This window comes from Ictalurus punctatus, chromosome 27 (genome assembly GCF_001660625.3).
Source record: "Ictalurus punctatus breed USDA103 chromosome 27, Coco_2.0, whole genome shotgun sequence".
NCBI lineage: Eukaryota > Metazoa > Chordata > Actinopteri > Siluriformes > Ictaluridae > Ictalurus > Ictalurus punctatus.
Window position 1 is genome coordinate 12,328,876 of NC_030442.2, and position 118,625 is coordinate 12,447,500.

The window sequence follows — 118,625 nt, forward strand, 5'->3', positions numbered from 1 at the left end:
TTCCCTTTTATACCACTGAATTCTTGACTCTGATTGTGCAGAAGGTGTTGATTGATTTAACAGGTTTTTAATAATGTGCTTGATATGATATGTTATTGTTTCTATAGCAACAGGTAATTCATAGGGATTTGTACGGCAGGTGCAAAACATAATCTAAGCCTAATACTAGATATTATTATTATTATTATTAGTAGTAGTAGTAGTAGTAGTAGTAGTAGTAGTAGTATTATTAGTAAACGTTATTTAACAAATAAAAATGTGTGGTTGTTGTTATGGTGACACACTTTTTGTAAGGAGATGCTTATTCAATATTTATGGAAGGAGTCTCCAGTGTCAGTGCTTTCATAGCTGAAACTTTACGTTTTCTGACCTGGGACAGTCTTCAGGACTTTGGCTTTGTCTGTCATGTAACAAGTACTGCGGGGGTTTCCTCCAGGTACTCTGCTTTCCTCCACCAGTCCAAAGACATGCAGGGTAGGCTGATTGGCATGTCCAAAGTGTCATAGTATGAATGGGTGTGTAAGATTGTGCCCTGCGATGGATTGGCACCCTGTCTAGGATGTCCGCCGCCTTGTGAACCATGACTCCTGGGATAGGCCTCAGGTTCCCCGTGACCCAGTAAGGATAAGCAGTACAGAAAATTGATGGATGAATGGAACTATAAGTAGGAAAATAAAGAGAGGCTGGTGAGAGGCAAGTGTTTATACCTGTAAATGGTAAATGGCGCACTTATATAGCGCTTTTATCCAAAGCGTTTTACACTGTGTCTCATTCAATCATTCACGCACCAGTGGTAGCAGAGCTGCCATGCAGGGCACTAACTTGCCATCGGGAGCAACTTGGGGTTCAGTGTCCTGCCCAAGGACACTTCGGCATGTGGAGTCATGTGGGCCGGGAATCGAACTGGCAACCCGCTCTAGCACCTGAGCCACATCTGCCCCAGCTGTAATGACAAAGGTTGTTACAAGGGTGTTAAATGTAACTATAAACATAACAGATTTGACTGGTGACCTTAAACATTCAGTTGTTTTGTCTTGCTAATAAAATCTGAAAATATCTGTGGAACGTGAAACAATGTGATCAAACTAAGTGTGTAAGAATAGGGGGAAGGGGAAAAAACAGCAAGGACACCTTGCGTATGTTTAAGCCACGCCCCTCAACACGCTATGGACACGCCCCCTCCTTTACTGCACCTGGCTTAATTAGCTTGTAGTGCAGAAGGCACCAAGGTGGGAGAAAAGGTAGGACATGCTGCTGCAGGAAAAGTGGATAGATGACCAAAAAAATTAATAAATCAAACAAACAAACAAAAAACCCCACAACAAGTAAGTATATTACTTTGAGCTGCCCCCCCCTCAGCTGGAGAAACGTGCTGACTGAGAATGGAGGTGAAATTAGCTACATGTTCCCGGACAGATAGAATATATTATATCTTTTGTTTAGGGTTAAATTGCAGGTCAGTACAGTAATGCAGTGTGTTTATAGCAAATTTTGGCACAACTTCTCCAGTAGAATGTGACCGGAAGTGCTGATAAACTGGTTAGCAAATTAGCTTAATGGGATAACATATGGAATTGGGCTTTTAAATAAAATATGGTTGCCAAGAATGAGAAGTTTATAGTTTATTTATTTATTTATTTGGCTTTTTAAATAACAGCAACATCAACAATTTCAACAACAATAAGAGTTGGTGTATAAACAAGAAATTAGAGATGCACCGATGTACGAAGGCTATTTTTTCTCTATAGGTTAGTTTTAGTTTAAAAACATCCGGTGATCAGGGCCGATTATATCCTGTCAATCAAAAGAGGGCGGGGAAACACGTCAAATTCGTGCTATGTGTAAACATGATGTCTCTTGTGTGGAATGACGACAAAACTGCAGTTTGTAATCTCTGCACCGCTAAAACATTTTACACCGGAAGTAAGGATCAGTGAAGCGGAAGTTTCGGCGTCGACTATAACACCCCCCTCGCGCTAGTCGTGCTGAATTAAAGGGCCAGTACACCGTTAAAAGATTTAAATGAAGATGAGTTGACAAAAAAGTAGTATATATTGCACAGACAAATATATTTCCTGAGTAGTGTATTTCATATGCTGTTAATGTTAATATATAAAAAAAGTTTATATATTAGCAGTTTGATGATCAATGATGAAGCGTAGAAATGCTTTTGTTTGTGGTGAGTGAGTGTGAAGCCTAACAGTATTTTTTTTTTTTTATTTATAATTCAGTCAATGTTAATATGAATTAATAATAGTCAGTAAGTTGAGAAATCTGTGTTTTCTGTTTATGAGACCAGTTACTGGGAAACAACTTGTTGAAATGGAGAGAATAAAGTTTTTATTTACATTTCCTTCTGAATTCTTTTAAATAAAGGATTAATTTCTAAGAAGGCATAAAAGGCAGAACTATCGGTATCGGCTAAGAAATTTATTATCGGGGCATCTCGACAAGAAGTTTCTAGTTTATTTAAAACTCGCTGTCTTCCTGTGCATTGGCGTGTCAGTGCTGTATGGATTTCTCTTCGACGTTGTGATTTGTTGAACAGCGTGACGCCATTGTTGCTCTTCTCATTGGAAAACGGCTACTTCCATTCAGTGCTATGACGAATTTCTGTTTTGAACTAGTGCAGCTCGCATGTTTCCGACAGCATTGCTTACATTCATCAGTACAGTGAGACAGCAACTTGTCCTTCAGGTTTCACTGTTATTTCTATGTTTATAGGAGTTATGTATAGAAGTATTTTCTAACCTTTATACTCGTATATGCTTGACAAAGCATACAGTTTGAAACTTTTCTCCAGCTTGCTAGAAGGAACTTGGCAAGTATTTTTACATATCTGATGAGCTCTTGCAGACACTAGCGGTGTTTCCATCCATGTATTTTTATGCGACTGTTGGGATAAATGCTGGATGGAAGTACCAGATGCGAATAACATTTACAAAATGCACATAAAAAAACGTGTGCGCTCAATCGAAATGGATCTTTTGTTTATTCGATAAGAAAACGTGCGTAAACTTCGATGGTAACACATTTACCGAATAAATTCCTTGATGCGCACCAAAGAAGCCATGCCTCAACCAATCATGTGATTTGGACAATTGGCTATCTGTTTTTCTGTCGAAACTGGGGCGATGAGTCGGCATAACTGGACTAACCAGCAGACGAGTCTCAGTGCACATCATCTCAAATGTTGTTTTTGTCATTTTGTAAATATGTCATCAAAATGATTACCTCCCAGAACTGTCTCACATGATTCTGTTCCCAAACATCAGGCACCCGCCCCCGATCGCAAGATAACATGAGGTTTGTGATGGCGTTTCATCTGCGACCTCTGAAGCGCAAGTCATTTATTATATTGAAAAAAAACAGCCACACGCGGCTTCTCCAGTTGCACCAACTTCAATTTGTATTGATACTTCGCTCCAGTTTTTTCAGAAGTGATGATTTTGTTCTCTTGAACACACCGGATGGAAACAGTGCTTTATTCGCAATAGTTTTATGCGAAATTCCGATTTTTCTAATAATTTAAATTCGCAGCTTGGATGTAAGCATGGAAGCAAGAACTCAGAAGTGTTTGTGCACTGAGCTAAATGCAAACATTCTGGGAACGTTTGTTTCTGAGAATCCATCTTTTATACGTTACAACTTTGTATACAAAAAAATGCAAACCTAAAAGCCTAAAACCTTTGGCGAACTTTGCAAACGTCTTGTAAGATAAAGCTACAGGATTGTTTTCTGAATGTTAGTTTGTAGTTACATAATATAATGCCTAAAAATGCCTTTGGTGAACGTTCTTTGTGAGTCGTCATATAACCATGAGAGAATGTTGTATTTTTAAAGTTCCCAGAACGTTACAGGAACAGCACTGAAAAAACCTCTCTAGTCACTAAAGAGGTTGAAAAAGTCGCCAGATCTATCAGCACCGTTGCTAATCTGGTAACACTGCACCATAGATCCTGAGAGGCAGGGTGTTCTGTCCAGGTGCGTAGACGGGAGGCATTGTCATGAGGTAAACAAATCATGTGTACGTTTTTGTAATTCACAAAGTAATCCCTTTAGAGGTTAAATTCTACTCACTGTGCATGTGAATGGGTTTATAATGGCATGTTTCTATAGCCGCAAGTTTGCATATGCATGGCAGCTTGAGAAAACCCTTCACATGGTCAAATTTGGACATTTTCTACTAGACATAAATATGAAAGCTATAGACTTTCCTGAACTGAAATGTCTCTCTTTTGCATATGTTTCAACCAGAACAAAAAATATGGTTTACGATGGGAAACGATTTCTTGCTTTGATGATCAACGTAATCCAAATCAGGCTCTGTCTCATCACCTGAGGTAAAAGTCACTCTTGGCATTTAAACACAAGCCTCATGGTCATCTCTTCACTTGACTGAACTTTGTTCATGCAAACATCATGAGGAAATAATCTATGATTAATTCAGTCAATTATGTTCAATTGGCTAAGTTAATTGTTGTTCATTTATTTAAGGCTGCAACAACTAATCGATAATAATTGATGATTCGTTGTCGATTATTTTAATTAGGGATTACCCCCCCCCCCCCCCCCCCCCCAAGATGATGGTGAAAAATGCATTTCTATGAATAAAACATCGGAGGTCACAGAGTGAGCTGCTGCGGGAAAAGGGCACGATCCAGGTCGTCCAAAATATGAATGTTTTATATTAAGCGCTTCAAACAACATGTCTCCTTCAGCGCAGAAATGACATTTTTACATTTATATCCTTATCTGTAAATGTTAGAAATTCACGCCTGTATTTCCCTTTTACATAAAGACTCGTGCTGACAGCGAACGATTCTCCATTAAATTCACTGAACGAGCGCAAGTCCATGCATGTGCGTCAATCAAACAGCGCGCGATAGAAAGGAAGCGCAATAACTCTGACTAAAATATTAATTTTGATCAAATATGTTTGATGTCATACATTTACAGAATAAAGTATTCTTTATGTTACTGTGTTCAGATGAGTGAATGTGTGTTACTGCAGAATTTATTTATTTATTTATTTATTTATTTTAAAGCATTTTCAATATAGTGATTTAACTAAGCTTGTGGACTATCATATTTTTTGGGGGGGCTAACCCTTTTTGTTTTCAAAATATAATGTTAATATATATATTAAAAAAAAAAAAATCCTTCAGAGCCTACAATTTGCACAATGTTTGAGGGACAACATCGGGCAGAATGTGTTTTTCTGAGAAAATGCAGAAAATAAAAACTGGCCCTTTAATCTAACTAATCGATTAATGGACAGATTAATCAGTTGTCAAAATAATCATTAGTTGCAGCCCTGAATGTCTTTTTATTAGGTCATTTAAATATAACTTTGTCTGCCACTGTCTGTACAGAGTTTATAAGTGCTCTTCTCTGTATTACAATATACTTATAATATTAATATTGTATAATATTAGAATACAATTAATGTAAAATTATTACATAATTTTGGTCACTTATTTTTAATTTCTAAAAGTGGCGATGTAAACGTATATATTATTTGCAGAAAAACTGGTCGAGACCAGATTTTGGGGTTTTTCTAGGTCACCACACAAATGTACGTAAGTGGCATTATTCATATTCAGATTTGGAATGATCTGTATGAGGTTGAAGATTAAATCTTTTGATCAGTAGACATCCTTGTGTGTAGCCCGTTTATCTTGAGTTAGATGATCGAGCAGCTTTGTGTGTCATCTTTATCCCAAAGTGACACAGTTTGAAGTGACGACTGCAGTTCGTAGAAAGACAGATACATGAAATTCATTGAGGTCATAAGTGGATATTCCAACATGGCTGTTAAAAGACAGGTGGGGGAAGTTGATGTGTGTGTGTGTGTGTGTGTGTGTGTGTGTAAGAGAATTCGAGAGATTCTGCTGGCTCAGCTCTGTGCTATAACCACTGAACTATCTGACTTCTTCCTCCTGGCAGAAGTTCACTGACACATTGCTCAGTACACGTATGTGTTAGTGATTGAAAGATTAAAGTTGCCATTTCATTACAGGCAGCAGAAATGAGGTTTCTCTGCCTGATAGCTGGATTTACTCTTTGTGTCAAGATGAGGAGCACTGAGTCAAGAGGAGCCAGTTTGGGTGGTTTGTGCACCTTACAAGGAGCCCCTATTCAGGTTCGACTTGAGCATCTCATTGGACAGAGACCCCAAAGCAGACCCAGGACTTGCTGGAGAGATTGTACCTCAAAGTTGGATTGGGAAGGTCTGGGGATCACCCAGGAGGACCTGGAATCTCTGGCTGAGGATAAAGAATTCTAGGCTGAACATTTTGACTTGTTGTCACGACAAATTTACCAGGAAAATGAATGAATGAACAAGGTTAGAAGTACAAGCAGTGAAAATTAGGTTCCTCCAAAGGATTTCTGGACTCTGCCTGTTAGGGTGATACACTGAACAATTTGAGAGAGCCTAGGAGTAGTGTCACTGGTAGAGTAACCACCAGAGGTGGTTCAGGCACCTTACATGGAGCTCCTGGTCAGCTCCTGCTAGAGCTATATCAGGCCACTGAACAGAGACTCTGGGGCAGACCCAAGACCAGCTGACTATTATATCTCACAGGTGGATTGGGAGGAGCTCAAATCTGTGGATGGCAATAGATAGGTCTGGGCTGCAGGATGGCTTGACTTCCTGTCTATGATGGGATGAGGAGCTTGGCAATCCCCTGAGCCTCAGGGTAGAGGTACTACTTTTGCAGGAGAACTGTAGCAGGCATGTTTACCTGGGTGGAGACCCTGGGGCAGACCTGGGACCTGCTGTACTGATTATGTCACAGTTGGCTTTGGAATGCCTCTGGGGCCAAACTCACAAGCACAGATAATTCCAGTTCAGCTAAGGCAACATGTCTGCTTAGGAAGGGGGTTCCCAGGTTGTCGCAACACTAGCAAGAGCAGCAGTGGAAATGAGGGTCTCGCTGGCCTTTCAGAGGCCCTGATTAGAACTCTGTGCTTTTATTACTGAATTCTGTGTAGCACAGGCCGAATCAGCCTACGAGGTAGGAACAGTGGGATACAGTAGGCCACTAGGCCAGTCATGTGCTAGCGTGTCTTTTCCCTGGGGTCCGTTCAGCTCCGTTAAAAAAACAAACAAACAAAAAAAACACATTTGAAAATGCGTCGACTGAGAGCCAGCAAAGCGGTTCATCTGTGTCTAGCTGAATTTGTCATAGATCTAACAGTTGGCTTGGGAGCATTTGATGATCCCAAGAAGGAGCTGGAGTCTGTGGCTGCGGATATATACTGACTTCCTCAGCATTTTGCAACAGTGAAACCCCCCCCCCCACACACACACACACACATACACACATGAGGAAAAGTAGAAAAAGAATGAATTAATGAATGCACACTAACTGTTTTCTATCTTGGGCCTGGACCTAGTGTCATTGAGTGCGAGTTTGTCATTGTATGGTTGGAGCTTCATTGGCAGCATGTAGTTGAGAGGTAGCAATTTCCTTGCTTGCAGTGGCGGCCATTTGTGTGTGTGCGCGTGTGTGTGTGCGTGTTTAATATGTGTGTTGTTGTGTCATCTCACACTATCAGCTCATGGGCCTAATGCTCTTTTGCATCACACTGTTTATCCATCTGCTTTCTTTCTATTTGTCTCTGCATCCCTCCACCCTGCTATTTTCCTTTCCCTAGCTTTCTCACTTCTTTACAAGTCTCCCTCTGTGTCTCTTCCTTCCCTCCATCTCATCTCTACTTCAGTAAGTCACAGGTAGTCCTTGAACTCATTTGCACTCAGGCTGGGGTGCCTGCATTGCTGACTCTCTCTCTCTCTCTCTCTCTCTCTCTCTCTCTCTCTCTCTCTCTCTCTCTCTCTCTCTCTCTCTCTCTTTGTCTTTCTCATAAAGAATAGTCCCGCTGAGAGCTAATGCACTTTCAGTAGGACACTTTCTGCTTCTCTCTCAGTATGTGCAGAGAAATAAGTGTGCTTCAGACCAATAGAAAAACTCCAGAGTTCACTGCAAGGCCAATGGACTTCTAATACGGCCTCAATAAACCTGACCTTTCATTTATAGATGAGCAATTCTCTAACCCTGAAGCACTGCACATCATTCTCGAGTGCACACTGTACAAATGTCTAAAAGATCCTAATGGAAGGTCTCCTCTAAAAAGCTTGAAAGTCTAAATAAAAACCGAAACCCTTTTTATTCTTAAAAATTGACGTCATTTAAATTATATTCATGACCAGTCTTACGTGTGAGTAATCATAGATTTGACTTTAGATTAGACCACTTCCCCCTATTTGTCTCATGGAAGTGTCTGGTTGTGGTCTTGTTGCACCGGTGACGTGACTGACCCCTGAAACAGACTTTCATTTTATTCCAAGAGCATGAATCTGAATCTGTGAATTCTGTCACATGCAGATACCCACAAATCCCACAAGCTCTTTTTCTCAATTCTGGGACTGAAGACTTTCCACACGTACACTTTCATTCTCCCGATTGGAGATCAGCGATCAGCGCTGCAGCAAGTATGGAGAAATTCTATAATTTTGTTAATTACATTCATTTGTAAATGTTCACATAAATCTTAATTAATGGCAACAAAATGTCATGTGAAGTTCATCAAACTGAAGGGTACGTGGGTCGGCTCAAAGGAACGGTTTCGAGGTTTCGGTAAACTACGTAGTTTTTGAGGAAGATGAAGCAGAAACTAATGGTTTCAGAATCTAATCGTTCAAGTTCAAACTGTACAATCCAGTGCTTCAAATCTGCAAGTGCATCTAACAGTAAAATATCTATATTTAAAAGTATATTTAAGCGAATACTGATCTCCCTAAGCAAATCAGCACTGCATGTACATGCAAGTGTGTTTCATGACTGATACCAAAAGGTAGTTTAAAAAAACAACAAAAAAAAACTGCCCAGATGTTAACTGTAAAGTTTATGGGTGGGTTGCACCGATAAGGATTAAGCTTAAATCTAGATTAAACCAAGGTTTATCTAATAATTCTGTTGCACCAAACTTTAAACCTTGTTTAAACATAAACAGGTTTGCATTTAAACCATCACGTTAATCCTGGATTAAGTATAATCTTCATAATGCGCCATCACTTTAAACTCAGATATTTCATTTTTTTATTTTCATTTTTTTCCTCAACCTGTATCGGTTATGCGAATGAGCAGTTAATAACGGCAGTTAAATTTTTTTATTTATTTATTTATTTATTTTTTTTAAAATCCAAAGTTTGAAGTTCACGATCCCTTACATTTGTTGCTGTTTAGTTACAGCGGAGAATTCATATATTTCCACGTTCATGAACTCCACGTGCACTGCCGCAATGCTGTCGATGACGAATTCATCGTGATGGAGAAAATGAATCATAAATGGAGGTTTTAATCGCAGGTTGGAATTCTAATCCCCGATTTGTTAATCTGCGTTTAAAATCCTAAACATGGTGCAACACAACTCCATTTAAAATAAAGCCCAGATCAACAAATCCTTGATTAGCTCTAAACTGTGCTTAATTTAATCCTTATTGGTGAAACACACCCTAAAAGTTTTAAAGGCTAAAAAGGAAAAGCGCTAATATGGTTTCAGTTGTCCACATACATTAAGAACTTGCTATGATTTAGACTTCGAATTTAACACAATAGCAGTCTTAACGCCAAGTGGAAGCTGAATACATTTCTTTGTTCTGCTAGCTTGCATTATTTAAAGGCTGAAATTTTAGCAATGCAAGTAAATAAGAGTTGTTTACCAAGAGTGTAGTGCGTGCTCTGGTACGAATATGAGACTCATTAATCATTCTTTTTTTCTTTTGTTGATCATTTATCATTCACACCACAAACCTACGGTTAATGTAAGTAGTCGTCTTTATAAGGATGTAAGTAACAAATAGTTGATGTTGAAAAACAACAACAAAAACTCCAAAAAAAATTTTAATGTAATTTACTAATCGTTTATAAGTTTGTAATTTTTCTCTGCTTATATGTTTGTTTATATTTCTTTGTGGGTCATTGTTACTCGTATGTAGTTTTGCTGTAAAAGTTCATCGTTCGAACAAATTGATTAAGTATGTGTTCCATTCGAAGCTCTTTATTTGGATTCAGTGGGGTGATGTCCCAAAGAAGAGTCTTTCGTATGAGTTTTCCCCCCCTGATCTTTTCTTTTGTTAACTAATTAAATGAAATAAATATAAAGGGTTTTAAAAAAAATTCATCCATCCATCCATCTGTCTGTTTCTTTCTCACTGTACTCATTCTTCTGTTGAAGTAGCTTCATTTCTCTTCTTCACCCCATCTCTCTCTCTCTCTCTTATTAAATCTTAGTCATTCTCATGTTGATGTACCTTCATTTCTCCTCCTCTACTCAATCTCTCTCTCTCTCACCCATTCTCTTCCTCTCTCCCTCCTTCTATCATTTCACTCTCATTCCTTTCACTCTCTGAAGTAGCGTTTTCAGACAGCGTGCAATGACTGGGCTTTTTCCTCTAGTTCCACTCTTAACAAAAGAGTGCTAGAAGGTGGAGATTAAAGGACTTTGGTGCTGAGTGGCCGAACACGCACACACACACACACGTATACAGACGAGCCTCACTTGTGAGAGCAGGCAGCATTTTGATAAAAATCCAGTGCTTTTTTTTTTTTTTTTTTTTTTTTTTTTTTTTTTTTTTTTTTCTTTTTCTTTTTTTTTTTTCTTTCACTAAAAGAGCTTTCATCAAGCCTGGACACAAGTGCCCTCTCCACTCAGGCCCCAAATTAGCGTCGGCTTAGTGAGAGGGATGAAACGGGTGCCTCTTGTCCTTCTCTCTTTCTACTCGTGCGCCGAGAGACGAGGTTGCTTAGGAATCCTACGTGTGAATGGACAGTTCAAAGTTTTAGCTTCTGTGAACATCATGATGCACATGCAAGAGCTATAAAGAGGAAGAAGGAGTGAGAAAGGATGGAAATGAAGGAGGATATGCAGCCTAGAGTATCTTGAAAACTGTGGTTCTACCAATATTTACATATTAAACATTTGAGGTGTCAAATCCTGTGTGATGTATAAAATATAGCATTCTGCTGATGTCTCGAGGGCAGAGAAAATATTTTATTTGCACATAAATTACATTACATATGCAGTTATATCACATATGGAACGACACTTTAGTGCTAGGAGATCAAACAGACCATGACGTGCTATCTTGAGAAGGTGTGTGTGTGTGTGTGTGTGTGTGTGTGTGTGTTTGCATAATGAAACAGCCTTAAAGGCATGTGCACACGTGTCATCCTCTGACATCATCATCACCTGCACACAATAAAATGTAGTTTTGTTGTTATAAGCAAACAGTCTACATGAGAAAGATGGGGCTATTAGAGCGGCTGTGGTTCTGCAGTAATGTGTGTCCAGTTAAATTAATGTTTTGCTAGTTAAATTAGACACCCCCCCCCCCACATTTCACAGTGAGGACTTTTAAGTGCAACACAGAGTCCCCCGCCACCCTGTGTAGGGTAAGCTGTATGGAATATGGATGGATTGATGTTTTTGAGTTTAAAAAAAAAAAAAAAATGGATATGTATCTATCTATTGATTCTGAAGGTTTCTGCAGGGGTGTCCCCCGCACCTTTAATAAAACGGAAATTTGTTCCCCGCATCTTTTAATAAAATGTACAATTGGCCCCGCTTAGTTTTTCACTGCCCATGGCCAATTTGTGTATCTTGGATTTCTATAAGTGTACGTGTCTAAGTCTTTACATGACGTGACGTTGCCATGACAGTTGGTCACTCGCGTCACGCTCATGCTCACCCCTGCGCTGAGCACTCAGAGGTCGCGATGACCTCAAAGCGTCAAAGAAACATAAATTTTTACTAAATCGAGCAGTGTAAGTTTTTTTTTTTTTTTTTTTTTTTTGGCATGTGGTATTCGTGTTGCACAATGATGAATAATATGCTACATGCTTCTTTTTAAACGCTGCCTATTTCCATTGATGAATAAGTAGCCAGATTTGATGGTAATATTAGCCTACTCGCAGTCCCTTATTTTTTTTTTTACTACAGATGTGTTATGAGTCCTTCACATTAGAATAAGATGATGAATTGTTAATGTTGAATTGGGATTTGCATGGAGTACATGTGTCTGGATCAGGCAGCATTGCATGTTACATAGTGGATTCTTTTACTGTTGATATGATATAATTGTAGTGAAAAAGTCTCCTTACAGTGATATGTTTGTTAGTTTAGTTCAATTACTCTTTGGAGCAGTGTGGTTTGATGGACATTTCTTTTCTGAACTGTGGACTGTTGAATAGAATAGAATAAAGTAGTGTGTGAATATACAAATATGTATTATGCATATACTGTGTGCTATGTTTGTATGCATTACACTGTACAGTAAACACAATTTACAATATTTAAGTAATACCGTGCAATATGCAGTATGACCTGCAAGAATAAGAATAATATCCTTGACATTCTGCACCCCCCCCCCCCCCCCCCCCCAAACATTTGAAATGATGGCTATGCCCCTGTCCCCCCCACCCCCCAAACACACACACACCTGAAATGATGGCTACACCCCTGTTTCTGTATTGGAAGATCAAACAAAAAAAAAAAAAGGTGTCGTAGGATCTCTATTAATTTTGCCTGAAATGTCCATCCATACTCAGTGTTCATAAAACCCGACTTGCTAAGTTGTATCACCCTTCCATCACGCCAGGATTCGCCTGCCGATTGAACACATCAGCATTCAATCACTATTCAGCTTACTAAATGCGCAAATGATATGCAACATTTCGCTTGCTCTAGTGCACATGGCTCTTGGTGCTAATATTCGACACCGGGACACGAGGAGCCCGGATTTCCCCAGACAGCTCTCAGGCGTCAGTCTGATGAAGAGGGCTTCACACTGGCATAATTGCAGCTGCCACCAGCTAATTCGGAGGTGAAAGGGGGTCGTAATGGGTTCACTAAAGCAAATAATTGGGACAAATAAGTAATTAAGAGATTGGTAAGGGGTGAGATTGAATCTAAAGGACCTCTAATTTAACATGATTATGAAGTTCTCTCTTACCTCCTCAATCAACGCAGGCGGCGCTGCAATGAGTCCTTACCGCTAATGACTTCCTGGTGGTTTCAGCAGTGGTGGAGTGTTATTGCGAGTCATAAAGATGTGAATTGTGTTAACCTGCATCATCTAGTTGAAAGAATACAAATAACATGCACCTGTGTTGACGGTATTCTGAATGATGAGGTAGGATAGGATGGTGTTCTGATTTAGTCTCAGAGGTGAGCTCGATTTCTCTTATGCGAATTCTTTTAAGATGCGTTGCCTGTTCTTTGTTCGGTGCTGTGTGAACCTTGATGGTGTGAGGACTAGATAAATTGCAGTAATGAGGATAATTAGAGTGATGAGAGTAATGATAGCAGAGAGAAGGAGAGCAGATGGGACTCCTTCTGGTGCACTCTTCTTGACAGCATCAGTGTCTTGATAGACAACATGCGCTCTCTCTCTCTCTCGCTCTCTCTCTCTCGATTTTAGAGCTCCGTGTCTGTGTTTTGTTGCTGACAGGACCTTGAGGATCTCTCTCGCTTACACACACACACACACACACACACACACACACACACACACACAGAGCGAGATGGTAAACAAAGCACAATGCTTTCACGCTGTTGTAAATGGCTCCTGCCCTGGGCCCAGTTTTGTACATGGCAGCAGATGGTGTGTGTGTGTGTGTGTGTGTGTGTGTGTGTGTGTGTGTGTGTGTGTGTGTGTGTGTGTGTGTGTGTTAGATGGGGGTTTGTCATCAGCTGTGACCCCCTTCTTATGCTCATGATTAAGCCTCCATCTATTATTGCCTCTGTCAAACTTTGTCAAACACCATTCATATCATAATACACATACATCACAATATATTGTTTGGTTCCGCTGTGTAATACAATTGAGATTAAGGTCACATGAGCACACAGTTAATTATTCATTATGCATGAGTGCGATAAATAATCTTACACTAATTTATCAGAGAGAAGGAACTACATAACATAAACATGCATTGAATCTAAACAAACTAAAATATTTAAACTGAAAATACCAAAAATCGAAATAAAAGAAAGTACATGCTCTCCCCATGGGTTTCCTCCAGGTTCTCCGGTTTCAAAACATGTAAGTGGATTAGCGATGCTAAATTGCCCCCAGATGTGCATTTGTGTGCCTGGTGTCCTAGAATGGACTGGCATCCCAGCCAGGGTGTATTCCTGTCTCGTGCCCAGTGTTCCCAGGATCAGCTCCAGATCCTCTGTAACCCAGACCAGGATAAAACATTTTTCCACATGCTGGATAGTCACACATCACGTTGCTATGTCTCCGTCTCTTACCTGACAAGTTTCTGAATTAAAATTAATATTAGGCAGCGTCTAACATTAATCAAATGGGTATCTTACCTTGGTTTCCTGATGAAAACATGGAAATCTGCAAGGTTGAGGTTTCCTTGTCTGGCCACACTTACTTATTGACATACACTACATTTAATAAATTCCCTCTCAAATAAAGTCCTTCTCCCACAAAGGATAAAAAGCAGTTTTTGTTAGACTAAAAGTTTGTGGCGGTCTTGACAGTCTTGGTTAAGCTGACACACATTATTAGACTGTGAGATTCTGCACAAATGCCTCAGTTTAATTAACATTTCCATATTTCCAATGACTCCTTTATCCAGAGCCATTTGCAAAATGTGCAAACAGCTGAAAGAGCAACAATAAATGCAATGAAGTTTAGAAAAACCAAAATGAAGAAAATCAATGCAATTATGTATTAAAAGTAATACAAAGACAATCAGTACAATATGAAATGCAAGAAAAGAACAAAGTACATCCTAACAATAAACTGTTCTACAAGACTTTTGCAGGAGGAATCAGAACAAGGCCTCTTTGGAATGTAAGGAAAAGCTCACTCAACCACTCAGGAGAATGGACATGGAAGCAGCAAGATCCTGTATTACGAATGTGCTTATATGTTCGCAAAGGACATAAAATTCCTAGGAAACAGGAATGCACGGAGCTTTTGATTTGATTCATGTAGTAACAGGAAATAAAAGGAATCATCAGGGGATTCACATGAGAGAACTTCAGGAGAAGAGGAACTGGACGTTCAGCAGTAATTCTGATGTGCTGTACAGAAGGTGTGTCAGAAGATGGGAGACCAGCAAGTATGAAGTTATAGTTGTCAAGCTAGGCAATAACAAGGGCTTGTATAAGTATCTGACCAGTAGTCAGGACAAGTTATGAAGACGAAATCTTCAGGATCTAATGGTCGATGTGGTCTGATTTGGAGAAGTTGAACCAAACTCCAAGACTCTTATCTTTGTTTGCCATGATGGATTCCAAGATTGCCATTGGTAATTGAAAATTTCAGTATAAGGTAGATAATTTATTTGGTCAAAAGTCAGTAAAAGATAATGGGTCTCAGTCCAGGAGTCAATGTCAGAAAGATGCGCCAATATCTTATGAGACCTGGGATGTGGATGAATGAAAAGTGAAGTAAAGATACACTTGGCGAATAATTTATTAGGAGCACCATACTAATACCTTTTGTAGGGCCTTCCTTTTTTCTCAAAACAGCCTCAAAGGTTCATGGCATGGGTTCCACAAGATTTTGGAAATATTCCTTTGAGATTCTGCTCCATGTTGACATGATTGCATCACGCTACCGTTCTACCACATCCCAAAGGTGTTCTACTGGATTCAGATCCGGTGACTGGGAAAGCCAACGAAGACCATTAAACTCATTATCATGGTCATGAGACCAGTTTGAGACAACTTTTGCTTTGTGACATGGTGCATTATCATGCTGGACGTAGCCATTAGAAAATGGGTAAATGTGGCCATGAAGGGATGCACACGGTCAGCAACAACACTCAAATAGGCTGTGGCATTTAAGCAATGATTGGTATTAAATGGCCCAATGTGTGCCAAGAAAACAATCCCCACACCATTACACCACCTCCACCAGCCTGGACTGTTGACACAAAGCAGGTTGGGTCCGTTTATTCATGCTGCAGGTGCCAAATTCTGACATTACCATCTGTGTTTGTCAGCAGAAATCGGGTTTCGTCGGACCAGGCTAAATTTTTCCAGACTTCAGCTGTCCAGTTTTGGTGAGCCTGTGTCCACTGCAGCCTCAGATTTCTGTTCTTGGCTGACCGGAGTGGAACCCGATGTGCTCTTCTGCTGCTGTATCCCATCCACGTCAAGGTTTGACATGCTGTGCCTTCTATAATGCTTTTCTGCTCACTACAATTGTACAGAGTGGTTATCTGAGTTACTGTGGCCTTTCTGTCAGCTCGAAGCAGTCCGGCCATTTCTCGTTGACCTCTCTCATCAACAAGACGTTTCCGTCTGATGCACTGCTGCTCACTGCATGCTTTTTTTTTTTATTATTATTGCACCGTTCTGAGTCCACTCTAGAGAATTCACTCTCCTCCCTGTCCAGAAAAAAATGCTAGCCAATTGTGGGCATATTTGCATTTGGCAAAGGGTGCATAGCATCCCTCATATTTTCAGCTGTGCTCTGAGAAAGTATGAGCAGCAGAGGTGGCTGGCTTCAGAGGAAGCAGGTTCTAGCCTTCATCCTCCTTGGTTCGTAGCTGTTGTGTGACGGAGAGTTAGCTTTTGGGTGGGAATTTGTAGGTCACCGTATTGACATTAAATTGATGACCTCATGCATTTTTTTTTCTTCTTTTGTCTGCATTTTGAAAATGCACATTTTGCGAATACTGCCCCGTGGGTGGAGTGGAGTGCAGTACAGAAAATGAGAAAAGAAGTCATGTAAGGTGAGGAACTTTGTGTACTCTATGAACTAATTTGTTTAATGCCTCTGACTCTGGAAAAAGAAGACTCTTCTGCTGAAACATTCAAATATGTACCAATGCCTGGGTGTGTCCACTAGCATATGCAAAAAATGGAAACAGGAGAGGTTTCTATTCATTTGAAACCAATAGGATACATTATTTCACTCATGTTATTGTATAACTGCCCTGTTATAACTATTGCATAAAATTGGAATTGAGCATGTTCATTTTTTTATTGATATAATGAATTCTAATACTGAATCTAGTTAGTTATCTGGTTAATACAGTTAACTAGTGAGTTACAGCACAGACACGTATTAAGTTACATGTTAGCTAGCCAGCATCAATATTTTCTCTTATTTGCATTTTAAAGGCTGGAATTTGTTTTTCCCCGAATTAAGCTACAACAGCATTTGAAAGAAATGCAGATGGGCAGCTTCTGATGTTTCCCCCTCATCTACTACATGCTGTTCTCTCAGAGGTGGTACGCAGCCTCATGATTGGCTGTACTCAAGCCACACCCCAAAACACTCTTCCGAAGAAGTGACCGGTAAGTAGACATGCCTTCTTGTCCTGATGGGTTGGCTGTCACTGTTCTAACTCCTCTGTATTTTTGTCCCGTTCCTGGCACAGTCATAGAGACTAGAATTTCTGCTCTGAGCAGACATTTTATTGAAGCTGCTGGAATAAGAGAACTTCTTGAAAGGTCACATGACCCGATAGGCAACCTGTCCCATTAATTATTAGCTTGTGCAGGCAGTGACACAATTTGCAAGTCCATATGAGTTCAAATGTCACATCCATAACAATGGAAATGCTCTTAATTATTTGATGTGATAATGTTTTTATGGTCATTTACAGATTTTAAATCATCCTTTGAATTACGATGTAAGGGAGGGCTAAATAAACAGTTTAACTTTGAAATTATTGTCTATATTTTTTCAACATGGAGTATTGGGGTCACTAGGGGCCCAAGCACTGAAGCAATGGCAATTCCAATAAAACAGGAGGGTGAAATGCTCAATGCTTTGCTTGGATTCACTTTGAATAAAAACAAATGCCAGCTGAATAAAAGGAAATGTCTACTGAGGTTGCCTACAATATTTATGTACAGAAACTGACTCCAAGGACAGTCATTAAAGGCAGGAATGCACAACCACAAATGTGTTGTACTGCTGAGTGGATGACTCGTGACCCCCCTCCCCCCCTCCTTTATTTCAAAGGTTTTTGGTGAATTTTGACTCATTTCTTCCAATTTTATATTGAGAATTGTCTGAGCTCGTGCTGATACTCGTACAGAAGTCTACTCGCTGTTTTTCATGCACTTTCTTCCATTCTGTTCTCTGGTGAATGAAGACAGAATGGATGATTGAAGATTTAAAATTTTACTTCTTACTTTATTGAACTACTGCACCTTGTGTTCACATACAGCTTTACAAGCGCAGCAACCAGAGCAGTCCATTTGGTAACAAACACATACAACTAGTGTTTCTCTTACAACACACTTTATTAACCCTACTGCACACTCACACTAGCTCAGATTTAAATGATCATGTAGTGTGTGTGTGTGTATAACATTATTCCTCATGAGATGCATAATCTCCACTGCAGACCATTATGCGTTCATAAAACTACCAGGACTTGCACATACACAAATGACACATACAACATTTATCTAATGATTTTTAAAAAAATGCTGATAATTAAAAACAATTAAATTTTTTTTTAGGGTTCACACAGTCATATATGTACATGCTAGTAAATGGCAGCATGCCAGGACATGCTTCAGTCCACAGACAGAGATAGCTATAAATTAGAGATTAGAGGTGTGTACGGGATTGATCTTGAATCCCATTCCTGACCGAATTCGCACCAATCCCTCCTTCTCCCCGTTGTTTACCCCTGTCTCCATAACTTTTTGGATAATTTATTTAGTGATATTTCTCAGAATATAAACAAATTGCTAATTTAAATGACTGTGACTCTGTCCTGGATAAAACAGTTACTGAAGATGATTGACTGACTGAATGTACTGCTATGTAGTGCTATGTACACTCTCAGGTTCAAAAATGTGGCCTTTTTTCATAATATCTGACCATCCACTCCTACCTGCTTGGGAGTAAAAACTCTCCCCTGCTACTTTTGTTGGTTCCTACACGATCCCAGTTTTGATGTACATGTCTGCTATACATCTCTCTCTCTCTCTCTCTCTCTCTCTCTCTCTCTCTCTCTCACACACACACACACACCTCATGATTTCTCAGTTATAGCTCTCCTGTCTGTTCTATGTAGACACACACACAAAGCCTTTACTGTTGAAGAGAAGAGGACGGGGGTGTGGAGCAAACGGACAAAAAGGAGAGAGAGTGGTTTATCTGCAGTCCCACTAGGATAAATGTTCTTTCACCATGTTTCTACTACACTTTTGTTCCTAAGCAGGGGAGTGGAGTGGAACAGTAGATACAGATAGAGAAAGAAAGAGATAAAGGAATAGGTCATATTGGTTGCCAGAGTGTTGAGTACCCAGAATTGAGGGTACTTTTCTCTACATGGAGATTCCCAAATACTGAGACCAACAATTCAGTGTAGAAACTGTCACTAGTGGAAAAAATGAAAGACTGGAATGTATGTGAGTAGTGGTGGCTAAAGGGTTAAGAACTTAAACTGCCAGTGTTGGTTCCTAGCATGATCCCTAACCCCTCAACTACTCAGCTGTATCGTGGCTTAATTATAAGTTGCTTTGGATAAAAGCTACAGTCACTTGAGTAAAGCTGAATGTATAGTAAACTAGGTGGTCTTTCTCCCAAACTTCAGTAACTTCATAACTCCAATTTATACAGACATGTTTCAACACAAAGATGTTGCACTAGCAATTGCATGGCATGGAGTTGTTTCCACATGGGTGCTGAGCACCAAAAGATGAATAACTGGTGAGCTGTTCTTCCTTTTCAGTCACTTGAGAGAGGAAAGCTGTAGATGGTGGAGACTCCAGAAAAATAAACATGGACTTGTTTATTCTCCATTCTGTCTATTTTTCTAGCATATGGACAGCTGCTACCCTTATGCCATCAAGTGACTGGAACCTGATATCCCCAAACTGTTTCCTTGAAATCCAACAAAACAAACAAATCATAAAACCCTGCACTTCCAAGAACACTACACAACAGTACACTACACTTCCAAAAACCACAACTTTTATTTGATTAAACTTGAGTAATACCTATTATTATATTCAATTTTAACGAGGTACTGTGTTTGTAATTAAAAGCATTTATGATGAGAATAATGATCCCCTGTGATGCACTGCTGCTTGGGTAATGTGGCACGCATGAGGAAATCATCGAATAATAATTTTTAAAAAGAGCTGAAACAGTGATCGAGGTCACCAGTGTGTTTCTTGTCCTGCTGATGTTAAATGCTCTTGGTCCTAGCATCGAGCCCTGAGGCACTGCTGGATGATTACATACATACTTATTTATCACTATAAAGGTAAGTGTTCTATTGGATGGATGGTGTGTGTGTGTCCACGTCCTCACGTGGATAGGAATATCTTACTGGTTTTTTTTTTGTTTTTTTTGTTTTGTTTTTTTGCCATCCACCAGCCAGCTCTTCCCTATCTATCATACGACACCAACCAACATGTAGGCTGACAAGATGAAGACTAACTTGCTTTCTCCATGACAGGTGAAACCAGCTACCCTCATCTTTTTGAACTGCTGCTCATGGTGACTCACAGGGCAGCAGAACACTCTGAGGAAAGTGCTATCTGCCCTTTTCACCTATAAGAGCTCACAGATGCATGCGATTGGTTAGTGTTGGTTTGATTGACAGGAAAGAGAGAATCTGCAGTTCCTCCCATCCAGAGGACACGGCCAGTTTTACTCCCTTGGCTTCTGTCCACAGATGTCTCTGGCATCATCAGGATTTGAACTTATCTGACAGAATATGATGGTCTTGACCCTGTGTGTACATTTAGCTGCTGCCAATTGGAAAACTTCTTTATAAAACAAAAGGTGTAGCTTTCTTTTACAAAAACAACAGCCAAAAGTGTTAAGAATTAAGGTTAAGGTTAAGAATAGCGTTAGATTTTTTGCAGTAATATAATTAGGTCAGTAGAATGCCCTCACAAGTATAAAATAGTGTGTGTGTGTGTGTCAGGCAAACATTGCTGATTCTAAAGAAGATACACCCACAGGACTGCAAGTCCCTTAGTGTTACACTCAATGAGAAATGGCAAGCAATTACAAATCAGGGACTACTCTGTGTCTGTGTGTGTTAGAGTGCGAGGAAAAGAGAGAATGGAAAATCCCTAAAGGTAATGGGCCTGAACTGATAAAGCTTTGTAGCCTGTGCATGGTGTGCCAGGACTGGTGTGTGTGCCCACTCTGGGTTGGCAGAAGGGCTGAGTACGCTGTGTGGCACCCCTCAGGCGCTGGCACAGCTCTCAAACTCAATTGGCCCACATTCACTGGGCATATCGTCTGTCTTCTTCCATCAGTGTAATGCTCTCAATGCTGGTGTGTAGAGAGGATGAGTGTGTGTCTGAGGGAGAGATTGTTGGCCTGTGATTAAAGGCCTGGATTTGATTTAGATTTGGACTGTTTCAGTTTGAAATGATTTGCAGATTAGGATTTGTCTTGTGTTAATATCTTCAAGAGGGTGAATAGTGTTTTGCATGCGAGTGTATGGTCGTGGTGTTATGTGCCGTATAAACGTCTCGCACCTCTTTCCCTGTTTGTGGTAATGACGAGGCTCTGTGTCTGTGGGTGGAGGGATTAATAATCTCCTCCAGCAGCCAAGCAACACCACTTTGACTTTGCTCTGTTAATTGCTAGTAATTGTGTTTATTTGCTTTTGAAACTCTGTCCTCCCTTCTTTAAGGTATGACGCCTCTTTCTCAAGAAACACCTTAGCAAGGCTACCTCTGTTGTTAAGGATTATGCTCACTTTAGCCATTGGGCCATTAATGAATATTGCAGTGTAATATTATTACACGTGTGTTCTGACTTTCTAGGAAAAGTTGGATGTTTTCCAGTCTGTGGAAAACACTTTGAAGAAGAAACGATTAGAAATGTTGTTATCAAGTGATATTATACCATAAAATGATAATGCATCATTTTGTGTATTTTCTGCTGTCTAGATTTCATAACCCTGAAGAGTCAGTCTACTTGTATGTATTTCAGGGCAGCTGAACAGAAATGAGGATGGTGCTAACTCCTCTTCCTCATACATGAGCTCACAAACTCGCTCTGATTGACAGTGGAGAGAGCAACACCATCCCTCCCACCCGGAAAGTACGGCCAGTTTAGCTCTCTTCAATTTCCGGTTATAGTTGGTAACCTCGTCCATATTCAGGTCTCATGTCAATAGGCTGAACGCTTTTCTGTTGGTTATCTATATTTCTCTATATGAAGGATAGCCATACTGTAGCTACATTTTAGACAGGAAATTGAAACTCAAGTGCCCCTAAAGTCAAATTTGTTGTTTTGAAATGTTTGGTCGTTTTTATTTATTTGTTTATTTATTTATTTTATTTTATTTTATTTTATTTTTTTGTGCTTGTCTCTTTGTGTTTTGGACGCCAGAACGATGGTGTACTTTAAAAAAATAATAATTTTGGAGATGTTTTCATTTAAAAATTTGCCACTTTTGAGATAACTATTACAATTATGTGATGACTGATGACTGCAGCAATCTTGTGCATCCAATTAAATGCTCTCTAGAATGTATATATCCCACCCCCAAGGGCAGCTCTTGCTCTACAGTAGCATCTTGTTAGTGACGAACATGGATTGTAGTGTGTTTGTGACTATGCATCTTACTGTACACTTAAACCTTCACCCTTCACCATTTACGGCGGTGCTTGAAAGTTTTGGAATTTTCTACATTTCTACATCTAAAACATCATCAGATTTTCACACAAGTCCTAAATGAGACAAAAATATTATACTCGAATGATCCAGTATTACATAGCTGTGAGTGGCAAAAGTATGTGAACCTCTTGGATGAGTATTTTATTTATTAAGTGAAATTAGAGTCTGGTGTTTTCAATCAATGGGATGACAATCAGGTGTGCGTGAGCGCCCCGTTTTATTTAAAGAACAGGGATCCATCGATCTTCACAACATGCTTGTGGAAGTGCATCGTGGCAACAAAGGAGATTTCTGAGGACCTCGGAAAAAGAGTTGTTGACTCTCATCTGGTTGGAGAAGATATCTAGAAAATTCTAAAGGGTTCACAAACTTTTAAGCACCACTGTAGCTAGTTCTCTAAATTACTTTCAAGTGTGTTTAGAGAGATGCCACATCCCCAACGAATCTAATGCTATTGTGTAAATCAGTTTACACACTAAAATCTTTCCCAACACTGCATTTGTGTCAATCTACCCTGAGCAACAGAGTAACAGTTCTGGAAAATGATTTCCTTAGAGTGAGAACACAGACCACGGGGTCGTGACTGAGGAGGAAGACTGTAATGCATGTCGTACTGCCATTTTTAGTTTATGCTGCGGTTTGCGTGGTGTGTTCCATCATCTCGGTACATAGCAATGAGTGAGTGATGATGACTTCATATCCTGCAGGGCTCTTTTTCTGCTACTGTACATTGATTTATGTGATAGAAATGTGTATGTGTGTGTATCCATGAGTAGGGTATCATTACTGGTGGCTATGCCAGTAATATATTTTCACCAGGGTCTCATTCCTTTCTGAATTTTTTTTTTTTTCCTTTTCTCCCAGGAAGCACCATTATGTAGGGCAAAAGTGTTAATAGCTGATTAGAGCCTAACAAGGTGGGAATGGAAATGAACAGATCATATCAACAAATTAAATCCTTCACTAAATTGCTGTGGAGCTGCAAGTACATCATGTTTCACTGGGACATAAGATTACTGTGGCCATCATGAACCTGGCAGATGCCAATGTTTATGGATTGTGTACTTCCAGTTGTATAGCAGTGTCATGTTACCATTGTCATCATGTTACATGCTGATTTTTCGGATCGTGCTCTGTTAGGATTGCATGAACTATATGATAGATGAACATGTTAGATGTATATCAGCCTGAACTGTTTCTTAGCATCATTTAATAGTCCTGACACTTTTAGGGTGCTTTGCTTCGTTATAAATAAAATAGCAATAGGCACAATTTTACGATTGTTTATATGGATATGTCTCTCACTGTTATTTTGCTCTGATCATGTCTCTTCAGAAAGCATTTTAATGTATGTAATATTCTTATGTGGTTATAGCCTCAGGATCAATTATATAGAATATGATTGATTTTATATTTTTGATTTAGATTGATATTTTTTTCAACATCCCTATAGGTGATTTTATAAACCTAACCCATTTCAAAAAATATTTTATATCAGTGGATGTTCGTGGACGTCCACTTCTCGGTTGGTCTGCAACACTTCAGGTCTTTTTAATTTGTTCATTTTAATTTGTTAGCAACAGTGTCGTGTGTGTGTGTGTGTGTGATGTGCTCGCCGTGTTTCCTGTTAAAGTCCATTGCATCCTTGCGACACTTTCCCGATCCAGCCATGAGAATGATTTCAATACGGTCGTCTTCTGTCAAATGCATTATATCTGGATAAAAAAGCTAAAAATATCGACGAAATATGAAATTTTTTAAAGATATTAAGCTAAAAAGTGTTCATTTGCCCTATGTATGGAGACTTCTGGGACACCCTGTTGAATGACGTCATAATTTATCTGTTTTTAGCTACTTGTAGTGTTGTGAAATGTCCACAAAAGTTGTCTTCATAATCACTTACAGTGCTGTGAAAAAGTATTTGCCCCATCCTGATTTCTTCTGTTTTTGTGTATCTCTCGTACTACGTTGTTTCAGAAATCTAACCAAAATCTAAGATAAAACAAAGCCAACCGGAGTAAACACAAAATACACTTTTTAAATGGTTATTTATTGAAGCAAAAAGTTATCCAATACCAACTGAACCTGTGTGAAAATGTATTTGCCCCCATAGTTACTCCGGGTCATCCGGTCTCCTCACGCTGTCCCAAAACATGCTAGTAGACAGATTGTATATGTTAAATTGTCCTAGGTTGAATGTGTGTGCATGTCCCATTCAGGGTGTCCCCCGCCTCACAACCCGCGTTCTCCTGACCCTGACCAGGATAAAGCGGTTACTGAAGATGTATGAATGAGTACCAGATCATGTCAGTCAGTCTGCTTTCTGTCCTCTCCCCTCCCTCTTTCTCTCCGAAACCAAACAAGAGCAGAAGTGACGCAAAAGAGGACCAGAGGAAAAAATGAAATAACAAAGACTAAAATTGCTCCCATTTCCACTTTCTTGTTCGAGCAGCAGCATCGTCGTTGTGATTAAGGGTGGATTAGCATGAGAATGAGATTGAGCTCGGTATGCACGCCTAGGGAGTGTGTGGAGGGGGGATAGGGGGAATATTTAGTCTCTATTCAGGGCTTAACAAAAGGCAGCTTTAGCCTGGCCTTGATTAAGCAGCAGGGAGGCCTTGCCTGGAGAACTGAGAGTGATCGTTTGGCCTCCAATGTTCTCACTAGAGAGAAGGGGAATTGGGACGCGCCTACAAGGGGAACAGGGGAAGAGAAAGGTGTGTAGAGGCCTTAGGAGAGAAAGGCTCTGATTTTCACTTGTGGTTTGACTGTTTTTTTTGTTCCTGTCTGATCAGGCAGTGATTGGAAGTAATACTGGAAATGTGCTCTAGTGCCATTAGGGATGATTTGACGTGTGTGTGTGGGGGGGGGGGCAGTGGGTTTGGGTGGAGGGGTTGGGAGGGGGGTGGCATTTGGTCGAGGTAAAGATGTCACGTTATCTGCTCTGACACATACCATCAGATCAGCTAGTGTGTTCATTTTTAAGTGGTGTGTGTGTGTGTGTGTGTGTGTGTGTGTGTGTGTGTGTGTGTGTGTGTTTATCTCTCTGTCTCTACACAGTTAATCTGCGTAATCCCAATAAGGAATCAGTTGAACACGCTTACGCACTCTTTAATCTGATTTTGTCGGTTAAAGTTTGTGTGTGTGTTTAGTTGTAATTGCGTCAGAGGATTAGACAGCCGGAAGACACTTGAGTGGTGTAGACAGAGCGTGTGTGTGTGTGTGTGTGTGTCTGTGTACATGAAATTCATGCAATACTGTTGCAGATTAATGCAGTTTACAATCTGCATGAGTAACCTAAAAAATCATCTGACTAGAGCTGATCATATAACCGATATTTAGGACTCTAAAAAGTACTTAGTGTTTGACATTGAGGGCAGCGGTAACCCTCAACTGCTCAGCTGTATAAATGTAAGTCGCGCCGGTTAAGGGCATCCACCAAATGCTATGAATGTAAATATGATGAATTCATACTATCCATTAAATGGAATTATACCAACTTCACCTCAGGAATATGTAGCTATGCTGAGCTAGGCAGCTCAGGTTCATAGGTAATGAACAATACTGGTTGGGTTATTATGGGATGTTTTGGTCAATTTGGCTGCTGTGTTTAAAATAGGTGAGAAAATCCCACTCACCTCTACTTGAGAGTTACTTTACTAGCGGTAATCTAGCTGGCTAGTCCTAGGCTAGCATAGTTATGCTATTGTGCATGAGCAGCACGTAAAAGGCTGAAGTTACCTCTCGGTCAGCCATTTTGTTAAACGAATACCCGCTCTTGTCTCTTGTTAGGGGAAGATGTTGGGTTGGAATGGAACAGCCTCCTTGAATTTGGTATGATGAATGTAGTTACATGTTCAGAGGTACCATAAGGATTCTAGTGAGCTCCAGTTATGAAGTACTGCCTGCTAATTTGTGCGTTTAGCCTGACATCATGAGTGTAATCTGTTCAAGCTGCCGACTCAAGCATTCAAAACAACTTCATTCTCTTCATGTTAGTATTAAAAATAAAGACTTTAAAACTCCAATTTCTCTCTCGGGAGCAGTTTTTATTTGTTTTATATTTTATTTGTTTTTATTTATTTATTTTTTGTAGTAGTGATTATTTTTTTTGAAGGCCTGCGCTTCCTCCCTGCTTTTTATAACTACAGAGTGCATCATTTATCGGTGACCCATTTCCTCCATAAACTTATATTCAGCCATGAAAATCTACTAAAACCACACACAGGAAGTACACGTGCAATCACACACACACGCATATTGAGGGCACTGAGTACTTATGCTTGGCTTAGCTCAGATTCACATTGGCCAGTTCAGAAGCGTTTCATCTGACCAGCAGCAGGTCAGACAACCTGAAGGAGGAAGTGCTTTAGCGTGCTAATCTTCATGGCAGTGCCAGAGCTCTCCGACGGGAACAGGAGGGTGCGGGAGTCGTTTGAACCCAGAGCCTGAGGGAATCACCAGGCCCCGTAAGTGCACTTTGAAAAGCTCTTGTTCGTACAACTGTTCCATCTGCGGCGGTCCGCATTTACATCTTTGTTTTCGCCTATGGGACAAGTGCCAGAAGCACTCCAGCTGGGCAGCAGGGACGGGCGCAGGATGGTAATGAGAAGAGGCAGCGGGGTGGCGTTGGGGGGGGTGGCGTTGGAGGGGGCGGGGGGTCATGAAGGGGTGGTGGTGTGGAGTGGGAATGAGGGAACAGAGCAGGAAAGAAGAAGGTTTATTGTGAGTCACTGATAAATGATGCACGTTGGTCAGGAAATACAAGTAAATTTCAACTGTAAATAAAAAAAAAAAAAAATTACTTCAATGGCACAAAATTCAGAGTGTGGAGGAAAAAAAATAGTTTAGCTCTGATCTCTTTCTTATTGTTCAACAATTACTACTATATACACCTATCAGCCATAACATTCAAACCACCTGACTAATATTGTGTAGATCCTCCTTGTGCCACCAAAACGGCTCGGACCCGTTGAGACATAGACTCCCCAAGACCCCTGATTGTGTGCTGTGGTATCTGGTACCTAAACATTAGCAGCAGATCTTTTAAGTGCTGTAAGTTGTGAGGTGGGGCCTCCATGGATCGGTCTTGTTTGTCCAGTAACATCCCACAGATGCTCGATCGGATTGAGATCTGGGGAATTTGGAGGCCGAGTCAGCACCATGACATGTTCCTCAAACCATTCCTGAACAATTTTTACAGCAAGGGCTTATTTCCATGAATTTGTTAAGCATGAAAGTGTGAACCAGTAAGAAATAAGCAAGTAGCCGTTTCTTTTCTGGAAAAAATGTTTAATATTCCTTGTTGTTAATGGAGGTATCCCACCTCTCGCCCAGCATTTCTGCGATAAGACTCCAGATCCACGGTGACGCTGTTCAGGATAAAGCTCTTACTTCAAGGACTTCAGCGACCTCTTTCAAGCTAGTGAGTTATGGTCACATGACCACCAATATTCAACTGATTTTTACTCCACAGGAGAAGATGACAAAGTAGAAAACAGGTGTGACTGCAGGTAAGCATCCGCTCTGAATAGCTGCAAATCAGAGACACATTAGTGTTGCATTATAATAATGTTAGTATTGAATATTTATTCAAATAATATCACATAAGCATGTATTAGATTAATCTAAATTAAAAACGCAATTTTGAATTAATGTGTAAAATCAGTGTTGGATAGATAGATGGGTAGATAGACAGATGGATAGATAGACAGATGGATAGATAGGTAGATGGATAGGTAGGTGGGTTTGTGATGTTTTTTCAAGTCCCCTCGACTTTAATTGGTGTGTTGGCGACAGAACACACAGCTGTAATTATAAGGTGCCCTCACTTCCCTCTTAGGATTTGACAGTTATAGCTCTCCCATCTGCTCTGTATGGACACACACACACACACACACACACACACACACACACACACACACACACACTCTCTCACTGAGTGTGTTACAGGTGTAATGCTCATAAGGTTACAGCTGACTGATAATTAGTCTTTTTTCATTTGTCCCCATTTAGAGCTGCAAAGAAAGACAATTTTTGTCATCCAAGGTCGTGTGTGTGTGTGTGTGTGTGTGTGTGTGTGTGTGTGTGTGTGTTTTTCCAGTCCATTTGTGTGTACGGGCTGCAAGGACACACACAAAAGATTGTTGCCCCTCCTTTATACTTTTCTCACATCCCCTGTGGAATACCTGCCCCAGGTGGGCACAGAGAGAGGGGCAGGTGTGAGACAGCCAGACGCTTAAATGCTTAATAACAACAGAACTACATTTTTTCTTTCTTTCCTTACATCGGTCTGAGATTCTTTCTTTCTTTTGTTTGTTCTTTTTCTTTCTTTCTATATATCTGTCTGAGATTCTTTCTTTCAATCTTTCTTTTGTTTGTTCATTCTTTCTTTCGTTCCTTCATTCGTTCTTTCTTTTGTTATATATATATATATATATATATATATATATATATATATATATATATATATATATATATATATATATATATATATATATATATATCTGAGATTCTTTCGTTCTTTCTTTTGTTTGATCTTTTTTTTCTTTTCCTTTTTATTCTTCCTTTTCTTTTTTATATACATTGGTCTGAGATTCATTCGTTCTTTCTTTTATTCATTCGTTCTTTCTTTCTATATATCTGTCAGAGTTCTTTCTTTCTTTCAGACAAAGTCTCAGCTAAAGTGATTGAGTAGAAGAGAAGGGCTTGTCAGTGGTTTTTCATTGCCATTTCCATTCAGCTCAACAGGGGGCTCTAAAAGTTTCAGACTGCTCCTTTAAACGGTGCGTCCTTGGTTTTTGTCGTGGTGCACTGTGATTGATTATAGTCAGATCCAGACATGTGCAGTAGTTTTGTTCTGAGCTTGAATTGAGATTTACATCATGTACTGATTAATTCATTACATTCCGACATCTCTGCAGTTGCTTGGGGAATTAGTGTGTAAATTTAACTGGGTCTCTATAATTGAGCAGTGTTAAGCTCCGCTTTGCTTAAGATTTACACTCATCTTCTGATGCTACTCAGGAAGCTTTGCTCACTCAGAGCTTATGGGCTTGTTGGCTCAGAGCAGTGCAAGGAGAGAAGCTCTGATTAAATATGCAGGCTGAAGTTTTAACACTCTCTGCTGCACACACTAAACAGCTCTGACATCTCCACACACGGCCCGTTGAGCAAGCTGCACCGACCTACACACACACTCATCCAGGCAAGCTTAATAGTCAGCTCACTAAACCCATAAAAACACGCCATCCATGCCAGCAATATACGTCCTGACGCTCACATCGTCTGTGTGTGTTTGTGTGTTTTTCAGCAGCTCCATTCAAATGAACCCTAACAGCACTTACACCAATAACATTCAAGTGCCACTTCACTGCAACAGCTTTGGCCCTCATTTCACAAAGCAGATTCCCTCTGATCTGCATGCTTTAGTCTATCAGAGTGTTTTTTTTTTTTTTTTTTTTTTCCTCCCAGCACCGAGCAAGACACGACACGATTTCTGCCTCCGCTTAATCTGTGTGGAATAATCTGTTTGGGGATGTAATTCACATGGTATGCCTTTTGATTTGGATTAAGACGCAATCCTCTTAGCGCATAGCTTGGTCGAACTTATCGGTGTCTCGGAAAGCCAGGCAAATCCACTCCGTCAAAATCAGGCAGCCCATTAACTGGTGCTAATTCTCCTCTGGCTCAGTCCCTTAAATCTCACACACTCCGTCCAGTAAACATGCCCTAAAGGAAAATTCCGACATAAAACCAATGCTTCATTTGTCAGTAGTGGCTATGCAGGGGTAGTCTTAGTTCTCCCAGCCTCAGAATTCAGGATCATGACCTTTGTTGTAAGATCCGTCAGTGTTGAGTCACTACTCCACCTTAGCATTAAGCAAAATACTTATGTCATAGAACTAGTTTTTCTTTTAGCCATGCTCATCATGACCGTGTACCTGCAGTCGTAAAGTCGTTGGATTCGAACCCTCAACTCTGGGGGTGTGTGAGGCAAACGTGCTAACCACTAAACCACCGCGCCCCCTCACTGTGGTGTTTAAAACTAGCGTTTTGTTTGTTTGTTTGTTTGTTCTTGTGTGGATCGACACGTTGTCAAATGACACCGTTACAAACCCTGAGAAGAAAGATGACTTTTAAAAAGACTAAGAAAAGTACATTTTCTGCTACAAAGTGACATTTAAAGTAACTGTGACATTAAAAAAACAAAAAAAAAACACTTATGGTTTATTGGGCAAGCTTTTTATACTGTTTGTTTGTTTGTTTTCTTTACAGTGAGCAGAGATTTGTTTTGTTTATGCACTTATGATGGAGAAGAATTTGTGCGCTTTATTCTATTGTTAATCTGTAAACAGCAGTTATGAGACGCATAAGAGAAGACCGTGTGAGAGCTGACTCGCGCAACTTCATCTGATTTTCTCTGAACACACTAAAAAAGATGAACTATCTAAAATCCAATCCCCAAATCTCTCTCTGAATCACTGTTTGAGTTTTCTCTTTAATGCTTTTGCATTTGATTCCAGCGTTGCCTAATACTCATGCTTCTGCATGCTTGGCGGGTGGGGGGAAGAAAAGCTGGATCTGAGTAAGTGCCGTGTCTCTCCGTCACACATTTGCCAAGCTCTCATACTTTAGCATGATCAAATAACTGAGGCAGACTACCTCGAATCATTTAAATCCTTCACTCAATATTCCTGATCCTTTCAGGTGCTTTGTAATTTAATAAACAGGATTAGACTCACTCTCTCTGTCTCTCACTCTCTGACTCTCTCTCTCTCTCTCTCTCTCTCTCTCTCTCTCTCTCTCTCTCTCTCTCTCTCTCTCTCTCTGACTCTCTCAATCTGTCTCTCTCTGACTCTCTCAATCTGTCTCTCTCTGACTCTCTCAATCTCTGTCTCTCTCTGACTCTCACTCACTCTCTGTCTCTCAATCTCTGTCTCTCTCAATCTCTGTCTCCCTCTCTCTGTCTCCCTCTCTCTGTCTCCCTCTCTGTTTATCTGTCTGTAAAGACAGATAAAGAGATAAAAACAGATAAAAACTTCTGTATGATTGCAGAAGACAAAAGATCAAGAAGTGTCTTAAATAATAGTGTGTGTTGTGTGTTCATGCATTTGAAGACATGGTACATCTTTCTGTGTGTGTGTGTGTGTGTGTGTGTGTGTGAGTGAGTGATGTAAGGGATTAGTGGTGGTGTTGGCTGCTCCTTGGTAGATGGTGGTGAGGAGATGAGGATGAGTTAATCTTTAAATCCCAGTCTTAGCTTTCTTATCCTGAGCTGCACTAGTGAGTGAGTGAGTGTGTGTGTGTGTGTGTGTGTGTGTGTGTGTGTGTATACACATGAATAGGCTTGCTTCAGTAGAGATCTTGCAGTTTGTACATGTATATTTAATTCTCTCCCTTATGCACCCTGGCACATTTTTTTTGGACTGACAAATTAAGATTAAAAGCTTTAAGCGAATTAAAGTGTCTCTTCTCTGTAATAAATGTGGATTTGGTTTTCACTCTGCTGCTCAATACACCAGACCTCGGTATTCAAACATGATGATATTCCCCTTTCCTCTGTGCTTAAACTCCACATTGATGATCTTCAGCCCCTTTTAGCTACCTAAAGCACTAATGGGTTTTGTGAATCGGTGGAGTAGTAGTGTGGGATTTCTTTTGTCTTGTCTTGATAAATTTGGTGTGTTTTTTCAGGCATTGAATTTAATATACCTTTTACAATAGCTTGAAGTGTGTTCCTACCTCAGTGCTGTTGAATTCCCATTTCTGATCAGTCAAAAGGTGACCATTTATAGCTGCTCTAATGAAAGGAAAGAACTAGTTTTGCTTATGTAACTAAAAACTGACTTTTTTTTTTTAAAGTATGACCTTGGTAAATAAATAAGAATTTTGTTACTCTTTGGCACCTATATTTTGCAGTCCCTGTTATTCGGACACTTCCACACTAGAACTGTGCACTATTTGTTTACATGGACAGCAGTAATCTAATTATTGACCTTATCCTGAATAAGACAATATTGTGATTAAGGTGTTTACATGAATTGCTTTTAGAATATTCTTTTCATTTTCCTGTTGTACATGTTATAGGACATGGCTCGATTAACTCATTACGTCCCCGTGCCACGCCGTCTGACGTCCCTCCAGAATTTCACGTATCGACATACAGTTCCTCTTCGTTATGGTACCGAATACAGTTTTGGGTGTTTTTATTTTTAACTTTACGAAAGCTTCATGTGCAGTCAATAATTTGTCATGCTGTGCGTGCAAATAGACGACTGCTTGAAGCCGTGGGCTGCGTCCCAAACCGCGTGCTTACCGTCTATATGGTATCTGAAATACATGTATTTCTCCTACTATATAGTAGGTAAGTACGCGGTTTGGGACGCAGCCGTGCTCTCTCGTTTGCCGTTAAACGGTTGAGCGCTGCCGTGTGTGTACGTGTCCTGTCACAAAATGCGGTGAAAACTCCCACACGATGTTAATAATGTGATTAAGGTGTGTTCATGTCTGTAATAGACGTCGATAACGCGACTAAAATAGGAATACTCCACATGCCTTAATTCGATTTGTGTTTACTTCGAGTATGACTTTAAGCGAATTAAGGTCGTCAATAATCACTGTTTACATGCTAGTCTCTTAATCAGAGTATCGCCTTAATCAGGTTAATAATGGATTGTTGTTGTCCATGTAAACGTACTGACTTACTGTGCCTATTGTCCTGTTATAGTAGTTACTGTACTGTCTTGTGTTGTTAACACACATTTGCACGTGCACTTTGTATAAAAATATGTAGATATTAAGTTTTGTGTCGTCTCATGTGGTTAGTATGTTGTTTTATGTAGCGCCGTGGTCCTGGAGGAACGTTGTTTTATTTCCCTGTGTACGGTACCAGCAGTATATGGTTGAAATGACAATAAAGTGAACTTGAAAAAAAGTAATTATTGGAAAATTGCTCTGGTATAAGAGGAAATGCTTCAGAATGTGGCTAATGGAGAATATGAAAAAAGTTGTGGTGGTAAGAGTAACTCCGTATCAAACCACCCCGTTATTGATTATTTTTCTAGTAATAGTGATTATTGTAAATAATCAATAATAATGAAATACTGTAATTAATACTGGAATTTGTTCCTATTTAACAAAGGAAATCAATGTCTAATCGTTGACATGGAAGAACTTTCTGTAAAGAGATGTTTATTTAATTTATGGAAGGAGTCTCCAGTGTGAGTGCTGCATAAGTTTTCTGCCACAGGACAGTCTTCAGGATGGAGGACTTTCTCTGTGACATGACAAGCTGCATTAATTTTTTTGTCTTCTTAACTAAAGTGAGTAACAAGGAGAGGCTGGTGATGGAAGGGTTGTTTATAGCTGTTGTAAGTGAGTGACAGTAGGAACTAGCTAGTTTCCCGGGATGTTCCACAAAATTAAATGCAACTATAAATGCAGAAAAAGCTAAACTGGAAAATTACTGGAGGATTTTTGCTCTGTGAGCAAATTTGACCAAAAAAAAAAAGAAACACCAATATAGTAGGCATCCAAAATGTATTAATTCAAGGTTACTTTAACCACCAGTTCAAATCTGGTGTATCTATAGAATGCTTGAATACCCAAAACTCTCCTTCTCACCCGAGTCTAATGTCACTTAATCAATAAATGCTGCTTTCCTACTTGGTTAAACACAGATGTGTCTCAATCAGCTCCCTAGTTCAGTAGTCAGGGCACTGATCAGGGAGTCGGCCATTTTAAGGGCTGTCTTGGGCTAGTTGGTTGGGACATACCCAGAATCTATATACACACATCTGTGTGTGTTTGCTTGGTGCCATATCATTCAGCCCTGACCTGTATTTCCATCTTTATTTCTATCAGTACTTGTGAGAATCTTTCTGATGATGGTTGAGCCCCAGGCTATTTCTGCCGGCTGTGCCCTTGCCCTTGCCCATGCCTTGGCGCTCTCTCCAGGCTCGTATCTGTGCCCACCACTGCTGGGAGCGTGTCCCGCGCACTCAGGTGCGACGTAATTGCTGTAATGAACTCCTAGGTAGACTTCCACACTCCGCTGCTTCTTCCGCGACACGACGCCAAAACAAATCTTGTCATAATTAGCTGTAATCCTGCTCATTACTGCCGGCTTAATTAGCCTATTAATAACACATCCTGGGAGAGCTTGTTTGCTGTGCAGGCAAATGTTTGTTCCTAAATTAGCAAACAAGGAGACAATGGCATTGTTCAAACACAGGCGTTCCGACAATGCAAAGCAGGCAGGATTAAAGCCAGTCAATGCCAGAGCTTATTTGTGGCTAAGTATGTGTGTGAAAGAGGGCGAGAGAGAGAGAGAGATGTGGTTTTTTTTTTTTTTTTTTTTACATTAGGCTGTAAAGCCAGATATATAAGGACAGATCAGGGCCTGTAGTACATCCTGTGTTGTTGGACCAGTTTGTGTGTGTAGTCTTGTGGAGAGCTTAATGGGGATGAATTAGGCCCATTAAAGTTGTTTTAGAGGCAGCAATCACATTTGAAGCTTTTAAGCCCAGAGAGGCATCTCGTGTTCCATGACAATGAGTAGCTCTATTTTCCAAACTCTCTCTACAGCTTCTCTTCCTGCAGACGTGTCTGAACCACAGCTCTCGTTTGTTAATGATTATTGAAGGGTTTAGAGAATGCCACAAAGTCTTTTCAGCTTTTTTTTTTTTTTATAGATGTCAAAAGACGAGACTGAATGTTGTGAGAATCAAAAACAGGATTTGCAACCACAAAATTGAGTGTTGTCACTTACGCCGTGTCCACTTTTATCATAAAAAAAATAAATAGCACGAAGCAATATACTGCAGTGAATGGAAAAGTACTGAAAATTGTGCACACACCCACTGAGTAAAATCTGCACGCTGTAAGACACACCCACTGAGTAAAATCTACATTCTGTAAGACACACCCACTGAGTAAAATCTACATTCTGTAAGACACGCCCACTGAGTAAAATCTACACACCCACTGAGTAAAATCTACTTGCTGTAACACACCCACTGAGTAAAATCTGCATGCTGTAAGACACACCCACTGAGTAAAATCTACTTGCTGTAAGACACGCCCACTGAGTAAAATCTACATGCTGTAAGACACGCCCACTGAGTAAAATCTACTTGCTGTAAGACACGCCCACTGAGTAAAATCTACATGCTGTAAGACACGCCCACTGAGTAAAATCTACATGCTCTAAGACACGCCCACTGAGTAAAATCTGCATGCTGTAAGACACGCCCACTGAGTAAAATCTACATGCTGTAAGACACACCCACTGAGTAAAATCTACTTGCTGTAAGACACGCCCACTGAGTAAAATCTACATGCTGTAAGACACGCCCACTGAGTAAAATCTGAATGCTCTAAGACACACCCACTAAGTAGATTCTATATGCTCTGACACACTCTCTAAGGAAAATCTACACAATACTGTTTTTTCTTGCTGTTTGTGCCAGTTGATTCGTGCTGCACAGAAGTCCTGAGTCCACCATCTCCTCATGCACAAATACACATATATATATATATATATATATATATGCATACTGAGCATGTGCATGCACATGGCAGGCAAGTGTGTGTGTGTGTGTGGGTAGGTGTGTGTGTGTTGCATGTACAAGCCACATGCACATACTTCTCACTGACACTCAGTTACTGTAACCAAACACTGCTGATACAAGCCAGGCCACATTTTCCCCCCTCTCACACACATACACACACACACACACACACAGTCTTAAGTCACTTATATAATAAATGTTAACAACCCTAATACCCTCTACGACTGCCCACCCACCCACACACACACACACACACACAGACTGCTCTGAAATATTTTCCCACTTCAAATCGCACTAACATAAATTTTTTCTGGTTTCTTGATCAATTATTAAGGCCTTTTATAACAAACTTTACTTAAATCTGTGTAACACACTCTTTTGACTGGTTTAGATTCAGGATTTATCTCTGAACTATCAATTTTTCATATCAATATTTTATGACATTTTACAACAACCTTGAAATGTCCTTCAGACTCCACTGAGCAAATGTACCGCTGTGATTTAGAGGCTGTTTTGGGAAAGTAGAAATAAGGAAATAAGAAACAAACTAACCCCCAAAAATCCCATTTAATTTTCTGCCTGTGTAGATTGTTTTTAAGTCGATATTTATATACGTCTGTAAAATTTTAACTGGGAGAAATGATGTATGAGCTCAGTGGTTTGAAAAATGCTCTTCTCTCAGATTCCTGGTCATAAAAATATGAAGCAATGTATTATTTAACACAGATGATGTGAGCTTACATATTCATGCTCATTTTACAACAATTTTATTTTGTCTTTGTTTGATTTTGATCAACCGCAGCTAACCATCACTGGATTATGAGGCGAGCGGTGCCTTTTTATTTCCCTCTCACGTTTCCTGACCGCTCGTGTCATTCCTGATTGCTTGTTTGACTTTGTATCCTGTGGTGTACCATCGCGTGTCTCAGAATGGCCGGAAAACCAAATCAAATGGCCGTGTGTGTGTGTAACAGGAGCTTTGTTGGGAATGTGTAGCTGAATCAGTTCTAGGACACTGCTGGCAGCTCAAAGGAAGTGAAATGGATCAATAGTTTTTTCCCTTTCTTAAACCAGTGAAAACTGGCAGACATATTGAAATGCCGGTGTAGGGTGAGTGAATAATTTATGCAGTGACAGTCTGTCTTTGCTTCTGTGTGTGTGTGTGTGTGAGAGAGAGAGAGTTTGAATTACAGACACTAGATTGTGCAGACTATTGAGTTTACAGTATTAATCATTCATACATGATACTAGACCTGGGTTTGCTTAACAAAGCAGTAAATAATCTCATTGATGCAGGAACTGGAGATACAGGTGTGTGTGTGTGTGTGTGTGTGTGTCTTGAATGTAGAAGATTTTTTTTTAAGAGCAGAAAAGTAAAGTAGTAACTTGTATACTATGCAGAAATAGGCTCTGTTAGCATACTACATAAAATTATCTATCTATCTATAACGCTAATATGTACTATATTCTAGTAACTTGTACAAATATATACAAAGGGGTCCTATAGTGTATTATTATAGTATATAAGGTACTATACTGTTTAGGATTATTTTCATAATTGCGAGGCATAAAAGCCGATTAATTTTTTCGATTAATCGGATGGGGCGGGGCAAACTTTCAGTACCCCCCCCCCCCCTTTTTTGTTTGTTTATTTAAAATAAAATCCACAAACTGAGTGTTACAAATATAAATATTTGTAACACTCATTTAATATTGAATATAAATATTCAGACTAAAACTTAAAACTTTACACAACTGTTTGTCCAAAACCGAAAAGAACCCAGTACACACACAGCAGAATATATTTTATTAATTTAGGACTGTAGCTTAATTCAGTGCTTTTTGTGCATCCATAAAAATAATGCGTAAATACTTTTGATCATAGTGTTTTAATTCGACATTACAGATCTTACTCGCGCTCCCACTGTCTACACTGCGCGTGAGCATCACTTCCGTTATAATAAACGACAGAATTTACACTGCATGCGCGCAAATGCAATATATAATGACGATAAACTAAACCTTTTAAGCAACTCGCACCAGTTTCCCCTGCCCCTTACACACAGCGGAGCATTTTTGACATAAACATAAGTTTGTGCTCGTGCAGCACTGTTTGATCTCCGTGGTGTTTAATATAAAATGCGCCCCTGCCTTAGAGGACTTTCTTTCTCAGTCATGATGGTGACTGAGGTCATGTTGGTAATAAAATATAACACTGACATAAACAGTAAACTGAAGAAAGTCAGTGTCGGTGACTCTGGGTATCTGCTAACGCTAGCAGCGTCGCATTATGTGTGTGTGTCGTCATGCGCCGTGGACTAGGAAGTGGCTTATACTTCCGGTTAGTAAAAAAACCCCGCTAGTGTTCCATTTGAGATCATATTACCTTTCTAAAATCCACACACTAGATGTCAGAGTACATAGTACATAGTGTAAGTGTATAGTACTTCATTTGGGACACAACTTTAGTATTTACTCTCTGAGGCGTTTTTTTTCAGAACAGAAGTAAAGTAGTGAGTAAACGCACCCCGTGCTGCTCACAGACCATCTAATCGATAAAGAGATTCGTTGACAACGATTTTCTTAATCAATTATTATCGATTAGTTGTTGCAGCTCTAATACTGTTGTATAAAAGATAATATACTGTACTATGCAAATTGGTATATAACATACTATATAAATTTGTATAAAGGTCTATGATACACTAATAATAAATTATTATAAAATAGAGTTTATAAATCTGAAATATACCTACTTATTATTATTATTATTATTATTATTATTATTAGTAGTAGTAGTAGTAGTAGTAGTAGTAGAAGTATTTGTACTATTATTTCTTTATTTTAATAGAATGTATACAATTTTATAAAATTTACCCTTTTATTTGAATGTAAGAGAAAATAGATATTAGGCCTTGTACCACAATTATTCTCAAATCTGATTGGTCAAGAGGTGCGTGTTATTTTTGTATGACAGCATGGCTCAGACAGTCGTTCCGGCTGTAACATGAACGTGAGCGTTATTGTTTCTACAGAAGCCGTTTATACTCAGGGACGTATATGGTGGAAGCTCGACGTAACCGGAGATTGATAATAAATAAACGGATTTAAAAATGTGTTGATGTTTAACAAAGACAAACATGTTATTGTTGACGCGGTGAAGATTTGTTGTTAGGAGACATTTATTTAATATTTATCGAAGGAGTCTCTGTGTCAGCGCTTTGTAACAGTCACGATGCTGTGCAAAGTTTCCTAACATAGGAAAGTCTTCAGGACAGAGGAGTTTATTCTTTAGCGTTTCTCTGTAAAACGACAAGCTGTTTATTAGAGCACGAAAGAGGAAAAAGGAGGTGCTGCTGAAGGAACAACTGGTTCATTACTATAACGTAGGTGAGAATAGAAACTAACATCATCACAATATCAAATCTAACTATAAACCGTTAAAATGTGTGACGTCTCGTTCATGAATAAATGAAGCGTTGCTCTCATTGGCCATCGTGGAATAACACTCGCCAGTCTGTGCTGTTATCCAAGCGTTCTACTTTACGGTGGATTATTTTTGTGAAACTGCACAGTGTCCCGTGTGTTATTTCTTACATAATTCATCTGAACTTATTCATTTTAGCACCAGTGAAGTTCAGAGGAATGTCAGTTCTGATGTCATCATGCTGAAGTATAGCTTTTCTTTAGAGAGCAGTGTAATTTAAAATGAAACTGTAACTTCACTTCATATCAGGAGCATGGGAGAGAGTGTAGTCACGAGAGAGGAATAGTCTCTTTCTGAGACTGGATTATCTGTAGTACACACACACAGACACAAACGGACAGCTTCTGGCATGAAAATAACCTGGGAGGTGAAGTAGCACTCCCCCTTTCATTACCTTGCCATCTATCACCTTTTTCTTACTTGCCTCTCATCTGCAGCATGAAAAAGAGGGACGGAGAGAGACAGACGGAGAGAGTGAGACAGACGGAGAGAGACACACAGAGAGAGAGATGCTGGATGCTGTAACTCATATAGGTGTCCAGACAAAAAGTCCAGCTTTAAGGTTGGTATGGGGGGGGGCTGCTCACTTGAAACAGGTGGAGTGATGATGTACACAAGATGACAGGCTGCCATTTTATGTCTGTTCAGTGATCTCACCCAGTCTCACTCCGTCTCACTCGGTCTCACCCAGTCTCAATTAGTTTCAACCGGTCTCACTCGGTCTCACCCAATGTCACTCGGTCTCAACTGATCTCACCTGGTCTCACTCGGTTTCACCCAGTCTCACTTGGTGTCTCCCGGTCTCACCCGGTCTCACCAGGTCTCACTCAGTCTCACTCTGTCTCACTCTGTCTCACCCGGTCTCACCCGGTTTCATTCGGTCTCACCCAACCTCACTCGGTCTCATACGGTTTCACCCAATGTCACTCGGTCTCACTCGGTTTCACTCAGTGTCACTCAGTCTCATCCAGTCTCACTCAGTCTTACCCAGTCCAACTCTCACTCCAATCCACTGCTCTGCTGCAACCTGTCAGAGATGCTAAAGCTCTCTCTCATTCTCTGTCTCTCTGTGTCTCTGTATGGCTGGTCAGTCTGGACACTTACTGCCTCAGGCTTGCATGCGTGTTTGTGTGTGTGTGTGTGTTACGGCATGAGGGTGGTGGTGACATGCACCCATTTAAATGGCTCAGATCTGCTGCTTAAGCTGTGTGGATTTGGCCTTCGGGGGATTTAACAGGGGTTTAGGGAGGAGGATGACGGCCAACACCAAGCCATTGCAATCTCTTTCTCGCTTGATCTCTCTCTCTCTCGCTCGCTCGCGCTCTCACTCACTCACTCACTCGCTCACTCGCTCACTCACTCACTCGCTCACTCGCTCACTCACTCACTCACTCTCTCTCTCACACACACACACGCACACTTTTGTTCTCTCCTATCAGCAGAGCAACCCAGTAGAGTAGAGAGGGGTGTGTGTGTGTGCATGTGTGTGTGGGAGCTGCAGACAGGCATCAGGATAAATAGAGCTAACAAGTCCACTGCTGCACCGGGCCTCCTGCCCTCACTGCACCTGTCAGAGTTTCATCATAACATACACACTATTATATCAGACTTGCACATCACACACTGACATCATCTCACCACCAAAACTTCTAATTCGCACAAACACTGCCATGTTACAGTGAGGCATAAGGCCGTGATTAGTTTGCCAAGCGCTCTGAGGACTTCACTAATTCCTACAGACATTCAAAGACCTTACCAGGGTTTGCATTTGAGTTATACCCTCATGAGTGTATATACTCATAAACTGTACTGAGTAAAAAGACAAGTAGCAATAATTAGAAAATGTATAGGTATTAATAATGCTATGCATATTTTTTATTATTATTATTAACTACTCCTGTTACTACTAGTACTAATTTAGTAGTATTATTACTTTTACTTTAAATAAACATATCTTGTATTTTATAGCAATGAAGGGATCTTCGCTCCACTGACGGCCTTTGGTATTTTCCACTCTTATGTACTTGTCTACAGTGACACACATACACACACCACATAGACACCCATCTAGCCCAGAATGCATTAGGGCTGGCAGGAGGCAGATGGCGAAGCGTGTCCTGCTTGGATTCTGGGTTGGCAGAAAACCAAAGGTGGCACAGGCGCTGGGTTTTTGATGAGGTCCGCACATATGAAACTACAACATCTGGGCCTGCCATGTGTGCTTTAGATACAGCCAAAACATTGCCAGAACACGCACCCAAACACATAAGCACACACAAACACACAGTGCGCACACACACCCCCACACACACACTCGCACACAAGAACACACTAAAGCCAGCTGCATCCATGCTACTGCAAGCTAAACATTATGAATTATGTATGTGTGTGTGTGCGTGTGTGTGTGTGTGTGTATGCACTGTGTGAATGTTGAGATCCAGCACTGACTTTGATTAAAAATCTAAAAAGGCCATGAATATGCAAAAGGCATTACACCAAACAGAGCCAGGAGCAACTGATTTGTCAATTGTCCGTATTTCATGAAGCTTGAGTTGCACCTCCCGAGTCTTCTAACCGGAGAGAGAGCGAGAGCGCCTCTCTGCTCGATTGCTGTGTTATCTTAATTATCAAGCTCTTCTTAGGCCTAATGACTGATTGGCAAGGCTTAAAAGACTGAGTGGGACTGGGGTATGTTTTTGTCTGTGTGTGTGTGCACACCTGTGTCTCTGAGAGTGAGTGTTTCTGAGTGAGAGGAAGAGAAAAGGGTAGAGAGAGAAGGTGATGGAGTGTGAGTGAGTATGTGATGTGAATGTTAAGTTGCCTCTGTTCAGCCTGTTCTCCGAGGAGGCTGAGCCGAGTGATTCACGGCCGCTCTGTGGCTCCGCATCCATTAGATTGTTTTAATTAAGCTTAATTAGAGTAGTGATTACAATCATGGGTTTGATACCTGCTATTAAATCATCCATCCATAAATGTTGGGCTTCAATTGCTGAAAGGGGGGGGATGAAAAGGAAATGAATGATGGGGGTGTGCAGGCCAAGCTGATGGCAAACTGCCAGCCATTAGCTGTGTGTGTGTGTGTGTGTGCGTGTTCATGTGTGTCTGTTGGCACATTATTCATCATGACCTACAGTACCTTGATAAATTATTGGCTGTCTTCCTGATCAAGCTGTGTCCGGAATAGTACCCTACTCCCCTATTCCCTACAAATAGTATAGTGTATTATGGGTATTTCCAGTTTGCAAGGGCTGGGCCAAATGTGTGACACAGGGAGGCAGCTGCCACCCCGAAAGAAGACTTGCACCTTATGTCATCATTGTAGTGTTAGGTACAAAAGGTATTTTGACAAAATCCATTGTCTATTAGGAGTTCTAGAGGATTGATGGAGCCCATTCAGTAATGTCATCATTTTGCACCAAGGAACAAATCAATATTTCTCAGTATTCCACAAATGCAGTCTTGTTTTGCATAATTAGGTGGTGCCACCATTTAGTGTGCTCTAGTCTCACTTTACCACCCCATGTCTAAAAACATGGCTATGGCACTGGTCACTTGACCACTAACCTATTGAAGTTTATTGTGAGGTAGTTGGTAGCTGATGCTGTCTGATTCCCTGTTAGTGGTGTCCTTGAAGCTGGGCTGGTCCCAGGTGGGAACCTCAACCCTGCAAACATGGTTGCCGTGTGATTCTCTGTTAGGAGTATTGCTGAAGGCTTGGCCAGTCCAGGATGTATCTCTCCAGCTGGCGAGGCGCCCTGGCAGGAGAGGATGAACAGTGCTGGTTAGGAGCTGTTGCACACTGTTATCAGCCAGGGCAGCTGATGCTGTGGCAGACGAGTCTGGCAGAGTCTACGTGTAGAGGAATCAATTGGAGATCAGGCACACATCAGATTAATGTGACAGACAATTTGGAGTGGGTGCAGTCTTTCTGACATCTAAAGTGTGATCACGAATGTTGTTCTTCTCATTTAATTAATGATCGTCATCAATAATGATGAGCTTAGATAAAGTTTACATTTACAGCATTTAGCAGACACCGTTATCCAGAATGACTTGCCTTTATCTCATATCTTTATACATCTGAGTAATTGAGAGTTAAGAGCCTTGCTCAAGATGTCAACAGTGACAGCTTGATAGTGCTGGGATTTGATCTCATGACCTTCTGAGCAGTAGCCCACCACTTTAACCACTGAGCTATCACTGCTCCGGTGGGAGTCATGTTCTAAGTTACCAGTCGATTCTGGGTTTATTGCCTCTGGTGCATTAATATGCATCACAAGCTTGTTGTTGATATGGTCTAACTGCCTGACCAAACAGCGCGCCCGCTGACTATTCTCTAATCTCCATTCTAGCTGATTTTTTTTTTTGGTGTTTATGTAAAGTGATAATAAGATGTAGGTCCATAACAGCTATTTAGATCCTAAATTATGAAAATAATAGTTTCAGTATTGTGCAAAATAACCGTGAATATAATTTTAGTGATTATTGTGTAGCCCTAACAAATGCGATCAATTTATTTAGGTGTTAGTGAGTCTGTTTTTGTTCGCTTGTGTACTGTTGCATGCGTGAATGAGACTTGTGTTGTGATGGGGTTTAATTGTATGGCTGTGTATGAACATGTTGCTAAATTGAGTTTGTGTGTGTGAATAGGGTCGGTGAGCATGAGTGTGTGTGTGTGGGTGCACACTGATAGATGTTACAGTGCCTGCTTCCTAATGCAGGTTAGTAATGCTGAAAGTGCAGTGTTTAGGATTAATGCTGCTCTGGCTGCTTGAGCCACACAGTTATCAATCTCTGAGTTGCGCTGCTTGACAACTCGCCCAAAACTCCGTACTTCATCACCCCCCACCACCCAGCCGCAATAATGCTACTCTGGACAAGAGGAAGATGGTCTTTACCTTTGCATCTACTCCTAAAACGAGTCTTAATACCAGCTAGTGGAAGATTTACAACCTAGCATTAAAGTGGTATGCATGGTTCATAATGGTGTTTGTTCTCTAAGCAAATACCAAGCAAACAATGTTCCAGAGAAATACACGCCCACTTTTAAATCACACAACAGAACAGTTACACAATAGAACTGATTTGCAGTTTTCAGTGTGTATAAGGTTCCAGTGTGTCTAAAAAGTTTGAAACTCCCATGGGGAATTTACATTTCAGCGTTGAATTAAGCAGAAGAGGTGTAGGGAAATAAAGTACAACACTTTACTGCCTGCAGAGACAGATATTAATATTTAACACTCACAGCTCTCTGTTTATTTTCACAGTCTCATTTTCACTGTTTACAGAATTTTGTATTATTTTAGAGCACGAAGGACAGAGCTATGAGTAATGACTGATTTATGAAAAGCCATTTTTAAAAATGCATTTTTTTTTCGTGAATATTTATTCATTATGTGTGTGAATGCATTTTGTGTTTTTATTATAGCCGTTTGACAGACTCTTGCTGTGTGAGAGACTGACCGTTTGGCACTTATGTCCCCCTGCACTAACATTTGTATTATAACCTTAGCTTGATAACTGTAAGTCTCTTGAATAATATGGCTAGACATTCAGGGGCTACAGTGTTTCAGAGGAACTCGTTTATGGGTGTTTTTACAATGTCCTGCCTACATTATTTCAAGGGAAGTAACACATCTAACCCTTGCACCACACCTCTATGTGATGGCGAGTAACACCGATATGCAGTACTGTAAATAACGTGCGTGTATCAGTAACATAAAGGTTCACACTTCTGTAGCCAGAGTAAAAGCTGGGTTAGGGCGATCAGCTGAAGTCGAAACCTCACTATGTTCTAGGATTACAATCTGTTCACTGTAGCAGCAGATACCCAGGCCATGGTTTTAGATGTATTAATAATACTGTTGTAATATTCATTCTTATATACCTAATGTACAGGCCTGGGCGATATGACAAAAATATCATATCACGATGCTTGAGGACATTACACAATACACAATACGCGATGTGTATCACAATATATAAGTTAGCTAACTAACTGTCTGCAAAACACTGGTAAAATAAACGAAACACTGAGTATGATGATACTTTTCTGTAATGCCTACAAAGACAAAGAAGATTCATTAAAAAGAAAATTATTCTTTCAAATAAACGGCATCAGTATCATTTAATTTGTAATGATTAAAAATGTAAAAAAAAAAAAAAAAAAAACATCACCATATCAACGATATCCCAGAAAAGTGTATCACGCAATCATTTATCACGATATCGATACTATATCGATATATCGCCCGTCCCAATCATGAGGTTTAAGCAAAATGTAAAACATCCATAGAAATTACCTTCAAAATCTCGTGTTGCCGAATATTTCAGCTAAAACATCATTTAAAAAAATAAATAAATAAAAATTTCGTTTTGTTACAAATGAAATGAACATAGAATTCAGATATGAAAAAATATGTGTCTTCATTGTGGTTAAAAACATTACACCCATAGCATTTTAAGTTGAACATTTTTTTGTATTGTTCCACTTTTTTTGTATTGTTCCAAAGGGTTTATTTGTTTATTTATTTATTTATTTATTTATTTATTTTAAAATTGAGTCATTTTGACCATAACAGAACAAAGACTAATGTATACTCTTTAATACAAGACCCATTTAGGTCCTTCGAAAGAACACAGCATCTTTCTTCCTCTCCCTTGTGACAGTGTGAACATTGTATTAAAATTGAATATGTGCAGATTTGCCCATTTGGGGCAGTGCAGCAAGTTTTTCCCCCACTGTACTGTTTCCCTACCTAAACAGTTTAAAAGCTTCTTCAGGATCCTAACCATTAGTTCTCACCACTGTGCACCCTAGGCCAAATTTTATTTCCTGTCCCTACCGCCCCTTTATATGTTTATAACTCTTCTCCTGCTACAGTGAATTAGGCAAAATGAGACTTTTCTAATTAGCTTTACAAAATTAATGTTTCCAATAACCTCACCAGCATGTATAAATGATGAAAAAGAGAGATAACAAAAATAAAGTTAGACACAGTCAAATGATAGTCAAAACAAATGATTAGGGAATTCAAACGACATGCCGAGGCAGACTAATAGCACAGAGATACAGTATCTATGTGTAATTTGTGTAAAGCATTGCATATTAAAAAATATAGATAACGCAGCTACCTGTACTTTAAACTTACCTTTGTTCCTGATCTGACCATCTGATTTACTGTATTAACTATAGCTACTCTTCAGCTTGTAGTTTCTGTTTTCTTCATGCGCCAGACTTCTTCTGTTTTTGTGTGCATCTTGTACGAAATAGTTTTAGATCTTCAAACGAAATACAACATAAAACAAAGACCTGAGTAAACACACTATAGAGTTAAAGATATATTTTTTAATTGAAGCAAAATAAGTTATCCAACACCCATGTGAAAAACTAATTGCCCCCTTAAACTTAAAATCTTGTTGTGCCACCTTTAGCAGCAATAACTGCAACCCAAACTCTTCCGATAACTGGGGATCAGTCTTTCACAGCACTGTGGTGGAATTTTGGCCCACTCTTCTTTGTCTTTGCAGAACTGCTTTATTTCAGCCACAGTGGAGAGTTTTCAAGCATGAACTGCCTGTATAAGGTCCTACCAGAGCATCTCAGTTGGTTTAAGTCAGGACTTTGACCACTCCAAAACATTCATTTTGCTTTTTTGAGCCATTCAGAGGTGGACTTACTCCTATGCTTTGGATCATTGTCTTGCTGCATAATCCAGTTGTGCTTGAGTTTCAACTTACGGACTGAAGACTGGACATTCTCCTTTAGGATTTTCTGGTAGAGAGCAGAATTCCACTCTTCCATGGAGCCCTTTTTTGCATAGTGTCTTTCTGATAGTGGAGTCACGAACAGTGACCTTCACGCAATTCAATTCAATTTTATTTGTATAGCGCTTTTTACAATAGACATTGTCTCAAAGCAGCTTTACAGAAATTTATCAACACGGTACACAGATATTAAAAGTGCAAATTTATCCCTATTGATGCAAGGGAGGCCTGTAGGTCCTTTGATGTTGTCCTTGGCTCTTTTGTGATTTCCTGGATGAGTCCTTGCTGTGCTCTTGGAGGAATTTTGGAAGGTCGGCCACTTCTGGGAAGGTTCACTACTTTGGCGAGTTTTTCTATTTGGAGATAATAGCTCTCACTGTGGTTTTTTGGAGTTCCAGAGATTTTGAAATAGTTTTGTAACCCTTCCCAGACTGATGTATTTCAATCAGCTTCTTCCTCATCATTTCTGGAATTTCTTTCAGCTTTAGCATACTGTGTTACTGGGTAAGACCTTTTAACCAACTTCATGCTGTTGAAAAAGTTGTATTTAAATGTTTATTTGATTGAACAGGGTTTGCAGTAATCAGGTCTGGTTGTGTCTAGTCCAGCTGAACCACATTAGGAATGCATAGATTTGGGGAATTAGTAACTATGGGGACAAATACATTTTCACACAGGCCCAGTTGGTATTGGATAACGTTTTTGTTTCAATAAATAACGTTATCATTTAAAAACTGTATTTTGTGTTTACTCAGATTGCCTTTGTTTAATCTTAGATTTTGTTTTAATTTCTGCAACATTTTAGTATGAGATGTACACAAAACCAGAAGAAATCAGGATGGGGCAAATACTTTTTCACAGCACTGTATAATGTAAACATATTCTCCCTTATTCAGTCACTTCAGGATTTTGCGATCGTAGAAATGAACGCAAAATCAAGCAAACTCAACTATATTCGGAGGAGCTTGTAATTTTTCAACATTACCGCAGATTTTCCACAGATTTTGTCCAATACGTGTCATGTGACATCATCACAACACGCATTCAGCCAAAGCCCTCGTCTATTCTTGTGTGATGAACATGAGTACAGCTAAGAGGTCTCATTTACCTACAAACAACACTGCAACAGACAATTACAGCAATTCTAGTAGTTTTGAGAGAGAAAAAAAGCACAAAATCTCCTCAAATTGCATTGCAAATTTTGAGAAAAAAAAAAACACCGCATAGATTGCTGGATAAATACCTTCTATATTGATGTGCATTAAACACATCATTGGGATTAAATCACTAGAAAAATTTAATTAACGTTAACATTTATTTTTCTTTGCATTTGTATTTTCTCAGAATGTGCACTATCAAGGAATAGGGGCTGGGTTTTCCAAGGTAAGACATCAGGTGCCAACCTGTAAGCAGCAATGCTTAATAGGGCTAGACGGCATAAATACAGAGACACCGTACCTTTTCAGAAGCACCTACACAGAAAATAATGCGCCGCTGTCGCCCATGGCAATTTGCCGCCCAAGGACATTGCCTGTGTTACTTAGCCCTTTAAAGCTCTATATAAATGTCAAGATGAGATGAAAGCTTACAAGCAACCCCATCGTTTTAACGTCGTATCAGACTGACTGGCAGTGTTCCCAGTTTGTCATTCTAAAATCATTTTTATATCTTCAATCCATCATTCTACACAGTTGATATTAGCTAGACCCTTAGCAGTTTAAAATGCAGCAGGGGAAGAGCAGCTCTAGTAAAGAGATGTGTAGACACGGGCGCATGTGTTTGATCTCTGGTCTTACATTCCAGACGAGCGCTTCTGAGCTTAATCTGTTTTGCCATATCAGTCCTTTTTAAAAGGGAATGACTAACGTATAGCCTCCGTGGATGTTTTACCAACCTTGTGTTCCTAAGGGTCTGGATGGATGTTGATTCTTTTGATGCATATAAAAATACATACATGTCTATGGTTTTGTATAATATAAAACAGAATAAGAAAATAATAAGGTTTACATGACATTTACAGAATTCTAATTAGATTTGATCTTTGCACGTGATTGTTTACAGCTTTGCCTTTATTATGTGTGTTTAGGTGTGGGAATGTTTTTATTTTATTTTTATTTATTTATTTATTTTTTAAATCTTGATGGGGATCAAATAGCTCCTCGATTTGGATATATGGTTGGTCCCCATGAGGAGAATTCCTTTTTTTAATTTTGATTTTTTTAACAAAAACTTTGGCTTTTATTAAAAGAACTTAAAGATCTTAGTATTTAGATGTAGGCATAGGATTAATTAGCTGCATTAATAAGTATGTCAGTTGAAGGTCCTCACAAGGATAGTAATACAGACGTGTGGGTGTGTGTGTGTGTGTGTGGGTGTGTGCGTGCGTGTGTGTACTCATTATTCTCATCTTGATCTTGTTAAATAGCATGTCTCTGACTGGATGATCAAAGCCAATGAATAATCTTACCGCTTTATTCTTTTAATCTTTCAAGTGTCTTTTTCATCACATAAAACACTCCTTTGGATCCAGACAATTACTTATTGAACAGCTAAGCGCGTTCATTTTCGCGCTGCACTCGGCAGCGTTCCTTCTTCGCAAGATGGTAAATAGTCGTTTTCCAAAATGTTTACATTTCGTCTTCGGGTTTGACGCATGCAAATAGCTTTGGTTTATTTTGCCGCACAGGATTTTGCATAACTTGTTTTAGGCACTTTATTATGCCTGCGTTAGGACTCCAGGCTAATCTGAATGTGCTTAGTACACTCTCCATCCAAGTGATTCCCTTGTTAATTCCCCCAAGAGTCAACAGCCTCGTCTTATCTGGTTCTGTATCTGCAGCCATTTTTCTACAACCATGCAAATACGTGGCAGGTGTGATCGCTGACTCATTTGCACTTGATGGCAGCAAGTGTTGCAGAGGAGTGTGAGTGTCTCTGCTTGGGTCCTAACAACACCTCACATATATGCAAATGGTGTGCGGTGGTGCTGATTGTCCTGGCCACATTTCCCTGTGTTTAAATATTAATACCTGCGGTCTTGGCACTAACAACCGAGATGGGAGATGGTTTATGTGAGTGGACTGGAAAGCGGAACTCCACTCTCGGCGGTTTGGTAAGGCACCAATCAGAGAGTGCGATTGCTGGTTGGCTAATCAGACGTCAGTTAGGCGGTTAAGGTTCAGAGGTCGGACTCATTTGTTATTAAAAGCCTGCTTGTTCCCTACTGACATTACTAATGTGGGTTTACACAGCCTGCTGTTGGATTGCAGAGTCTTTCTACACCTCTCTCTCTTTAACACTTTCTCTCTTGGCGTTCGTCTTTCCTCTTGCTCGCCGTGTTACCTCCCTCCCTGGCTCATTTCTCTCTTTCCAATTCTCTCTCTCCCACTTCACTCCATCCAAGCTCCCCCACCCCCCATCCCCAATCCTCTCTCCATCATTACCCAGCAGCACCTCCGACATGATGGGAGGGGAGCTGCCAGGAGTCGAGAGTTGTAGAGAAAGCTACAGCATTTCTGAGACGCTGTGCAGCCCTGCCCGGCAGCCATTAGCCAAGCTGATAAAAGCTGGGAAGAATGGAGCACAGTGGGGCGGTGTGGGGCTCGGTGGAGTGCAGAATAGCTGTTTAGCGTCAGGGCGCAGCGTGTAGGAGGGCTGATGGAGGGTGGGAGTTTAGAACCGCCCCCGGGGACAGGTCTACAAAGGCCCAGTGGGGTCTCTGTCATTAACAGGGCTAAGATGAGGACTCAGCCAGGCCAGAGCAGCGGAGGAGGAGGAGAACGCAGGAGGGGGTAAATGCAGGGTGTAGTTAGGCCAAAGATTTACTACAAAAACCAGACGTGGACTCTGATCTCAGGATGGGGCTTTCAGTGAACTTCGTTCCTTATTTTAATGATGTTTGATGGTTGTGTTTAGACTCCAGAGCTGCACCTTATAACAACTCGACGGTACCTTTAATTAACGACTTTGTTATTTTGCAAAAGCACACGAATAAACAGTCATTTTCTTGCGCTTATGTATTCATTTACAGAGTAGTATCAAAAGCACGACCGAACGACAGAAGTTTGTTTCTTTGCTAATGGCTTGAGGTATAACTGAATCTATGCAAAACACATTCATCCTGTAAATGCTGCATGAGAATGAGAATGTTGACATTGTTATTGTCTAAACTAAATACAGCTTACTTCCTCTCAGAAGAGACAGGGAGTCTGTGTGTATGTCAGTAGGGGGTGCTTAAGAGGATACGAAACACACAGTGTGGAACATACACTTTATTGGAAAGCGATCCATCATGTAAGCACTAAGCATCTGTATACAAACTCCAATTATGCTAATGCTCGGCTCAGTGTGTTTACGTGTGAGGGGAAATGGGCCAGTAGTAGATTTGATATAAGGAGGTTTCAAGAAGTAAGACTATATTTACTCAGTAAATAGAATAGTCAGAGGTACAATCTGAATCAGAATATACAATACAATATATTAATACAATACAACTTAAAGATGTTTTCAGTGATTTAAACAACAAAAAAAAAGACTTTAAAAGATCTTTTTTTTTTTTCTTTTTTTTTTTTTTAAAAGAATTCCAGTCAGTTTATCTCATGATAGCTAATTGACTAGCCATAACAGTGAAGCTTATGAATTTTTATTATTATTTATTTATTTTAAACATGACTTAAAATCCTGCCAGAAAGAAATCCTGCCAGATTAGCTCATGGTAAATAGTTGGTATAGCCTGTGAAGATTTCAAAACATGGCTTCAAAATCCTGTATGAAATCTGGTCAGGTTAGCTCATGTTAGCTAGTTGGCATAATGCTACCACTTGAGATCCTGGAACTTTATGAATATGGCTTTAACATTCTGTCAGAAGTTGTTGGGTTAGATCATATTAGCTAGTATGTTAGCTTTAGCAGTAAATATTATAAACATTCATGAATATGGCTTAATAATTCTGTCAGAAATTGCATCAGGTTAACTCATGGTAGTTAGTTGGCTAGAATTGAAGAGGTTTAGCATTTATGATTGTGACTTACAGTGCTTTTAAAGAAATCCTGTCAGTTTAGCTCATGGTAGCTAGTTTGTTAGTCTTAGGGAATATTATGAACGTTTCTAAACGTGGCATAAAAATCCTGACAGGTTAGCTAATATGACCTAAATCGTGCCAGACATGTTGTCAAGATAATTCCTGTTAGCTAGCTCGCTGGCATTAGCAGTGAATATTCTAACCGTTTATTTACACTAGTTTCAAAATCTATGAAGAAATGCTTATGTTTGAATACCAGTGACATATTTGCTGTTCACTCTCCAGTTGCACCCTTCATTATTATTTCTTCCTGTCGTTTTCTTAACGTGTGCTTCTTTTGTGTGGTTGGAGTTCATGATCCGACATTATTTCTAGTCACTTTCTAAACGAACCTTTACTAAAACATAAACAGTCTTGGTTTCCCACTCACTCGCTTTTGTCCTTCGTACTAGTCGAAAGTGAATGAGTTGTATTTGTATCTTCTCTTCTCTTGGTGTAGCACCGTCGCTGAGTATACTTAACCTTCCTTGCTTCAGCAGAGGACAATGTAGCCACTTGCTGTGCACGTACACTTTTGCCAGAGCCTAAACGCACTTTAATTGCTTCACTGGGAATAATAGCAGTTACCGTGTGTGCGTGCGTGCATGTGCATGAGACTTATTCAGTGAAGTCCATGATAAAATTAGTACATTTGAATCAGACACACAGTAAGGCAAAGTTCACCAGCGATTCTGCTTTGCTTTAGCTCGCTGCTTTTATTCCCTGGTGTTTTAATGCCTCACAAGCAAAGGCTGACGGAAGATTATTGAACCACATGAAGCAGCACTCTTTATTAAGATAGCTGAGACACTTAGAGATTTAGAGTAAAGCTCTTTAGCATGACTCCTCTCAAGCCTTCACTTCCCGCCTGACTAGCAGACTCTAGGGCCTTATTTGCTGATAGTACCGAGTCAAACAAGGCTTCCACTTTAAGCTCTCTCTTTCCTGACATCCTCTAAACCCACCTGACCAATGCACACACGTACGTACACACACACACACACACACTTAAAATGCCCACCCCATAGTCAGCAGCCTTATACCCAACCTAGTATTGATAGCATGAAGCCATTATCAAAATTCTCCATCCATCCATGCATCATGTACACTTTGCTGCAAATTACCGGCCCGGTCGATACGCAGTCAGCACACAGGCCGATCAATAGCTGCAGTAGCAGGGGGAGAGGGGGATCGGGGCATAATGACGAAGCATTGATTTTATAATAACCGCTCGACTTTCAGAAACACTAATTACTCCGTGGCTCTGGATGACACCTCCGCAGAGGGCCTTAAATCAGACACAGCAGCCATCAGCCTTCCTCGTTTACCACTAGGTCCTTAGACCAGCATCAGAACCAGGCAAGGCAGATGATTAGCCCTCAGTGTGAACGTTTCTTCTCAGAGGGAGAAAAGACAGAGAGCATTGATTGAACAGCTTTCACTGAGGATGGATACTATGGACCTGACCGTAACCGCCTTAGAGCGTGAGGGATCAAGCGGGAGAGAGCAGGATGAAAGATTAGAGCAGGGATAAAGCACAATGGCTTGATAGAGAACATCAGTCAGAGGGCAGGAAGGAGACAGATAAAGCCCCAGGATGAGGCCAAGAAGAATTTATCATAGCTGCTATCTAGAATACACATGAAATACAATCACTTTGCTCCAGAAAGCCGTCACTGCTGACAACAGCACACACATCGATGTGTAATCAATACTCATCCCACTGTCTCTACCAGCTGCCTTATTTCGGAGGATTAAATGAATAAGTTAACACTGAGCCAGGCCATGTCAGTTATGCAATCCTGATCGATCTTAAGGCTGTTGCACTGAAGCTGCAGAGATTAAGGATGTAAATTCTAAAGAAACGTGCTACTCTGTGGAAACTTGCACACATTATTGTTTATTTTTTATCGCACATTTCTACGAAGTCAAGGTTATTTTACAATTAGAAAGCAGACACAAATGACACAAATAACACAACACACACACACACACACACAACTCGGGGCCGAGTGTAATAGCTATATGCCATTATGAGAACACATCCAACCAAAAAGCCTAGAGTTGACACTATATGCAAGCCAGAGGTGGTGATTTGAGTGCGAGGGTAAACATTACTACTCCTACTACTACATTACTAATACTTCTGCGGAGTTTGTATATTCTGCCACCACAGCGAGCCACTAAAACCTAGCAGTTTTTCCGAGAGGCGGGAGGTAACCCTCCACCTAAATGAACTGACCACGAAGTTAACGAGAGATTGGAAAATCACTCAACAACCAAGTGGAGAATTACTGTGGAATATCATGGGCTGGGGAACCGATGGCAAAATCAAGCAAACTGCAATATTTGCTTTGGGCCAAGGCGTGTCATGTGATGTCATGTCATCACTTCACGCATTTAGTAAAAGCCCTCTTCGATTCCCATGCATCGAACAGGAGTACAGCTAAAAGGTCTCATTCACCAACAAACATCACTGTGAATGACCGGGCAAAACAGTTTTGTGCAAATGCGACTTCACCAATTCTAGTAGTTTTCTGCTTAAAAAGGAAAGAAAAAAAAACCTCCACAAGGTGCATCGCAACTTTTTTTGGCCGCAACTATCACAAAAAAAAAAAAACCTCATCAAAGTTCACATCATATACGTTCTGAATAATAACAGGTGTAAAGATCAAAGAAGTAGCAAAGAGGACTTGGCAAGGAATTGGCGATCCAAAATGTCTTTTGGTTGTAAATGTTTTCCCATGGCCTGCTGTATAAGCCAGTGGAATTGACTGTACTTTTTTAATTAACTCATTCATCGATCTTCAGTAAACACTTTATCCTGGTCAGGGTCATGATGGATCCAGAGTCCATCATGGAAAAACTGGGCACAAGGTGGGAATACAACATAGATGGGATGGCGGTTCATAGCAGGGTACCATGTGTATATATATTATATGCACCTAGATGCAATTTAGCGTAGTCCACTCATATGCTTTTGGGAGGTGGGAGGAAACCAGGAAGACCTGGAGGAAACCCACGCGGACACGGAGAGACGATTCGAAACTCCTAACTGTAACCCGAGCTCAGGATCAAACTGGGTGTCCTGGAACGGTAAGGCATGCCAACCTGTTTTTGTTTACTGTGCTCCAAAGTTGTTTGGATTGTTGGCCAGAAAAATTAAATAGTATGCAGTTTTCACTATTTATCAAACTAATAACAAGCTTCTGTTTTGGTCTCTAAAGGCCTTTAATGCAGATAAATCAGCCCAGTTTGTGTAAAAAAGTAACTCTCTCTTCTATAAGTATTCCTAGCATACTATAAAAAAAAAGAATAATCAAAATACTTTGCTTTGTATGCTGATCACATAATACTTGCAGCAGAATTGCAACGTTTTTATCCCCCTTGGGAGCATCATGACCCAAGCCTTGCACAGAGAACGGCAAGTTCCACTCTTGGCAATAAGGAACATACCAAATTAGGATAGGAATGCCATAAGGGCTGTGTGTGGATCATTGAATGTGACAGTGTACCGGTGCCCGCCCGTCTCTGTTTACACAGAGGAGTGGGTGAGTGACATGCTGACAAACAATTACCGTGGCCAAAAGCAGCAGGATGCGCTAATTAATGAGAAAAGTGCGTGTCTGGATGTCAGTGTGTGTATGCGCAAGCAAGAGGTAAGAATGCTGACAGGAAATTTTCTTCCTTTATTTATTTATATATTTATTTCGGGTCTGAGCTGGTACACTTGCAGTGTAGATGTTCTGTAGAAAGGATACAGCACAGACAGCTAGTATTGAAATTCTTCTTCTGTAAATGACAGTCCCTATATTTACTTGAATGCCATTGGTTGTTTATGTGACAACGACAAATATACTATGTATGGCAGGATGTATTCATATGAAAAGCCAGAGTTTGCTTTTGAAATGTGTCCTATCTGAAGCCAGTAAGATCAGATGGCACTGCATGTATTACTGCTGTCACCAAGCAATGTGTGATAAATCTATTCAGAGAGAGAATGGCAAAGTGGAGAATGAATAGAGTGGGGAGGAAGATGGAGAGCATAGGAGAAAGCTAGAGTGGAGTAGGGTGAAGAGAGGGAGAGAGAAAAAGATGAGAAGATTTGAAATATGGTGATAGAAATGAAGTATGAAGTATAGAGTGAGAGAGAGAGAGAGAGAGAGAGGGAGAGAGAGAGAAAGAAAGGCTTGAAGTGGTAACCAAAAAGCGAATGACGGAGATATAGAAGTGGAGTGGCGAAAAAAAGAGAGCGACAGAGTGCCCGGGGTCTGATGTTAAGTGTCTTATTATGACTGAATGACTGTTGCAACAGTCAAGTGGCGCTGCTGTCAGTCAACGGCCTCCATTAGAATAAGCATGAGGGGCTCTTGAGGCCCATGCTATCACATTTTAATCCCACATCCCCTATTATCCAGGCTTGCAGGTCAGCACTCCACACAGTCGGAGAAATAAACTCTGCTTCAAGCTTATGATAATTCATCTCTCCTCTCATTTTTGCTTCTCTCCTATCATATTCTATCTTATCTTGGCCTATCCCATCACATTCCATCATATGTTATCCTATCACATGTCTTCCTGTCTCGACTCATCTCATCCCATTCCATCCTATCCTATTCTGTCATGTCCTGTCACATTTTGCCCCGTCCCTTGCATCCCCATCTGGTGCTGTCCTGTACTGTCCTATCCTATCTTATCTCATTCTGTCTCACCCTATTCTATCCTATCCTATCCTATCCTATCCTATCCTATCCTATCCTATCCTATCTCATTCTGTCTCACCCTATTCTATCCTATCTCATCTCATTCTGTCTCACCCTATTCTATCCTATCCTATCCTATCCTATCCTATCCTATCCTATCTCATTCTGTCTCACCCTATTCTATCCTATCTCATTGTCTCATCATATCCTATCCTATCTCATCTCATTCTGTCTCACCCTATCCTATCTCATTGTCTCATCATATCCTATCCTATCTCATCTCATTCTGTCTCACCCTATCCTATCTCATTGTCTCATCATATCCTATCCTATCTCATCTCATTCTGTCTCACCCTGTCCTATTCTATCCTGTCTCATTCTATCTTATCATATCCTATCCTGTCTCACCCTGCCTAATCCTTTCTTATCCTATCCTATCTCATTCTATCTCACCCAATCCTATCCTGTCTCATTCTGTCCTATCCTGTCTTATTCTCTCATCCTAGCCTATCCTATCTCATCCTGTCCTATCCTATCCTATTCTATTCAATCCTATCATATCCCATCTCATTCTTTCTCATTCTATCCGATCTCATTCTGTCCTATCCTATCTCATCTTGTCCTATCCTGTCTCGTTCTGTCTCACCCTATCCTATCTCATTCTGTCTCATCATATCCTATCTCATTCTGTCTCACCCTATTCTTTCCCATCCTATCTCATTCTATCCTGTCCTGTCCTATCCTGTCTCATTCCAGTTTTTATTAATTATGTTTTATCTCTTCTTTGTTTTTGTCCGTAAAGGTTTCAATGATATTAAATTAAATTACTCTGTTAGTACATTTTCCATTTAGATCTCACAGTTAAACGGGGTTGAAGGAAAGGAAGAGGTTAAATCTTTTAACAGCATGTCAGGTGTGAAATATGCCATATATGCATATGTAATACAAGCAGCTGTGAGAAGAGAATGAGGCCTGGATGATCATTCCTGGCTGGTAAAGAAGGACCAACTGAAGTGTTAAATGAGTGTAAAACAGAATCACAAATGAGCCAAAGTGCCTTGGAACTGCCAGGAAAGCATTTATATTCAGAAATCTCTTTAACTCTGCTGACTTCAGTGTTCAGTGTGGAGTGCTGTCAGTGTTTAATGTGGACTCTGGCCCCAAGGCTGGCCATGTTGAGCCATGCCAGCTGACGATGCCCTTCATTTTGCCCCTCTTTCATCCATTATAACAGGCCTCAGCCTCAGTGGGGCTCCTGATGCTGCCAGGCTACTTCTCTGTTTCTAAGGAGACTGTTGCCATGGCATCGATTATGGGCTGTGTAGAGAAAGCCCCTACTGTTCTAATGGCACCATTTACTATTCTCGTGTTCTTTCTCTCTTTTCCTGTCTGTCTCTCTCTCTCTCTCTCTCTCTCTCTCTCTGGAGATGTATTATGGTTTCAGAACTAATTTGGTAAATGAAATCTCATGGCTTTTTTCCCTGCTCTGTGCAGTTCTTATGGTAATGTTGCCCTGACAGTAGTCCTGTTGCTATTTCGTGGACGTTTATGACTCTGGCACTGCTAACAGCAGCTGTAGCAGTAATGCTAATGTCACATGACTGCTGGCACGATTAGGCTTAAATGTAGATAAGTTAGAATTGATGTTGTACTCTATGGAACACTGTTCTGGCAGGTTGCTTTGCATCGTGCATCATGTTTAGCAGTGGACAGAAACATCAGAAATAAGCTCCTAGCGGGAGACATAACGAACCTCGATCAAGCATCATAGCAGGATTTTAATCAATGAGCCTGTCCCAATGGGGAGACCTGTCCCTGGCATGAGAAACAGAGAGAGATGGAGATTGAGATGGAGCAATACGTGGATAGACAGAGGAGGGGTAAGGTAGTGAGTGGGGCCACTGTTGAGGGCAGATGTATTTATCTGGGTAATGATAGTCATCTGGTGCTCTGTGGCCAAGCCCTGCATGCCTGTGACAATGATGTAGAGTGCTACCTGTGTGTGTGTGTGTGTGTGTGTGTGTGTGTGTGTGTGTGTGTGTGTGTGTGTGTGTGTGTGTGTGTGTGCGTGCACTGTCCCCGTGGTGCTCATTAAGCTGCCAGAGATTGCCTTCTGCCCCCCTCACCCTCTTCGTTCCTCCCCTCCCCACGCTCCCTACAGGGCCCCCAAAGTGCCTTTTATTAATTCATAAAAACACACTGCCCAAGTGATCCAGTCTGATAGACAGTGAAGCGGAGGGGTGGGTGTCTGAGGGAGGCAGTGAGGGAGGGGAGTGATGAGATGAGATGGTCGGGAGGTTCTTGTCTGAACGCACCCTCCCACATACACACATGCACATAAATCCAGTACTAGCAAACCGTCCAAGAAAAAAAAACAAACAAGAGGATTACAGAAGGAAAAAAAGATGCACAAACAGCCGCCACTGCAGTTTCCCTCAGGCTGAGAATAGAGCGACAGCTAACACGCCAAGTGACAACTCAGTTCACCCCCCCTCCTCAGTCTTGACATTTCTCTGCTGTACACATTTGCAGTGTGTGGGTGTGCGTATGTCTACGGTGTGTGTTGGCTGGCAGAGTAAAAAGCATGACTACTTTTATCAAGGCTTAACAGATTTTCCCCCCCAAGATCAGTAGGGGTCAGACAGAGAGGGCTATGCTCTTTCTCTCTCTCTCGCTCTTTCTCTCTCTCGCTCGCTCGCTCGCTCTCTCTCTCTCTCTCATTTCATCTCTCTCAGGAGAGACAGAGAGAGAGGAACAAGGCCATGATATGGATTGGTGCAATTGAATTAAAAACATTAGTGGTCGGCTGAAGGGATGGATTCTGATGACGGTACCGGGGGAGAGACAGGAGCAAATGGGTTTAGCTGCAGGGGCCCTGAAAGCCAAGGCTAATGGATCAGAGAAATAGAGAGATGGTAGCAGCCACAAAGCCACATATTAAGCATCATTATAGCAAGCTCCATAAAAATGCGACCCTCGGGGTTAGAGTGAACGGAGAGGGGAGGAAAAGAGAGACACATGGAAAAAAGGGAAATAGGAGTACGGACTGGTTCATGCCAGTCCAAAGGTTTACAGGTTTACCATGCTATAGGTTTTATTTCATCTTTAATTTCACATTTGTAAATCATTGCATTTCGATCAGCGGCTAGCATCCTAGATCATGCACACATTCAGAAGGTCCCTTGTTTTGTCCAAGTTTAAGGGCAGCGTGTATACTTTCTTGATGAAAACAATCCCAAATTCACTTTTCTTGAAAGCGAGGAGTCGTTTACAATTTTAAGTGAAAGGCTTGTCTCATAATTAACAGTCATAATAGTGTGGTTAAAATGAGCTAACAAACCTGTAAGGAATTAAACATGACTGGAATTTCTTATAGGAAATAATCATCAGTAGGGTGTTATCCCGAAGCTGATTATTTTCCGCAACAGCACACCCTGAAGGGTTTGATTCCTCTTTTATACCACAGCGCAGTTGAATTCTTGAATCTGATTGGTCAGAAGGTGTGCGTTATTTTTGAATAACAGCACAGCTCAGACAGTGGTTCCAGTTGTAACGTGAACGAAAGGTTTACATTAACGTGTTCATTGTAATACGTTATTGTTTCTATAGTAACAGCTCATACTGTGCGTCATGCCGTATTACACCTCCACTGGTGTGCAATCTTTCCGTATAACGGCACGGTTTGGAAGGTGTTATTCCTGTCATCCCACAGCAGTTTGGCAGTTTATTTACTAAAGAATGACACCTCATACTTTTGCTCCTTTTATAGTTATAATTAATGTGCAGTGTTCATGAAACAGTCATTCTCTCAGCAGCCTTTCTTTTTTTCACTCTCTTGAAGTTAGACAACTTGCCACGTTACCAAGAAACTAGAAAAGCATCCATTCAGAGGATGATCCTGTGTTGGAAAACATCTGGGTGGTACAAAGCACCGACACTGGAGACTCCTTCCAAAAATGTTAAATAAACATCTCGTTACAGAAACATATTACGAAACCATATTACTAAGGAAGTAGATATTTTGATTTGAGTACGCTGTACGTAAGGGTGAATTTGGAGATGAACCTCGTGCGCAGGTCTTTGCAGGTCGTTTCATTCGGTCTCTGTGGCACCGCTTGTTTAGTTGCAGTGATAAAGTGTGTGTGGGGTGCGCAAGAGCACGTGTGCTTGTTTTGCTGGTTTGGCTGGCATGACTGGCCAAGCACCGCAAATGGAAGGCCGGTTTTAATTGGGCACAGACGCCTGGTACATAAATGCTGTTTCCTAATGTTTGTCTATGAATTTAATGACTTGGTATAATTGCCCTATTTATCTGTGTAATACACTACTGAATGCACCCAGAGCAATTCAAGCTATTTTTCTGATTATGAATGTAATTAGAGGGACACGGGTGCCTTACTTTTCATTTGCTGGTTTAGTGTTTAATTTGCTGCCTTTGAATTGTGTTTCCTGTATTGTACACGGTACTTCCTGCTTTCTGTCTCTGCTTCTGTCTGTCTTTTAGATTGTCTTATTGTCAATGTAAGGCATCAACAAGCCCCTCTCCTTATCCACTGTTAGTTAACAGCATAGGTGATTACTAAACTACGTTTTTTTTTTTGTTGTTTTAAGTATATTAACGTATCTCCTTGCTCGTTCATAGCTATCATGTCCGAATGAAGTATGTAGTTCTTGAAGATGATTTTCCAAAGAAGAGAGATGGATGTGAGAAGGCATTTCTTGTGTTTCTAATCTGCTGGATCATTTAATGATCTCCAGAATGACCAAAGTGCCTCATCACTGAATCAGTTTATATCACTTCATGTATTAATTTTAGATTGTTTTTGGCTCGGCTACTGCAATTCTTGATGACCAGCTTGCACTATAAACCACTGCAGATGATCCAGAATGCAACACTCTTCAATCAAATTAAGCAAGTGCATGTTATCTCACCTTATATCACTTCATTGGCTTCCTGCACACTTTCTGTTGGAGGTGTGCACTGAATTGTGTTTCATTTTTATCCTACTCCTGCCACAGTCTCTCAGAAAGTTGAACAAACCCAGCCATTCCTGCAGTTCTTACTTATGTCTGTACCTGTCCATGACCAGGGCAGTGGTGGCTTGACTGTTAAGGCTCTGGGTCACTGATCAAAAGGTCGGGGGTTCAAACCCCAGCACTGCCAAGTTGCCACTGTTGGGCCCTTGAGCAAGGCCCTTAAACCTCTCTGCTCCAGGGGCACTGTATCATGGGTGACCCCACGCTCTGACCCCAGCTTCCTGGCATCCTGGGGTATGCGAAGAAAAGAATTTCACTATGCTGTAATGTATATGCGACCAATAAAGACTCATTATCAAAACAATTAGTCAGTTAAACCACAGTGACATTGAAGCATTTACTATAGATGAATGTAAGAACCTGATAAGTATATTGTGCAGCGCTGAGTGACAAATCTGCCATGTCCAATACACTCTTATGTTAATAAAAATGGCCTTTTTTTGTTCCGCTTCATGTCTGACCGCCTGCTACCACCTGCATCCCAGTCCTTATGAACATCACTAGTCCCTCTCCATATAATAGATACTCATCAACTTTTATTCTGGGCCATTCCTGAAAGTTGGGAGGTCATAGAAGTGCTGAATTTTAAGTAAATTACCAAGATTTATTTCACATGAACTACCTCAGCTTTTCTAAGCATTGCTGTGTGTGTGTGTGTGTGTGTGTGTGTGTGTGTGTGTGTGTGTGTGTGTGTGTATGTATCTAGATATCAAGATGTGTTCTTTGCCATGGATTTTACTTCTGAGGTATGTCATTGTTCCTTGCAGTCAATCAAATGACACTCTTATTGTTATTAGTGTGTGTGTGTGTGTGTATGTACATTTTATATATATATATATATAATATATATATATATATAACACACTGTATTAGGTTAGTGGTGGCAGTAGTATTAGTAATGAAAAGAAAATACACCACATGGCCAAATGTTTGGGGACACCTGACCATCACACCCATATGTAGGCCTTCCACAAACATTTGCCACAGAGTTGCACAGGATTGTCTAGAATGTCTTTGTATGCTGTAGCATTAAGATTTCCCTTCACTGGAACTAAGAAGCCCAAACCTGTTCCCGCATGACAATGCCCCTTTGCACAAAGCGAGCTCCATGAACACATGGTTTGCCAAGGCTGGAGTGGAAGAACTCGAGTGATCTCTTGGGCCTGAATGGACAGATTCCCACAGGTATGCGCCAAAGTCTAGTAGAAAGCCTTCTCAGAAGATTGGAGGTTATTATAACAGCAGAGTGGGACTAAATGTGGAATGGGATGTTCAGAAAGCACGTACGGGTTTGATGGTCAGGTGTCCACAAACTTTTGAGCATGTATCTCCATGTATATACTCCACATACTCCATGTATGTAGATGTTATTGGTGTTTGCAGCACTCACTCCTGAGTACTTTACACTTTTCCCTAACTCTATGTTCTTCCTAAAACAAGGCCAGTCAGTTGGTTGAGACCTTGTTCTGCAGCATGTTTATTAGTGTCCGCTCTCTGGATTCTTCAGTTGTGTTCATTCGGGCCTTTTATGGCATTCCTTTATTTCCAAAAGTCTATCTGTACACGTTGACATATTTTGTAATCACTGGATTGTGACCTTTTTTTTTTGCACTTTGGCCCAGAAGCTTCTTGCACTCATTCATATTTCTTGTTGCTCAATGGTGTAGGACAGCTGATACTCTCTGACTAATACTGTAAAGACAGCTAAGACAGATAATGCCCAGACTTCACAGGGGATTGGAGCCAGGGACATCTGTGTCCTCACACCTAGTGACATAAACACAGTGTACTGCAAGCGCATGACTCTAAACTGTTTTAGATGTCTGGCGCCTCTTGTCTTATGGCCCTAACCTGTCATCAGAACATACCCCAAACCATCTGTTCATGTTTTATTACTTAACATTGTTCAAATGTCCCCCTGCTCCCCTCCTCACCGCCTGCCCCATCTTCCTTTTCAAAGTGTGTGTAAGAGAGAAAGCAGCCTGTGTGGGCGGTTAACGCAGCAGCGCAATCAACACTTTCTTTGTCGCTCCGTCTCACCCCTTTGATGTCATTCTCTTCGTCCTTTTCACAAAGCATTTTTTATAAAATGTCTAGCCATTAGAGAAATACGCCCACATATGCCCCCCAACACATACACGTTACACAAAACTGGCAGTGTGGGTGTATGCATATGCTCATTTGTGTATGTTTGTGTGTGTGTGTCAGAGAGGGATGACATGGATGCCATGTGTGTGATGCTAAAATGGGTAAAGAGAAAAATAGAAAGAGAAGGTCATAAGAGGAGGTGCAACATAATTCAACTCGATGTTGCAGTAAATGTCAAGTAATGTGCTTTTCCTGCCTCCCCGGTGATGCAGACTGCCCCAAGCCTGCCCTTCTCTCTCTCTCTCTCTCTCACTCTCCTGATCTCTCTCTCTCTCTCTCTCTCTCTCTCTCTCTCTCTCTCTCTCTCTCTCTCTCTCTCTCTCTCTCTGAGAATGTGTGTGATTGTAATGTTAGTGTCAAGGTGAAGGATTCAAGCAGCCACCCGACAGAATGACATCAGTAACTATGTGAGTGTGTGTATACTGTATGTGTATATACACTACACACATATACACACACAGTACAAATTGAAGAGAAACAAGACATTTCAGACAAAAATCCTTCATTATCTGTGCAAGCAAAGAGCTTCTATAGTTGTAGGACATGAATTGGACTGATAATCGCAATGGTTGATGATGTAGTAGTTTAATTTGCATGAAAATATTTGCGCAGTTTGCATTAAACAGTAATTACCAGCTGCGTGCTTCATGCAACTAGCTGATTATATAGTCCGAGCTTATTTCCTAGCAGAAAGGAAATCTCCTTTTTACATCAAACGTATTTATATTTAGGACTTCCCTTCTCCAGACCGACATGATCAAGCAGCCTAAGTGCTCTTAGTCTCACACCCAGGTGTCTCAGATCTCTAGTGTGTGATTCCCTGGCTCTATGTGTGTTTTTATTACAGTACATTAAACATCCAGCCGTGTTTCACCAACGTTAACCCCCTTTCAAATGGGCTTTTTCCTAAATAAGGACATAATAGCAATTAACCTACTGAATATGGATCTTGGGATCAATTAATAGGCTGTTTTAATGAGCTCCAGAATATGACCAAGGTAATAAAATGCTCAAATCCAGTGTTATCATTACTGTCATCAGTTGTGAAAAGTGATTAAAATCTATGCGTATATTGATTGTAACGTCTGGCAGCATATCCTCTTCATTGATTGGCAATTTATTTTACAAAGTGGAATTTATTTTACCAAATGGAGATAGATGCACATTAAGAAGTGATTTGTGAGTGCAAATACTGAACAGATTTAGTGTGATTTAATTAATGCGCACGCTCAACAGAAGCCTGCATCAAAGTAATGACGGAGTAATGGAATTGCCAAATCGCTGTAAAGTGTAATAAGATTGTATTATTTTCAGCGAAGATTTATTCCGTCCACTTTAAAGCTAAATCGAATTGGCAATATGATACATAAGCACTAAAACATGACAGAGTGTGCTGTTATGAGAAAATAATATAGAGTAGTATATAAACGTTTGTTCTCACCTGACCCATATGTGCTTTTTGGACACCCCATGGACAGATTTATTCCCCCTTTACTGTTATTATAATCTCCACTCTTCTGGGAAAGCTTTTCACTAGATTTTGGAGCGTAGCTTTGGGGATTTGCACGTTCAGCCACAAGAGCAGTGAGGTCAGGTGCTGATGTTGAGGTGAGGAGGCCTCGCATACAGTCTGCATTTCAGTTCATCCCTAAGGTGTACAGTGAATTTGAGGTCAGGGCTCTGTGCATTACACAAGATCTTCCACTTCAACCTTGGCAAACCATGTCTTAATGGAGCTTGCTTATTGCACATGGGCATCGTGATGCTAGAATAGGTTTGAACCCCTTGTTTCCAGTGAAGGGAAATTGTAATGCTACAGCATACAGAGACATTCGTGTGCTTCCAGCTTTGTGGCACCAGTTTGGGGAAGAACCACATATGGGTGTGATGGTCAAGTGTCCACATACATTTGGCAAGATAGTGTAAGATTGAGTGGTGTGATTCTGCCCAAAGTGAAGTAGAGTTATTTTCCTATAACAGCATATCCCAGAATGCTTTACTTCTCTTATACCACAGCAATTTTCCAACGATTGTTAACAAACAACGCTTCATGCTTTTAAGCATTTAATGTTGGAGAAATGTCCAAGAGACAAGTCCGTTCCTGTTATCACTTATAAGCCCTTGCCAACCTCTCATTTTCTCTCTCTTCAAGTTAATATGGAAAAAAACCCCAAAGTTTGTCACGTTACTGAGAATCCACAGAGCACAAAGATCTCTGTACAGAATACTCTGACAATGGACACTGGATACTTCCTCCATGAATGTCTCCTTCCAGAACGTTCCACTATATGAACATCTAGATATTATTATTTGTTGAATAATAACACTATGCACGATGCACTTTTTCTGAGATTATCACGTCAGTAATTTTATAATGATTGCAAAACTCAGATTGGAAGCAGATGATTGTATGCTGCAATTTTAAAAATAATTTTTCTTTTCAGTGTTAAATAATTCCTTTTTTTGTAGACAGTAAATATAAGTATCATTACATTTACAGTTTAAAGAATTTCACCGTTTTTTTTAGAATGCAACACTACTGTTTTGGTAGTTTATTAGCAAAAACTACAGTATACTATCATAATACAGATCATCTATCATAGAAATTATCAGGCATTATTTGATATGATATTTTTGCCATGTTGTCCACCTCTATTTGGGACACATCTAGACAAATAATAGGCTACTAATTCATACCTTCTTTTCTGGCAAAAACATCTCTGTTGTGCATGATCACTCTCTGTCTCTCTCTGTCATGTGCTTCTTGTGGAAAATTGAAGCCTGAGACTGCATACTTTCACTCCTTCATCCACACCCCCCTCCTTCACTCATTTCTCATTATCCCTCCAGTGCCAGAGAGAGAGAGAGATGGAGTGAAAGAGAGAGACCATCAGAGAGGGAGGGAGGGAGAGAGAGGGAGCTGAGCAGAGCAATGAGCGACTGGAATTCATTAAGGACAAATGATTGCAAACTCGGTGAGACGATGGCTGATTTAATCATGATTGAGCACTCGGCTGCCAGAGAACAGGAGGGGAAGTATGGGCTTACGTGGTAGGACAGGGGACATGCAGTAGGTTGAGACTTTCTTCCTGGCTATCGGATGTGTTTATACAGATTTAAGCGTGAACTCAATACTAAAGGATTTGAAGAGATTTGAACTTGATGGATCAATGCTTGTATTTTCTTTCATTCATTCATCCTCAATAACTGCTTTATCCTGCTCACAGTTGAGGTGGATCACAGGAATTCCTAGGTGTGAGGGTGTGCTGTATGAGACGGGAGTCTACAATATCTCAGAGCTCCTCACACACATTCATTCACTCATTCAGTCACATCTAGTGGCAATTTAGTGTAGCCAGTCGAGGATGAAACCAACGCAGAGACGGACATGTGAACCATGGACCGTGGAACTGTGAGGCTACAACACTACATATTTTGATATGTTATTTTGACATATTTCTCTTTTTGAGAAGAAATGATTCTCAAAGGTTTCTCTCTGCATGGTCCTTTAAGACTTCTATTTTGCTAAAAACCTTTAAAGACAAGAGTTTTTTTTTTTAATCAATGGTTTTGTCTTTTAAAGTTAAGTTTTTATGTTTTGTTTTATTCTTTTATTTCATCGTATTCATATTTTATTCCATTTCTATTTGGGTTTAGTTGAAATAGTATACAACATTTTGGGCGACAATCGTTGTCTTTTCAAAGTGCTATATAAAAAAGGTGACTTGACTTGACCTGGCGTGTACAAAGATGTCCCATCATCAGATCCTGTCTCTCAGCTCTCCTCTCCTGCTTTAACAGGTGACAATCAGAACAAATGGCCAGTCAAAGCCACGGATCTGACAAGGGCTGCCAGCCTGATTGCATCCCAAAGCAAGTGCTCTGAACTGACAATTACTAGCTATGGCATGGGTACTCGCTTCAAATTGTGTATGAGTGTGTATTTGTGTATGTCTGCGGTCTCCTTTTATAGTCCTATGCCAAGAAAGCAAGTTTTGGCTTCTAAACAAAAGCTCTGGAACACAGCATCTCAAATTGGAAGTCTCATCCCGAAGCCAAAAACAGCTTAGGGCCACTCTCTCACACAAACACACCAGGCCTTGGCCAGAGCTGGAGTATTGAAAACAACTGCCAGATTGGGAGTCTTTCTTTTAGATGGTGTTCTACACCCATACACATGAGCTTACTGAATGTTTTTTTTTATGAACTTAATGCCAAGTTTCTTTCCATTCTGTGTTTGTTATGAGAGCTTTAAAACAGAATAAAATAGACTGACTGCCTGTTTTTTTTTTATTTATGTATTTATTTTTTATATCGTGACACCAACATGTGTTGATCAGGTCAGTGTAATTACAGCCCGAATGTAATTACAGCCCTAAATCAGTGCTCTGTATACTATGTATCCATGACAACAATCATAAATATAGCTGTAAGCTAAGCTTAATTTTACACTTCATTATTGTGTGTGTTAATATTGGAATTTAACTATTAATAGTAATTAAGCAGAAATGAATGTTTGTAGGACATACAGTGCAGGGGAATAGATGAATTAAAAGTAATAAGATCGAAACAAGGTGGAGAGGTAATCACAGATGTAATCCCTTGGAGATGTAATCACAACAACAGTCATACCATGGAATGCTAAAGAAAATGGCTATAGTTGTTTTTTTTTTAATCATTTTAATAATCTCTATCTACAGATCATGCGGCTGATGTGTTTGAGTTGTTTTCTGGTCTGTTGACTATGTAGAAAAGACTAGGTAGCTAAAAGTGAACTATTGAAAACACATTCAGAGGTTGTGATCGGAGGGTTCAGGCGCATTCACCATCTGTCATTTCCTGTAAGTCCAGCACCCAGTGACTTCAAAAAAAAACAACACACACACACTGCAGGGCTAAACCCCTCTGTCTTTAAAAGATAAAAACACATTAATATTAGGGTTTATTTTTAGCATCCAGATCCGATTATTCGCTGTTAACAAATCCCCCCCCCCGGATTTGATCACGATTTGGCTGGATATTTTCGCCCAATAGTGTTAGAACGTTTCTGTTTACCATCTTTGCTATTTGGAGGAAAAGCTGCATCAAGCTGTTTCTCTGCCTTTGTGGGTATTAGTTTGTTCCACATCAGTCTTATTATCCGATCGATTAACTATAATGTACCCTAATAATCACATTGTCAGGCTATTGATAGATCTTAATTTTAAGCCCTCCCAGACATTATCACTGTTGTCTGAGCCTACAGTGGGCACTGGTTCACTGAAACTGGACAGTTAAAGATTCGAAAAAGACCAATGTTTTTTTTCCAATCATCAACTGTCCAGTTTGAGTGAGCCTGTCCCCTACTGTAGCCTCAGATTATCGTTGTTGGCTGATAGGAGTGGAATCTGATGTGGTCTTCTGCTGTTGTAGCCCATATGCATCATTATGCAGCGTGTTGCATGTTTTGAGATGCTTTTCTGCTCAGTACAGGTGTAAAGAGTGGTTATTGGAGTTACTGTAGGCTTCTTGTCAGCTTGAACCAGTTTGGCCACTGTCCTTATTCTCCTCTCCTCTCTGCTCATTAACAAGTCAGTTCCACCCACAGAAACACTGCTCGCTGGATGTTTTTCCCCCCCGACACCATTCTGTGTAAACTCTGGAGAATGTTGTGCATGAAAATCCTAGGGGCTTCTGAAATAATACCAGACTGGTACTAACAACCATGCCATGGTCAACGTCAGTGAGAATACATTTTTCGCAATTCCGATGTTGGATTTGAGCATTAACTGAAGCGGCATCATTTTATGCATTGTGCTGCTACGACATGACATGATTGCATGATGGATTGAATAATTGCATGACTTGTAAGAATGGGGTGGCTGTGCCTCAGGTAGTAGAGCTGGTTGTTCACTAATCGCAGCCTTGGCAGTTCGATTCCCGGCCCCTCCACATGCCGAAGTGTCCTTGGGTAAAATGCTGAACCCCAAATTGTTCCTGTGAGTGAATGGATGAATGCGAAACAGTGTAAAGCGCTTAAAAAAGGTGCTATATAAGTACAGACTGTTTACCAGTTATGAGGGTTAATGTGTTCCTATTAAAGTGGCCAGTCAGTGTATATACAAATTGCATTCAAATTTATTTGTTTAGCGCTTTTAATAATGGACACTGTCACAAAGCAGCTTTACAGAAATGTATCAATTCCGGATATAAACGTATTTATAAATTTATACCTAATGAGCAAGCCACCTTCATGTGGGTGACAACAGACTGACAACAGCGATTTTCAATCTATAATTATATACTATAATTATACTATGTATATATACAATCTATAATTATATACTATAATTATACTATGTATATATACAATCTATAATTATATACTATATAGTCAAAAAGTGCAATTGTGTAACCAGGAACCTATGAGCTTATGAACAATTTATAGTATGAATATGAGCATCAGAGTCATTTCTGAATTCATTATAGTTTTAACTTGGAGTCTATTTTTTGGTTATCAGCTGTTCAATGATGGAGACTTGAGCGTAAAGCTGTTTGTAGCGATTGCAATCCTAAGACTATCCAAGGAAGCAAATTTGCCTCTTTTTGCTTCTCTAATCTGCCTCTCTGCACCTCTGATCGGAGTTTTACATTCCTTTTTGGACAGGTTATGACTTTTTAAACATGAACAGCAAATAAAGAGGCCCTGAGAGAGAACCCGGCTCTGATTTGGCCCGGTGGCAGATGTTTAAGTGTAAATGTAGCTGGCGTTAAACCGGGCTGCAAATAGTAGGTCCCTTGTTGCTAATGAGAGGCTTTAGAGGGAGAAGAGCCAGGCATTGCTGAAAGGCCTTAAACCGCTCTGCTGCTAAGAAGTATTCACTGAAGCAGGGGATCTTATTTTCACACCCCGGACAAACATGACCCCTGTGTATGTGTATGCGTCTGTGTGCGTGTGTGTGTGTGTGTGTGTGTGTGTGCCAGATATCTTTCGTTCAGCACGACCTAAGCAGATTTCTGGGATGATGAGCAGGGTCTGGCTTTTACCCAGCATGCTACTGTGTGTGTGTGTGTGTGTGTGTGTGTGTGTGTGTGTGTGTTTGTTGGTTTACGTTCTGTGATGACAGTGAAGTGATATTAGATAGTGTGTTTATAAAGGGCTTACAATCAACTGGCCATTAATTCATGTTGCTTACCTCCTCGAGTGTCTGCCTCCCAGACAGTGCAGTGTTACACTGTGTCTGTGTGAGCTGCAAAGTAATGAGGGCTTGGCTTATTAATGGAGTCTACAGGACCTGATGGAAACCTGCTGAGCAGCCTTTTTTGGGTCCCTCACGGCAGAGATAATGTTCAGAGCAGCCAGGCTTTCACATGCCACATCAGCAGCTCTTGACAATTAGTCTTTTAGTACGAATGAGAGATGAGTGAGTTTACTTTAGAACTATACTCATCTTTTGAGAGCGTCAGTGTGTGTGTGTGTGAGAGAGAGAGAGAGAGAGAGAGAGAGAGAGAGAGAGAGAGAGGGAGTGGGAGTGTGCGCGCACGTGCTGATGCTATTCCTGTAACCCCACATGGCACTGTAGATGGTGTGAGCAGGTATTTAAGAATGGTGGAATTTCTCTGTTGGAGGGTGTGACGAAATGGAGGTGGTGAAATTTTGATCAGAGAGAGAAGCACTCATCACTCTCAGCATGACCGGTTATCACCTTTCACTTCGCTAATGGCACGCCTTGCTCTGCTCTTTCTCCTTCTCTTTTTCTCAACACATACTATATACAATTAAAGATAAATAGAGTGATGAGCAGTATTTAAAATTTTGTAATACTTTGTCATTTGTATTTTATGCAATAAATAGGAAAAAAATCTGTATTGTCACTAAGGTAAAATCCTCAAGTGTTCTAGCTTTCATAAATGGCCCAATTTAAAATATTTTCTGAAAGGGAAACATTTTTATACTAGAGATCTACATATACACACCAGCTAAACCCAAAGGCTAGCTAAGAGTAAACTCTAGCTAAGCCCAAAGGCTAGCTTAGAATAAAGGCTAGCTAAAACTAAAGGCTAGCTAAGCCTAGAGGCTAGCTAAGCCCAAAAGCTAGCTAAGACTAAAGGCTAGCTAAGAGTAAACACTAGCTAAGACTAAAGGCTAGTTAAGAGTAAACACTAGCTAAGACTAAAGGCTAGTTAAGCCCAAAGTCTAGCTAAGACTAAAGGCTAGCTAAGAATAAAGGCAAGTGTGTGGAAAAATCCCTCCAAACAAAGTCAAAAAAACTTCCAGAGACCACGGGTTATGGATGGCAAAAGAAATTACACTTTATTTAAAACAAATCAAGTGATACCTCTGCAGACAGTCTAAATTATGCAAACACACACATGCCCTTTTATACCTTTTTGCAACAGTGAGCTTATCTTAGGTGGGGTTTTACCTTTTTCCCATTAAAAAACCGACCAATCTTCTTCGCCACAGTAAATTATTTATGTCCATATGATATCTTAGATTTGTGGCACATGCGTAGTTAATTGTGTTTTAGAAAGGCTTTATAGGGCCAAAGGGTTTTTTTTTTTTTTTTTTTTTTTTTAAACTTTGCCCCTTCTGTGGTTTTAGATTATGCTTCTAAATATTGATTATACATACAGATTATGCTTGTTAACTCATATTGACTATTAGATTATGCTTTCAGATTATGCTTCCAAGTATTGATTCTAAGGGTTCGTAACACATATTGATTATACTTTATTAACTTATCCAAATGTTAGTTACATATATTGATTACCCTTTATCAATATATTTTATACTAGCTAGGACAAAAGCCTGGCTAAGACTAAAGGCTAGCTAAAACCAGTGGCTAGCTAAGACTAGTGGCTAGCTAAGAATAAGGGTAAGATAAAGGCAATTTAAGACCAAAGGTTAGCTAAAACTAAAAGCTATTTATTACCAAAGGTTAGTGAAGACTGAAGACAAGCTAAGAACAAAGGCTTGGTAACGTAACTGGGTCATTCCAATGTTCCGAGAGTCTTAGCTCCCCAGTTCAATATTCAGTTAACACACATTAAATGGTAATTTTTTTTTCACAGAACATTCTCTCCTTTTCCCTCATCTTGTCTGTTCTGTCTTCTACTTGTCTCAGATCTCTGGCAGGACAGGATTCTGGCTGCTGCTGAAGGAAACATGAAGAGCACATTCTCTGTCTTGCTGTCGTCCAGGTACGTGCTGTTCTGTCCCATGCACACATGCGCTCTCTCTCTCACACACACATGCTTGCTGACACATTAGGAATCTCTTTTTAACGACCAGACATGTTTAGCATCTGATAATCTACGCATCTCCACCTTAGGTGGGTGGGGGAGCTATTTTTATTCCTCCTTAAACCTAGTGGGGTTGTGGTTTTAGCAAGGCTAATAGCTTTTGGTGGGTCAGTAAATAACTACTGCGCTTAAGTGCCACATTAAAAGCAAGCTTCTATGTCTGTAGTAGGGATGTGGGAAGATGAATTGGAACTGTGGGAATGTCAGGCTGTTTTGACACGTTTAAATGTGTCAGAGCTTAAACCCCACCTCGTCTCCTCCCCCCATCTGGCCTGGGTGTATTTCGAGACCACTTATCAGGGTTGACACCGGATCCACCACTGGTCTGGGACAGATTGTGACGAGACCAGCGAGGAGGAGCTGTGGAGTAGGCTTGAGTGTTCGGATGAATTAAAGCAATGTCAACACATTCATTCTGACAGACTTTTATTTCAGCAGCTTCATCACTCTACATAGTGCAGCACTGCACTTTACTCTCAGAGCAGTCATATGAGACACACACGCACACACGCACACTCTCTAATGTGTTTATGGGATAATGTGTCCTGTCATATTGTAAAGGAACAGACTGCATAGTGAGCTCATACACACAGTACACACACAAATGTGTTTATGGGATAATGTTTCCCATGTTGCAGAAAGGTAGGACATTAAGCATTGTGTTATGTCAGACATGTTTGTTTTCATGCCCTTGGAAATACATAGACATATACACCATTAATGCCCCCCCCCCCCCCCCCCCCCTTCTCATTTTGTAGTTAAAAAAAAAGAAATGCGTATGCATCCAGTGTACCCTTTGACGATTTTAGTTTGGCTTTGTCTTGTCAGGATGAATACCGGATTAGCAAACTGATCCCTTGCAATCTCTGTTTTGGTGAACAGACAGAATAACTCCAAATGGAAAACAGCAAACTTCTTCTGATCAGGCAGTTGCATGAGTAAAGACGGGGTGTTTGTAAATCTTTTGAAAGACAGGCCACTGGAAAATGTTAATAACTGTCAAAAATACTTCCTTTTTACACCCTCACACCTTGTGGATCGGACTTGACTTGTGCATCGTAGGTTTATACCTCAGTGACGTTGCCAAAGGGTGGATCTGGCGGAAGACTTTAGGGCTTAGGACACCATTTGTGACGGGGAATGAAACAATGTGCTGTGTTTGTGTGCTGACAGCAGCCATCAGTCAGAGTCTTGCCCCAAAGTGCTGGATTTGTTGTAATTAGACAGCAAGGGGACTATGGAGTGTGTACTATTCTCTCTCTCTCTCTCTCTCTCTCTCTCTCTTTGCAGCTTGTTATTGTGCACTAGACTTGCAGAAATGCCTGCTGGGCTACACCACAAAGGTGACATCTATCACTTTAGTGCGTCTGTGTGCTATATATACACCTCTGTCACCCATTCCTCTTCTGTGCCCTGACACACACACACACACACACACACACACACACACACACACACACACACACACTGACAGCGAGGAAGACAGGAAGCAGCTGAGCGTGAGGAGTGAGGCAATGTGTGTGTGTGTGTGTGTGTGTGTGTGTGTGTGAGAGAGAGAGAGAGAGATTTGGGGGGGGGGGGGGGGGCTGTTCATGCTGTCACTTCCACGGAGATCTTAATTATCCCGCTAAGCTGTGAGGGACAGAAGAATACAGACCGCTGGAGACCCCCCAGTTTTTATACAGCACTGCTAAGAATCCATAAGGAAACACACACACACACACGTTACAGGATAATCTCTGTAATACTTGCGCAGACCTACAAGGACATGACTGCTCATCAGTCCATATTCATTTACATATGAATACAATATCTTACATTCTATATTATTCTAGCCTCGTCACATGCTCGATATGAAATTTCCCCATCACCATTTTAATTATATCTGAACTGTTAACTGCGTAAGGCCTAAGCACAGAGACAGAGTGATCCTATTTCCTTCAGCCATGCTCTGGTAGTGTGCGTGTGCTTGTGACTCATAGTGTAGAGATCAAGCTGCCCTCAGTGCTTATTGGAAAAGCTCAGTGAGGTGTGTGAAGTTTTAACCAGGACACATGAACCGTCTTTGGTTAATGCTTCCTGGAAGAGAGGTCATTCTGCTGCCAGCTCGCATAACAGCGCTGTGGCAAGACCAGCGGATGGCCGTTCGTCGACACTTGGGGGGCATTAGCAGGTGTGTCGTTCTCACCGTCCCTGGCATGGCGACTACTTCACAGGCGATTGGTTAGCAGGGTTCGGGTTGCAGCACCTGTGCTTGTACTGAAAGACGGAAAGGGAAAATGAACAGGCTGAGTGATTAATCAAAAGAGTGATAATTTCGAATGAAATACACTTACGAGCTACGCAATGGAAAGGTTACACTATTTTAGGGCCATATTCAGAGTTAATCTAACCTAATCCTGACCTAATAACAGACATAAATGCTTCTCGGACAAAGCACACTGTGCGCGTTTCCTTATGGATTCTCAGCAGTGCTGTATAAAAACTCGGGGGTTTTCAGCCGTCTGTATTCTTCTGTGTATGATGCTATGTATGATACCTTGATTTTAAATAGTTTTTTTTCTTGCATGAAATTGGCTCATGTGAGGAGAATTAAAAAGTTCAGTGCCTCTGTCTGACACTTTGTTGTAATCTCAATACGTCACATTTGTGTTCACAGAGTAGATCAGAGGAGAGCGCACCTTAATCCGAGACAATACTTATCTCAAGTTTATATGCCATGTTGATTCTCACAATAACACGAACACGTGTCACTGGCTGCTTTTTACAAACAGCATCTCCAACACTAGTTCAGATTCAGTTCAACTGGATTTGCTTAGTGCTTTTAAAAATGGATATCGTCACAAAGCAGCTTTATAGAAATATATCAATTCCAAATATACATTTTACATTTTTAAATTGATCCCTTTCACTCTTCCTGCATTTCGTTCCTGTTCTCTAAACAATGCAAATTAATATACTTTACTGGTAGCATATCTAAGTTAATTAAATTTATGACATCTTAATGTCTTTCCTGTTTCAGTCAGCTCTTTAGAATCTGTTCAGGGTCAAATCACATGTAAAGTGGTGGAAACATTTTCAATAGCAAGTGTTATTAGTTTCAAATACTGAAAAGCTTGAAAAGATATAGGTACAGGTCAAGAATCATACAGATACAGGTCAAGAGCTCATTTTCACATCAAACATGAAATGATCTAGTCAGTACGTTTACATGGACACCAATAATCCGATATTACCCCGATTAAGATGATACTCTGATTAAGGAATTAAAATGTAAACGGCGATTATTGGTGACCTTAATCCGATTAAAGTCATACTTGAATACAAACACAAATCGAATTAAGGCATGTGGAGTATTCCTGTTTTAGTCGCATTATCGACGTCTATTACAGACATGTACACACCTTAATCACATTATTAACGTCGTGTGGGAGTTTTCATTGCATTTTGCGACAGGACACATACACACACGGCAGTGCTCAACCGTTTAACGGCAAACGAGAGAGCACGGCTGCGTCTGAAACCGCGTACTTACCTACTATATAGTAGGAGAAATACATGTATCTGAGCTACTATATAGTAGGTAAGTACGCGGTTTGGGACGCAGCCCACGGCTTCAAGCAGTCGTCTATTTGCACGCACAGCATGACAAATAATTAAATGAACTTGAAGCTTTCGTAAAATTAAAAATGAAACAGCAAAAACTGTATACGGTACCATAACGAAGACGAACTGTATGTCAATACGTGAAATTCTGGCGGGAACGTCGGACGTTCCATCTATGTTCTATAACGTGAAACGGGAACATGAAAAGAATATTGTAAAAGCGACTCATGTAAACACCTTAGTCACAATATTGTCTTACTCAGAATAAAGTCAGTAATTAGATTACTGCTGTTCGTGTAAACGTAGTCAGAGACTTGCTGCCAAATGAGCTAGTTTGAGTATTTCAGAGTATTCTCCAGAGGTTACATAGAATGGTGCAAAAAAAACAACAAACATCCAGTCCTTGGCAGTTCTGCAACTGGAAATTCCTTGTTGATGAGAGAGGAGAAAGGCCAGACTGGTTTAAAGTGACAGGAAGGCTATAGTATCTAAAATAAATAAATAAATAAATAAAATTAAATAATAAAAAAAATCTCTTTATGACTGACATGAGCAGAGAAGAATCTCAGAACACACAACACGACCATGCTGAAGCTTGACCCGGATGGGCGACAATAGCAGAAGACCACATTGGGTTCCACTCCTGTCAGCCAAGATCAGGAATCTGAGGCTGAAAACAACCTTTGGTTGAAATACTGGCCTAATATACTGGACATATTGGAATATGCTGTAAGTGTGTGAGTAGGAAATTCACCAAAATATGCTGAATGTGCCTGTTCTTAAGCGTATAGTGATGTTCCTTGAGACAAGGTGCTCTTATTTTCATTCTCTGGGGAAATGCTTCGCTGTGCTGTGGTAGTTAACAGGGTGTGTTCAGAAGAGGCCATGAAGCAGCATGATGCTCCTCAGCTCCTTCTCCCACAGGTGATAATTGGAATAATGTGTGTAATGAAGACACCCTCAAACAGACCCAGCTCCATGCTTGCTTAATTAGTGTGACTGGGAGTTCACATGCTGATTAACCCACTTTTGATTCTGCTTATACACCCATTAATGATCCAATGATAATTAATGCAGCATTCCAGTGTATTACAGCACTGTGTGTGTGTGTGTGTGTGTGTGTGTGTGTGTGTGTATGTGTTATGATTAATGCCAACAGAAGGCCTTGATACATGCAATGTCACCAACCGTCTGTTTTCCATTGGGAAAAGAACGCTTTGTGTGAGACTATCCATATAAAGAGAAAGACTAGAGCAAGTGTGTGTGTGGCTGAGAATGTGAAAATATGGTCGAGCATTGAGGTTTGAGAATTCCTGCCAAGAGCTGTCAAAATAAGACAACCAAAGCAAAGGAAAAAAGTCTCACTCTTAACAGTAGAGAAGAGGGAAAGCACTTTATTTGTGTTCTGCTGTCTGCAACCCAGCGTGTGTGTGTGTGTGTGGGTGTGTGTGTTGTGGTTGAGGTTCAGATACTGGTGGTCTGGCTTGGGGTATGTAGAGCTGATGGTTTGGGATGGCTCCTGCAGTGGGGGGACTTCCAAAAGTGTTCATGGTGAGAACCGTGCTAAACTCTGTGGCCATGGCACACCGCACCTCTTCACAGTCTTGACAAGCTTGTTTACGACATACATCACGGAAAAGCCTGGCGTGGCCTGAAACGCTCACTGCCTTTGCTTGGTACGCTGCCGGCTTACAGACATGTCCACAGGTCTGGCGAAATGAGTTCTAATGGAGGATAATAACTGAACTGCTGTGTGGTGTTTGCCACAGTGGAGAACATCGCCTGGGCATGACTTCCGTGTGGCTGTAAATAAACTGCAATAGTCGCAAGCATGATGTTAAAAGCCTTGGGTGATGTGTAAAATATTTACGACTAAGCCAGGCAGATTCTTTCCATTTTCTTTTTGGTCAGGTGTGTGTCAGTTGTAACCGTCTACTATAAATTGTTCAGGATGGATTTTTGTCTTTAACTGCCATTGTTTTGGTTGTGTTTGTTTATAACATTGTCACACACTGTCAAGTCAGAGCTTTCACTTGAGTTTCCAACTGGTAATTAAGAATTGACTAAAAACGTGAACAACAATTGCCATAATTCCATGCATGAGGAAAACAATAACAATATCAGATGGGGGAAATTCATGTTAAAGTACACTTTTAGCTTCAGAAGAACACAACAGAGTGTTTAAATCTAGTTTAATATGAAAAAGTCTAATCTAGAAATGAACTAATATGAATATTGGAATATTATCATCCTGTGAATTTTTTTAGATTCCATTTTGTCCCAAATTATGTCATTTTCCACACCTAGCTTAATTTTCATTATTACATGATGTCTTAGCAATGCGTGTGACGGCAAAGGCGTGGCGTGTCTTTTGTGGTGAATCCACCTCATCTTTTCAAAGCTTACTGATGTTCCCATAACGTCATTGGACAGCTGAACACACATGGAGATGAGCCCTAACTGCCCTTTACCTTATACATGCACTCATCCAAAAGTAACTGGTTAATGGGCTTTTTTTTTTTTTCTAATTGACTGACAGACAGAAATCCCATTCTTCCTCCACAGAATCCAGAGAGCACGACCAATTCATCATTCTTGTACTCTTGTCCATGGAAAATTGCTCAAATGATTTGTATTCGTTCTGAAGGTCCACGTGTTGATTGCAGAAGATCCTTCAGCACACCTTTAACCCAGAAGACACACGTGTATGATTGGGGTTAGATTTACAGAGCTCGAGAGTGAAGTAGGCCGTGCAGTCATGGGACACTGGTAGACCAAGCACTCTCAGTTCCTGCACATCTGGAGATGGCACCGGAGCGTGCGTTGCTCAAGGATTTAGGGTTTACTCTTAAATAAGCAAACTGTCAAACACTTATAGTATATCACTGCAACTATTGCAGACATCTGGCTTAGTCTTGGTTTTTTGAAAACATTTTCTTATAATAGCGCGCCTCTCAGGACTTGATGGCGTTTATTTATCCTGATGTTAAACAAGTGATAATTCACCATCAGGAGCATATGAGTGTGAGTGCTTTAACAAAATAGTTGACTGATGTATATCAAGGGTAAAATAGTGTGTGCAAATGTGTGTGTGTGTGTGGGGGGGGCTTAAGGGTTAATGTTGGTTCACTATATAAAAGCAATAGAGAATAAGACAAACAGTGTGGGGTGTTTTGTTAAGCCACAACTCCTCTGGGGCTCTCGCTGTGTAGGACCCCATTAAACAGACACAGGAAGTGCGGCGTGTGTGTGTGTGTGTGTATTAGGAGATAATAATGTCATGCCAGTGTAGCATTCCTTTGCATGCTCTAACAGCAGACCAGACTCTCTGTTATCTATAATCCTAGTAATGTCTCTCATTCCTTTGAGCTCCTTACATTTAGCAGATGTGTCTTCTCAGTCAGCAAATCAGGTAGTTCATCAGGTGGTTTATCACTCCATTAAAATAAACTGAGCGGAGTAATGAAGCAATAATTTTCTCATAACCAGGATTTCTAAGAAATTGCTTCACAAGGAATAACACTAATTTCTACTGATATACTCGCACGTCATCTTGTTAAATGCCACTGGAAAACCTGCACTTTTCATTCCCCAAATGAGTCGGTGAAGGTCATTATATCCAGAACTGTCAAAGCAAGCTAAAAAAAAAAAAAATTGCTATGAATTATTTCAGGGCCTTTTAATCTCTCATTCCTCTTTCTTGTGTATCTGACAGATTGCCCTTTCCAAATCAATTTGCAGAGGCACAAAGGAAGAAAACATGGCACGGTGGCATTAAGAGCTGCTGCTGATGATGATAATGATGTCATGGTACAGTCACTAATCCTAGCTTCTATGTATGGATGATCTAAATCGTTTGAATGTAGATTTGTGTTTTTGTTTACTGGTAATTGGAGGCATATACCTGCCTAGATTTTTTTGAGAAGCATGCTCTTGTGGATGAATGAGCACAAATCCCCACAGCCACACTCCAAAATCCAGTGTAAAGCCTTCCCAGAAGATTGGAGATTGTTATAAGAGCAATGGGGGACTATATGTGGAATGGGATGTTCAACAAGCACAATGTGGGTGTGATGGTCAAATGTCCACAGACTTTTAGCCATATAGTGGGTTTTTTTTTTTTTTTTTTTTTTTATCGTACGCTATATGGCCAAAGGTTTATGGACATCTGACCATCACACCCATATGAGATTGTTGAACATCCCATTCAAAAACCATGAGCATTAATATGGTGTTGGTCCTCCCTTCACTGCTAGAACAGCCTCCAATCGTCTGGGAAGACTTTTCCACTAGATTTTGGAGCGTGACTGTGGGGATTTGTGTTCATTCAGCCACAAGAGCATTACTGAGCTCCGCATGTTGGGTGAGGTCTGGAGTACAGTCAGCGTTCCAGTTCATCCCAAAGATGTTCAGTAGGGTTGAGGTCAGGGCTCTGTGCAGGACAGTCATTTGCTTCCACATCAACCTTGGCAAACAATGTCTTCATGGACATTGTGCTCAGAGGCATTGTCATGCTGGAACAGGTTCAGGCTCCTTAGTTCCAGTGAAGGGAAATCAATAATTCTACAGCATACAAAGACATTCCAGACAACAGCGTGCTTCTGACTGTTTGCGGAAGGCTATATAGTGTATATTACAGCTATTAATATACTGTATAGGAGAACATATTGATAGAAGTGACTACTACATTCTACTTCATTGTTACCACATCAAGAAACAAACAAACCCTCTAGTAATGAAATACAGAGTCACTGTCTGTATCTGTATGTGTTTAGTGCTCCAAATATACCTATATGTATCTTCAGATTTAAACTTGAAGTGGGCGTGGTCTAAGCCTAAAGGTTTTTTTTTTCTTTTTTATATTTATATATATATATATATATATATATATATATATATATATATATATATATATATATATATATATATATATATATGTATGTATGTATATATATATATATGTATGTATATGTGTGTGTGTGTGTGTGTGTGTGTGTACATGGGACTTTTTTTTTTTTTTTTAATCTTGCTTTAATACACACCACTGTATGTGCATTATACAGCCTAATTCCAGTTTCTTCAATGTAAATAAACTACATAAGCTCCTGTACCTCAATTTTGCTTCCTCGGAGCCCATCTTTGCCAATTTGGGATATTGTTACATGCAGTTCTGGTGGTCAGATGAGTACCGATGATTTATTCCAGGCTAAATACCAGCTGGTGTCCAACACAGCCTAGCTGTACAGCATAATCACCATATTTAGCATAGTATCCATCAATGTGGTGAAAGCTAGCCGGAGGGGAATACGAACAGAGGAAAAGAGACACGGATAATCAGTCACATGTTACTGTAATGCACTGACTATATACTATATTACACAAATAATCTGGAGCGAGTTAATTCTAGCCAGTGGCTTCTCTGTAATAGTAGTCAAAGTAGTCATGGGCAAAAGAACATCTTCACATTAGCTCTAAGTTTGTGAGACTCTACTGATTGAGGTCTGTGGTGATTAGTGCTGAGTGTGATAATAGCCTGGTGCTATTTGAAGACTATAGTTAGCAGCTCCTGAAGGCTAAAGTGAGTTGGCGCTAGCTGTGCGCTGTAGCAAGTGAGCGCTAGCTGAACTGGGTAATGAGCTAGTGGTGCGTGGCGCCCTGCCGTTCTACCTGCAGCGGAACAGATTGGCCGTGCCGCAGCGAGTTATGATTGCTGAGGAGACGAAGTGTCACAAGACAGATGGGCTGACAGTGAGTGTGTTGGCTCACGGTCATCCACTACCACTTACACTCTGGATATACACGCTAAACACACATACAAACGCTACCAGTGCCCCCTGGCTGAAAAGTGTATGAATTGGAAACTATGCAAAGGTACCACAATATTAATATTATAAGCAGAATCATAAAAATGTGGAAAGTAAGAAAGAACAACAGCTAATAGAGTGAATATATAAGTAGAAATAGGAGGGTAATGTGACTTTAAGGCTAGGTCACAACTCCACAGAAAGACACTTTAACAGTCCAAAAATTGTAAATAAATTAATAAATAAAAAGACCCTTAGACATTGGGATTCGGTCTGTTATCATCCTTATAAAAGGACACTTGAATTACAGTGTTGAATCTTTTAGGAAAATATCTAATGGTTTCCATTATGTAACAGGAATTCTATTTTAGCCAAAACTCCTGTTACAATTTCATGTTCTACCGGTGTCTGCATGGGTTTCCTCTACGTTCTCCAATTTCCATTTTCCTCACCATAAACATGCCAATATATTTGACTGGCTATACGCTAGATTTCTCCTAGCTGTGTGTGTGTGTGTGTGTGTATGTGTGTGTGTGTATGATTCTCTGTTATGGACTGGTGTCCCATCCAGACTGTAGTCCAGAAATCTAGTGTCCCTGGAATATGCTCCAGATCAGCCCTGGCCAGGATAAAGCACTTACTGACAAACATGTAAAAGGGATGATTTATATCAGGCATTCAACTGAGTATTTTACCACGAATTACTAAACCATTAAAAGCCAATACCGACCATTATACAGATAAAGCATTGAATCCATCAAGTGTTACCATTAAAGCCATCATAAATCACAAACACACAGCAGTACAATCAGCTTACTATTAAATACCATCATCATGATGGAGCACTAGCCAGCTAGCTATAATTAACACCTTGTTTATGGTGCTATTAGCAAGCGAGTTATTTATGTTTAACTTCTGTACTCCAGTGGCAGCTCATTGTGATACTAGCTAGCTAATTTATTCGCAAAATAATGCTATTTAACTAGCTTTAACAGTATGGATTTTTAATTTTTACATTTTTAAAGATTTCGAACTAGTTTTCCGATTGCTTCTAATCTGGTGCTTTATTCAGATGGGGTAAGCAATACAGTTCACCTCATGGGTTATATTAGGAATTTAATACCAAGAGAGGAAGAGCTCGGCAGGAGTGACCACTTCAGACCCCACATCAGTGTTATACATAATTATAACTGTGACAAGTTGGCTGTCCTGCATATCTTGAGGTTTTTTGACATGCTAGTTATTGGTGCATCCTCAGAAATTAGTGGTAGGTGTTTGCAAGATTTAATACCAACATAAGAGTGGTGGCGTATGATATAGGACACAGTGTGACGCTAGGTCTGAATTGGCTATTACAGAAAAAAAGCACAACATTAGTTGGAAATGTTTGAAGAATATCTAACACAGCTTGAACACCATTACTGACATTTGTATTACTAGAAATACTAACTAGAATATACGTGCTAGAATAGATGGAGTGAAATGTTTATGGCTTTGATGTGAGCTCTATAAGATATAGCTTTTAATCATAATGACACACAAAAGGTATGCAGACAAGTGTGTGAAAAATGCTGATCGTGTGCCAGCTATGTGCTCACGTACACATAGTTAATCGTGAAGTAGTAGAAAGCTACACGCCTGCCTCTTTTCACTCGTCTTTCACTCGTTTTTTTCTTCCTTCTCACAGACATTTCTGGCTCACTCTTCATGTTGTAGTTAGCTGGCTTCAATGCTATGAGTTATGCTAATTGTTTTGTCAGTGCTTCAATGGAGCAACTTCTAGCATCAGCCACCCTGAACATTTTCTGGCAGTGAGTCTGGGAAGCAGGGTTGCCAGGTCTGTGTTAATGAAGCGAAGCATAAGCAAGCCTAATTTAAGAACACAATGTAATGTAGTGTTTGAAAGGGAAAAAAATACATTTTAAATAATAAAAAAAGAACTGTTAATAATTCTTTCACTGAGCCATAATTGCCTTATTATTGTCGGTAGCTATGAAAATGAGTAGCTCACCGCAATGCTGCATGTATAAAAGGAGACTAGCCGCTAAAGCATACTGAGAGGTTTAAGGGTGTGTGGGCGTTTTCATGGCAATGTGTGTTTGTAATGATTTTGTGGTCCAGTAGAATTTGGATATAATTACACAAAACAGCCAAGACAGATCAGCCAAAAAACCACCTGCCTAATATTGTGTAGGTCCCCCTTCTTTCACCAGAACAGCTCTGACAGATCAAGGAATAGACTCTCCAAGACTTCTGAACTGTGTACTGTGGTATCTGGTACCAATACATTAGCAGCAAATATGTCAAATCCTCTAAGTTGTGAGGTGGGGCCTCTATGGACGGACCTGTTTGTCCAGCAAAAACTTGGTCTGCAACAATGTTCAGGTAGGTGGTACATGTCAAAGAAACCTCCGCATGAATACCAGGACTCGAGGTACACACTGCCTCTGGAGTTTGCCTTCTTCCCATAGTGCATCCTGGTGCCATCTCTTCCGCTTGTAAGTGACACACGCACACCCGGCCATCCACATGTAGTAAAAGAATGATCTCTTCTGTGAGATCAGACCAGATGGGCTAGTCTTCGAGATCTGACTGTTCACTTGCTGCCTAATACATCCCACCCCTTCACAGGTGCCATTGGAACGAGATAATCAATGTTATTCATTTCACCTGTCAGTGGTTTTAATATTATGGCTGACCAGAGTGTATATATAAATGTGTATGTTTATTAATAGAGATGGCACGATCCAATACCCAGTATCGGGCCGATACCTCAAGAAACGTTGGACCTGATAACATCAGATGCTGGATCCTGTAACAAATGGCAAAGATTGGAATTGTATTTGGAACTGGAAATGCTTACATATGAAGAGACTTAACTGTTTTGTTGTTGTTAGTATTCATTTTATTTTCATATATACTTTTTTTACTGTGAGGAGCTTCACTTTAGAAAAGTACATTTTAAAGCTTAGTAGTTTTTAAAGAAAACAGTATCGGATGGATGTCGGTATTGGCTGATGATCAAGGTTTGTATCAGTATTGGTATTGGAAAACAAAAAGTGGCATCTTTCTAATTTATTAATAAATATACAGTATAAGTGCAGTTAATCAAACCTAGAGTGGCACGTTAGTACAGAAGGTAGTGTTACCTCACAACTCCATAGTCTAGGATTCAACCCTGAACTCATCCAGGGTCAGGATAAAGTGGTTAATATCCAGGATAAAGTGGTTAATGAAGATGAACGAATATAAAAATCTAAAGCACAGGTTCCCATGCCTGATCATAGAGTAATTCATGTCCTGCATATTTTAGTGTTTCCTCTGCCAACACAACCAGTTCAACCCAGGAAGTGTTGGGAGCAGGGAAAGCACTCAAATGTGCAGGAATGCTGTTTTCTGGATGTGTGGATGGGGCCAATTTAAAAAAAAAAAATTTTATTTAAGTGAATGTTTATAGAGATTATAGCCAGACCGGTGTGAAATATGACGAGCGTTTCCAGTCTCTCATTTCAAGTATTGTGTCAGAAGTATTGTGTTGAAGTGAACCTTGTCCCACCTGTTAGACATGTCAGTCATGCACAGCATACAATAGACAATCAACAATAGTCTCTGTGTGTGTGTTTAACAGCTAACCCTTCCTATGTGACACCTGAGTGGATACACACCTGTGGCAGTCTCTGTGTGAAAGTGATAGGGAAGGCTGCTTTTATGCTTGTTGTTTTTACACCAGTTGACCATTTTTCTGCAACAAAGAGGATTAGTGCATTTCTCTGCACACCAGTGAGCAGCTCAACTAAACACTTAAGTGTACACACACACACCAGCCATTGTTGTAGTAAATACATCTGGGTTAAAGGCAGGTAATGAAAAACACAGACTGTCTAATCTGAGACGGAAGGCAGTTTAACAGTTTCACGCTAGTTTGGCATCAGTGCAGTCCATGTCTCTGCTTGTTCTACTCGCGGTCTGACACCTACTAGCGAGACAGAGAAAGAATTAACCTAACAAAGCCTGTGTTACAGTATTTCACTGTATTTCACAGTATTTCACTTCTCTCCGTGGTTCGGGGATTTCCTCCGGGTACTCTGGTTTCCTCCCCCAGTCCAAAGACATGTGTCTGTAGTATGTGAATGTGTGTGTGATTGTGCCCTGTGATGTATTGGTACCCCGTCCAGGGTGTCCCCCGCCTTGTGTCCCAAGTCCCCTGGGATGAGCTCCAGACTCCCTGTGAGTCGGTGTAGAATAAGCAGTACAGAGAATGGATTGATGGATGAATCACACCCAAATTGGACAGTTGAAGTTTTTAAAAAAAACAAAAACAAAAAAACAACTCTTGTTCTTTTTTTAATCTTTCAGTCAGCATTGCAGTTTGGGTAAGCCCATGCCCACTGTAGACTCACATTCCTGTTCTCGGCTGACAGGATTGGACCCTGATGTGGTGTTCTGCCTTCGAAGCCCATCCACAACAAGGTTCAGCTTGCTGTGTGTTGAGAGACGTTTCTGTTCACCACGTTTGTAAAGAGTGGCTGTTTAAGTTTCTTAAGTGTTGCATCATTCTGTGTAATCTCTAGTGACTGATGTGTAATATGTGCAATATGAGTGATGTGTAAAAAAGAGTGGAGTGTACTGAATGTACCATATGAATAAGAAATATGTACTTGTGAAAGTAAGTATACTGACATTAGCTGTACAGTATAAATATATAATACTCCACTTAGTGGTTTGTGGTAAGGTGCTCATCATGAATAGACCTGTATGTATTTGTAGTCAGAACTTTCCTTCAGGTGTTGTTCTGAGTGTGTATGTGTATCTGTTGATAGCTTCAAATACCAGTCCCTCCATAATTTGGCGATTTTGTGATCGCAGAAATGAACACAAAATCAAGCAAACTCCATAATATTTTGGAGGAGCTTGAAATCTTTCAAAATTACCACAGATTTTCTGTAGATTTGGGCCAAGACACATCGTGTGACGTCGCACACGCGCATTCAGTTAAAGCCCTCTTCAATTCACGTTCATTTAGCATTTAGCTATTAGTGTTGAGACTACCAACAAAATACTTAAAAATTAGTGTATGCAATCAATTGCATATAAAATCTATTTTCTGTATTATGTGTATTTTCAGTAATAAAAAATATGTATTTTGTATCTGACCCTATGTTCTGGTCAACACTGTGACCGCTGTTATAAAACTGCGTGAAAATCTCCAAAGCATTCATATACAAAGCACATGACCTGCACCCAGTGATGTTACTTCCTCTAGCGGGAAACTTTGGAAGGCAGTGAGGTATGTCATGCTTCTCCTCTCATTAATTTATATCAAATGTTTAGGACACACCAATAGTAGATTAATTATGTCAATCTGTTATTGTGATATTGTAGTTATGCTCTCATTCAATTTTTAAAAAAATGATGTGGTGATAAATCCATAAAATTCAGTTTTTAGACATGCCATTTATTAGCACATGGATTTAAAGCACGAAATGGTGGAAAATGTCAACTCTGTTAATGTTTTAAAAAAGTTTAATGATAACGGAGTTGATGATGAATAACATGTTAAATGGGTTAAATGTTCCCAATCACATTTTAAGCATTTTGCATTATTTTACCATCAATGTCAGCTCTGTTTGTTTAAAACCAGCTCGGTTTTGCTTTAAAAATGATCATTATATGTGTTTTATTGTTAACAAATTGATCAGAAGCTGCTTAGCATAACTAACATTCTTAGTGCATGCAATTCCAAAGCGTTTCATTCATTTTTAAAGCTATGTTTAGAGAAAATGCACACCATCTTGGCAACTTTTCAGATAAATGTGTTGACATTTTTGCTCTAAAGCAAAAAGTCTCTGTCTTATTAGACTTGAAGTTGAATTAATGGATGTAGAGACAAAAGTTTTCTTAGGGAAGACAAGATTTAAAATTGTATTAAATTTTTTGTCTGTATATATTTGACCCAATTTGTCTGTAACGGAGTTGACAGATTTTGCTGTTAGTACATTGATTTTCAGAATAAATATTTAAAAGCTTACAAGATTGTAAGGGTTTCTATCTCACTCCTACATATATGGGTGAGATGGGATTGCATGGGTGGTGGAGCTACCTCCCTGAATCACTCACTCACTCATTTGACTGAATAACTTCAGTAAATTTAATAAGAATCACTATTTGTCCTACAGTGAAGTTTATTTTATTTTACATTTAATTGCTTCATTCAATTTCCCTAGTATTTCTTACTTGAATACTACTGATAGACCTACCTGAGAAAACATATCGTTATCGTGAAATAAGATTGTAGTCACATCACCCAACTCTAAACATTAGCATTTGGTGATTCCAGTCTTGAATTTAACAGAAAATGTGAAATGTACTTTTTAATGTAGTAAATATGATAAACCCTGCTGATGGGGATTATTTTTATTTTATTTTATGAATTAAAATGGGAAAAAAAAGTTACAAGAACAGAGCTGTGTTCAGACATCAGTTTGTTGTCATTCATAGACAGATTAAAAGCAGTAATAAAGCATGAAGCTTGCTGTTAAGACATGCTGCTATATGTAACTCTACTCTGTACTCTCTCTCTCAGCCTGTAGATATAACTGTGGGGGAGAGACATCAAATCATTGAAATGTCAGCTCGAGTGTGATACAATATCAAAACGGGTTCATTTGTATTTTCATACACTTGTAATATAATAAAAGTTTTACATGTACCTCTATATCCCTTTTTTTTTTTCTTTGAAACCATTGTTCGATAGGAAACTAGCTGAGGTGCTGATGACATGAAATAAAACTATTAAATGACAATGGCTAGATGTAATAGTGGTAATTTTTGTTACATTTATGTTGCCATTGGTTTGTGTAGGTTAAAATATTCATTTAACAGCTCAGTGTTGAGTTTACGATCGCAATTTCGAATCTTTTTTCAACTTAATTACTTTCTGAACTCGCCCCCTTTTCGACTCGGACTCAGACTTGGATTTGATTGGTTAAGGACTTGGTCTTGACACTCTCGAACCTGACAAAGGTGGACTCAGACCCAACACTACTTGCTAGGTTTACCCTGCTAAACCAAGCCGGGCACATGTCATTGAGCTCTGTGCAAATGGACCATAGAAGCATCATAAATTATCTTCACAGACTGGGTTAAAGAGTGATTTATTAAATAGACTGATTTAAATGCCTTGTTAAAGCTGGAACAATATATTCCTGCCACTAAAGCATTTAAATTCAATTTACTCTGACTTGACTGGTTAACAATCATCCCTGCCCAATGTTGTGCTAGAACTCTAGCATCTGTCAGCAATGCCCACGTCATGGAGATCCATCAGCTTTCGTGAGTGAAGCACTTTAAAGCATTTTTGCAGTTATAAATAGCCATTGTATTGTCAGCTATAAAATGTAACGCTTGGTATTCTAACATCGTATCCTGACGACCTTCGTCAAAGGATTTATAGAGTGCAATGTCGAAGATTTCAGGGTTTGAAGATCACACTGACATTGTTCTAAATATCTCTTTTATTAATAGTGTTTATAGGTTTGCTTCTGGCCTGAGGTAATTGGTTGTAGCTATAGTGACCAGTCTAAAAAGGGCTTATTATTTTTTCACAACATTGACTCTGTCTGAGCACATGCTCCTCTCTATCCTCACTGTCCCTGCCTTACTACTTCCATTTTTATTTCCAAGGCCTTGTTGCCATCTCTCAGACTTTGAGTGGTCCATCCTGTGCATGATTATTGATCATGCACTACTATGTGAGACTGTGTGTGTGAGTGTGTGTGTGTGTGTGTGTGTGTGTGTGTGTGTGTGTGTATACCTCAACAGAAGCTCACAGTCCCTGGCAGCCCTTCCTCAGAATAGGTAATGCGAAGGCAGCCTGAGCTCAAAGTGCAAGAGCAGATTTGCAATTCAAACACAGCCGAGGTGTCTGGGGTGTGAACTTGGAAGTACTTACTCCACATGATTTGTGTGAAGGACTGTGACAGGCTGTGGTCACTGGCACTGCAAATCTCAGAAATAATATCTCCTGACGAAACAAGTCCTTCAAAATAAATAAACATATATATATATATATATATATATATATATATATATATATATATATATATATATATATATATATATATATATATATATATATATATGTATATATATATGTATATGTATATATATATATATATGTATATGTATATATATATATATATATATATATATATATATATATATATATAAATAAACTTTTTGGGGGTAATTTCTACATATAATGATCATTTATCAAAAAATAATAACAATCTCATACTGGCAAATTCACAACAGTTCTTATGACTTAAATTCTTATATTTGTGGGATCTGAATTCGGAAGGGCAGAGCTTAAGTATAGCACTCCATCATCATGTAATCTACAGAAACATTTAAAACTTCTGCAACTAATTTGAAGTTTTAAGCTATATAATAATAATTAATGCCGAGGTGCTGTAATATAGCCGGACGCAAAACAGAGTTACCACCCCAAAGCTGATTATTTTCCTATTACAGCATGTCCCAACGTGTTTTATTTCTAGTTGTATATTGGATGTTTAGTGCAATATCTGCAAAGCAGTTTTCTCTCACTAGCTTCAGCATTATATTTTCATGATATCCGTCTATCCAAGATTCTTATTAGAGTGATATCTGAAGAACGGGTGCTTGAATGTTTGTATGATGTCTATAGAATTATATTTGTAACCAGGCAGATCCTGATAGGATCAAGGTCACAGCAGGGTCAAATATCTGAAATATGTTTTCTTTTAGCTTCCTTCCTGTTTGTCGTACAGAGTTACGTACACGTTCATGCTCAGGAATTCAAGGCTCATTTATTTTTTTTAATAAGGCTATCTATTTTTGCCATCATCTCAAGAACGAGTGGTTGAATGCTTCTAAGATTAATATGGAGTTATCATTGTGAGCAACAGATAAACTGATTTTGGAATTGATCCAGACAGGTTCACAGTCACTGCAAGGTCAAATGTCTGAAAATGTTTTTCTTCAATAGCTTTCTTCATGTTTGAAGTATATTTTAAGGGTATTTACGACGATGATTTATTACGAGTTAGTAACAAGAAGGGCAAGACTTGTTGGTGGCAGAAGCGTCCCTATGGATGCCTTTTACGGTCATGTTTTTCTAGTTTCTCTTAATTAAATTAATTTTATTTTATTTAATTTTTATTAAAAAGCACTTTCATTCATGTTATAGAGAAACAGGAAGTGCTGATATTGGTTTTTACAAAGCATTGACATTGGAGACTGTTTCCAATTAAACATTTCCTTCCAGAAACCTCACCATATCAACAATTATGAGGCGGGTGATTAGCATGCTCGCCTCCCATCTCTGGGGTTGAGAGTTCGAATTCTGTCTCCACTCTGTGTGTGTGGAGTTTGCATGTTTTCCCTGTGCTTCAGGGGTTTCCTCCGGGTACTCCGGTTTCCTCCCCTAGTCCAAAAGATATGTGGTATAGGTTGATTGACATTTGCAAATTTTCCCAAATGTGTGTGATTGTCCCCAAATTTTCCTAAATGTGTGTGATTGTCAGGGTGTCCCCTACCTTGTGCCCCGAGTTCCTTAGGATAGGTTTCAGGCACCCCACGACCCTGTGTAGGATAAGTAGTATGTAAAATTGATGGATGGATGTAGTATATGCTTAAGGATATTCCTGACAAATGAATAGCTCAGTATATGTGGAAGTGGAGCTGTTCAGTATGTGTGCTAGCTCTGCAGTCCTGCTGGTGTCCAGCTCTCCCAGGCTTTATGAGGATCAGATCTGCAGGATGGGGCAGAGGCGTGAAGCGAGATGGGGACATCACTCATCTTAATGTGCTGTCACTTCTGTTTTTAGGATCATAATTCTTTTTTTTTTCCTCCAGGTCCAAATTAACTGACCTAATAAATGTAACAACAAGCTGTAAAAAGCCAAAGAAAGAAATAGTGATGGAGAACAGACTTTAATCCATCTTTATCTTTCCTTTGCCTGTTTTTTCACTTTATATCATTTGTTGAAATGTGCTGTACTGTGATGTGTGACAAAGACTAAAAGATTCAATCCTAAGGCTTGCATCAGTATTTCACAAAACTATATTTGAGATTTGATGACTATATGAAGTTATGTACTAGCCCCAAGATCTAAACAAAGTAACCATGCTATTGTATTATATCAAGGTATTTTTTTTTCTGTGTGTTATTCATACATCATTTATTCATTCCGCTTAAGGAATGGTTTTATCCTGATCAGCGGTATATCCAGAGGCTATTACAGTATGTAGGGATACACAATCGACACGACACCAGGCACTTTCATTTAATTCTGGTTTTCAGATCATTTTTCTCCTGATTTTTCCTTATATTTTAGATAGTTGTCTTGTAAAACGACCACATTGCAAGTTTAATATCTTGGAATTTGTTTGTATTTATGTACTTGTTTATTTATACATTTATCTATTGATGAGTTACATGCTATATTGATATATATATTTCACCAAGAAACCATTGGGAATGAAAAATTTGTACTCAACAATATATGGGGTCGGGACAACTAGCTCTAGAATTATTGGCACCTTTGGAAAGATGGGTTAAAAAATGGGTTGTAAAAAATGGCTTTTGGCTCCCCTGCATGCAGAATGGTGTTGACAACATAGCAGCAACAATTTTTTTTTTTTTTCCCCCATTTTCTCCTCAGCTACCACTTATCAAACTCCAGCCAGCTCTCCCCATCATACAGCAGATACCAACCGGAGATGGTGCAGTCTAAAGCCCAGTTCACACTGCAAAGAACGACGCCGACCAATGGCAACAGACACATTTGTCAGGTTTGTCGGATCAGTGTGTTAACCCAGTCGGCTTCTACTGCCATTTGTTGGTGTTAGTTTTCAGACTGAACATGTTCAATCGGCGTCTGTCAGGTCGTTTAATGTCTGAGCGGTGTGGTACAAGTTTCCAACAAACTCCGACATAATTTGACCTGGGCACACACTATTGCCATGACGATGAGGCAAGCGTCCCTACAAACTCCATAGAAATGAAATCCCGTGTGCTAGGTGCTAGGCGCACACACTTCTAAATAGGCTGTTTCCATGCATTACTTAATTCTTGCATGTGAGGGCTAGTTTATTTTATTATAAAACTTGCCTCGGGTGTTCTTGCTGTTTGCAGGACTAAAAGAGTGATAAAATATAAAACTAACTCGAGACTAGGCTAGTTTGGTGTCACTAGCCAAGTGGAGGCACAACTAAGCTATCACTGTATGAGTTTAGCTGCTACAGTGCCATGCAAAGTACATTCTGTCCTTATGCTCTGGTCATATCATGTTCACGTAAACTGGAATTCATATAGACGTTTCCACACCTTGTTTTCCTGCTCAGCTTCAGAGGATGCTAGTGTTTCAGTTTCAACACCGTATATCCATTTATTCCCCCTCACACTGACTGTGTGAGCTAGCGTTGGTGGATTTGAGAGCTGTCAGCCAATAAGACGCGAGTATTTCCATGTGTTTCCTGTAAACCCTGTCTGTTTGGCCTCGCCTCCATTCACCGCCATCTTCTTTTAGTGATTTTCAGTTACGTAGTGACAAACCGCTCCAAGTGGAGAATTATTTGTGGATAAAGAAGTCATCTCCGGGGCTACAGCCCTGAACGCCCAGCCCAGGTTACACCCCTGGACAAACTGAGCAAAATTTTTAAATCTTTGCACATCCTCTCCAGAGTCTGCAGTTCTCTATAAATGTAAGAAAGCGCCCCGTCTCTCACATCGCAACAACCAAGGCTTCGCCCACAACCTATTTCATTTCACTCTTCGTCTTTTCAAGTGAAGAACAGCACGGAAAGACTCTAGTAATTGTAAAATTTTGATTGTGGTAAAAAGATGATCCATTTTTAACCCAGTCTGACTGTCCGTAAAAAAAAGTTTGTTGGTGTCTGATGGGGCAGTGTGAACATGACCGTCGTGTTTCCCAACATTGTAAATCCCACCGGCCAACTTTTAAAAGTTGGTGATTGTCGGTGTCTGTCTGTGCAGTGTGCACCGTGCTTAACAGGTGCTTCCTCTGAGACACAGGAAGTCAGCCAACCATATGTTTTGAAACCGATACTAAAGATACCTTGAGCTCACAGACACACATGATTGGTTACTGTCACTGTGATTGAACATTAAACCTCAGCTTATTGTTCAGGTATTTAAATAAAATACATTATTCAGTAATAGTTTGCGAATGTAGTTACAATAGTGAGGAATTTAATTCCTTGGTTGAAAACGTATTAATTGAGCTTCACCCATTTTACTAGACTTGACAAACTTAAAGTGAGAGGAACCTCTGCTTAACTCCAGAAGGTAAATCTCAGCTTGTACGGGAAGGAAGAACATAGTAGAAATACGGTCTGGGATAATTGTGGCTATGATAGAAATTAACCTGGCATTTATGTGTGAATTTCTGTGATGAAATATCTGGGAGTCTGTTTGTATGATTGGATATACATCTGTGTGTGTGTGTGTGTGTGTGTGGCAGTATGTTTGTAAGTGTGTACCACGGTGTCACATCTCTACTACTGTAAATCAGTCTGAGGGTGTGAGGTGTAAGATCAGAGATGTACACTGATACCCTTCAGCCTGAGAGCATGACTTCACTGCACACCTGCCACATTTCAGCAACCAGCTTTCGATACGAATGCACGTGTGTTTGCATGTGTGAAATGTTCCTGTATGTGAATCCTCTCCTGAACTTCTTGTTTTGCAGAAAAGAAAAGAAAAAAAAACCCGCTTCCTTTTTGTAAGGTTTCGAATACTGCTCCTTGTTTTGACCGCTCGTTTCACAGATTACAGAGACAAGAAAAGCAAGAAAGATTGTCATCCGGATTGTGCTGTGCTGCCACCCAGGGAAAAAAAAGCATTGTCTGTGCAAGGAGAAAGATAATTGTTTTGTCTATCAAAGTCCTCTTTCTGTCTTTCCCTCGCTCTGTTTCTTAAGTTCAGACTTTTTGATTCTTGCAAGGAATCCATGCTGTTCTTACTGAGATCTCTCCGTATGTCTGAAAGGAATATCAATGCGGGTTTTATCTTGGCAGCGTTGACACATGCTAAAACTTCAGCGCTTGAAAGAAGAAAAAGACACACAATCAGAGATGCGTGTATTCTTCTGGATGGGGCACGGCTGAAAGAGGACCTGCATTGTCCTTGTTAGAGGATGTTAAATGGGATTGATGAGACCTAAGGCGTTCTTGTGGTCATGCAGGACCACAGGAATCATTACAGCAAGTTCTCGTTTATAGGCTTTAAAGTTTGGAACCCTCTGGGCGTTTGTTGTGACTGATGGAATCAGAGTAAGTGTAAAAGCCAAGTAGGAGATAATTGTATGTGCAGGTAAGTGGAATCTGTAACTGATAGAGTTTGTCTCGAAGGCTATGCGTCTGCCCTCATAGCCTGTGTGTGGGCGCTCTGAGGAATGCCAGCTGATTGGCGGTTAGACAACAGCAGATTATTTTAGCCAGTACAGCCACAGTTTCCATGTGGGGACTCAAATCAGTAAATGGGGAAAGAAAGGTTGAAGATGATTATCTTGTGCCTATTATAATGGTGGCCCTGCTTTAAAGATCTCTCACGAGTTTAAACGGTTCGCTGCAAATCACAACTCCTGCCAGTTATCTAGGATCTTCATTCCAATGTGTTTTTTTTTCTTTTCTGTATTTATATTTGTTTTGTTTGGAATAGTCCGTCTCTTTCTCTCTCTCACACACACACACACAAACCCGAAACTCACTGTTATTCAGGCATGAATGATAATGCATGCCTGCTAGTGTAAGCCATAATTTCTCAACAATTGCACCATTTGCTTCACCTTAGTGTAGACGCTAATCACTGTGTGTATAGTACAATTTTCTCTTCACATAAAATGTTATGAATTGCACTAAATTCACAGCATCTGATCCAACTGTGATTTTCTTTGAGTCTGATACACAAATGCCGGGATATTATGAAAGTTGGTATTTTAGAAAATAATTGCAAATAGTCTCCAATAAAGACAGATGCAAAAGACTTTAACGATATGCTTGTCACAGATCTGGATATAAGTAAATAATCTTATGGGAAATAAGACAGTTTGGTTATTTTTTGCATCACACGGGTGCTCCACTTTTGACTTGCGCCACAGACTCTTTTATGGACGTTGACGTTTTTTGAAACAAGCCATGTTGTCAGTTTTCTAATTAGATCATAGATGGTAAATTAAATGTATGGAAAGTGAAAGTGTGTGGAAACTCTCCCCTTTCGGAGCTAATGTCTCTAGCCTTAAGGCTAGTCTGTGGATGATGACCTGCCTTCTGTTACATAATGTACATATTGATGTGATTGTATAAGCCACAACAGAGGACCTGCTACAGAAGCTGAGGTTCATGGTTAGAGTTTATGAACTATAACCAGGGTTTTTTTTTTTTTCATACATTAATAATTTGTTGTACAGTAATTTAGAAATTCTTGATATTGTTCATTAAAATACTTTAGTGGGTCTGTATGCGGACCACAGTCAGCTGACGATTCCTGGTCTATGTTGTTAATATAGACAGTATTTCTTAATCCTGGGGAAAGAGATTGGGAGTTTGATACCACACACTTGTCTAGATGATTGCCTGCCTTTCTAAGAAACACTTTTCTCCCCTGGCCGATTAACGTCTGCGGAAAAAAAAAAAAGGATGACGTTCCCGAAGCCAGAGCCACGACTCCAAAAGGTAGAGTAGAGACAGTCCATCTTCCTGATTGGTTGAATGTTGGTGCATTTGGTTTCTCTTTCTTTTAACAGACCTGAGACCCAGTGGCGTGCGGTCAGGGGAGGCAGTGCCCCTGTGTCATCATGAAATGTAAAAAAACAAATAATGATTAAAAATAAATAAATAAATATTTGTCCACTGATCTGTGATAGATTAATTATTGTATGATACCAATCATTCCACTGATTTTTATAGTCAACATCGGTGAATTTGTGTATTTTCCTGTTCAAATACGGGGGAAAGACGCGAAGGGAGGCAGCGACGAGCTGAGCCTCCTCTCGGATTGTGCAATCCCTCACAAACTGGGTTGAGCTGCTCATTTTTTTTTTTGCTGAACTTGAGCACGTGCAATTGATCTCCCTGTATGTCACCAATGTTATGTTTGTACACACTTTTATTATATGTCCTCACATTCCATAGTCTAGTTCATGTATTTCACGTATGTGTATAACATATTAGTCTTGCTGATCTGACATAACGCCGCAGTGAAAAAGCGGGAGGGAGGCAGCCAGTACCTCTGCCTCACTGAAGGGGGCGTGTGTGAGCATACGAGCTTGTTCTGCTATTGTTCTTCTTCATGTATTACAGACAAATGGCATTGTGGGTAATATGCAAGCTAAAAAAGTCAAGTAGAGAAAGTCAAGTGCTCTGCATCAGTCTGTTTATTTTTATTTTTTGCCTCGACTGCAAAAATGGAGTATTATATATAAGCTAAAACATTTCTCAAAACTGGACTTTCAATCAAAACTGGAAATGATAAATAATGGAAGACCGATGCCGGAGCTAAAAGATTTGCTTCAAACGACGGTACAGAAGATAACACACTCTCTTCAAACGGAGTGGTAAACCCGAAAAGACTGGCTGTGTGGTTGTGCTTCCAGAAACCGCCTTTTCTGCTTTCCCTGCCTTTAGTTCTCAACGGGTGACAATGTCTGGACTACAACTGGATTTTGTGACATGAAAATTATACCAAGAAGCCTCAGCAGACATGAAAGTTAAACTACTCACATTCAAAGCCGAACTGCTTTTAAAAACTTTTGGAAGCGCAAGGATAGATTTGCCTTTGAACGAACAGCGGAGACTAAATATTAGCTTCCCAATGCTAAGGTAAAGGAAAACTGAGAGATTTTAAAAGACTTCATTAATGTAACTTGCTTGCTAGCCGAACAGCAATTAGCATTCGTGGTAACGATGAGAGTACAACCTCTGCTAATCGTGGCAACTATGTAGAACTATTACATGCTTTTGCTGAGAAAGATGATGGGTTAGCTAGACATTTGGAGACATCCACAGTTATTTTCTGGCTTATCAAACAGAATTCAGAAGGATTTAACTGAAGCAATAAGTGATGTGATTAGAAATTATATAAAAAAGGAAATTAATGCAGCCCTATTTGATGCTGTAGAAGTAGACGAGACAACGGATGTTGTGGTTAAAAGTGAGGTGGCCTGTGAAGTGAGGGAGGCGTTTTTGGGGTTTGATGATGTGAGTAATGTCAGACGAGTAAAGGTAAGACCATGCATACACTGCTGTACACTCCATGACAAAAATAAAAGACCAGCCCTTTTTTCATAATAAATAAAAAAAAATTATATAAAACAAGATAAGAAAAAAATTGTTATGCTAAAGAATAAAACTACATTTGTCTTTTTGTTGTGGCCTGTATATACTTCCATTTGTATTGAATGAGTATGGCTTGTGGAATTGTGATGGCAAATTAAGAACACACGGAGGGTGCAGAGCAAATGCGCTCTCTCTGAGCCGCTATAAATTTAACCTTCTTCTTTGGCCAAATATGTACCTTACCTATGTGTGTGTAAAGAATGCTGATATGGGATATGAAACATAACCAGTAGTAAATGTGAAAGCAGCCAGTTGAATGGTGAATTTATGCTGCTCTGTTGAATTCATATATTTGTAAATCTGACTTTGAAAGAGTCCGTGCCTCCCCAGCCACGAAGCTCACCGCACGTCGGAGACCTCACCTTTAACTGTGGTTCAAGCAACAAGTAAGTGTTTTTAAAAAATAACCGATTCTTCAGAAGTGCAGTTTGTTTTTCTGCACTACTGGTTTCAGAATTATCAGCACCCCTACACTCGTGCTGAGTTTGTGGTAATTTGCAAGTTGTAATGACAGCATTTTCCACCTCAGCATGTTTGAGGTGTGAAGTGGAAAAAAACAAAAAAACATGGGTTACATTTACACAAAAGTGTCTTTTGTTTTCACGGTCAGAGCAAGTAAAGCTCATTAAAAAATTAATAAACAACTTAAACCACACTTTTACAGTTACAGGCCTGAGTGGCTATTGATTCTGTTCTACTATAGTGAACTTCAAGCATTCATGCAACATTTGGACTGAAAGCGCAGCGCAGCAACAAGAGCAGAGAATGGCGAGTAGCATTAGCAAAAAATAGTTATATGAATGATAACTCAAATGTTGATGATTGCCTCTTCAAAAGAGCAATTATTATGTTCAGTTTTATAGCTTTAACCAAACACTGGTGCATGCTTATATACTTAGTTTTATGCCATATGCTTCTGTTTCTATTGTTTTTTTTCCTATGTAGAGGGCCTTGTGAGGCCTTTTTATATTATTCCTCACTGGGAGTCTGTGGCAGCCCTATGAACCATAATTAGCACACTCATCGATATGACCATTAGTAGTATCTGCACCAATTATGGGGTCTCTAGGACCAACTCTATAGCACCACCACTAGTTAAAAATTCATATTTCAAATGGTTGAAAAAAGTGAATGAACAGAATTATTTATATTCACATATATATATATATATATATATATATATTTTAAGTTATGGTGTTTCAATTTTGGGTCAACATCATTAAATTTGCATCAGAGGCTGTATCTCTGCCATCTATGTATCTCTGCGTAATGGAACTTGATCATCGGCATCGTGATCTGAGGGTCCATGCTGAATTTGAGAATTGAGCCACCTACAGCTCATGAGCTTTGAAAAATTAATATTTTGCTTATAACTTTTGAATACTTTGTCAGAAGAGTATGATCTTCGTTGGCTCATGGCGATTCAGAGGATACCAATTTTGCCAGGTTCGGACGAACCGCCTGTCTGCCATTTTGAAATTTGTCATATATTGTAATAGCTTAAAATATTTGACACATCGGCACAAAATTTGGTAGGGATCATTCACAGCATGTCCTATAGGTATCTGAGAAATTTAAACACAACACCACCTAGTGTTGTAGAGATATAAGTCTTTTTTTGTTAAAGCATAACGTTTGAAAAAAAGAAATCAGTGTCATTTCATGTGTGGTGCATTGTGATAAACGACAAGCATTCATTCTAAAGGTCCTGGGTTAGATTTCTGTGTGGTGCAAGTTTAAAAGTTTGTGTAATGTTTTGTCGTTCAGTTCCTTTCCTTTGTGGTTCAGCATTGCGGTAACCTTTCAACCTCTTGGCATGCAAATAAATGCCCCAGTTCTGTTCATTTCCCGTCCAGTCTTCATCTCAGCTGTGCTTCTTCTATTCATTCATGTATATTCTATTTCTCCTCTTCGTGTTCTTCAGGTTCTGTATTGCACGTGCTGCGCCTTTGGTGCTTGGCCCCTTTAAACACTGCCTGCAGTGTTTTATTATAACTGCTCCGACAATCATTTCTGTATATATCTATCTACAGTAACCTCCTAGCAGAGGCAACCAGGTTTTGGTGTTAAAAAAAAAAAATCCTTGTACTAAATTTAAGACTCCATCATTCTTCAGTCCCTGAGAAATGAGTCACAAAAGCATGGCGAAAACATCAATAATCTGCCATGGTGTGTGTATGTGTGTGTGTGTTATCACACATGCCTGTGTTCTCACTCAGCATGAGGGCGCCCCCCCCTGAATAAACACTCACAAACATAAACACTCCTGTGCTGAAGTAGTGGCATTGTGTGCGCGTGCGAGTAGGCGGATGCGGATGTGTGTGTGCTAATAATGTTTCCATTCTGTGCTGGGTTGTCTCAGCTCAGGTGTGTGTGTGTGTGTGTGTGTGTGAGTGAGAGAGAGTGAGAGAGTGAGCGAGAAAGAGAGCGAGACACTGTGGTTTTACCAGCATGTCAACATGACGAAACAGGACACGATGATTATTGCTCCTCCACCCACGCACACAAACATGCAACAACACAAACCACATCATTAGTCTGGTATGAGAGTCTCCATGCCACCGAACCTTCCTCCACCTGAGCATCTCCCCCTCCTTCCCTCTCTTCCTCCCTCCATCACGCCATTTTTAGCTCCTGGTTTTGCAAGGACCCATAAATTACCCGTTGACAGCAGCTTTAATTTGTACAGAGTGTGCTTGACTGCTTTCTCTCACACACACTCTCTCTCTCTCACACACACACACACATCCACACACACACCCACACACATGCTTGTATGCACATGGCCAGGCAGGCTTCCATAATGAGGTCAATATATATTCATTGTAGCGTCACTTGAGATAGCAGAGCGCAGAGGAATGTGTGCCCTCTATCAGTCCCAGTGGCTGTAAAAAGGAGCTGATTGGCAGGGCATGCTGGGATGCCCAAATGCCTCATCACTAATGCATGGCTTGGGCAGCGCCATGATTTAACTAATCATACATACTCTTTCATCCTGTGTGTCAGGGGCTAGTGCACAGCCGCTTTCATTTCTTGCCAGTGCTACATAATTGATGACCCTGATGTCATCTATTCAAATCAAGCTCTTTTATATCATACTGTCTTTATAGGAAGACTCCAGTTATTTTCTTTTCTTTTCTTTTTTCAACCTGTCTACTGCATCTGTAGTTTATTAGCAATTGCTATAGACAAGACTTTCGACACGTTTCTCTCAACTGAGGCAATAACTTCTTTAATTCTTTCATTTTCAGTAATGCAAACGGCAGTATCTAGCCAGAAATGTACTCTTACTACTTTTACATGCAGTCAAATATTAAAAAGTAAACCTTTTTATCAGATGAAATTTAGGTATGTCATGATTTCAAAATTAAAGTCTTCAAAATGCTTCTAAGCAGCTACACCTTTGGCCTGAAAACATTCAGTCTCTGTTAGTTTGCTGGTAACATGCATGACTCATATAGTATGTAAGTAACCAATATTTATGTATATCAGTTACATTAGTTACTGGAATGAGTGCTAGTCTAAACTGTCATTAGCAAAGAGAACAGGTTAATTTAGAGTGCGTCTCAAATCAGTTCCCTAGTTCAGAAGTCATGGCACTGATTAGGGAGTCGGCCATTTTAAGCTCTGTCTCAATCGCACGATCCTTCCAGTCTACAGGAACTTTCACTTCCTAAAAAAATCCCACCGTGCACAGCAAGAACTAGGGAGCATCGATGCTCACTATGTTCCCTTACTGGAATTGACGTCACGTTTTCTGAAGCCTCTGAGCTCAAAAAAATGGTGAGTGAGCGCTAAGCCAACTTTGTCTACAGATGTAAGTAGCTTGTTATCATTGTTGTAGCTCTCAAATGATTACTTACACTAGCAATTTTTAACTTGACTTTCTATACACAGTTTGTTTGAGTCTAATGACTTTTAAGTGTTTAATGGTTTTTAAAAAAATCCACTAGCTAGTTTACGATCCTGCTTGAAGTACCGTGACAGAAACACGTGTGATTAAGCTAACAAATTTATGAGACATATAACCTCATGAAGATATCTCTCCTGCCTGTTGTTAAGTGGCAGTGGTGACGTTTTACAACGTGAGTACGTAGTCATGTCGCCGGAAATTGAGTCATTGGTATCCCAATGTTTAGTGAGCCAGGGTCCTTAACAGTGACCGGACTCGTGTACACAATATACTGATTCTCGATATAGGGAGCTGATTGAGATGCACCTTTAGTTAAATATAGTCGCTTAACGTTAGCAAATTAGCAAAACTTTGTCAAATAAGATGGAGTTCATGCCTTCTAGGTCACAAAGGGGACCTCTCATTGTATACGAGTCTCTGCTTACTCCAGCATACTGAGACATTTTAATGAGATAGTGCTGTTGTGCTCATCCTATACTTCCACACTGCAGTCCGGTTGCTTGTCTGAATCTATATTTAGACACATAGATTGCTGTAATGCTATCTGCATTATGTATCATAAGCAAGTCACAGCAGATGACGAATTGTCCTGTTCTTTGGTCGGTTTTTCCTGCATTGATGAACTTGATTTGATGGCTTATATTGAAATGTAAATAAAACAGATGGAAGCCCAGTCATTGGCAGGATGAGAGCAGATGACCTTCGAAATCTGTAATGAGAACTTGGAAATTCTAAGTAAAAATATAAGGAGTAAATAGTACATTTTATTCCCTTGGAAATGTAATTAAGTAATAGTGCAAGCATTTAATTTCAATGATACTTAAGTAAAGTATAAATATATCAAAAATTATACTTCAGGATAGTAACTAAAGTGCAATTACTCAAATAAGCCCATCTTTGGGAAAATGTCTGTTTAGACTAAATCATTCAGATGTTTTAAGATTTGAAATTAGAATTGGTTGAATTGGGTTGTGTGCACATCACCCACCCCGCATATGCACCCTTCAACATTCAACTAGGAGAATATCTAACACATAAAAAGAGAAAACAAACAGGAGAAATAAATGAATATTAATAATCTATCCATCCGTTTTCCATACCGGTTGTCAGGAGTCTATCCTGGGGAATTCGGGACACAAGACGGGCACACCCTGGACAGCACAATCACACACACATTCACACACTACGGAAATGACAATCAGCCTACAGCGCATGTCTTTGGACTGGGGGAGGAAAGTGGAGTACCTAGAGGAAACCCCCGAAGCATGGGGAGAGCACAGAGTGGAGGTGGGAGTCAAACGCCCAACCCTAGAGCTACGAGGCCAGCATACCCCCTAATAAAAAATAATAATAATAATAGCAGCGAACACAGTCTAGTCCACTTCCGAACCTGACTCCAGCTACACATCAAACAGATAGACAGGTAAGCCGAGAGACAGACAATACAACAGAGAGACAAATGAGCGAGCAAATGTAAAAAATGTGGACTTATTAGTTTTGTACTGTCATAAATGACACTAATGGCTCTATTGAGAGATTTCTCTGTACATTTTTACATGTACATCTTTGTACATTTCTCTATGTAAACTTACAGAGAAACTCCGTATATGCAAAGTTTCGAGTAAAGAAATCTTAAGTATCACTTAGGTGTCATACTTAGAGCTACTGTTTGAATATATTTTCTTTTTTCTCCTGATAATACTGACGGTATTAGAGCAATTAGATTATAGTTATTGAAAGATTCAGTAATGCCTTCTTAAAATGTCTCGAGTCTGATATTCATGTAATTTCAGCAGCCATACAAGCCTAAGCAAACGCAACTTCTGTTATCCAAAGATTTAAGAGTGAAGTATAATCTGTTTTACATTCATTATACGAGAGAGACATAGCTGAGAAGTATGTTTATGTTCTTGTTAAGCTGGAAAGTAATAAATGGAGTGTTAATGGAACGTGTTTAAACAGTCAAGCCGAAAAGTATGTTCTGGGTGAACTGTGTGAAATCATCTCTATGTAGACCGAGACCTTGGAGACTAAGCAGCCGTTTTACACGAACTGGTCATGTGAAACCAGCTCTGAATCGTAACAAAACGAGTCCCGTGATGTTTTCTGATGGCTGCTCATAGCCCTGTCTGCAGCCTGGGAGTTATTATACGGGGGAGGGGATGGGAATTAATTTACGGATATCCGCTTTAAATAGCCGTGCATGATTAATGAGGGGTAATTTCATGCTCTGAGCGTCAATTTCCTCCCTCAAATTATATCTATTCCCCAATGCTTCATCATCAAAACTGGATTATTCGTAGCCAAATATCATAGACCTGACAGGCCCGTTCCTGCATACCTGACTCCGAGCTCAGGAGAAAATGACGAGGTTGGGAACACTTCACATAATTCCATTGGGAATTCCACTGTGAGCGCTGAGCAGTAAGAGTTCAGGATGTCATTAACTGTGGACATTCATGCATTTCACTGGAACTGGCCACTGAAACTGTCAGCGCCATGTCAAAAAAAATTCTTTCAGTTGTACATTATTATTAAGCAAAACCTATAACGTTTTCATGACTTCCTTTTGCAGTGCAGCAGGAAGGACGGATGTCTGGCTTTAGATGTACATTCATCAGAACAAAGCCAAGTTAAATAGAGACTTCACTTACAAAACCTCTTTTTCTGTTTTAATAGGTGCTGTTTAAACCCATGAACCAATTTCCCTTACTGTAAAGAATATGTCCATTTCACAAAATGAGCCTATGTTTGAGTGTTAGTGAGGACAGAAACACTAGTGTCTGCTTAGTCAGGTCATATTTACTTTGTTATTCAACCCTTCTATTTAACGAGGGCCAAAGTGACTACGTTGTACAACCCCAATTCCAAAAAAGTTGGGACAGTATGGAAAACTGCTAATAGAAACAAAGAGTGATTTGTAAATGTACTTTGACTTGTATTTAAACAAAAACGTATAAAGACAAGGTATTTGATCTTAAGGTATTTTGATGTTTAAGATAAACATTTATTTTTAAATTGATGCATGAAACATCTTCCAAAAAAGTTGGGGCCAATTTAGGATTAATAGCGATGGGACAGGTTGAAATAAGAAGGTGATGTGAAACAGGTGAGACAATTGTCTAATCATAGTATACAAGGAGCCTCCAAAAAAGCAAGGAATGGGTCAAGGTTCACCAATCTGCCAACAGATGTGTCGGCGAATAATCCAACACTTTGAGAACAATGTTCCCCAAAGACAAATCAGTAGGATTTGGGGAATTTCACCTTCTACAGTGCACAATATAATTGAAAGATTCAAGGGATCTGGTCAAATCTCAGTACGTTAAGGGCAAGGCCGAAAATCACGTCTGAATGTGCGTGATCTCCGATCCCTCAGACGTCACTGTCTTAAAAACTGTCATGAGTCTGTAATGGATATCCTGACATGGGCTTGGGAATACTTTGGTAAACCTTTGTCATTCGACACCATTCGCCGCTGCATCCACAGATGCAAGTTAAGGCTTTACTATGGAAAGCAGAAGCCATACATCAACACTGTTAGAAGCGCCGCTGACTTCTCTGGGCTCGGTCTCATCTGAGATGGACAATAGCACAGTGGAATCGTATTTTGTGGTCCCACGAGTCGACATTTCACATACTTTTTGGAAACAACAGCCATTGTGTTCTCCGGGCAAAAGAGGAAAAGGACCATCCAGGCTCTCTTCAGCGTCAGGTCCAAAAGCCAGCATCTGTGATGGTATGGGGGTGTGTCTGTGCCCATGGCATGGGTAACTGTGAGGGCACCATTAATGCAGAAGGATATGTACACATTTTAGAGCAACATATGCTGCAATCCAGGGCAGGACAACACCAAACCACATTCTGCCCAGATTGCAAGTGCATGGTTGCATAAGAAGTAATATAATAAATAAACAATTAAGGACTAAAACATGACTGTTACATAAATATATACCATACATGTTATAAAAAATATGCTTTGTGTCGGATGGTTCTTTGCCTCCATGTGGTATATTAAAATCATGTAATACATTGACAAGTTAAAGTTGTTTTTGATGTTTGGACTGAAAAATTAACAATTTTCCTTAGGAATTTTATATACGGGTCGCTGGATCTAGAATTCTGCCCGCTCTAAATCGTACACAGAGATAAAGTTTTGCAATAAGGTTACATTTATTTGAATAAATTATAATAAATAGTTATGAGAGAAAGCAATAGATTGTGCATGTGTGAATTACTTGCGTCTGTGCCGCGTCTCTACTAATAATGTAGCTGTGAGCTTAACTACTGTATGCAACTGTAAACGTCTGTTACTGTGGTTACGGGTGTTTATAGTCAGTGCATTCATTTCGAACAGAGATTAAAATGACTGGAACTTCTTGTTCATTATACAGTTTGAACGCACACCTTCAAGCCAATTAGAATCGTGTATGCAGACAGATCATGGTATAAAGAAAAATGATCAAAGCTTGGGTGGTGTGATGTGGCCTAACATGAAGTTTATTATTTTGATATATATATATAGATTTTTTTTTTTTTCCTGTTAGTGCTTTTGTACCACAGTAATCAGATAATTTATTTGATTAAATTTAAGACAAAAAACCCATCACACGTTTTCTTCTTTTTATATAGTTATGTTAAAAAATTCAACCGGTTAGTTCCTGTTATCACTTATGTTATAGCAGCTATGAACAGTCATTTCCTTCACCAGTCTCTTTTCTCTCTCTCGAATTAATAAGACAATAAGTCATGTTCATGGGAAACCACAAAGCCCTCCATCTTGAAGACAGCACAGCCTTACCTCACTGACACTGGACATTCCTTCCAATTGTTTTTGAGCTTCAACAATTAAAAAAAAATCTGTTTATGTGAAGCATCTGCCATACAAGTTCCTGTGTTAGATGTATTTCACCTGACAGCCTGAGCTACTGTCAGAGCTTCTGTTATAGAAAACAATCAATAACTTCTAACCATTCGGATTGGTGAATTTGACAGTTCTGTGGTATAATTTTAATTTCATTTCTATTTAACTAGAGTATCAGTTACACTCCCTTCTTTTTACGGGCTACCCGAGAGCAGCCATGGCTTTTTACTTTATGAGCATCTAATATCTAGGAAAACCAATTTGCCAATAGTAATGTGTGGTTTTGAGAAAGAATTCATGTGTAACACGACTCGCAGATGATATTCACAGTTCCTCTGTGCTGCATAAATGCACTGCTTAATGTGAGCAGTATCATTTGAACCAATACTATCACACACATGAGCCAGTAGTAATGTTAAAAGAAACCGGTTATGTAAGGATGTATCAGTCTGCTTGTAATTTGAGATTAAATATGTACTCTATGTAGTGCTTAAAGTAAGTATAGATGTTATTTATATATATATATATATATATATATATATATATATATATATATATATATATATATATATATATATATATATATATATATATATATATATATATGAGACCTCGCTAATAATTTAAATGTTTCATTCCTTTTAGTGGCCATACCTTGTCATATCCATATCACACCCATGATGATAAAATGATAATAGTAAGTCAAGTCCAGTTCCTGTGTAAAATGTCTTCGATTTCATTTATACATAATATACGGTATAATTAAAATTATGCAACGTGGTTGGACTTCAGTGAGTGTAAAACCTGTTTGAATGTTTTAGGGGGAACAATCCCCCCCTCCCACCCAGTGTGTTAGTTGTATTGACCGTCCCAGAATTCCCTGTGTGAGGCTGTATCTTGTGCTGTATTAATTTATGAGGGATGTCAGGACAGAACACTCGACACTCATTTATAGCTGCACCCCTGCTTACTAAGCACAAAATGTCCTCATCATAAGAAATGAAATACACCCACTGCGTGTGTGTGCACTAATAGATCAAGGCCTCAAGTTCAACAGCTTCCTCTTTTGCGATGGTTGTGAAAGAGAACAGTCGATGTTATAATGTGGAATACTTTCTTCATGAAATGTGTGTGGTTTGTTTTCATCTCACTCTGTGCTTTTATCCGTCAACACACATGGATCATTTGCACCAAAATGATCTGTGGAGAAAGTCAAACACGTTTCCTATCACAACGACAGCATTAACATGTGGCTACTTTAGATGCTGAGCCAGAAAGCAAATGAAAACACTTAGCAACTAATCCACATGTGGGATGCCATTTCTAATTAGTGCCACCTTGGATTGGCCTGCTTGGTGTACTCAGTGGAGAGGTGCAGTTTGATTGGTGGAGAGGGAGCAAGTAAGAGAGTGAGCTGTGTGTAAACACTCCTGCTATCAATATGTCACTGTTTGTTTGCCAAATGATCAGTCTCTTTCATTCAAGCCTCAACGGAGTCCTAGACAAACATTCATTTTGGAGCGAGGCGGTCCAAAGGGTTAAACACACTGCCTTGTCTTGTCTTTGTTTTCCTTCTCGACCGCAAAAAGAGAGAGAGATGAAAGTCTGTGCAAACATTTCACAGCTGCTCACCGCTGTTTGCTTTCTTTGTGTTTTGAGCCTGGCAGAGCTGTGAATTTTTTTGGGGGGTGGGGGGAGTTTCCCCAGTTCTATCTATGTACCCATATAGAGCCAGTTGTTGAAATGTTACGGATAAAAACAGATTGTGTCATGTTTATACAGCAGCCAAATTCGGGCAGTGGCATCAAAAAAAATGTTAGCTAACTCTGACCTTTCAGTTGGACTGTGGTGGAAACTCCAATGGAGAGGTATTTCTGTGAATTAGTTTTTTTCGAAGAAAGAAGTTTGATGAATGATTAGAACTTGGACAGAAAATGATCACCACCTCTAGTAAACACTAACTTACGACAGATGCCAGTGAACAATCATTACTGGGCCAGGTTGGCATCAAATTGGTGGTCCAACTGGTTAAATTTAGCACCTAAATATAGAGTATTGCTTTTGGGTTTTTATTCAATTTTATCTCAGATTTATTTATTATTTTATCTAAATGACAATAGTTGTTTAGACATTGAGATAAAACCAGTGAAGGTCTTTTTTTTATGTTTTACACTTGACCAAACTAAGTTTTAATGTTTAAACTTGAACATACAGTTCATAGTTCTTAAAGTAAGGTCCATGAACCATAGGCAAGGGGTCAGTGAATTTTTATATTTTATTAGAATTTTCCTACAGTGGTGGAAATCACAACCCACCGTTATGAAAGTAATTCTATTTATTATTGAGTTGCTATAGTTTGTTAGCCTGTTTGACTGGTTACTAGAATTGAGTTTAATCCAAAACCTATTAATTGAAAAACAAATAAACAGAAATAAAAAGTGCTGAAGAAATAGCACAAAATACTATTGTACACATTTATACATTATATTTGGTTTATGCTTAAAAAAATAATAATAATCTGTGCTGATAGAGTACGCGTTTTTTAGTTTTATTTTATTATTATTATTTTTTTTTACATTTAATAAGGGAACATGGCTGCAAAAAATTTGAGAACCTCATCATATCATATAACCATGATATATCATATTATTTCACACTGTCTTGCTATTTTATGAAGTAAATCCATTGTCCGTGTGCACAAACCTTCACTTAGACACATCTGTGTGTTCTAATAACACCGGTATAGAGAAAGACAGACCTTGACACAGGGTTGTGCAATATTGACACAGCAAACAAAATGGTAAGAATACGACCCAGACAATACTCGTGCCACACAAAGCATCTCTGATGACAAAATATATTGTGTATATTTGTCAAATAGGAAGCGACCCAGCTACAAAGGACCCAGCAGAATTCCTCTGTTCTCTCCCCTCTCCACTCTTCCACCTCAACACTCGTCTTCACTGTCACTTCAGCCTTGTGCAGGCAGGACTCTGGACGAGAGTATGCTTAGTACACAGTTACACACATAGCAACCCCTCCTCCTGTGTGTGTTCGACCAATATTGACTCAGTCTCTAGCCTAACACTGCCACTATTGAGTTTGGCCATTCAAAATGCTGTTTGGGGAACATTAGAGTTACAGTAAAATAACAGCCGTGCACAACCCTCCCCTTCACTTCGCTGCTGGGAACGCAGATCAGGAAGTGAGGTCATATGTAGCAGGTGTGTGGTAAGTTGCGACACTGCGGAGAGCCTTCTGAACAGTACTACTTAAATATTAACACATTTCCACGTTACTCCAACATCGACTAGTTTAGGCTAGGAATAGGATCTACTATTTGACCAAGGTGACATCGGGTTATTTCTCTATCAGGAGCAATGGAAAGGTGAATAACCTTGGCAGTGTCTGTGTTTCTCACTGACCTGATAACAACTTTATAGCCTTTAAACAAGCGCTGCTTCAGTATTGGCTATTACTACAGCACTCGTTTACTCAAACAACATAATCAGTGTTTTATCACCTGCTATGGAGAAACTGAATGGAAAATATGCGCTTCCTGGGATGATCCTTATTGTCCATAAAGCAAGACTGTGCCATCTATGTGTAATAAAACAAAGGTGGGAGGGAAGCAGAGAGATTATACCATAGACAGTTGATTAATTAACTATGATGGGGAGTAGTGCCACCTTCTGGACAGAGAATTTCTGCCTGATTTATTATTATCTATTTGCCTTAACAAGTTTCTGTGTTATATTCGACAAACATGTACACCATTTTGCTATTTTTTTTTTTCTCTCTCACCTTATTAACTATTAGAAACTATTTACCAGATTAACTGATGTGCGCTCAGATCGTATGACCATTTGTGTTATGAGTGATTCCATGAATGGGATGCCATTTAACCCTTTGAATCATTTTTCAACGCTGAATCTAAGAGAACAAGCAATTAACCAGAGTTGAACGCATCTCAGCCTTTTTTTTTTTTTTTTTTTTTTTTTTTTTTTACAAGGTTCCTGTGCTGACAGGCAACATTTTGCTTTTAAATAAGTAAAACGGTTGAGGTTTTTAGCACAGAATTAGGAAATACACAAAATGGGGTGAACTAGTACCCATGCTAATGACTTGCAGACATTAACGACTTTACAAAAAATATAATTTTTAAAAATGAATAATTTACTTTGTCAATGATTTGGGTAACAGGGTTGTCAATATCATAATAGGAAAATAAAGAGGGGAAAAAAATAAGAGAACTTACTTTTCTTCTTCCTATGATCATCAGGAGGTTTGGATGATGAACTTGTGGAATATCCGACATGTTCATAGGGGTAACGAAAATGCACATTTTTCATAACATGGTAAGTTAAATGGATTTGCACATTAATGCAATTTTTTAAAATTATTTTAATGATTCTGTTGGAAGATAATGTGTAGTTATAGTGAGGTGAGACAGGTGAAATGCTGTTTTCTAAACACTGTGGATCTGTTTTATTACTCTTTTATGATTTTTTAAATTTTTTTTTTTTTTTTTTTTTTTAACCTGAGAAATGCACATTGTGCTTGTTGTGAAGAACACTTTAGCTATGTTTAGAATTTTGTTTACTTCTAACTTGACATACATATTTGTAAAAGTAATATCAGTGGGACACAAATGTCATGGCATATCTCAGGCAAATTACTAACATGCAATCACTTCTTGGTGTCTTCATTGCATTTCTTATCTGTCCTGAGATAAGAAATCAAAGTGGCCCTTAAAGTAGTCCACATATAGTAAATGACTCAGGCTTTCTCTCACAGGCCAAAGTCTATGAATGCAGCTCCATCTCACATCACTTCTGACCTCTGAGCATGGAAGTAATCTGGTTAATGTGAAATACTATAAGTCAGCAATTCTGCATTACTGATTAAAGCAATGCACCTTCACCTATTATCCAGCCCTGTGATATTTGCCTACTGCCTAATAATCTTTATAGTGCCCTTACTGAGAAACTACTTACTACCTGTTTTTAGTTTTGTTTGTTTTTTTTGTTTTTTTATTTTTTATTTTTTTACCTTTTCCAGCAAGCGCCTGCCAATAAAAACGCTAGATAAATATTAGTCTTGGCAACACTCAGACTCAGTTTATGGATTTTCAGGAGAAAGAACTAAAGGAAGGGTGGAAGGTGGGATGGTGTGTGAGGCTGAAGTCTATGCTTTATTAAAATCCACTAGGTGTTTCGGTAAACATACGTGGGTAGCAGTGGGCAAACAGACGTGTTGGAGGAGCCTCGGCGTCCTGATGTTAGTTGTGCAAACCCGGCGCTGTGCAAACAGCTTCAAAGAACGTGGTCACCTCCTCCTGGCTCTTTGATGTAGGTATTGATTGAGGTGAGACGGCTGTGGGGAAGGGAAAGAGAGAAGGAGAGGGGAAGCTACAGTTTGCCAGGACACAGACCAGCCGGAAATCAGGTCGGTCCCTCGGGAAACGTCAGCGAGTTCCTCTATCCATGATTAAACAGACTCATGTCCCTTCTGCCAAGTGTCACACACACACACACACACACACACACAGTGACACATATCAAATGTCCCTCTAACAGATGCACTTCATCAGTATCGGTCCATATTCTTAAGGCTGGTTTAACTCTGACATTTTGCTACCTTTTTAAAAGTGCATCTCTTGGGCTTATTATTCAGTTATTTATGTTAGAATATATTCTTCAGTACATTCTCAGAGTTATTCCCACACTAATTAAAAAAAAAGAACATATCTTTATTGGTGTTATACATTTAACACATTGCATACTGTACATGCAACTGAACCTTTCCCCAAAACATGGCAGTGTATGAAATAAAAACAAATGTACTGGGAAAAAAAAAGTATACTCACAAACATCTGGCAGAGTATGGCACATATTTTCACCATACAGTAGATTAGTCAATTACACCTTAACTTCACACTTGCAAAGCCTCTTCAATGTCACCATTTTTGACAAATTCCTTCCTCACTGCATATGTGAGTGTCTCAAGAGCCAAAATTGATATTAAGCTTTTCAACCAGTGTCTAACTAACATTCTCCCACCATGGCAATCGAGCATCTAGCTTGTAGTATACATGGGTCAACCATTGTCCTTTCACTATTCGAGAGAGGACAGTTGTCTACTATGTAGATGCTTCATATACACAGTTTAGCATTCAATGGTATTGAGGAAGAGGTAGTTTGAGAGATGTATAGCGAATCACCGCATCCCAAATTTTTTAATCTCCTCACATTCCCATGTACAGTGAAAAGAAAAGAAAAAAAGCACCTTGATGATTATTGCACTTATAGCATTGTTCAGGAATATTAGTTCAATTGATTTAACTTAATGTAATAGCGTGATGTACATTCTCATTATCCAATTGTATTGTATTAATCACAGTTGAGTATTGATGGTTTGTGTTTGTGCCTTTGAACACACTATACCCCGTTCATCCAATGAGGATGTCTTCTTGTAAGTCTGGAACTACAGTAAATTTAATGGGAAATGAATCTAGTAAGAAGAGTGAGGAATGAGGAGGAGTGAGGAATGAGGAGGAGTGAGGAAGTCCTGAGCCAGCAAATGCTCCTGGGAGTTTATGTGACAAGGGGTGAGGTTAACGGTCATACAAACTCCAATAAATTCCTCTGAATTATTAGAATTTGTGTGATTTATTTTATATTGGATTGTCATCAGAGTGTCCTTCAGTAGGCCTCAGACACCCACAGTCTCCAACCCTTAAACATGTGCTCTCAGTTCTCTCAGTTTCTGCTTCAAAGCTCCAGAGGCTGAATGAGTGCAGGCTGAAATTACTGCTTTCATTTCCAATTTCCATTTGCATTAGGAGAAGAGAGAGTGCGAGAGAAAAAAACCCAAAAAGAGCTCTCCGTCTCTGAGCACTGTGTTCAGCTGGAGCTGAGGGTCTTGAGCTGTGAGAGCCCTCGAAGCCGCCATCTGACTCTGAGACCTTTACAGAGCTGCGCTTTGTTAATGCATGCTAATCCTATGTCCTGTCTCATGTGCATGAGAATGTGTTTCCTGGAAATTACACTTGATGGCTCTGTCTTGCACAATTAAAACGAACCACTTTGATATGTATTTGGCATTTTGTCTGGGGAGTGTGTTTACACATGTTTGCATTGTTTTATTGGTTGTTCACTAGACCTTACCTCTTCAACTGATACGTTACTCAGGGTCAGAGTAGATGTTTCTTGTACAACGAACAATTCTTCTGTAATCAAACTGCTATTAACGTTATCGCTTCTGCACTAAAGATTGTCAGGAGCCAAAGGCTTTACCTTGAGTAAATTATGCGTTGCTTGCTTCAGGGCCAGAGTGATAGTATTTGTCTCTCTCTCTCTCTCTCTCTCTCTCTCTCTCTCTCTGACACACACTCTTATCACCCGCTCACACACTCAATCTCAAACACAAGCAGGTTGTAAATCAGCTCTAAAGCAGCCCACTCTTAAAACCGGCTCGAGTTGCTTTTGTATGCAAGAGCTTTTTTTATCAGCCACTCAGACCACAATAACAGACAAAATGCGATTTCCTCTTTTCACATGATAAATGAGTCACTTATTCACTGATTATAGAATACACAAGCATGAAGCGTTCAGCGTGGGATTTCTCAACACTGCCTAATCCACATACTAAAGAGCCTTTTGGATTGGTGCAGAGTGCACAGCACCTTTGCCAAATCCATTCCCCGAGCACTTGTGCTACATCGCCGAAATGTTCTGCTACAGCATCCAAAACGTTGGCCAAACGCAGCAGTAAAGCTTGAGGTGGCAAAGCCAGACTTCTCCCTGTCAGAACAATTAGTATTGCAGCAGCTGGAAGAGCTTCAATGCTTTAAGTCGTATTAGGTGTTTCACACGCAAGCTGCCAGGGCCACTGCACAGCTCCATGGCCATTTAAGTCCTCCAACCAAGAGCCTTGACATTGCCAGGCCCAAACAAGCCACACAATCACGCCGTAAATGGCCCGAGCAATGTAGGAGGAAGCATGGGGGGATTTGACAGCAACTATTTTTATTCTTTATTTTTATTCCAGCCTGTGAGCTAGCAGTAATTATTATTATTGTTGTTATTGTTATTGTTGTTATTATTATTATTATTATTATTATTATTATTATTATTATTTGTACATCCATCATGCGGAATTGTACAGCATGATGTAATTTTTGAAACATGGACGATATTGACACTAATTGTGAGAGAGGGGAAAGAAAGAGATCCCATTCTGGGACTCACTATGCTTACATCGGCAGGCAAGAGAGAAAACACTGAGCCCTATTTTGGCTGTAATGATTATCCGCTAACAATTCCTTCCTTCACTTGTGGTGAAAACACCCCTGAGCTTTCATTGTTTTTGGCTCTGTTGCCTCGAGTAATCCTCGCCTTGGCATTCTGACGGAGAACTAGCTTAACACCAATCGCAGCAATTGTCTTGGTCTTTTGTGGCAGTGGCAGTAGCGTAGAACGAAGCTGTGTCGCACCAGTGCTACTGTACCGATGAGCAAATGTGATGACCATGGACATGTTTAGCAGTGCGTACAAGCCAACCCAAACCAAAAGGCTCTCTGTTTTTGTACTGAAAACATGATGCCGTGCCTCTGGAAACAAGGACAGATCAATGTGGTTTATGCCTGTAGACCAACAGCACAGTGAGGGAGAGTTGGACTAAAGCGTGATCTCTCCAGAAGCAGGATTTGTGCTCAACATCGGTCCAAACAACCCATTACAGCCAGCTATGTCTAATAAAAACACAGTGTGGCATTTAATAAAGGAGATTTGTATACAATTTTACAGCCCTCTGCTGCTTGCAAAGTGAATTGCAATTGCCATTGCAAAATAATGAAATAAATGCCAAAAATTTACTACCCCCCCCCCCCCCCCCCCCCCCGCCTTCCCAACTGACCTACATATGACTGAGACTACCTCTACATTAATAGATCTGAAAACTCCTTCTTTTTTTTTCGTTTTTTTTCTTCGTTTTTTTTTAATGCTCTCTGTGTACACTTCAAATGTTTTCCAAACATTGCTTGTCCACACTGAAATGCCTGACAGTGCTTATATCCCTATACTGCGTATGCGTAAAAACGTAATACGTTTTGGTCTGCGTCATTTCCATCAGGCGTTTGTTTAAAAATGCAATCTGAAGGTTGTATAAAGTGACATTAATCTTTAACAAAGCTATCAAACTGGATAACAGGCACGCTATCTTGTTTGCTTGACTTGAATGGGACACATGACTGCATCACGTGACTAAGAATACGTCATCTTTTTGAATATCTCCGTTTACTCAGTCCACACTACCACGCGAAAACTGCGTTTTCAAAGGTATCTACTTGGGAGAGTGTTTTCAAAAAGCTCCATTTTCACTGGACACAATCACCCTCTCAGTGTGGACAGAAGGCTAAAACATAGAGAAAAAGATACGTTTTCAAATTTATCCGGATTAATGTGGACGTAGCCTGAAACTACATATGCCTCGCGACTTGCCATTTAGGGGAAATTGGCAGAGATGGGTAGATCTTCTCTGACTGGGGGTGGAGCTAATTTCTGAACTGGAAAAATAGAACAGAACAGAAACCTGAAATCACAGTTTTCCATGCCAAAGGGTGCCCGAAAAGTCAGGACCCAATGAGAATATGTTGAGCAAAATCTGCAGGTGGGAATATGCATAGAGAGTAAGAGTGAACATGTAGAGCATATGTTGTAAATAATAAATACAAAATTAAATATATATAGTTTTCCTGTAATTGTTTTTTCAGACACCCGGTATATTTGAAATGACCTCTATTTGAAATTATATAGGTTTAGAAGCACTTTTAAAATGTAAAAACTGCACCTTTAATACTGGAGCAAAATAAGCAAGAAGTAAAACAACAATTTCATCACTTTTAAAGAAACATACATTTCCCTGCCTGGGGGATGGAGCTAATTTCTGATGTTTGTAACACTACACTCACTAAAGACCCAGGCTAACACCTCAGGTGCACAGAATCATCCTCTATCGTATGGTGTGACCTTAAAACCCGTCTTTTCTCAGTAAATGAATCCTGTAGTGATGTAATGTAGTGCACTAGATATGTGGTTACGCGCATGTATGGCACGCATAAGATTACAGTAGGAGGAAATCGAACTTAGGGTGAGACAAGGCAGCAAGCTACTGATCCTTTAGGGCGCACCTGGACGGAGAGGAAGAGAAAGACAGGGACGCAGAGGTGTCACCTCACCGAATGACAATTACTTAATGGAAAGAGCTCATCTGTAGTACGGTCTCTCCATTCGTTTTCTCTCTCTTTC

General features: G+C 39.9%; 1 long non-coding RNA gene across 1 annotated transcript; it reads left to right on the forward strand.

Moving 5' to 3' along the window:
- The first annotated feature begins 17,208 nt into the window (after positions 1 to 17,208).
- LOC124626433 (uncharacterized) lies at positions 17,209 to 93,967 on the forward strand. The gene is made up of 3 exons (XR_006981258.2): positions 17,209 to 17,343; positions 73,550 to 73,625; positions 93,844 to 93,967. It is a non-coding gene; the product is annotated as an uncharacterized LOC124626433 (long non-coding RNA).
- Positions 93,968 to 118,625: the final 24,658 nt, after the last annotated feature.